Source organism: Musca autumnalis, unplaced genomic scaffold, assembly GCF_047663935.1.
Source record: "Musca autumnalis isolate F117 unplaced genomic scaffold, ASM4766393v1 scaffold_2, whole genome shotgun sequence".
NCBI classification, from domain to species: domain Eukaryota; kingdom Metazoa; phylum Arthropoda; class Insecta; order Diptera; family Muscidae; genus Musca; species Musca autumnalis.
This window is the reverse complement of record NW_027411755.1, coordinates 26,768,689-26,912,867: the sequence shown is the minus strand read 5'-3', so window position 1 is coordinate 26,912,867 and position 144,179 is coordinate 26,768,689. Positions and strand designations below refer to the sequence as shown.

The following is a 144,179-nucleotide window of genomic DNA, read 5'->3' as shown; positions in this document are numbered from 1 at the left end:
CATTACAACTACCACAACGCCATCTTTATTTCACATTTTTAACTAAGCCTCTTATAAAGCTTTCTTTTAAACCCTTAGATAAACTAAAGTAGGTCAAACAAAACTATTCTAAGTATTTGAAACAAAAAAAAACAAAATTATGTATTAAGTTTAAAACTATAACAACAACAAAAATATATAAACTTTTTATGTATTTATAATCATTAAGTAAAAAAACAAACAAACAAAGAAGCTTAATTTTCTTCAAACATGTTATCATCTCTCTCAAAACTGAAACACAAAATAAAAAATCATAATTTTAAAAGCTTTTAAAGTGAAAGCTTTGCAAGTAAACGTAATATACTTTGATGATGTATGGAATTATCAATAAAAACATTTAAAACTGATTAAATTTTTTTATTTTTATTATAATTTTTTTATAATTACAAAAGGCTTTTCATAAATGTCGCTAAATGGCAAAAGCTTTTTATTGAATTTCAGTAGCAAACACCAAAAAATATAAATCGTTTACGTGGATCAATTGTAAATTCAGAAACTTATCTCAGACCCTACAGCTTTAGTCAGTGCAAGCTTTTCCGAAAGTAATTCTGAAAGCTTTTTAAGGTTATAATCAATGGAATTATTTAAAAAACTAAAACAATTTCCCCCGAGGATTTCGGGGAACTAGGAACGTTTTATCTCATTTCAGTGGGTGATGTCCGATTATATTTTTACTTATGGAACCGAACTTAGCACCGCCCTTTCATTATCAATTTTAAACTCCCTGTTGCACATTTCTGTCAACAGATGGTGCCATTTCAAAAATAATCCTATGGACTGAGTCTTTCGGTGGATCATAAAACCAAACGTATTTTTGTGACATATAATACTTACGTCTTAAACGTAGTATACCTAGTCACACAAAAATTGGTTCTTGGCCAAAGTGAAATTATAGAAGATTTAGACAAAGCGAGGGTATTTTAATACTGTTGGAAGAAAGGAGCTTATGGATTAGTATAATTTAGGAAAGGGTCTCTAAAACAAGTAAAAACGTATCAGTCAGCTTAGCCGACAGAGATATACCCGCAGCCACACTATCCGCGAAATGACCCTTAAGTGGATAAAAGCGCAAAAGTGTTATCATTCCTGAAGGAATGAACCTACATAGTCCATCTGTGAACTGGATCTAATTTTAGGTGTCATTCCTTTCGATAGAGTCAATCAGCCAATTTATTTGGCCCCTTTAGGATTTTTGAGTCATCACGGCCGAAAGCATGGACTTGCCCACGCATGGACTTGCCTTCAATAGACATTTCAAAGGAATCCTCGACCAGCCTTTAAACTGCATTTAAGCAACATTTTTAACTTTTTTCAGGGTGGTACCCGAAGGTCTTGTACGATATAGACCTCCTTGGAAATTATTTAGAGCTTTTGGGAAATTGTCTCAGGAAGTATGAACTTGAAAAAATGGTATCGTAAAGGGATCGCCTGCACAACCTGCTGCAAAAAGAAGAGTTCCTGCACTACGCTTGTACCGAAAATGAAATGAATTCTTGTGTGGGAGGTACCCGAAGTAGTGTACCGATATAGTCCATATTATCAATGTTTGGAAGAAATATTACGGTGTGCGAAGTTTGGGCCAAACCGGGTTGTCCTTCGATAGTTAATCTCACTCAGTTAATCTGTTCGAGAGTTATCGTGCGTTCCAGGCAGCCAGACAGACACATGGACAGACATTGGTAAATCGATTCCAAAGTTTCTGAAACGGATTTCTTCGAAACTTACTTTGGGTCTAAAACCATTATTTTGATGAGGCTCTCCAGTCACTAAAAATGGTGCCATATGGGTTTTTACCCCTTTCGGACTGTTTTCTAATGAAGTATGGACTTGCCTCTGAAAAAGCATTTACTGTCGTAATTGAGGCAGCGAATGCAAGCTGCTTCAACAAAAATCGAAGTGATTCGAGAGCAGCTATAAACTAAACTTATCAGAAATTTTGTGTGGGAGGTACCCGAAGGAGTAGACAAATATATACAAACCTGATGTATGTCTGGCAAATATATTAGGATGTGTAAAGTATGGACCAAATCGATCACTCCCTTCAGGAGTTATCGTGGCCACAATTTTTCTTTTTTTTGCGGAGGAGGTACCTGAAGGAGTGGACCGATATGACTTATCTTCGAACTTAAACTATGTTTGAACAAAATATTAAGAAGGCCAAATTTTGGACCGAATCGGCAAATCCGTTCTAGAGTTATGTTGCGCTCCAACCACTACACACGGTGTCACAGGGGCTTTTGACACCTTTCAGGCTATTTTCTCAGGAAGTATGGACTTGCCCCTGATGAAACTTATACCGTCGTATCGGGGGTAGTGAATGTAAGTTGCTACAACAAAAGTCAAAGCGATTCGAGAGCAGCTGCTAAACTGAACTTTTCCGAAATTTTGTGTGGGAGGTACCCGAAGGAGTGGACAAATATCGTCCATATTTAAAATTGATCTTTGCCTGGTAAATATATTAGGATATGCAAAGTGTGGACCAAATTGGTTACTCCCTTCAGGAGTTATCGAGCGCACAAATTTTCCGAACATTTTCGAACTTTTGTGGGGGAGGTACCGGAAGGAGGGGACCGATATAACCCATCTTCGAACTTAAACTAAGTTTGGACAAAATATTGCGAAAGCCAAATTTTGGTCCGAATCGTTTGATCCGTTCGAGATTTATCGTGCGCTTCAGCCAGACAGACTGACGGACATGGCTAAATCAACTCCAAATTGTTTGAAACACATTTCGTCCAAACATACTTGGGGTCTAAAACCATTATTTCGATGAGGCACATTTTGCCCGTATGAAAGTGTATATACCCTCGTTGTTAGCATAAATGCTGAGGGTATAAAAACATGCGACCTATTTTTAGAACAATTGAGGTAAATTAATATTTAAAACTCAACACTCCACATTTTTGCTGTTTTTATATCATAATATGGAAGGTATAATTAAATTTTTCATTCCGTTTGTAACACATCGAAATATTCATCGGAGACCCTATAAAGTATATATATTCTTGATCAGGGTCAAATTCTAAGTCTATATAACCATGTCCGTCTGTCTGTTGAAATCAAGATACAGCACGCAATTTTTAAGATAGAGTTTTGTAATTTGGTACAGAAGTTTCTATTACTCCTAGGATGTTTGGTATTGCAAATGGGCTATATCGGTCCACGTTTTGATATAGCCCCCATAGAACGGTACCATCCGATTTTCGGTATTTTGAAGGTTTTAGCTTCATTATGACACCGAAATGGCTAAAATTTGGATTTTGTCGGCATAGATCCAGTTCATATAGCCCCCATAGATCGGTACCTTCCGATTTTCGGTATTTTGAAGGGTGTGGCCTCAATATTCCACCGAAACGGCTGAAATTTGGTATTTAGTCTTCATTTGTGGTACATATAAAACTTTCCCCCAGAAATGTGTTGGTAAAGGTCCACGCCTTAATATAGCCCCATAGAGCGATACATCCCGATTTTCGGTATTTTGAAGGTTGTGGGCACAGTAGCGAAATGGCTGATATTTAGTATTTAGTCTACGTTGGAGGTAAAAACCATTCCGACTGGTATAGTTCCACATTTCGATATAGCCCCCATAAACGGCACCTACTAATTTTGTTACGTCATTATCCCTCCGAAAGACTGAAATTTGTTATTTAGTCTTCCATGGGGTAATAAAATATTCCAGAAGAGAATTACCGGTATAGGTCCACGTCTTCCTATATCCCTAATAGATTTTCTGTTTTTTGAAGGTTTTAGCCACGTTATCTAACCGATATATCGGAAATTTGATAGTTGGTCTTTTTTGAGTATAAAAACTTTCCGCTAGAAATTCGTAGGTATAGATCGACGTTTTGATGTAGCGCCCATAGAACTGAACATTGCTTTACCGAAATTGCAGAAATTTGGTATTCAGTCTTATTCATAAACGAAATTAAACTTTTTGCCCCATTTTACTTCAATACAACTCGTGGTGGAGACTATAACAAGTTCGGCCTGGCCGAACTTAACGCCATTCTTACTTGTTTCTTTTATTTTGCTCTCTGCTGGTTATGAACACACGAACTGATCATGGAGTTTTTAAGGCATGGGTACTGATCCTGATCTCTTTTTTAGGACTTGATGAGTGATCAAGGAGTTTTGAAGACTAGTGGTGGCCTTTTTTGAGACTCGGAGGACTGATTGAGGACTTTTGAAGACCGATCGTGGACTTTGCTAGTCCGAAAGGTGTGTCTTAAGACACCAATTGTAGAGAAGTTTTAAATGGCTGAAATACTCAGGAAATGTCGCCAAAATTATGCTAGACGTGCTTTTGTCGCCGTTGAAAATTTTGCGTTGCCTGGCCTGGGAATCGAACCCGGGTATTTAGCGTGTATGTGGTGGCCTTGGCTATTACAAGCATAGCCCTGGGCAAAATTGTATGTCCATGGAATGCTTAGGTCCACTAGTTTGTAATCTACCTCATCCACCAAATATCAAAATTACGGTCTCAAATTACCCCTCTAATTTTATTGAGTAATTAATGATAATCAGATGGGATTAGTTGTGAATAGATCTATGCAAAGGGAACTTTGGGACATGTTGGCGTCCTCCACTTATATTTTTCTATTGACAGGCAGAATTCAGGAGTTATAAAAGTGATGGGCATTGTGGCTTTCAATCGAGTTTCTTTCAACAGACAAACTATGGCGGGCAATTTTCATAGAGAACAATAAATATTCTCAATGACAAATGTTGGCTCCAGTAGGTTGGACTTTTCATACAGAATTTTTGGCGCCCAATTGTTATTTTCATAGAGAAATCAATTGTAGTTATTTCCATAAAGTAATTTTGGCGCCCCATCCTGGATATTATCATAAAGAACTTTCTAAAAGCACAGAGTGGTTTTGTTGATAGAGAACTAGTGCTGAACAATAGTGAGTCTATACATAATGTGATTTTGGCGCCCAATCGTGGGATTCTTAATGACAAATTCTGACGCTTGTATCAATGAACAAATTCTGGCGTCAAATCTTCGGTCTTACGGAAATTTGGTTTTTCATAGTGGATCAGGAGCATCCATAAACACAACTTTGCCCAATGTACATTTTTGCGATTTTGAAGCAAAAGTATCGATTTCCGATCAGTTTTTTTTTCATTTGTCTTCGCAATGTTAATTGCATATTTACAAATATGATTTTGGCACGTCAACCTGCTTTATGAGGACTTGTCTGACGTATATGCAATGACACTGACAATATAAATCAACTGGATTTACTAAACGTGCTATAAGTTTAATTCACACTGTGGGATGCGTCAATGTGCATGCTTTGACAGCATGTTGTTATCCACTGTGGTGTTTAAAAGTATTCTCTGCAGCAGGGTATCGTAATTAGGCGCTTTTTATGGTGGGCCTTTTGACGATATCCCGGTATTTATGCAGGAAATTTTTCTATTTTTCGAGGTTCCTGCTACTTTTATTCGAATGTTGAGCATCCGATAACAATGTGACCTGGTTGAGCATTGGATTACACGAGTCCTAAATCTGTTGTTAATATTCCTAAATTCAATTTGATTCGTATCAGAACCTAATACAAAATATAAACCCACATTTTATTAAACCTAACATAGCTTTCTGCCGTGACATCGACCTTAACACAAACATGTTGCCTTTCCATCAAATGCAGTTCTTTCTAATCTGCTAGAGAAGAAAGAGCTATTTGGAATACGTAGAACATTCCGAAAATTTCCAGTTGCCCCTTTGAGAATCTAGGCTTTTTGTATGTAAGAAGCTTGTGAATTCCTGCGAAACGCTTGCGAATTCCTAGTCGGGACCCTACACACATAGACCCCCAAAAATAATTTATGCGACGAGTGGCTGACCATCGTGCTAAAAAAAAACACATTTAAATCATATGTGGAAATTCCTCATTAATGGGTTATGCCTAATTTACACTGCCCCTTTAAACAAATGTTTTAGTCAAATATGTCATTTTATTTTACAGATATTCAGTGGAGTTGACAAATTAATTGATGAGTTTTGTTAAAAAAAAGTTTGATGAAAATGCCTTCTAAGTCCCGGTCCACACTAGAGCGATTTCATTGAAAAAAATCATGAAACTAGGCTTTCTTAGATCGAGTTCCCGACTACAGCAATTTCATGATATTACCCTAGTATGGAACTCGATGTAGGGACGCATAATTTCATGACTTTTTCAATGAAATCACTCTAGTGTGGACCGGGACTAATACCCAATTTCAAATATATTTTTGTACCGTACTAAACTATAGCATACTTTAAGGAGCTAATGTTGGGTGCATTGAGTGATAGTCCCGGTCCACACTAGAGTGATTTCATTGAAAAAATTGCATGAAATTATGCGTCTCTAGTAGAGTAAAATCATAAAATTGCTTTAGTGGGGAATTCGATTTAATAACACCTAATTTCATGAATTTTTTAATGAAATTCACGCTAGTGTGGACCGGGACATAGTGCTGGCTGAGAGGTGGTGTGTGGAATGATACTTGATGGCGAAATATTTTAAAAAGAAGCAGCAGAGGACATCAAACAAAAACCATTTCTAGCCTTTGCTCTGTCCCAGAACCTGCAAGAAACTACTATTTTTTACTACGATAACATTTTTTCCTTTATGTTATCGGAAAAAATAGTAAAAATTATTAGATTCTTGCAGTTCTGGAACAGACCACTTATTGCCACGCTGAGGTTAAAAAAAACAGATTTTTTGGATATCCTGTTGTGGAAATTATATTTTAATTTCCACATTGAATCAAGTGAATAGGGAGCAGGAATTTTATTACTTCATAACATTTTTTAAAGCAAACATTAGTTTTTGAGAATTAATTAATCGAGTCACTGGAAGTTTTAATTTCAATCTGCTTCCACATTATTTCAAAGTTTTCACTTGAAGCAACACAATCTCAACATATTTCATTGTATCACTCTTTATCTAAAAAAAATTAATAAATAAAATAAAACAATAAAACAAACAATAAAATAAAACAATAAAACAAAATACTATATAACCTGCAAGCTTCCAATGAAGAAATACAAATCTAAATAGCCGGCGAAAATATCCGCATTTAAAAAAATCTTTAAAAAAATCCACGTTTATTGGACAGTTGGAAAAAAGTCTTTAAAAAATTCAAATTTATTTGGCGGATGGATGTTAAAAAAAATTCTTAAAAACGTCCACGTTTATAGTTCGGAAAGATGATGAAAAAGTAATCTTAAAAATCGACGTTTATTGGCAGGATATTAGTTGACAATTATATTTTTAATCCAATGTTGAAATGTCTTTCTTTTCGGGTTTATTGACACGATATCCACTTTTTTGCCAGTATATTTCCTTATGATTCTGGTTTGTGCCTAGGTCCAAAGATGGCAATACTAAAGTAGTAGTTAACATAGTTTACCGTCTGAAGGTTTGTATCTAGACTAAAGTGTGATTGGCAATGATTATAGTTGGCAACCAGTGCACTTTCCAGTATTTCCCCCCTACTTCCTAGAAATATTTGTTGATGCTAACTTTTATTAATGAGATTTTCCTGAAAAATATTCTAATAAAAAATCCACCAATAGCTATGAAGCGAGAACGTGGTTGGGTACACAACCCCCTTCCAAATGTAGTTTGGGAATGCGCCAGGGCATGTTTGATACCAAACCTTTTCTCCCGCAATTTTTATTTGGCGCTTCGTGTCGCTACTGACTGCAGGGTTGCTCGGCAGCGTTGTTCTCTTCAGTAGCTATACGACACTCCTGATCGTCCCATAAATTTTTAGGTGGTGGTGGTTTTTGGTACAACCTGGGAATCGAACTCAGATATTCAGTGTGCAAAGAAGCTGTGCATATCATTGCACCACCATAGCATCCTCAATAAGGTGTTACCTCTGTATTTATCATACGGCATTTCTTCTCTGTAATTTCTAATCAATGTATATTTGATTGAACAGAAAATTTAACCCCGTTACCCCCTTTATAATTTCTATTGACACCTATCACACAATTAACCTATTTCCTTTCCATCAAATGTAGTTCTGTCTAATCTGCTAGACTTTCTTTTGTAGAAAGAGCTATTTAGGATATTTAGAACATTCCCAAAATGTCCAGTTGTCCACTTGAGAATCTATGCTTTTTGAATGTGAGAAGCTTGTGCATTCATGCGAAACATTTGCGAATTCCTAGTCGAATCCCAACAAAAATAGACCCCAAAAAATAGTGTATGCAATAATTGAGCGACTAATGGTAAAACGCCTTTTTAGACTACGCACTTATAGTGTGATTATCTCGATTTATTTGACATATATTGCGAAGATGATAACATAAATTCACTGACTTTGCTAAATCCAGCATAGTCTAAACGTACTGTAAGGCTGATCATCATTTAAATCATAAATATATATATATATATATATATATATATATATATATATATATATATATATATATATATATATATATATATATATATATATATATATACCCAATATATATTTTAAATCATATTTTTGCACGTAGAATGGTGGTAGGGGACATACTTAACTATAGCATACTTTAAGGTGCTATTATTGTGTGGCATGTTTTTAATTACTTGAATTGTGTGTGGAGAGAGAAACGTTCTCTGAGATGCGTGATGTTGAATATAGTAATGATATTTGATGAGCATACTTTTGGGCGGAATATTTAAAAGAACAGCAGAGGCCATCAAACAAAAACCATATCTAGGTTTATTGCCGTGCTACGGTCAAAAAATTAGAGTTTTTCGATATCCAGTGGTGAAAACTATCTTTTAATGTTATTTCAACATTGAATCAAGAATAGGGAGCAAGGAGTAATCAAATCACTGGAATTAATTTTGTTTTAATTTCAATCTACTTTCATGTGTATGTTTGTTTATATGAAAAACTATTCTTTCAAAGTTTTCACTTAAAGCAACACAATCTCAACATATTGCCATTGTATCACCCTCTATCTAAAATAATTAAAAAATAATTGATAAAACAAAATACTATATAACCTGCAAGCTTCCAATGAAAGAATACAAATCTAAATAGCCGATGAAAGGATTACAAACATTTAAAAAAATAATAATAAAAATAGTGCTAAATCTCGGAATCAATGGAATAAAATATTTACAAAAAATACATGATTGCAACACGCCGCCTGTTGGGTCCAACCACAATAAAAAAAACACAAAAACTAAAAACATTTATTGGCGACCGAATTCAAATGTAGCTATTTTACTCTTTGGCATTTCACGACGATAATGGTTCATGCTAGAAAACCATGCATTTCCCTTTATGAGTTCCAGCCTTAAGCATCAGCCCATAGCATCAATAAATAGCTCATGAAATGTGGGGTCTTTGTGAATAACTTATTTCCAAAAAAAAAAAAAAAAATAAAACATATTTTCTATCATAACATAAAAATAATTTAATTATTTTAAAATTATTTTCTTTTTTTTAACTAACAAATATTTTAAATTTTCATAGTTTTAAGTACAATCACTTCTAAGTTACTAAATATGGTCTTAATAAATATATAAATATTTTATTTTGAAAAAAAAAAAACAAGCAAAAATAATATATTATAAATTTTGTTCATGTTTAATAAAAAATATTAATTATTAACAACTACTTTATATACAAAATAAATGCCTTATTTTTTCTCATTAACTAAAATATTTAATTTAAAAAAATATAAATTAAAAATTTAAATTAACTGTAGGCTACAATACTTTTTTGTGTAACGTCTTATTCCTATTTAGTGAAAATATTTTGTTAAAAAAATTTAATATAAAAGAAACATGCTTTCCTTAGTTGTTTTATAAATTGTTAAAAAAAAACATAAATTTGTATGTATGTAAAGTGACTTTTTTGGCTAAATTGTATTTAAATTCTATTAATTTATTTTTAAAAGTAAACAGAATTAAAATCATTATATAAAACACTAGCACAAGAATCTAAAAAAAAAAAGTTTCATAACAATCGCTATTAATTTGTATCAACAAAGTACATATTTATATAATGAAAAGAACCCAGCAAACATTATGGAAGCTCTCAAATTGTTATTGGTAATCAATAGACAGCGGAGCTTGCATATTTTTTCACAAATTTAAATAGAAAAATGTTGATGTTCTTACATGATTTTTAATATATTTTGCTATCATTTAACATATTTTATTATATGTATTATGTGTGTATAAATATAACGAATACTATTTAAAATCATCCAATAATATCAGAATTTTTCAAAATTATTTTTAATTTAATATGAAAACTGTGCTTTTGTACATTGTTTTTTGTAACTGCCCTTGGAACTGTTTACTGGGTTATACAAAAAATACAAATTGCTAAGTCCCGGTCCACACTAAAGCGATTTCAATGAAATAATTTAATGAAATTAGGCGTTTTTAGATCGAATTCCCCACTAAAATTACTTTAGTATGGAACTCGATCTAAGAACTCCTAATTTCATTAAATTATTTTATTGAAATCTCTCTAGTGTGGACCTAAGCTATGGCGGCACAAACTAATAAAAGCAATAGTCAATAATAAAAACACACATCAATCGCTTTTCATATTTATAAATACAAGCTTAAATAAAAAAATAAAAATTTTTCTATAATCATATATTCTTTGTAATATTTTTGCTTCAAAAATCTTAAACATATACACAATATATACATACATAGTCTTAAACAGCATTAATTGAGAATATAACAAACAAAATAATTATATCATAAAAATAAAATTTAATAAACCAAACAAAATTCATTAAAACATAATAATAATAATAATAATAATAATAATAATAATAATAATAATAATAATAATAATAATAATAAGAAAATAATAAAAAATAATTAAACAAAATAATAATAATAATAATAATACAAAAGAAAATAATAAAAAATAGCAAATAAAACATTATTAAAAATAATACAAAATTAACAAACAAACAAAAAATATATTAAAATGTAATCTAACTAAAACTGAATGAAAATGAATTTGAAAATGAAAGAAATTTAATGAACTTATATATAAAAAACAATATTAAAAAATAACTGAAAGTGTAATACAAAAAAAGTAAAATAATTAAACATTATTAAAATAATAAACATTAAACATTGTTTGCCTATTATTAAAAAATAAAAAACAAAATCGTATATATTTAATAAAAAACTGATTCCTTTTTTCTTTAAGTTTAAGTATATATAAAAAAACAAAGAATAAGAGAAATAAAGTGAAAAACATTTAATTAAAAAAAACAAGTAAGTTTTATTTTATAGAGATGGCTTTATGGGTCCTTTAAGAGATATTCCATGAACAGATTTTGACATATTATTGACTAAAGGGGGTTGTAAAGGGTTTGTTGTAAACAGTTACGGTTAGGCGTTGTTCCAATATTTTATTTAAAAAAATCTTTACGGGCATGTTCTGGAATTCACCGTGCATCGATTTCACTTCACGCATGCACTTCATCTGAGAAGGCAATGATGTTTCTGTATTTCACGTGAAAAGAACTTTCGAAAGTTTTTTTATCGCTTTTAAACTTTACCATAAACAATGAAAAACATATTAGTCTTCCGAGTTGAGCTTATTAGACCAAGCAGGACTATAGGAAAAGTTTGGAGTTTCAATTAACTGACATAATTTCGCATATGCATTTATCTAATGAAGTGCGATATATATACTAGTTCCCAAGCTTTGCCTTCGTCTGCCACAAAAACAACATTCAATACGTCTGAAGATCGACTTAACAACCCGTGAAACGTAGCGTAATTGTTGAATGCGTGGGACTTCGGTAGACTCCTAATTTTTCAATGTATATAATAGGTCTAATAAGCTCAACTCGAAAGAGAATTAATTAAAAAATCACTATAAATGACCTTCGCCTTAATAAGGCAAAAATAAAAAACATATTAGTCTTCGTTGGCTCATCAACGAATAATGATAATAACTAGACATCGGATTTTAGCATGTTTTTTTTATATCTTATCCGATTGGACTCAAATTTTGGATCTAGGCGTTTTGAGGGTCAATTTTTCGATATTTGGGGTCATATCAAAAACATGCAAAATATATACAAAAAAATATGCAATATATACAAAAAATATGCAAAATATGCTAAATATGCAAGTGTTTTTTTAACGAAATTCGTCAATTAAATTTGGAAAAATCATCAAAAAGCCTTCTAAATTAAGTTTCTTTGTCATTTAACGTCGTTTTTGCAGAATATTATGTTATTGAGACTCTCCAGATATTCCGCCGCAGCAATAAATCTGGACTAATAGGACTTAAATCAGTTTTCACAAGGTGAGAAAATGTCAAATAACTCAGCATTCCTATTACAACATAAGTTTTTTCCTATACAAATGTAGGTAATGGACAAATTTCAAAAACTCAATCAGAAATGTCAAAATCTACCTGTCCAAATATGGTGATACATAGTTTCTACTCGGCCAAAATTGTCTAGCCGAAAAAACAAAGGAGCTAGAGTTAGTCATCGCAATTTTTGTTTAGATAAAAGCACATTTTTTCTATTTTTTGGAATAAGGGTATGTTTTTTTAGCAAAAAGGAAAAAAGTACTAGAGTACTGTACAATTGGGCTAGTCAATCTGCGGATGATAATTAGCTGCAATTGTACCCAGCAAAAGTTTGCAGTTGAATCACTACAAGTGTACAGTACATTTGCCGTTGGAGTACATCTTTTCCTATGAATTCACTTATGAATTTTACAAGAGAGCGCGCAGCTAGGATGCTCTCCATTTTGCTTCCACAGCACACAGCTAGGATGCAATCCGTTTTCGATCCAAATCACAACTTTTTATGTAGTATTTTGGATTGAATTTAAAGGCACTCTTCGGATTGTGTTTTTAATCAATCCAAAGTTGCAGTAAAAATGCAAGCTATTGCGAAATATCCCAGAATAAATAAAATGCATTTATTATTTGTGTAAAACAATATTACAAAGAACTTTATTAAACACAAATTAAAAAAGTTTCCATTAAATTCAATCACATTTGAGTTTACTTTCTCCGTTCTCCAATTAATCCAAGCGCATCTGATTTTGCTTCATCATACTAAAGGTTTTTTTTATGTTGACTTCCCATCACTAGTTCAGCATTCGACATGGACTCCAACTGCACTTCACTCCATTAACAATTTCCGTCTCGTGAATTACAGCAAAAATGTTCGCAACTTCAGTTTTTATTTCTTTATTTTATAACAAACTCTCCGAAATGTATACACTCTTGTTTGTCCTTTGAAGAAATGTGTAGGGATCAACCAACTGTTTTTTGTAGGGATCTCTACAGCAACTGCTTATGTATGTTACGGAGTGCATTTTTCATAACTCTGTTGGACTACATCTAAGATGTTGTGACTAAGATGTTGTGAAATCATAACTCCAATTGCACAACTTCCAAAATTTTTTGCTGGGCGGGAAATCCTTCGATGAAACAAGTAAGAAAAGTCTATAGTCGAACGGAGCCGACCATGGGATACCCTATACCACTATCCCAGGACAATCGCTCTCCACGGAACTTCAATTCAATGATTGTGAAAATTTAATTATCAAATATCAGAGATGTAATGTATAATACTTATGACCAAAACCAAAAAGTTAACTAGCATGACAAAGACATTTTTGTAGCAGGAAAGGAAAATTTAGTTCACACAAACTAAAATGTAATAAAACCCACTTATATAGTACTACTACTTCCGTTGTTTAACCGCTATGTTATTGAAATTTTTACCAATTTCACACAAAAGTTTCAGTCCATTTAACCCGCTAATTATTATCTGATCTTCACGTTGATTTGTACGCTTCTTCTTCATCATAAACTCAAACTTTGTTTAAAATTTTGCGGGTTATTATTTTGACCTACAGAGCCGCTACAAAATTGGTTAAAATTTTGTTTTTGGTCCATTTCATCCCCTGAACATTTCACGATCATCACCAAAAACTAATCATTTCTATTCTGGCCCGAACCCAACCTCCTTAAAAAATTCGTTACAATCGGTCCATAATTGCGGCCTTAAGCTTGTTTACAATTTTTAATGGACGGACACACATCGCTAAATCGCCTTATCTCGTCGAGATATGAATTTCGGTATACCAAATAAGGGGTCTAGGACTTTTGGAGAGACAATAAGTGGCATGGGATAAAAATGTGCTTCTCTACACAGAACCCATTGTATATTAGGCAGTAGGCCCGTTATCTGGCAAACACTTTATTGCACTTTACATCAGAGGAAAGGTCAGTAGTTTTTTCCCAAATGTAGGCTACTTTGCAAAATACATATGTCCTCCAGGAATTAAAATATCGACCAAAAATAACATTTTTATATTTTTCATACAAAAGTAATGGCCCATTTCACCCGCTAAGGAATATCAGATCATCATTCAAAATTGTAGGCATCTTTTTCGACCTATACTCTTACCCGGTGCAAAATTTCGTGACTATTGATGTATAATTGCGACTTCTGGCGAGTTTATTATTACTCTACAAACAAATAACGGAATATATTAGGCTGTAACTCTGTTATCTGATCATACACACCAACATAATTGGCATCAATTGAAAGGTCAAGCGTTCCACTTTCAAGTATATCTCACTTGTCCGGAGTGTCACTTCCAGGAATTAAGATATAAGCTTTATATTAAAAATTTTCACAATTTTCACACAAAAGTTTTGGTCCATTTAACCCTCTAAATATTATCCGATCGCCATCTCAAATTGCAAGCTTCTCCTATGTGATATACTCTTACCTTATGTAATTACGCGTTGATCGGACTATTATTGCTACCTACAGAGCAGCTACAAAATCGGATAAAAATTATGTTTTTGGTCCATTTCACCCGCTAAATATTTCACGATCATCATCAATAAGAGTAGGGATCTATTCTGATCTGAACCCGACCTCCATACAAAATTTCGTGACGATCGGTCTATAATTACGGCCTGGAGCGTGTTTACAATTTATAATGGACAGACGGACGGACGGACACACATCTCAAAATCGCTTTATCTCGTCGAGATATGAAGATTGGTATACCACATTGGGGGTCTCCGACGAATATTTCGCGGTGTTACATGAATTTTTACCGAAACAAACTTATAATACCCTTTTCCACATTGCACTATAGGTAATTTGCCCAGTTTTTTAGGCAAAAAGTCGATTTTGCAACTTTTAATAATAATAATTTTTTAGTTGGCATTGAAAAAATAACATGCTAAAATTTATTAATATGAATGATATTTTTGAAAATAGCGTCATGATCGCGGTTTAAATTGCAGGCAAAGTGAGAATTTCGAAGAAAAACTAAAAAAAATATATATTGTGAGGCATATTTCAATGTATTTAAAACCGCGGAAAAATAAACCAAATATACATATATGTAAAATGGAATAGATTGGCAATTGCAAGGGCAATTTATTTAATATATAATATAGTTAAAAAATGTTTGGTAGCTACCAAAAAACTCAAAAAACCAGAAATAAATATTTTATTTTTCTTAAACTCGCTTCATATAGACTTATACTAAATTGGCCGTGTTTGGCCGTGATTTTGCCACCTAGAACACATTACTGAAAGTCTTCTGCATTGGTATTACTAGGTTTCAAAACCCGATTTTACCCGTTTTTTATATTTATGAGATTTTGTGAGGTTACATTTCAATAAAAAGTCTTAAAATTGTGGAAGTATGGTTTGAGGAAATAAATAATAAATATAAAAATTATTGTTGTTCACAATTTCATTGCAAGTAAAATAAGTAATAGCGACAAATTGTTCGGTATATCCGTGGTTTTCTATAAACGGTGCGGCAGTAATAAGCTTTATTTTATCTCTCTTTTACATATTAATCATTGATACGGTTTAAAGGAGTACTAAACTCGTATTTATTAACATATATTCAAAAAATATACAAAATTGTAGTAACTATTCGTTGGAAAATCTACTCGCGGGGACAAAATTTTTGTTACTTACTACCGTGGTCGTTTTCAACAGTTTGTTGTGTATAAGAAAACTAATGAAAATGGCATTGGAAAAAATAGCTTTGTTCGTTATATACGTAGTTGCTTATAACCGTTGTTCGTTATATCCGAATTTATCTGTAAAAATCTTTGTTTTATCTCAATTTTACGCATAAATAATTTAAAAAGTAAAAAAATCCTTTAAGTCCGCTGTTATTAATTTTTGACTCAAAAACAGGGCAAATTACCTATAGTGCATTGTGGTATAGGGTATAAAAAGAAACAAAGGGATTTCGGCAGAATTACTGCGTTTCTTTATTGAGAAGTCGTTGCTTACCGTTGAGATGACGGTTTGTAATTAAATTTTGTGTCTCTCAACTTCGCACATTCTGTCCCGTTATTACATCCTTTCTGTAGTTAAATATTGGTCGGTATTGGTCAGATAACCCATTTTTTATTCTTACATGTTTGCTTTAAGAATAAATCCCTAAACACATCCAACGTTTGATTAAAGTTCTGTGTCATTTCTGGTAGATGAATAATAGACAAAGTGCTGCCAAGTCTGCCAAGTTTCAATTTATCTTTATTCTTCTACCAGAAATGACACAAAACTTTTCTCAAACGTTGGATGTGTTTTCAGCCTAAGTGTCAGATATGTAAATAAAAAGGAACTTTGTGTTCCTTTTATAATTTAAACTGCGCCCGAGAGTATGCTGCACCAAAAGCAAGAAACAATTGTCAGCAAATTCAAATCAACCAATCAGATTTGAGAAAACTTGAGGTATACAAATTGTTATACCCTCCACATCGAAATATTTGCCGGAGACCCTATAAAGTATATATATTATTGATCAGCATAAAATTCTATTTCGATTTAACCATGTCCGTCCGTCCGTCCGTCTGTCTGTTGAAATCAAGATACAGCTCGCAATTTTAAAGATAGAGAGTCAATATTTGGTACAGAAGTTTTTATTACTTGCAGGATGGTTGGTATTGAAAATGGGATATATCGGTCCACGTTATATAGCCCCCATAGAAAGGTACCTACCGATTTTCGGTATTTTTAAGGTTTTACAATCATTATACTACCAAAATGGCTGAAATTTGGTACGTAGTCTTCGTTGGGGGTATACAACTTTCTCCCAGAATTTTGTCGGTATTGGTCCACGCCTTCATATAGCCTCCATAGAACGGTAACTCCCGACTTTCGGTATTTTGATGGTTTTAGCTTCATTATCACACCGAAATAGCTGAAATTTGGTACTTAGTCTTCGTGGGGGGTATAACATTTTCTACCAGAATTTTGTGTATCGGTCCACGCCTACATGCAGCCCCCATAGAACGGTACCTCCCGATTTTCGGTATTTTGAAGGTTGTGGCCTAAGTATTCCACCGAAATGGCTGAAATTTGGTATATAACCTTTTTTGGGAGTATAAAACTTCCCCCTGTAAATTTGTCGTTATAGGTCCACGCCTTCATGTAGCCCCCATAGAACTGTACCTCCCGATTTTCGGTATTTTGAAGGTTGTGGCCTAAATATTACCCCAAAATATCTGAAATTTGGTATTGAAACTTCGTTGGGGGTACTCAATCTTCCCCTTTACATATGTCGGTATAGGTCCACGCCTTCATATAGCCACATAGAACGGTACCTCCCGATTTTCGGTATCTTGAACGTTGTGGCCTCAATATTCCACCGAAATTGTGATATAAAACTGTTCCCCAGGTATATGTCTGTACAGGTCCACGCCTTCATATTGCCCCCATTCCCGTCTAAAATCCGTCGGTATAGGTACACGTTTCGATCAATATCCCACCGAAATGACTGAAATTCGTTATTTAGCCTTCCAAGAGGTTATAAAATATTCCAGAACAGTATTATCAGTCCAGGTCTTCCTATATCCCCATAGAAGCGTACTTCTTGATTTGCGTTATTTTTTAAGTTTAAGCCACATTCTCTTACCGAAATATTTGGTATTTAGTCTTCTTTGAGTCTAAAAACTTTCCGTCAGAAATTTGTCGGTATAGATCGACGTGCCTCACATTGTTTTACCGAAATTGCTGAAATTTGGTATTAAGTCATACACGAAAGGAAACTATGCATTCTATTTTACTTCAATACAACTCGTGGTGGAGGGTATAACAAGTTCGGCCCGGCCGAACTTAACACCGTTCTTACTTGTTTTGCTTGATATTGCCATATTTTTACAAAATATAACATTTAGTTTATTTAAATGGAAGATGTTATAACAAATCCCTTGTAATGCGAACTTTACTCCTTACTTTTCTTAATGTAAGGTATAACAAAAATGGACTTTAAAGACAAGATGTAAGAACGGGCCTCTATCGATCTGTTATTTTTAACAGAAAGGAATGAGTTGTATGAACCCATTATCCAATGAGCGAAGTTTGGTATGGATAAAGGGATGCCAGAGCGATGTAAAGATTTAAAAAAGGTGGAACAAATTATTAATAATTTTCAATTACATTAAATTCATGAGTATTAATTTAGAGGAAACAATTCAGTTAAAGATAATCTTATGTTAATTTGTTGAACTTGTTTCAACAAGTACCATTTACGATTCCAAGTTCTGGAATATAACTATAATTAGAAGTATACGTTTTGAATATCCACTTATTAGATTTTAATATATTTTATAGTGTTTAGTCCTTTATTCAGTATATACAGACATGAATTGACAATTTTTGTTCTTTGTGGTCAAAAAGCTTCTTTGGAAAAATGCTCTAACTGCCGCTTTAATATTGATGACATGGTTTTAGTTTAATGCACTAATAATACATAATTTTATAATATCGATCCATATTGTACGCTAAAACCGCTTAATGCAGAATTGGGAAATGTTCACTCCTCGGTGAAATGTAATGGATCAAAAACCTTGGAATTGTCTTTAACATGGAAAAACCACCCACATTTTTCTGCTAGAATAGCATTTGGAATGATAAAAAATATAGTTCATTCATTCCTGCTACAGGAAAACACTTTTGATAACACAGTCGAAAAGTCATAACCATTTTGTATATACAATTAATTAACTTACACCTGTTCGTTTACTCGATAATTTGTACTAATTATTACAAATTCTTCGAATTTTGACAGTTGTTTAATGGAGAAGTTGCTGAAAAAAATTGTTTCAGCAACAGTTAGTAAAAATTATCGAGTACAAGGATATAACACCTTTTATAACACATTAGTCTTGTTGTAAAATATATAAATAAATATATTTATATTACACCTAAAATGCAAATCTTAATTTCCAAAAAGATGAAATTTCACACCTGTCTCGTATTTTGCTTACATCCTGATGCAAACTTTAAAAACGTACTATTTCCAGCTCTACTTTCACAATCTGATTGGCTTTTTCTATAAGTTGAAAAAATTGAGTCTTGTTGCATAGTAAATTGGTAAAAAGTAAGGAAAGGAACAATTCCAATAAATGTCCGGATTGTCGAGTAGAAAAATCTTACTATTTTTTTCACGTACATCACTTTTTACTTCTATATTTTATTTAAGTGTTCGGTATAAGCAATTACAATTTAAAAAAGTATTATTATTTAACTACCACGAGTGATTTAATCATAGAAAATAATTTATTTTCTTTACTATTCGTTAATCCGGACAATTTGATAATTCGGATACCGCCGAAACCTCCCAGCAAAATGTTCGATGCCAAAGATGCTATTCAAGAATGGGTGCAAGTGAAATGGAATGTCATTTTTTCAGCATCTTCACTCATTCTTTTTACAAGAGCGTGCCCCAAAAGATGCAATTCATTTTCAGATCCTAAGCATGCCATCTTTACTAACTCGATGGAATGGCATCTTCAACAATTCTTTGGCATGGCATCTATACCAATCCTTTGGCATGCCATCTTAACCAATTCAAAAGAATAGCATTTTCACTAATCTTTGGCATGTAATTTTCACCAAACCTTTGGCATGTAATTTCTTGTTTCGGAAAATGGAAAATGCTGTATTGAAAAATGATTTTCATTTTTTTATTTTATTAATTCAAAGGAATTAATGAAATAACTATAATTTATTTATCATCATAAAGTTTACATCTATAATTGCAGTTTGTTCTAATTGTTGTAACATTAGTTAATATGTTTGTATTCTCATTTTTCTGCTTAATCTGAATCTGGGTCTATCAGTCGTAAGAATGTGGCTATTTCGCTATTTATATGGTTTGTAACCACAAAGCTGCAAACTTAAGTTTCTTAGCAGGATTGGTAGGGCAATTGAAAAGGAGCAGTGTGTCGTGGGGGCATGTGCTGTATGCTGGGCGGATGTTTTCCACGGTGTCATCAGTACTTGCCCTATAGGAATTTTGACGGCTGCGCCATCCCGAGCGTATTGACCCAAAACTACTCTGGTTTGTCCTGACAGCTGGCGCTTCTCAGCTGCGATAGATGGTGAATGTTCTCCAAGGACCGCATTCACACGATAACTGTTTACTGCATCTGCGACTGCATTCGTGTGAATGCTACTTAAACCTGGTTGAAAGGCTTGTTGATCTAGAGGTTCTCTCTTGTAGCGTTAGACTTCTCTTTCTAGATTATCAGCACGGCTTGCTCTGAGTGAGTCCTCTGCTAATATGAAGATGGCCTTCAGCGCAGTTGTTGTGCTGCTTACGGATCCTACGCTATTGATCGGCAACTGGAAAGTTATTTCTGATGCTGGAAGAACTATAGCCACAAGGGTCCTTGCTACGGGAGACAACAGCGAAATCGGTTTGTAAGATTCACCTTTGCTGGCATCCTTTTCGGGCTTCAGTAGCTGGCCTATTTTCCAGACTTTGGGAACGATGTGTTTGGCAAGCGACAGGTTGTAAATTTAAGTGAGAAACTTGACTTCCGGCCGTCCCAGCTGTTGCAGTCTAAACACCGCCGCAGCACGCAACAGAGTTTACTTCCTCCGCAACAGGTTTTGATTCATCTTACAAAAGGATTTTACTTCCCATCAGTGCAGTGCAGATTTCGACATTGACTCCAACTGCAGATTACTATTTCGTGAATTTTATTTTACAACGTTTTGGAAACGTTTGTTGTTTTGTAGGGATCTACAAATCTACTTGTTGAGCAGGGTTCTCTAGAGCAGGCAAGGGAACTTTTATAATTGATCTGTTCCTTTACTTTTAAAAATGGTAATTGTTGCAAAAATGGTAAAAGTGGTGAACTGCTCTCATATAAATTGTATGCTTTTAAAAGTAAGGAAACACTTTGCGGGTAAAAACTGGTAACCTCAGGCACGTAAAGGAACACGACTAATACCAAAGAGTGCAGTCCGACTCTACTTTTAGCTCAATGATTGGGACTTCCTAGCATAATAAATCTTACATTGCTTTAAACGCACATATTTAGATAAATAAAAGAATATATACATGTGTAAAAATAAAAACACAAAATTCATCTCTATTGGATCGATGGAATGGGTTCAAATGCTAAGGAAAAGATCGGATCTATCACGACTTCCATTGAATTGATTCAAATGCTGATGAAACGATCGGATCTTTCACGACTTCCTTCGAATGGGTTCAAATTCTGATGAAAAGATCGGATCTTTCACGACTTCATTTGAACCAATGCAAAAGATCCAGTGAAATCATGGAACCACTTCCATAAAATTTTGCTGGGCTGTGGTGTACGGATTATCGAGATTATGCTGTATATATGGGAGCAATATACAAATCTGGATCAATTCTTACCAAAATAAATAGGGTTCGCCCTAGAGCCAAAAAACCACAATTTTTATTCGAATTGGTCAATAAATGTGACCTGTACTTTGTTTTCAAAAATACATTGCCAGACGGATAAGTGCGAATCTATGCAGATCATAAATAGGAACTGTGGGTATATTTCGTTTCTTTTTTGCATGTTGCAAACTCATTCACTAAGGCATAATACCCTTAGGGTATTAAAATATGGTTATCAGTGCAATCATGAATAAAAATTCCGTGCCGAATTTGTTCCTGTTCCCCAATTTCGCAAATTTTTATTTCCATATTTATGCCCAAAAAGAGAATATTTTGTCGATTTGACTAGAATACGCCAAAACGAAGCGAATAGTACCTTTCAAATTTTAACAAATATTGATTTTAACAGAATTTCACTTTTTAAAATTATTTTCCGTGCGGGAAATTCAGAGCGAAATATTCATCATTGCCCTGTATATGTTTTTTATATGTTTTAAGCAAAATATGAAAGATTTTATGTAATATTCAATATTTTCTTAGTCTTTATTTCTAGCTCATATGTTTTTCTGTCAGACACTTTTGGCCGAGCAGAAACTATGAACCATGATACAATAAGAAGGTAGCATTATCAGCCCAGCTGAAGCCCAGCTGATGGTAACATCCCAGCAAAATTTTATGGAAGTGGTTCCATGAGATGCCATGATTTCACTGGATCTTTTGCATTGGTTCAAATGAAGTCGTGAAAGATCCGATCTTTTCATTAGCATTTAAACCCATGCAAAGGAAGTCGTGAAAGATCCGATCTTTTCATCAGCATTTGAATCATTTTTACAGATCACTACAAAAAAAAAAACAAGTCGATTTGTACATCCCTACATGTGGCGACATCAAAACAAAAGAGTATACATTTTCAAAAATTTTGTTATAAAATTACAAGTTAAATGTAGATTCACGAACTAGAAATTCTTAAAGGAGTGCCGTTGGAGTCCATGTCGAAATCTGAACTGGTGATGAGAAGATAATAGAAAAGCTTTTGTAAGATGAAACAAAATCAGTGGCTGAGAGTGGACGAAGTAAACTCTGTTGCGGTGCAGCGGCGGTGTTTAGACTGCCACAGCTGGGACAGCCGGAAGTCCAGTTTCTCACTTAAATCTACAACCTGTCGCTTGTCACACACATCGTTCCCGAAGTCTGGAAAATAGGTCAGCTACTGAAGCCCGAAAAGGATGCCAGCAAAGATGAATCTTACAGGCCGATTTTGTCGCCCGTAGCAAGGACCCTTGTGGCTTTAGTTCTTCCACCATCAGAAATAACTTTCCAGTTGCCGATCAATAGCATAGGATCCATAAGCAGCACAACAACTGAGCTGAAGGCCATCTCCATATTAGCCGAAGACTAACTCAGAGCAATCTGTGCGATAGAAAAGTGATAGTGACACTTGATTTAGCAAAGCCCTTTGATATTGTCAAGCACCCTCGTTGTTTTTCAATACCGCATTTTCCGAACAAGACGTGAAAATTACATGCCAAAGGGTTGGTGAAAATGACAAGCCAAAGATTAGTGAAAATGCTATTCTTGGGAATTGGTTAAGATGACATGCCAAAGGATTGGTATAGATGCCATTCCAAGGAATTGTTGAAGATGCCATTCCATCGAGTTAGTAAAGATGACATGCTTAGGATCTGAAAATGAATTGCATCTTTTGGGGGTCACGCTCTTGTAAAAAGAATGAGTGAAGATGCTGAAAAAATGACATTCCATTTCACTTGCACCCATTCTTGAATAGCATCCTTGGCATCGAACATTTTGCTGGGATAATGTGTCAATTGCATTGAATTTATGTCAAATTTTGACATCTTATGTTACCAAAAACGGCAGTTGTTATTGTATCATGCTATGAACATATTTGGATACGTTGATCTTGACATTTCTGATTGTGGTTTTGAACAAATTTGGAATAGGAAAGCAACTTATGTTGTAATTAGAAGGCTGGGTTAATGGAAATTTTCTAAGTCTTTAAGTCCAGATTTATTGCTGTGGCGGAATAATAATTAATAACATAATAATCTGCTAAGAAATCGACGTTTAACGGCAATAAACTTAATTGAGAACACTTTTTGATGATTTTCCAAATTTAATTTGACGATTTTCGTCAAAAAAATTACTTGCATATTTTTTGTATATTTTGCATATTTTTTGCATCTTTATTATAGTTGGTATTTTCTATTGCCGCATCGAATCTTCGTTTGGCATAAGAAATTGTGCCGATAGTTGGGTGTACCGGTACAACGTCTTCTTATGTGGTAGAAAAAATGTTCAACGGTATGATGAGATGTTCATTTCTTAAAATTTACATTACCGTGTCTTTGCAGCATTTGTTCCCAAGACTTCACTGTACTAAGATAATATTTTGTTTTCGGCCCTCTAAGTTTTTCAAAAAGTATTCGCATTTCGGATAGTATGCTTATTTTCACTTCCAGAGGGACATCTTGGGAAAATAGTCGGATGAATTTAGTCATCACACATACAAACTTTTTTATAGGCGCCAAGTCGTTTTGTTGGTTACCAGCCATCCTCCGATTCCTCAGATTTCGCGCAACACTAGTGTCGAAGACTTCTCATACGTCTTCATTGTAAACTTCTCGTATGAATACAGTTTTCCAAATCGGTTTAGGTCGCTGCAGAAACTCTTAAGTACAGTACACATTGTCAGTTTTGAATGACGATTTTTTGCAATTATCGATAACTGTTTAACCGTCCAGCAACCACAAAATATTTTGTGGTTGCATGATGAATGACAAAAATGAACGGCCACACTAGCAAGCACCAACAAAGCTGTCATTCAAAACTGACAATGTGTACCGAGCTTTAAGATATTCAAAATTCAAACTTTTTTCAGCGGTACCACAATCTGTCGTTTTTGAATGCTGTCGATAAATTTACGAGGATATGATGCGCATCGAAGCCCCAAAGCTTCATCCGGCTGGTTCCCAATCCTCCGGTAGGATCACAAATTGGTATACCTATACCCAGACTTGGCAATAGCGTTGAATGCAAACTGAATGCGTCGCAAACGTTGAATACAATGTTGACTTTGATGTTTTCAGCTGCTGTGTACACTATTCTTAATAAATTTTTCAAATCCACCACTGTCGTTTCACTTACATGGCCTAATGTGCCGATGAAAATTATCCAATATTAGAAGAGGCCGGTTAGAATGAATGCATACTGCATCTTGTTAAGGTTTCTATTTGGGACCTTAACTCGTAGCGAGTGGAAGCTAAGGACGGCCATCCTTTCTTTTTCACATTTATCGGCGAAATATGTTCTCAGCTTCGTTGTGGTTGATTCGGTAAAGCCAATTGGGCATCTTGGATACCAATTTTCGACAGTGGCGATAGCGGGTGTCCTAGCTTGTAGGAGTTCCTGGTCAATTTTTTAAGCACCCCTCGAAGATAGCACTCTTATAATTAAAGCTCGTCTCTCCTCTGAATTGAATGGGTGATTAGAGTTTCCTTCTGCAATATCAAAAAGGATTCGTTGTGTCATAGTGATAATGCTTTCTTTAACACGTATTGTTTATGAATTAAGTGTGTGAAAAATCGCAAGTTAATTGCCTAGGTAGATGCTGCATCGGCGAATTGTTATTACAAAGCAACATTTGCTACTTACCAAATCATATGGAGCCCGATCATGGATGTAAACTCCTTTTTTCTCTCTGTCGTTGCATTTTAAAGAAGAGAGAGTAAGAGGGATTTTTCCGAAAGGGTAACAAAGTTTTCATGAATGAACTCATTATGATTCATGTGTCACGTAGACACATATCAGGTCAGGTAATAAAAGGCAACTATTCGCCCAAGTAGTAACACGTGCGACATTCATCCTTCTATGTATATTAAAAGAAAAATTTTGGCATAAGAATATACGGGCATGTTCTGGAATTCACCGTGCATCCATTTCACATCACGCATGCACTTCACCTGTGAAGGCAATGACGTTTCTACATTTCTCGGGAAAAGAACTTTTGAAAGTTTTTTTAGCGCTTTTAAACTTTACCATAAACAATGAAAAACATATTAGTCTTCGTTGGCTCATCAATGAACAATATTAATAACGAATAATTTATTTGAATCTTTATTATTGTTGGTATTTTCTATTGCCGCATCGAATCTTCGTTTGGCCTAAGACATTGTGCCAATAGTTCGGTGTACCGGTCAACATCTTCTTATTTTTGTAGAAAAAATGTTCAATGGTATGATGAGATGTTCATTTCTTAAAATTTACATTACCGTGTCTTTGCAGCAGTTGTTCCCAAGACTTCACTGTACTAAGACAATATTTTGTTTTCGGCCCTCTAAGTTTTTTTCAAAAAGTATTCGCATTTCGGATAGTATGCTTATTTTCACTTCCAGAGGGACATCGTGGGAAAATAGGCGGATGAATTTAGTCATGACACATACAAATTTTTTTGTAGACACCAAGGATTTTTGTTGGTGACCAACCATCCTCCGATTCCTCAGATTTCGCGCAACACTAGCGTTGAAGTCTTCCTCATAGGTCTCCATTGAAAACTTCTCGTATGAATACAGTTTTCCAAATCGGTTTAGGTCGCTGCAGAAATTCTTAACATACTCAAAATTCAGCTTTGTTCTGCGGTACCACAATCTGTTGTTTTTGAATGCTTTCGATAAATTGACGAGGATATGATGCGCATAGGATCACAAATTGGAATTCCGGAATTCCTATACACAGACTTGGCAATAGCGTTAAATGCAAACTGAATGCATCACAAACGTTGTATACAATGTTGACTTTGATGTTTTCAGCTGCTGTATACACTATTCTTAATAAATTTTTCAAATCCACCACTGTTGTTTCCTGGCCTAATGTGCCTATGAAAATTGTCAATTTTTGAAGAGGCCGGTTAGAATGAATGCGTACTGCATCTTGTTATGGTTTCTATTTGGGACCTTAACTCGTAGCGAGTCGAAGCTAAGGACGGCCATCCTTTCTCTTTCACATTTATCAGCGAAATGTGTTCTCAGCTTCGTTGTGATTGATTCGGTAAAGCCAATTGGGCACATTGGATACCAATTTTCGACAGTGGCGATAGCGGGAGTCCTAGCTTGTAGGAGTTCCTGGTCAATATTGTAAGCATCCCTCGAAGATAGTACTCTTATAATTAGAGCTCATCTCTCCTCTGCATTGAATGGGTGATTCGAGTTTCCTTCTGCAATATCAAAAAGGCTTCGTTGTGCCATAGTGATGATGCTTTATCTAACACCTATTGTTTATGAATGAAGTGAGTGAAAAATCGCAAGTTAATTACCTGGGTAGATGCTGCATCGGCGAATTGCTACAATAAAGCAACATTTTCTACTTACCAAATCATATGGAAGCCGATCATGAATGTAAACTCCTTTTTTATACCCTCAGCATTTATGCTAACGAGGGCATACTCGTATACACTTTCATAGGGCAGAAAATGTGCCTCATCAAAATAATGGTTTTAGACCCCAAGTATGTTTGTTTATTTTCAGACAATTTGGATTCGATTTAGCTATGTCCGTCCGTCTGTCTGGTTGGTGAGCACGATAACTCTCAAACGGATGAGCCGATATGGTCCAAAATTTGACTATCGTAATATTTTGTCCAAACTTAAGTTTAAGTTCGAAGATGGGCCATATCGGTCTACTCCTTCAGGTACCTCCCCCACAAAAGTTCGGAAAATTTGTGCCACAACTCCTGAAGGGAGTAACCGATTTGGTCCATACTTTGCACATTGTGAAATTTCTACCAGATTTATGTAAGGTTCCAATATGGACTCAATCGGTCCACTCCATCGGGTACCTCCTGCACAAAATTTCGGAGAAGTTCAGTTTAGGACTTGCTCTCGAATCGCTTTGATTTTTGCTGTAGCAACTTCTATAGACTGCCACCCACGCGACGGTATAAGTTTATACTTCCTGGGAACATAGCCTGAAAGTTTCAAAAAACTTCTATGACACCGTGTGTAGTGGTAGGGGCGAACGAAACTCGAACGGATCTTGCGATACGGTCCAAAATTTGGCCTGCGTAATATTTTGTGCAAACTTAGTTTAAGTTCGAAGATAAGCCACATAGGTCCACTCCTTCAGGTATCTCCCCCACAAAACTTTAAAAATGTTCGGAAAAATTGTGCGCACCATAACTCTTGCTGGGAGTGACCGATTTGGTCCATACTTTACACATCCTAATATATCTGCCAGTCATAGATCATAGGTTCGAATATGGACGCACACAATTTTAGATAAATTCACTTAAGACCTGCCCTAGAATCACTTTGATTTTTGTTGAAGCAACTTGCAATCGCTGCCTCAATTACGGCAGTAAACGTTTTTCAGGGGCAAGTCCATACTTCTTGAGAAAACAGGCCGAAAGTTGTAAACAAACCCCCATGGCACCATATGTAGTGGTTGGAGAGCTCGAACCGAATACTGTGTTCGTCCACACTTTGGATATTGTAATATTTCTTCTTCCACCCCTTCCGGTACCTGCCCCACGAAAGTTCGAAAATATTCGCTAAAATGGTACGCGCGATTTCTCGTAGACGTAGCAACCGATTTGGTCCAAACTTTGGATCTCTGAATATTGTCGAAACTTAATGTGTGTTCAAATTTGGGCCATATCCTTGTGGTGCCACCCACACAAATGTTCAACATTTTTGTGTGGTTTGAGGATCCTTTGGACATTTTTACCGAAGGTTTTACTAGTGGCCCTGCTTACACCGATATTATGTTTTCCGTAGGCTAGTGTGATAAAAAAAGCCCTATGTATGTATTGTTTTATTTTAGATGGCGACTTCACGGTTAATCCCATAGTGGTAGATCCAATATTTTATTATGTAAGACAGTTAAGACTATAGTTTCGAATCTCTCCACATATCCTCATCATGAAGGAAGCTAATGAGGATATGTGGCGAAATTAGAAACTATATGGTCTGTTCCTTTACTTTTGAAAATGGTAAAACCGGAAAAAGTAGTAAAAGTTGTAAACTGCTCTTATATGTGCTTTGTTCCAGAACCTGCAAGAAGCTACTACTTTTTACTACGATAGCATTTTTCCCTTTATGTTATCGGAAAAAATAGTAAAAATTAGTAGATTCTTGCAGTTCTGGAACAGACCAATGAATTGTATGGTGCCTGAAGCAAAGGACCGCTCTTCGAGTAAAAAGTGGTAAAACTTGAAGATTCTTGCACGTAAAGGAACAGAGCTATAGTCTTCCCTTCATTACCTTTTGGTAGACAATGCCAAATATTCCACACTAATCGTAGTCGGGATGGAACCGACCACTAATTATGGGACTTATGTCCTTTTGTCAAATTAAATAATTTTGTTTTCAAATTTCCTTGGACACACACAAAATCCGTCTACTCGTACAAAGTCTTATTTGCCTTAAAAACTATTTGATTTGAGATTCCAGCCCTTTAGCCGATGCAAACACGGGCAACGCATGCAAAATTTTCTTCGAAATGATTTGGATGTTATGTCCCCAATTTTTTGTGAGTAATGTCCAAGTTCATTGATGGTACCAAAATCATTTTGGGAGTTATGTCCGTACTCGATGCAGAGCAGAAAGCTGCAACTGGTGGCATTTTTGTGATTTGCGTTAAACTGTTAAAAAAGGGGTATTCAATGAATACTATTCATACCAATGAACGGAAAGAAACAAAACGATTCCCGTACCAATCACACAAAGCCACAAAATTTTCAGCTTCTCTGAATCGTTTCATTCTCACAACCAAAACAAAAACACGAACTTTTCAACGTAAAAGATGGAAACCGTACGATTGGTGAAATGTAGCTTCGACTATGCTTTGTCGAGTTGTTTCATTCACCACCGAAACGACAAGTATTTTTTGGAAACGTTTGCCGTGCGTTATGGTCAATGACACACTCAGACACACACATGTGATTGCTTAACAACCCTATAAGTTAGCATCAGCATACCACAGTGAATTTTATCAACCACCAAACGTTTTTGATTTAATCACATGTGTTAAGTACTATTTAGTTTTCTATCTGTTGTTGTGGAGTTGAGTACTTTTCGCTTTTCGTTTTGTTCGTACTCACGAATGTAAACAAAACGAAACTAAACAGCGAGCTCGGCCAACGAGGGTTATGTTTCGTTTCGTATTGTTCCTATGGAAAATACGAAACGAAACGATTGGAAATTTTATTTAAAGTATTTTTACGTACTCTGATTCATACACAACGACACTCTCTTTTTTGCATTAGAATGTAGTCAACATTCTCTTACGTGCCAAACACAAATGTTAGGTCTGTCTGGTTACCCTAAAATTTGTAACAACTTGTACCAATTGTTGCTGGAAGTCGTCTGTTAACACAAAAAACCAGCAAAAGAGAGCGATTCGATAGAGACATTTTGACAGTTATTTCACTGAGAGTGTGCAAATTCTTGCTGGACAAATTTCTTCTAGTCTGTGTTTAGACCATAGATGGGCTTTCTCGCACGCCAGCGTTGCTGTGGTTTGTTTCTCTTTTTCGTTGTTACAACATAAATAAACATTTACGGGTTGTTTTGTTACTTTATTTTTAATAAAATCGTATTTTGTAATTGTTTAGATGTCGTCTGTGTGTTAAAAATATTAAAAAGTAAAACAATTCTAACAAAAGCGCTGTTTTATTTTTCCCTTAAAAAATATTTAAGAGTAATTTTGACCATCTATGGTTTAGACACACACATTTCTCGGGAAAGTAAATTGAGTATTTGGGAGAGAGCGGAGAGGAAAGTGCTCCTCAATACTCTTTCCTACCCCCTATGGCCTAAAAACTGAATTTACTTTCCCGTGTGTCTAAACACGGACCTAGCAAGCACTAGCAATTCTTCTTCCTGAAAACAGTCAATCATCTGTTTTTAGTTTTTTGTTGATTTATGTTTGTGAAAATTAAATTAAATTTTATTGTGGAAATAACATAGTCTAATTGTATTGTTTTATGGAGAACAAATTTGTAAAGTGGAAAAATACTTTTTTGTTTCATTTTCTTTTTTATTTTTAATAAAAATACAACATGTTTGGTTCCTTTATTGGCGGACAAATTGTTCTGTTTTGGCAAGCCAGCTGATTGCTTGCTGGGAAGGTGCCTGTTTACTTTTTACAATTTTCTAGCAAAAGAGAATAAAACCCCCTTACTCTCTGAGAAAGTTCTTGCTGGACAATTCTTGCTGGGAAAGTAACCAGACAGACTTATTGTTCATTATTGTTTAAGGGTGTGTTAGATAATCAAATCACCGTTTCGTAAAATGATTATCTTTTGTTTACTATCTTCGTGTCGACTGCGTTTTAGTAAGTATAAGAGTATGAATGGGGAAAAATGGAGTACTGAATGGAGTGCAACAAGGAAAAGAACTCGTTGATTCATATTCAGTTTTGCTGTGTTGATCTGCAATACTAATGTATCATTTTTATACCCTCCACCATAGGATGGGGGTATATTAAGTTTGTCACTACGTTTGTAACTACTAGAAATAATCATTGTAGACCCCACAAAGTATATATATTCTTGATCAGCGTGCAATTCTACATCGATATAGCCATGTCCGTCCGTCTGTCCGTCTGTCCGTCTGTGGAAATCACTCTAGCGTCCGAACGAATTGACGTAGGTTGATGAAATTTTGGGAAAATATGTTATATTTACGTAGGACTTTTGGTATTGAAAGCGGGCTATGTAGGTCCACGCTTTCGTATAGCCCCCATACAAAATGACGCGTGACGCGTCGTCGTTTTAAGGTATTTTTAAGATATTTGGCCCATTTTACCACCGAATTGGTTGTAATTTGGTACTTTGTGTCTCTCGAGGCCAAAAAATATTCCTACCAAAGTTGGGTTATATAGGTCCACGTTTTGGTATAGCCCCCATATAAGGCCCCATATAAAGTACGCGTCATTTTAATATATTTTGAATGTATTAGACCCATTTGACCACAGAATTGGTTGTAATTTGGTATTTTGTGTCTTCAGAGGCCAGAAAACATTCCTACCAAAGTTGGGTTATATAGGTCCACGTTTTGGTACAGCCCCCATATAAGGCCCCTTATAAAGTACGCGTCATTTTAATATATTTTGAATGTATTAGACCCATTTGACCAAAGAATCGGTTGTAACTTTGTATTTTGTGTTCCCAGAGGCTAAAGAACATTTCTAGCATAAAATGTTTATATAGGTCCACGTGTTGATATAGCCCCCCTAATACAATATCTCCCGATTTTCGATATTTTGAACGTTTTAGCCTCATTATCACACCGAGATGACTGAAATTTGGTATTTAGTCTTCTTTAGGCGTATAAAACCTTCCCCCAGAAATTTGTAGGTATAGGTCCACGCCATCATATAGCCCCCATAGAACGGTACCTTTCGAATTTCGGTATTTTGAAGGTTGTGGCCACATTAATCCACCGAAATGGCTGAAATTTGTGGTGGAGGGTATGAAAAGTTCGGCCCGACCGAACTTAACGCTTTTCTCACTTGTTGTTTGTTGTGCTGTAATTATTCAGTAATAAACAGTCTTTGAGAGAATTATCAAAAAAAACATATGGTAAAAGCTTTATCTGGAATATAATTCTGCAAATAGTAAAAGAAGATGGTACTTGATGGATTTGTATGTTGTGGAACATGTCATAAAGCAGTGCTAATCACCACTGTGCTCGCGAGCCGTGTCTGTGTGAACACACACAAACTCAATTGTGGTGAGTTTGAACGTTGCTCTCACCACCGTTCATCTTCTTTGTTTTAGCAATGAATTAACGCACACGGTGTTTATCTAGAGCAGTGTCAATCACCACTGGGCTCGCGAGCCGTGTCTGTGTGAACACACACAATCTCAATTGTGGTGAGTTTGAACGTTACTCTCACCACCGATCACCTTCTTTGTTTTAGCAATGAATTAACGCACACGATGTTTATCTAGAGAGGGATAGATAATCTCGTGTGTGTGCCCAACACAAACGCAGCGGTTGAATTTGTTGTTGCTGGTGAACACTGATCTAGAGAGGGATGGATAATCTCGTGTGTGTCCCCAACACAAACGCAGCGGTTGAATTTGTTGTTGCTGGTGAACACTGGTTTAAATACTTTATGACATAATGTATTTAAACCAGTGTTCACGACATAAAGTATTTAAACCAGTGTTCACCAGCAACAACAAATTCAACCGCTGCGTTTGTTTTGGGCACATACACTAGATTATCTATCCCTCTCTAGATAAACATCGTGTGCGTTAATTCATTGCTAAAACAAAGAAGATGGTGAGAGCAACGTTCAAACTCACCACAATTGAGATTGTGTGTGTTCACCAGTCATGCACGCGTCTTTACGAAAAAGTTAACAACAACTCTCTTCCCCATACAAAAACCCAAAATAGCATTCTCTTCTTGTGCACCATTGGTGTTCACACAGACACGGCTCGCGAGCCCAGTGGTGATTAACACTGATTTAAACTCAGTGGTTCTCAAACATCTAATCTTCTACGACACAAGTGTTGCCTACTTCTTAAAGAAACTGGAATTTTAAAAAAGTTACGGCAGAAGATAAACTTGAAATGACTGAAAAATGTACGTCATGGGCTATTGAGGACTGCCGACCCTTTTCTGCTGTCAGTGGCACTGGTTTCGAAAAACTAGCGCAATATTTTCTTAAAATTGGAGCAATATACGGAGAAAATGTGGACATAAAAGATATGCTGCCTGACGCAACAACTATTTCTCGTTCATTACAAAAGACTGTGGATGAAACAAAAAACAAAATTAAAACCGAAATAGTAGATATTGTGAGAAGTGGTGCTGCATCATCTACTATAGATCTATGGTCAGACAATTATGTCAAACGCAATTTTTAGGTGTTACTTGCATTACCATATTGGATTAAAACAATTTTGATTTAGTTTTGGGAATGATGGATTTTGAACGATCGACAGGAGAGAATGTTTTAAGAAAGCTTAAGTTGTTGTTCAGCGATTTTGGAGTGCCAGACATTCGGCCAATTATTGGTCTGTTCCTTTACTTTTAAAAATGGTAACAGTGGCAGAAAATGGTAAAAGTGGTAAACTGCTCTCATATAAATTGTATGTTATTAAAAGTAAGGGAACACTTTACAGGTTAAAAATGGTAAGAAATGGTAACCTCAGGCACGTAAAGGAACTGAGCATATGTTTTTAACAGACAGGGGAAACAATGTAATAAAAGCACTTGCAAACAACGCAAGAATAAATTGCAGCAGCCATATTCTTTCTGCATTGCAGACATGGGGACGTCATGGAAATAAAATTTCACAAATTTGGAGCAACTTCTTCTATATTTAACCACTTTTCGTAACACAATTGGAGACAATTAAAAGCTTTTGTTGAATGTTCTTTGCATTATCAGGCATTTTTTCGAAATACTCCTAATAGACTCGGAAATGTTTGCATAAGAATAAACAAGTAAAAAAGTATCAGTCGGCTTTGCCGACAGAGATATACCCTCAGCCTGGGTATATTGAAACAATTTTTTTTTTTTCCAAAAAACGCATGTATTTAGGGAGTTTTAAAAATATTGGGCGTTTGAACTGACAAAAATGTTGATTAGGATTAAAGATCAAAAGTTTTGCGGAGGAGATACTAAAAAGAATGGATCTCCAGCCACTACATATGGTACCATAGGGGTTTTTTACAACTTCAGGGATGTTTGCTCAAGAAGTATGGACTTGCCCCTGAAACAACTTTTACCATCGCAATTGAGGCAGCGAATGCAAGTTGCTTCAACAAAAATCAAAGTGATTCGAAAGCAGGTCTTAAAGTGAACATGTATCCGACATTTTGTGTGGGAGGTACCGGAAGGAGTGGACCGATATAGCTCATCTTCGAACTTAAACTAAGTTTGGGCAAAATATTACGAAAGCCAAAATTTGAACCGAATCGGTTCATCCGTTCGAGAGTTATCGTGCGCTCCAGACAGACAGACGGACGGACATTGCTCAATCGACTCCAAATTGTCTGAAACACATTTCGTCCAAACATACTTGGGCTCTAAAACCATTATTTCGATGAGGCACATTTTGCCCGTATGAAAGTGTATATCAGGAATATTGCCAATTATTTCATATTCCATTTCAGAAAAAAGGATAATTTTTTTTCGCGCTACATCAACGATTTTTGATACGTAGGTTAAGAAAAAGATTCCCAGTACGAATCTGGTCGCGAGCCAATTTTTGGTTGTTGCGGACAAAAGTTATGGCGCTTTTATTTCGCTTTTTAAGAAAGAAAATATTATAAAAACGCTAATTATTTTAATGAGCACAATTGTTACAAAAAAGTTCTCTCGAAGTGACTTCAGCGAGTAGATTGCATAATACCTGCAAAATATTACACAGAATTCGCGGAATGTACATAAAATTGATAAATTATTGAATATAAGTCAACTTTTTTCAAAATTAAGGCTCATTTAGTGGTCATAAAATTACATAAAAATTTGTTCTAGATCAAAACTTCACGGCGAATCAAATGAGACTAGAATCATACAGACTGGTGTTATAGTTTCGATGTTACAGCCAAAATAAGCACATATTTTGGTCAAAAAAAATATTTTTTGTTTGAAAAAATATTTTTTTACATGCATTATGTAGTAGAAAAAATTTTAAAAATCTATAGGAATACTTCCTTCATTTTGCTTAAATCTCCCATTAAAATAGACGGATTTTGCTTTATTGACATTCATTTTAAAGCTTTTCCATTAGGGAAGGTAATTGGGTTGATGAGGATGTATCTCAAAGCTTCTGAAATGGAAATAGAGGTCAAATAACCCATTTTAATTTATATGCATTTTAAAATACGTGTAAATCGCGTAATTATCAAAGTCATTTTGTCCGCATGTGATTTTCGTGTACAGCAAGACCATATCTATTAACTTGTATATATTTTTCGAAATATAATTTGGACTCTAAGATGTAGCATCGGCTGCATCTTAGCATTAAAAAACCTATAAAATATCGCAAATTTGCGCAAAGTGCATACAATTTTTGTCCGCATCCGATTTCAATGTCAACCATGAAAATCTACATCGATATATATCTATTTGAAGGCGATCAATCAAGAACCGCGGATGTAGCATCACACACTATTTTTTGGGATAAAATGAATGTAGCTTCCTTATCAGTAAAGTTTTCAAATCTCTGTTTCCGCTAAAACGAAGATGCTGCACTAGTTTTTTCATTGCAGTGGAAACGATGCGCAGAAAACGCGATAAAATACGCGATATTTTCAAAAACAATTTTAGGTGATTTTTCTACTTTGGAATTTCTCGTAACTCGCGTTTTAGTAGATAGATTTTCACGAGGAATGATTTATTGGATCCGAAACGTAAAAAACTAAAATGTGCAATGGAGTACGAAGTATTCTAGAGACAATTGCAAATATTAGACCCGAAAAATATGATTTTTAGAAAAATGTTCACACAAAATTTCCGCATTTGGATGCAGATTTCTATGAAGCTGTGCAGACTACATTCACAATATACGTATCAAATAACTCAGAATCGCAAGTTTTACAATTCTATATATGATTTTTTGAAAAACCTGTTTGCGGAATGACATTAGAAGAAAATTGCAAAAAACACTGTAAATCTGGCTTCAAAATGTCAGCATCATTTAATGGTAGAAGCAGACGAAATTTTGAAAAGTAATACATTAGTGAGATGATCCTTATTTAGTTTGCTTCTGCTTTTACTTTGACAGGAAACTCGAGAGAAGTGTGGTTTACTCACAAATCGAGATATAACAAAAAAAGACATGGTGGCTTCAACCCATTTTTACCCATTTTTTAACATAAATAAAGCCACAGCTTCCACGCAAATTATCTTTTAAGGCCAATATTTATTGCCACGTCCAAAAACATTTCATTTTATCCAAAAATATTTAATTTGTATAAAATACAATCACAAGTCGCGTGTTCTAAAAGGGTAAACCTTGGCTTCAGCTATGTTAAATTTTCAAAAATATTGGTGATATACCCTCGTTAGCATAAATGCTGAGGGTATAAAAATGACTATTTCTTCCACAAAATTGTTTGTCCATTCCGACCCCCGTATGTCTGACCATTACCAAAATCAATAGACTTTTATTTATTTTTATTTAATTTGTGTAACAAAAAGCCTACATTACATACCTTAGGTCTCAATAAACAACTTTCTAGAACATACGAACTCTGTAGAAACGGTTCTTAATGACCAAATCAACAATTGCGATTTTTATTCTCTTATCTCGGTTTCTGCTCCATAGATGCTAAACCGTTGAAAATTCAAGAAAAGAACTAACCGCATTAATTTGGCATACATATCAGTAAACAACTTTCTGGAACATACGAACTTTCTATGAACGCTCCTTAATGGTGAAAATAGCGAAAAACTTTGAATTTTCAACGGTTTAGTATCTATGGAGCAGAAACTGATAAAAGAGGATAAAAATCGCAATTGTATGCTATTTTGACCATTAAGAACCGTTTCTACAGAGTTCGTATCTTCTAGAAATTTGTTTATGATAATTTCAAAACGATCGTATAACAGAACTTAAACGGCTTCAAAAATATTGAACTTTTGTGGAGGAGATACCCGAAGTAGTGGATCGATAAAATAAATAGCCACTGCATACGGTTTATTTTTTAAATCCATTTCCAAACAATACTTGAAGAACCCCCGCCGTTTTCTTTTAAAATACACGTTTGGAAAATTCCTTTAAAAAATTAAAAATCCAACTTATAAAAAATCTTTAAAAAATCCATGTCTATAAAATTGTTTATGTAATCCAGCTTATAAAATATCTTTATGAATTCCATGTTTATAAAAAGGCTTTTAAAAATCCACGTTTAAGAATGTCTTTTAAAAATCCACGTCAAAAAAATTATTTTAAAAATCAATGTTTTTTACAAATCCACATTAAAAAAATCTATTAAAAATCCACGTTTAAAAAAGAGCTTTTAAAAATCCTCGTTTAAAAAAAAAATTTAAAATCCACATTAAAAAAAATCTTTTTAAAATGCACGTTAATTTTTTTTTTTAAATCCACATTTAAAAAAAATTTCTTTTAAAAATCCACGTTAAAAAACTTTCTTTTAAAAATCCACCTTTAAAAAAGTCTTTAAAAAATCCACGTTAAAAACATTCTTTTAAAAATCTACGTTAAAAACATTCTATTAAAAATCCACGTTAAAAACATTCTTTTAAAAATCCACGTTTTAAAAAATTTTTAAAAATCCACGTTTAAAAAAAATTTCTATTAAAAATCCAAGTTCAAGAAATATCTTTTAAACAAATTTTTAAGAACTTCAGGATCAATTTTTTTAAATCCAAGTTAAAAAAAAACACGTTTGAAAAAAAGTTCTTCAAAAATCCTCGTTTAAAAAATATTCTTTAAAAATCCACGTTTAAAAAATTTCTCAAAAAGATCCACGTTTAAAAAATTTCTCAAAAAGATCCACGTTTAAAAAATTTTCCTTAGAAAATCCACGTTTAAAAAATATTCTTTAAAAAATCCACGTTTGAAAAAATATTCTTTAAAAAATCCACGTTTGAAAAAATATTCTTTAAAAATCCGCGTTTGAAAAAATATTCTTTAAACAATCCACGTTTGAAAAAATATTCTTTAAAAAATCCACGTTTGAAAAAATATTCTTTAAAAAATCCACTTTTGAAAAAATATTCTCTAAAAAATCCACGTTTAAAAAATTTCTTAAAAAAGACCACTCTTAAAAAATATTCTTTATAAAATCCACGTTTAAAAAAATATTCTTTAAAAAATCCATGTTTGAAAAAATATCTTTTAAAATCCACGTTAATTTTTTTAAATCCGCGTTTAAGAAAATTCTTTTAAAAATCCGCGTTTAAAAAATTTGTTAAAAAAATCCACGATTTTGGAAAAATATACTTTAAAAAATTTACGTTTTTTGAAAAAATCTTAAAAAATTCTGTACAAAATTCACGTTAGAAAAAATATTCAAAAACACCACATTTGAAAAAAAAAATCTTTTTCAAATCGCCCTTGACTGCATGCAGATATATTTTTTGAAAATAAAAGAGTGTTTTTTAATATTTTTATTTAAAATTTTATTCAAATTTATTTTTTATTAAATTTAAGAATTTTTATTTTTTTATTTACAATGCCTTATAATAATTTGTTTGCAAATATGCGATATTATGTTATTATAAATAGTTATTGTTATACAAAAAATCGTTGCTTAATATTAAAAATATGTTTAATTAGTTTCAATTTTTTAATAATTAAGTATTGTAATTTTCTAGGTTCTTTGTTTTTATTTTTATTAACCAAACAAAAAATAAACAAATATATTGCTTTGTTTCTGTTTTTGGGAGGTTAATATCAATTTGTGTTGCAAAATGACACATTTATCCCCATATAGTATTTTATATCAATGAAAGTTAGTTATAGTCAAAATTCAATTGCCTCTCATTTAAACTAAAATAAGCAAAAAAACATCATCAATGGGAAAATGGAAAAATATGATTTTCTAAGAAAATTTTATTTAAATATTTTTTATTGTAGAATAAAGAAAAAAGTTATATATGTACAGAATTGTTGGTTGGTTTGTTACTTAAACTTGTTATTGAAGTTATTCATGACATATGCTTATGATCTATGACGATAATAATAATAGTTATTGTTTAGTACTTTAATTGTAACTAAGTTTTTGTAAAGTGTGGTGAATTGGGTCATTCACAAGCTTAATAAGTATATGGGGGGAGGGAGTTTTTTTGTATACATTTTTTGCTGGGGGTTGGTTGTTTTTAAGTTGTCAAGCAACAATACTCTTTCTTACATTAAAAAAATATTAAAAGTTTTCAATTTGTAAGGATTTGAAAACTTTGATGAAAGTATAAAACGAAGCTATGCTTAATTATTAAAGGAAACTGTTAATAAAGTATGGGTGATTTTAGCAGTCCACTAACGATAATAACTAATTCTGCTAAAAAAAATATTAAACTATTTTAAGTAATTCAATAGTTGTTGTAGAAAAATATGACAGATTCAGTTTGGTTTTTATATACACTTAAATTACAACCAATCAGTAAGGAAATAGATAAATGGGAATATTCAAAAAAAAACAGCACCAAATTTTCTAAAAAGAAGGACAACATTGGCCGTTTTCTTTTACATCTAGGGAGGGAGGAATCTGTAAATAAAAGAGGAAAGAATTATTGATTAAAAATTTGTAAAAATACGGGTGTATTCGGCATTGAAAATTGTGGTCTAAGACCTTTTCCAATGAAAATGGTGCTTCCTAAATCTCTTTGCTATGGAAAGTGTGCTTCTTAAGAATCTTTAAAAACAAAAGGGTATTTGTTATAACCATTTCCAGCGGAAAGGATGCCTCTTCAGAACATTACTTTTTGTCAAAGGAGAGGGTATTCCTAAGAGTACTTCCTTTCAAATGTCAGGGTACTTCTTAAGACCCTTTTTAAAGGACAGGTTGCTTCTTAAGTTCCTTTCCATTGGAAAGGGCGCTTCTTAAGACCCTTCCCAATGGAAAGGTTGCTTCTTAAGTTCCTTTCCAATGGAAAGGGCGCTTCTTAAGGGCCTTTCTATTGGAAAGGGCGCTTCTTAAGGGCCTTTCCAATGGAAAGGGTGCTTCTGAAGACCCTTTCCAATCAAAAGGGTGCTTTTTAAGACCCTTTCCAATCAAAAGGGTGCTTTTTAAGACCCTTTCCAATCAAAAGGGTGCTTTTTAAGACCCTTTCCAATGGAAAGGGTGCTTCTTAAGACCCTTCCCAATGAAAAGGTTGCTTCTTAAGTTCCTTTCCATTGGAAAGGGCGCTTCTTAAGACCCTTCCCAATGGAAAGGTTGCTTCTTAAGTTCCTTTCCATTGGAAAGGGTGCTTCTTAGGACGCTTGCCAATGGAAAGGGTGCTTCTTAGGACGCTTGCCAATGGAAAGGGTGCTTCTTAGGACGCTTTCCAATGGAAAGGTTGCTTCTTAAGACCCTTTCCAATGAAAAGGGTGCTTCTTAAGACCCTTTCCAATGAAAAGGTTGCTTCTTAAGACCCTTCCAAATGGAAAGGATGCTTCTTAAGACCCTTCCAAATAGAAAGATTGCTCCTTAAGTTCCTTTCCAATGGGAAGGGTGCTTCTTAACACCTTTTCTAATGGAAAGTGTGCTTCTTAAGACCCCATCCAATGGGAAGGGTGCTTCTTAAGACCCCTTCCAACGGAAAGGGTGCTTTTTAAGAACCTTTCCAATGGAAGGTTGCTCTTTAAGACCCTGTCCAATGGAAAGGGTGCCTCTGAAGACCCTTTCCAATGGAAAGAGTGCTTTTAAGACCCTTTCCAATGGAAAGGGACCTTCGTAAGACCATTTCTATTGGAAAGGGTGCTTTTTAAGAACCTTTCCAATGGAAAGGGTGCTTCTTAAGACCCTTTCCAATGAAAAGGTTGCTTCTTAAGATCCTTCCAAATGGAAAGGTTCCTTCTTAAGTTCCTTTCCAATGGGAAGGGTGCTTCGTAACACCTTTTCTATTGTAAAGTGTGCTTCTTAAGAACCTTTCCAATGGAACGGGTGCTTCTTAAGAACCTTTTCAATGGAAAGGGTGCTTCTTAAGAACCTTTCCAATGGAAAGGGTGCTTCTTAAGAACCTTTCCAATGGAAAGGGTGCTTCTTAAGAACCTTTCCAATGGAAAGGGTGCTTCTTAAAAACCTTTTCAATGGAAAGGGTGCTTCTTAAGAACCTTTCCAATGGAAAGGGTGCTTCTTAAGAACCTTTCCAATGGAAAGGGTGCTTCTTAAGAACCTTTCCAATGGAAAGGGTGCTTCTTAAGAACCTTTCCAATGGAAAGGATGCGTCTTAAGAACCATTCCAATGGAAAGGGTGCTTCTTAAGAACCTTTCCAATGGAAAGGGTGCTTCTTAAGAACCTTTCCAATGGAAAGGGTGCTTCTTAAGAACCTTTCCAATGGAAAGGGTGCTTCTTAAGAACCTTTCCAATGGAAAGGGTGCTTCTTAAGAACCTTTCCAATGGAAAGGGTGCTTCTTAAGAACCTTTCCAATGGAAAGGGTGCTTCTTAAGAACCTTTCCAATGGAAAGGGTGCTTCTTAAGAACCTTTCCAATGGAAAGGGTGCTTCTTAAGAACCTTTCCAATGGAAAGGGTGCTTCTTAAGAACCTTTCCAATGGAAAGGGTGCTTCTTAAGAACCTTTCCAATGGAAAGGGTGCTTCTTAAGAACCTTTCCAATGGAAAGGGTGCTTCTTAAGAACCTTTCCAATGGAAAGGGTGCTTCTTAAGAACCTTTCCAATGGAAAGGGTGCTTCTTAAGAACCTTTCCAATGGAAAGGGTGCTTCTTAAGAACCTTTCCAATGGAAAGGGTGCTTCTTAAGAACCTTTCCAATGGAAAGGGTGCTTCTTAAGAACCTTTCCAATGGGAAGGATGCGTCTTAAGAACCATTCCAATGGAAAGGGTGCTTCTTAAGAACCTTTCCAATGGAATGGGTGCTTCTTAAGAACCTTTCCAATGGAAAGGGTGCTTCTTAAGAACCTTTCCAATGGAAAGGGTGCTTCTTAAGAACCTTTCCAATGGAAAGGGTGCTTCTTAAGAACCTTTCCAATGCAAAGGATGCTTGTTAAGACCCTTTCCAATGCAAAGGATGCTTGTTAAGACCCTTTCCAATGAAAAGGTTGCTTCTTAAGATCCTTCCAAATGGAAAGGTTCCTTCTTAAGTTCCTTTCCAATGGGAAGGGTGCTTCGTAACACCTTTTCTATTGTAAAGTGTGCTTCTTAACACCTTTTCTATTGGAAAGTGTGCTTCTTAACACCTTTTCTATTGGAAAGTGTGCTTCTTAAGAACCTTTCCAATGGAAAGGGTGCTTCTTAAGAACCTTTTCAATGGAAAGGGTGCTTCTTAAGAACCTTTCCAATAGAAATGGTGCTTCCTAAGAACCTTTCCAATGGAAATGGTGCTTCTTAAGAACCTTTCCAATGGAAAGGGTGCTTCTTAAGAACCTTTCCAATGGAAAGGGTGCTTCTTAAGAACCTTTCCAATGGAAAGGGTGCTTCTTAAGAACCTTTCCAATGGAAAGGGTGCTTCTTAAGAACCTTTCCAATGGAAAGGGTGCTTCTTAAGAACCTTTCCAATGGAAAGGGTGCTTCTTAAGAACCTTTCCAATGGAAAGGGTGCTTCTTAAGAACCTTTCCAATGGAAAGGGTGCTTCTTAAGACCCCTTCCAATGGAAGGGTGCTCCTTAAGACCCCTTCCAATGGAAGGGTGCTCCTTAAGACCCCTTCCAATGGAAAGGGTGCTTCTTAAGAACCTTTCCAATGGAAAGGGTGCTTCTTAATAACCTTTCCAATGGAAAGGGTGCTTCTTAAGAACCTTTCCAATGGAAAGGGTGCTTCTTAAGAACCTTTCCAATGGAAAGGGTGCTTCTTAAGAACCTTTCCAATGGAAAGGGTGCTTCTTAAGAACCTTTCCAATGGAAGGGGTGCTTCTTAAGAACCTTTCCAATGGAAGGGGTGCTTCTTAAGAACCTTTCCAATGGAAAGGGTGCTTCTTAAGAACCTTTCTAATGGAAAGGGTGCTTCTTAAGAACCTTTCCAATGGAAAGGGTGCTTCTTAAGAACCTTTCCAATGGAATGGGTGCTTCTTGAGAACCTTTCCAATGGAAAGGGTGCTTCTTAAGAACCTTTCTAATGGAAGGGTGCTTCTTAAGAACCTTTCTAATGGAAGGGTGCCTCTTAAGACACTTTTCAATGGAAGGGTGCTTCTTAAGACCCTTTCCGATGGAAACGGTGCTTCTTAAGACCCTTTCCGATGGAAACGGTGCTTCTTAAGACCCTTTCCGATGGAAACGGTGCTTCTTAAGACCCTTTCCGATGGAAACGGTGCTTCTTAAGACACTTTTCAATGGAAGGGTGCTTCTTAAGACCCTTTCCAATGAAAAGGTTGCTTCTTAAGACCCTTCCAAATGGAAAGGTTCCTTCTTAAGTTCCTTTCCAATGGGAAGGGTGCTTCTTAACACCTTTTCTATTGGAAAGTGTGCTTCTTAAGAACCTTTCCAATGGAAGGGTGCTCCTTAAGACCCCTTCCAATGGAAAGGGTGCTTCTTAAGAACCTTTCCAATAGAAGGGTGCTCCTTAAGACCCCTTCCAATGGAAAGGGTGCTTCTTAAGAACCTTTCCAATGGAAAGGGTGCTTCTTAAGAACCTTTCCAATGGAAAGGTGCTTCTTAAGAACCTTTCCAATGGAAAGGGTGCTTCTTAAGAACCTTTCCAATGGAAGGGTGCTTCTTAAGACCCTTTTCAATGGAAGGGTGCTTCTTAAGAACCTTTCCAATGGAAAAGGTGCTTCTTAAGAACCTTTCCAGTGGAAAGCGTGCTTCTTAAGACCCTTTCCAATGGAAACGGTGCTTCTTGAATGTCCCCATATCTTTCAGTTTTGTTTTATACTTTATATTCTCTAAAAACAAAAAAAACATGAAAATAAAAACTTCTCCGCTTACCTATTCTTTTGAATTTGTCGAAACCCATTCACCAGCCAGTTGTTCTCAAAGATCAAAACTACATCAATTACCGCTTTGAAATTGGTGTCAATAGGGTACTAGCATGGCCCGAATTAATGGCTATTACTTCAGTTATGTTGGCTAAATTGGAATTCATATGATGATGTTGATAGTAAAGAGGGGCTGTAGAAGTCGTCGGCGGCGGTTGAGCAGTATGCGAAAGTGATGTTTGATAGCTGTGCTGTTGTTGTTGATGATGATGATGATGCAGATAGGAGGCAGTTGTTGGTAGCGTAGAATGGTGTAATGTTGACGATACTGCCTGAGCCGAAGATGTTGATGATGATACTAATGTGGTCAAAGATGTTGCAGAGCTGTTGCTTCTATTGTGTAGAGAATAAGTTTGCTCTGCCTGTTGTTGATGATGATGCTGGTGATGTTGATATGTTGTATAAATGCTTCCGCCGCCGCTGTTGCTTGGTCCTACAGTTGCTGCTGTGGTTGTTCCTCCGGTGACTGTTGTTGTTGTTGCTGCTGCTGTAACTACACCTCTATTGGGGCTTGTCTATAAACCAGTTATAACCACCTCATGTTGAGCATCATCATCCATATCAGGCATTTCTTGTTTATGAATCATTTGATCGGAGGAAGAATCATGCTGCTGTTGTTGCTGTTGAGAGCCGGGAACTTGTGCAGGTTGACGTGGTGCCGTTTGACCATATTTTTCATGAATGCCACGATGCCGTTTCAGGGCAAAACGATCAGCAAAGGCAGCTAAACAAATATCACATTTAAATGGCTTTTCTCCTGAATGAACCTTGGCATGATTTTTAAGATGTGCCGCCTGTGAAAATGCTGTACCACAAATATCACATTTATATGGTTTTTCACCAGTGTGTATGCGACGATGATTCCATAGGGTGGCGTGGCGGGCAAAACCTTTGTCACAAACCTCACAGACATACGGCCGTTCGCCACTGTGGGTACGTTCGTGATTTTTCAGATGGGGTGATTGAGAGAATTGCATACCGCAGGTTTGACATCTAGAAAGGAAAGGAGAGAGAATAGGATTAATGAATGTTCTCCAGGAGCTTGAAATTGAAACTTACTTGTAGGGCTTTTCTCCCGTGTGTATCCTTGCATGATTTTTCAAATACACTGCCTTGGCAAAGGCCAGTCCACAAATGGTACATTTGTAATTCTTTTCACCACTGTGTAGCTTCTTGTGGGACCAAAGGCTGGAGTAACGTGAAAATGTTCCGCCACAAATGTTGCAGGTGAATGGTTTGACATTCCTATAGGAAAAGGGTTGGAAAGAAGAAAGGGTCAGCAAAAAGTTTGTAGATTTTACATTTACGTTGTAACGCCAAATATTACACTTTTCTTACTCTGTCTTAACGGAGGCAACAGCCGCCTGTGCATTATTTTGTTTCGAGGCAGGTGCTCCTGTACCCACATACACCATACCCGAACCATTGCATTTATTGCATTTCGTAACCTTGGCTGAGGAACATTTCTTTTTGGGTGAACAATTTTCTCGTTTTGTAGTTGTGTTCGTACAGTTTGAGTTGGAGTTATTAATGGGGGCGGGTTGTTGGGTAGTAACCACTTGTATTTGTTGTTGCCCTTGGGCATTTGTGGATATTATTTGTACCGGCTGCTGGATCATGGGCGTACCACCTCCCCCACCACTTAATGAATCCATTGATGATTCCGAATTACCACTTGCCAACTCATTCATGCCAAATTTTATTTCACCATCCGGGGCTACAAATATTTGTGTGGGTTGAACTTGCAGGGCTGCCGCTGCTGCTGCTTGTTGTTGAGCTTGCTCATTTTGTAGGCAGGTATCACAGCGTGTTATTTTGGGTCCTTTACGTTTGATAGGTTGTAGTATTTGATTGCCACAGGTGGTACATTTGCTTTGTTCCAATTTTAGGCTTTTTGTTACGTTGTTTTGAGTCAAAACTTCTGCGGTAGTTTGTTGATGTTGTTGCTGCTGTTGTTGTGACTGTTGTTGTTGTTGCTGCTGCTGTTGTTGTTGGTGATGTTGTTGTTGTTGCTGCAACTGAGTTGTTTGTTGTTGTAAAACTGCTGTGGCCGGTTCTAATGCCTCTGTGGCTACAATTTGTATCTGACCCATTTGACCATTTTCAGTTATGATATTTTGTGTCTGAACCAAACCCTGGGCATTAACCAATTGTATAGTCTCAGTTTGAGCTTGATGTTGTTGATCTGTTCCATCTTGGGTATGGGTTCGTTTGTGATGATTCAGCAATGCTAAATGGCTAAACATCAGACCACAAACATCGCATTTGAAACTGATGTTGGAGATGGTGTTCTGTATGGGTGATATGGTTTGCAGGGACTACAATGAAAAGAAGGACATTATTAATTTAGAAGTGCTCAAAAGTAGCTCCACAAACTTACCGTTGCCAAAGGTTTATTTTGATTGACAATTTGTATACGTCCCTGGGGATCTAGGGTAGCTATACCAATGGTTCCTCCATGATTTAGCTGATTCAATTGCATACCATTTACCAAGGCATAGTTGTAGCCACCAACAGGTTGAGCTATGTAACAGGTTTTATTGTCATCGGTGGTCAGTTGTGCCAAATTTACGGTCGTATTACCCTAGATGATGAAAGGGAATCATTATTTTAGATTTGTTTAATTTAGAGGGAGCGCAGCGCGGTTGGCATACTTACATTTGTTGTGGTATAGTAGAATGTTGGCTGATCCTTCTGGCCTTCAATTTTTGGTTGCTTGAGAATGGTTCCATCTGCTGTCTGATACTGTATGGTGGTTGGTTGTACATTTGCTCCAAGAGCATTTGTAAATATTATATTTTTTGTCAGATCTTCCATCATTTGGAGATCTTAACGATGTAAGGTAAATAATCTGAAAAGAGAAGAAAGTGGAAATGTTAGCAAACCTTATATGGTAATGGGTGAAATTAAATATTATAACACTGTGGTGGAACAATAGTTTGAATTTAAAAATATTTTTCTTAAAATCACTTTATCCATGATTTTTTTCTGCATTGAAATGTTTTCGATTTCGTATACCCATGACTTTATTTTCTAGTGTACTTAAAAAAAGAAAAAAAATAAATAAATGGAGAGAACTGTTGATAGAATAAATCATTATTTATATAAAATATTTGTGTGTAATTCATTTGGAAATTAACTACACTTCAATTAGTGATCCCAGACAAAAATTGGTATACAAAGAAAATATTTAATATAAAAGCAAGATGTTCCATGCTCCAAGAAAAAAGCCATGACAAGACAACGTGGAAATGCGGAAATGCAAGACGAGTAAGTCCACCATCACCTGAACAAGGCAATTGAACCACAGGTTACATTATGGATGAGCCTTTGGCGACCGTATTGCTGCAAAGGGTTTTAAGGCATAACTTGAGTGTAGGGCCCGGTCCCGGATCTTGATGATATATACCACAGATAGTCCTTGTGGCCCTGAGTAACATTTTGTCTTGCACAAGTCCATAGTTCCCGAGATATGTGCCTCTGAAATTCCGAAAATTCTATTGTTTCAAGGCCGAAAACTTAGAAAAATTTACAATTTAAAAGAAAATTTTGTTCCCATTCCCGAGATTTGCACCTGTCACCAGCCGAGGGCCGGCTATTTAGAAGGAATATAATTTAAAAGAAAATTTTGTTCCCGTTCTCGAGAATGTCATTGGTATTTGCGGACCTTTGGAAGGCACATATTTCCGGAAGTATGGACTTGTGCAAGACAAAATGTATATCATTACACTCAGGGCCACAAGGACTATCTGTGGTATATATATCAAGATCCGGGACCGGGCCCTAAACTCGTCTTGTTCCCTATCCAAAACGAACTGTCAATGCAATGCCCTCACACAGTTGACATATTGATCCCACGTTTTTTTAATTATTGTCCCGCTGAATCTAATTTCACCATAATCATTTATTCTCTTAAAGCCTCTCCTTATAAATAATACATTTATTTAATTTCTTTTCCCAAAGAAATCATTTTGTTACACTAAGCTGTCAAATAATAATGTAAACAAATCACTCGAACTATCTGGCAACAACTTGACAGAACAATGAAAGGAAAATACCACTGAATTGATAACACGCGCGCTTTTTTCTCCATCAAAGCGAATGAGAGGAAAAGAGAGAACTACATATCCTGACAAACGAAATGAAAGAGATGACATGCAACTTGACATTCTGTTGGTAAAAGCCGATGACAAAAATGAGATGACGAAGCGAACAAGAAAATCACGAAGGCGATGCATGAAAAAACGAGAACGAATGAAAAAAAGATGAAATAAAAAACTTTGTTTTGATTTTTTGACAGGTAACTTTTCTTTGGAAGGGAAACTTGCAACAGGATAGAATTTGTTAGGCACTTAAATTAAATGTAATTTATAACACACTAACTACATTTAACGCACTTCTACTTAATCCTTGGAAATACTGTACAAAAAATTGTCGTCACTTTACCTTTGATTTTTATGCAATACACACGGCAGTGGTAGGTAGGGTAGCCTCGTTAGCTTGCTACGCGACAACCCACCAAGCAATAGCAACAAATTTCCAAAATAAATTCCTTTAGTTTTTACTTTCTCCGGTAAGTTTTGTTTTGATGATTTTTTATTGTTGTTTTTCTTCTCCTGTTCACATTAGCGGTTTATTATTGTTTGTTTCTTTTTCTAACAAATTTGAAAATACCAAACATGAGATGCCAATAAATTCCGACGTTTCACATCAATTTTCGCTGCTCTACTACTACGTTCTTCTTTTCACACACACCTACTAACCCCAACTCGGTTTGTGTGATTGTCGGTCTTCTTCTTCTGTTCGCGAATGTATTTCTTTTTTCACCACACACAAGCCAGACAGAGAAAAAATATGGCGACGACTTGGTAAAAAGGTATTTTTTCTACTTTGCGGAATGAAGAGCAACAATAAACGGTGTTTCTTTTATAATTGTTCTTCTATTTATTAAATAGGTAAATTATTTTAACCTTCTACTTTGTTTAAAATTCACTGTGTTTTATCTATTTATTAATAATTTTTCATAATCTTTTTTTAATGACTTCGTTTTCGCTTTCACTCCTTTGCGCTATTAAAACGAGACTGAATGACAATTTCGTCTCTCTTCATTGAATTCTGGTCGTGGAAAAGAGAGACAGCTAGTCGTTTTTGATTAAAGAAAAGAACGCAGTTAATGGGAGTGCGAGTGAGACGGAATGAGTTATGCTGAAAAGGTAATTTATTAGAGTGATGGAATTTATAGCAATTTACTAAAGAAAATATAAATTCTAATTATTTTTAGTTAAAATAATTGCAGTAATCTTTTGTGTATGAATAGTCTTTTCATCAATTAATAGCTTGGCAGATTTACTTGCAAGAATCTTTAAAAAATTTCATAAAATTACTTTAGTATATAACTCGATCTAATGCCAAGTTTACACTTGCGCTATAAAATCCACTGGATTTCACGAAATCCTGAAATACATCCCGGTGTTTACACTTATTTTTTTGTTGATTTCATACATATCACAATGATCAAGGTAGATGCATACGCGCAGCTGATCGAACATGAATTTTCAAAACAAGTTGTTGCAAATTGAATTAGTCATCAAAAATATACGACAATATAGAACTTTACAACTTTATTTCGAAAATTATCGTAAAACTATCTATATATCGTATTAATTGTGTATAGAACCCGTTCCCGTACTCCGAAATCTAGCAAGACTTACACTTCTCTTTAAACAAAAATAGCGCCGAATAACACCCTATTCTCCTGTTTTCTGCCATACAATTTTGACATAGTAGAAACTAGCAACATGTTCATTATCATCTAAATACGATAGCTGATACGTTGATTTGCTGCAGTTTTTGCAATTTCTGTCATTTTTTCGTTCCCGTATTTTTTACGAAATTTGTATGGGGAAGCAATTTTAGACATTTCGCTCTTTTTTCTAACATTACCATTAAAAAAGTACGAGAACGCAATGAAAAATAGCATTGTAACAAAGTAATGTAATATTTTTTTCACATTGTTTAAAAATTTTGATTCTAAAATTTTTTGTTGCAGCAATTGACCATCTACCTTGTTTATTGTGATACGTGAAAAGTGTTGCAACTTTTGGTACTTTTTCAGTCACAAACAGGGTTGTATATCATGTGTACTGTGATTTCGATGTTGATTTCGCTGAAATCACGAAATGAGATGATTTCATTTTTGTATGCGAAATCATGATAAATTTTGCATGATTCCGCGCGAAATCACGAAACGCCTTCGAAATCACGAAAAGACGCCGAATGTAAACCAAACATAAGAACGCATAATTTCATGAAAATATTTAAATAAAATCACACTAGTGTGGACCGGGACTAATGCTTGGTTTACATTTACGAAATCCACTCGATTTCAACTGTCATTGATTAATCCATTGATTAAACGTCAAACGAAATCCAATGGATTTCAAATGAGTTTTCATTTGACGTATACGCAAAGGAATTGATAGTTCGTCGGTGTCATGCTTAAGTGTTCCATACGCCATTTGCCTGATTCGAGAAAAATTCAAGTTAATGTTTAAGGCCATACAGGATAAAAATGGTGCAATAATCCAATACTTTAAGAGCTCAGTTCTACTTAACTAAACTCATAGAATATATCAGTAGTTTATTTTAGTCAGATATCTGTGATAGTCTAGAAGTTATGGCCAATTTTTACAATTGCAAAAAGTTGCTGAATTGTTCCATGGAATCTTTTTTTCATGTTTTTGGCAGTTTGTGTCACATGGAACACGTTTTGTCACATTTCAACCAAAACACTTTTTACCAATCGTGTTCCACCTTTCTATCTGAAGTGCTACTGTGGAGTTTAAAAATCAGGACTTTAAATAAAACATTTATTTTTCTCATATAAATACAATAAGGACCATAATTTTAGGTTTCCTTAACACTTACCTCTACTACTTTTTTGTGGTAAAAATTTCGTTTGGACAAAACGGATTGATATTTTGCATTTCTAAGGTAATATAAAACATTTAAACACGTTTTTCTTATAATACCATTTTTGTAGTCGGTGTCCACACTAGCTTCAAGTCGAATGGACGTTTTTGCGTATATTTTTGTGGACTTGCATCAAAAATTTGTCTTTAAACTAGGGATTTTTTGTTTAAACGATTGATAAATTTTCGTTTTCATATAACAATACAATATTCCAAAATATTTGGATTTAGAAACTATTATTCTTCAGTTTTAAACCAATTCCTTTAAAACAACTTGTTCCATACGCCACATTATTCGTAACTTGGCAAAAATTGACAATTTTTTGTTCCAAACGCCATCATTTTTGGTGCGGAACAATTCGTTTTTGTCCCTTTTTGTTCCATACACCAAACGACATGGATATGGAACTAAAAAGTTCAAAGTTGTTTTGTTCCATACGCCAGGCTTTATGGATAGACCGTGTTTAGACATTCAAACTGGAAAGACAATTTTTCTTCTCAGTTTCTTTTAAAATTTCCTTGTTGTTTAGACACGGAAATCATGTTTGTGTCAATTTTATAATTTTTCTTATTCTTCTTCACACTCATTTTCACATTGCGCCGTTCAAAAACAAATCCAAGGAAAAATTGTAATGAAAAGTAAAAACGGACGTGTGTGATAAACAATTAATTATTAAAGGAACCCTTGAATTGCATTTTAATTTTGATATCTCCACATATTTCGAATTGTTTTTGCTTAAAAAATAGTTTTTCCTCCAAATGGTTTTTTTCAATTGTCTCCGCTGTTGTTTGTTTCTCGACAGAAAAAAAAATGAAAGAAAATGCAAAAACAAATCTGCAGCCAACTTCAGGTTGTATACGAAGAAAAACGAAACAAAACAGAATTTGCCAGTACAGAGGTGTGTGTACCCCCTCTTATTCCTCTCTACTCCATCGCCCATAAACTCAATTTTCTTTCCCATCAACTTTCCCTGTATAAACAGGGACATATGGAACAAAACGACAAGATTTTTTGGGTCACAAAGCGGATATGGAACATAATGGCATCTGAATATCTCAGAAACTATAGGAGATAGAGAATAACCGACCAAAAAATCTGAAAGAGCATGGTTCAAAACCTTGCTCGGTACCTTTATCTCGAAATGTCAAAAATGGCGTATGGAACACTTAAGCATGACACCGACGAGTTGAAATCGAGTCGATTTCGTAATGTAAACCAAGCATAAGATTTACAACGTTTTGTTCAAAAAACGTTCCTTTACATCAACAGGAATGCAGCTGATATAAGAGGAGCAGTTTTAAACGGCGTTTGTGCAGTAGAGCTTTTTGCCGGGTTAACCTTCTTTATGAGGATTTATTTGACGTATGCGCTATGTGCATTTGAAACCCAGTGGGTTTATTAAATCTGGTTATATGCAAGCGTGGTATTAACTACTTTAACCATTAGGAACGGCCAAATGTTAAAAGCAAACGCACTTCTCAAGTTTTATTATGGAATGAAAGCTAATTTTCACAAGCTCTAGAGTAATTTCATTGAAATAATTTCATGAAATAATGCCTTCTTATAGTACGTTTATATATAACCGGATTTAACAAACCCACTGGGTTTCAAATGTCAATTCCTTTACGTATACGTCAAGTAAATCCTCACTAAGAAGGTTAACCCTGCAAAAGGCTATAATATAAACATGGCTTTAGATCGAGTTCCATACTAAAGTAATTTTATAAAATTGCTGTAGTGGACAACTCTATCTAAGAACGCCTAATTTCATGAAATTATTTCTTTGAAATAACTCTTGTGTGGACCGGGACTAAGCGGCAATGTCGGAAATTTATCTAAAATATTTCATTGTTTGGTTTCAGAGTAACCACAAAAAGCACCCAATATACTGCACTATGTGAACTACTCTAATTTATGGTCCACGACATCTTGTGACGTTTTGCCTACAACGGTCATTTACGTATACTTCTTTGCTTTTATGTTGCATACTTTTAGGAGTAAAATTAACGAATGGGTGTTTCAAACTAAGATGACGTTTTTAAACGAATATAATTACACTTAACCGGATTAACCCAGTGGGTTTGGATTTAAAATGTCAATTCCATAGCGCAAACGTCAACTAAATCCTCTCAAAGTGGGTTAAACCGGCAAAAAACTGTAGTGTAACCGCACTATAAAATAGATGAAACCAAAAACTTTATTTATGAGAGGTAAAAGAAGAGTAAATTACGGAAAATTTAAAGAAATATTCAAACTTAAAGAAAAGACGTGATATGAAAGAGGTCAAAAGGAAACAAGGTATTCAAATATGCAAAGTTTAATTGTTACTTTAAATAAACCTAAAAGACTATTATTATGTGGGCAAGGATGGGAAAAATTTGCGTCCTCCCCTATTTGCCAGGAAGAGTAAAAAAGATTAGATGGTGTAGAAGTAATTCCCTCTAATAAAGAAGGTACTATTTTCGGTTTTCAATCAAGGTGGAAAAATAATATGGTGGAATGAAGACGAATGAAAATGGGCCCATTCACTGGGTTTCAGGTTGGGTTCTGATAGGGAATGAATCAACCTAAAAAAATAATTACGCAGATTGTTGGAAGCATCGGCTTCAATTCGCAAGCGTATAAAACTGCAGAAAACCGTACCTCCTCAACAACTAGCCACAGGTTAGGTCAACGGAGGAGCCGCACCCAATGACCAAGAGACACGAAATTAGTCAAAAATCCAAACACTCAACCCATCTGCCATATACCCAAAAAACTGAGGTCCGAAAAGTACAACTGTCAAGACGACTGACCAAAATCACAAGTTAAACTCGAGATTTCATCCCAATCGACTTCTATTGTGTGCATAGGACTCCGTAGTATTGTAGGAAGGGTCCCAACTGAGACAGGACGCCAACCACCAGAAGACTGAGGTCCGGAATATGGATACGCAGTGAAATCTAATAATCGGTTTTTCGATTATACGGTTTTCGTGAAAAACTTGAAACTCGATTTTCGGTTAGTCGATTATTTGAGAGTGTACTAAAAGTCGACTTTCGATTATTCGTTAACCGCCGAAAACCGATTATAATCGAAAATTTTTATTTATGCGATCCGCGATGTACATATATATAAGTATAAAAAAAAGTACCATCCATTACGCAGTTTTAGCGCACCCAATAGTCAACTACGACTAATAGTCGTCCACAATTAATAGTCGACTAGGAATAATAAAAGACTACGACTAATAATTGACTACGAATAATAAGTCTGTCTGGTTACTTTCCCAGCAAGAATTGTCCAGCAAGAACTTTCTCAGAGAGTAAGGGGTTTTTATTGTCTTTTGCTAGAAAATTGTAAAAAGTAAACAGACACTTCCCAGCAAAAACCAGCAAGCAATCAGCTGACTTGTCAAAACAGAACAATTTGTCCGCCAACAAAGGAAGCAAACACGTTGTATTTTATTAAAAATAAAAAAGAAAATGAAACAAAAAAGTATTTTTCCACTTAACAAATTTGTTCTCCATTAAACAATACAATTAGACTATGTTATTTCCACAATAAAACTGTTTTTAAGGTTCACAAACATAAATCAACAAAAAACTAAAAACGGCTGATTGATTGTTTTCAGGAAGAAGAAGAGCTTGCAAGTGCTTGCTAGAAGAAATTTGTCCAGCAAGAATTTGCAAGCTCTCAGTGAAAGGACTGTCAAAATGTCTCTCTCGAATCGCTCTCTTTTGCTGGTTTTTTGTGTTAACAGACGACTTCCAGCAACAATTGGTACAAGTTGTTACAAATTTTAGGGTAACCAGACACAGCTAATAGTTGACTCCGTCTTTCGAAAGTCGATTAAGAATAATCGATAATACGGGTTTCGCACAGTCAAACGAATAATCGATTAACCGAAATCGGTATCCCTAGGCCCGAAAGGTACCACCGCCTAGACAGCTCCACAATCAGAGCTCCAATCACTACCAGTAAGTGTGAAAAAAACCTATATATTGAGGATTCCAAATGAAGCCGAAGAATTATGTAAAGAAGTGGAACGAACGTCAAATTGCGATCTTTGGTAAATTCACATCCTCTAGTAGAAATAACCATCCATTATCCACCTCTGGAAACCTTGAGTTTCCCGCGGACAAAAAACTGACAATGGGGGTGTTCCCTAAAACAAAAAACAAATATGGAAGGAAAAAAAGAATCGCCTAACCCGATAACCTTCCGAAACAAATCCAAAACAAATTGGACTAAGTTCGGAAAACGAGTAAAAGAAAGACTTGGGCAACCAGATGAGGAATGCCTAAGTAAGGAGGACATAGAGAGATGTCCATAAGCTAACCGAGGTACTAGTAAGGTCATTCGAAGAAAGTTGTCCACTTCGAGAAAGGAAATCTGCCTACGAAAAACCCTGGATGACAGGGGAAATACGTAACAAGGGCAAGGAGGTCCACAGACTTTATAATAGGGCCAAACGTAAAAAAGCAGCTGTATTCTGGGACAACTATCAGGCAAAATTAAAGGAATACAACAAAATAACAAGAAACGCCAAACGAAACTTCTGGAAGCTTTTCTGCGAACAGGTGGATAGTGTAAATGACGTTTCAAAGATTAAAAAGTTTCTATCTAAAACCCATACACAGACCGAGCAATTGGTCGATGGAAATGGAAAAAGGATTGAAACAACAGAAGAAACTCTAGGCCTTCTGATGAAAACGCACTTTCCGCAGAATACCATGGTTAACACTGAGGCATCGACGGAATGTATTAACTCATCGGAAGAGGCACCAAAGATCGACAGCTTAATGGTCCAACAAGCCATCTTAAGCTTTCCACCATATAAAGCAGCTGGACCAGACCAGATCTTCCCGGCTTTACTACAGAGGGAAGTGGACATTATTGCGTCCAAACTGGTCGGGATCTTCAATGCATGCTTAAAACTTGCATACACTCCTATAGCCTGGCAGGAGGCACGGGTAGTCTTTATACCCAAACCTGGCAAGGCAAGTTATGCAACACCAAAATCTTATCGACCAATAAGTTTAACTTCATTTTAACTCAAAAAAATGGAACGGACAGTCGACACCATGATAAAGAGTAAGATCCCCAACGATATGCTTAAATTCAAACAACATGCATACGTTAAAGGCAGGTCAGTGGAAACCGCATTCGGAATGAAAATGTACACACTTGCTGTATGCATCGACATCGAAGGCGCTTTCAATAACGTAAGCACCGAGACACTTATCCACTCCTTAGACGAGTTTCAGGTAGACAGGGCCTTACGGAACTGTATAAACCACATGCTAAGGAACAGATGGATAAGCTGCGGGCTATACGACGTTAAAATAAGAGACAAAGTTGGACAAGGAACGCCACATGGAGGGATACTTTCACCTCTGTTGTGGGTTACCACCATAAATAGTCTCTTGAGGACCCTAACCGAAGAAGGAATTGACCCAGTCTGCTACGCAGACGACGTTATAATACTTCTGAGGGGAAAGAATCCGAATCAAGTTTGTCGAAGAGCAGAAACGGCTCTAAAAATAGCTTTTAACTGGGCCAGGCCGAGAGATCTGAATGTCAACCCGGAAAAAACAGAAATATGTCTATTCACTAGGAAAACGAAAATGGGACACTACGAGGAAGCAGTTTTTCTAAATAAGACAATAAATATCTCTTGTACAGTTAAATATCTAGGAGTAATTCTGGATAGGAAACTTAAATGGAAAGACCATATACAAGAAAGCGCCAACAAGGCCCAAATATGTTGGTCAACTTCCAGAAGGGCGATAGGCTCAAAATGAGGGTTCAATCCTAGGATGATACACTGGCTATACAGAAGCGTAATTAGACCAATTCTAACGTACGCGTCTGTGGTATGGTGGACAGCCATGGACAAAAAATGCAATGTGGATATATTGCAAAAGGTCCAAAGAACATGCTGCCTAAGCATTAGCGGAGCAATGAGCACCACACCGACTAGGGCTTTAGAAACAATTTTGTTTGTACACCCAATAGATATTCAGGTAAGGTATGAGGCAGCCATCGCAGCTGCAAGGCTAAAGTCGATGAGCGAGTGGATCGAAAAGAGCCACCAAACATACCACCAAAACATATTAAAGGTCACAACGGTTGAATCTATAAATCAGGTAGTATCCGACCGTATACCTGAAACTAATGAAGTAGCCTTGTGTGAAGTGTCAATGTCTCTGTCAGACATGTGGATCGTGGGAGCTCTAGCACAGATTCCCGCTGGAAGCTGTGGGTTTACGGATGGGGCTGTGCTAGGGGGGAGAACCAGACTGGGTCTTTATATAATGGAACCGGAAACGGAAATCTCCCTCCGTCTGCCGGATCATAACACGATCCTGTAGGCGGAACTCCGGGCGATAACAGAGTTTCTGCTTTGGTTTGATACTCACACAAGGCCTACCACTGTAAATATCCTTACGGACAGCAAAGCAGCCATTAGAGCTATATCAACCAAGACAGCGAAATCTAGAACTGTCTTGGAATGTATTAAATCTATAAATAATTACTCTCAACACGGTAAGGTCAACATTATATGGGTACCAGGGCATACCGGGATTAGGGGTAATGAAATAGCAAACTCCTTGGCAAAACAAGCAACCCACGGTAAGTCTAGAAAACGCTAAGCCGTTTAAAGCTACGCGACTAGAACTAAAGACATGGGCAAAAAATGCACATATATCCCTCGGGAGTAGTGAAGAGAAGGGGAAAAACACAAAAATCCTATGGGGAAACCCAGAGGAGGACAAAACAAAAGAATTACTTTTATTAGGTAAAAAGATATTAGTAGACTGACAGGAATCCTTACAGGTCACCTAGGTCTAAAAGCGCACCTGCACAAAATAGGTTGTGCAGAAAACAGTGAATGCAGAACATGCGGAGAGGACGACGAAACGTTGGAACATTACCTCTGTCATTGTCAAGCCTTCACAAATCTGAGAACCCAGTTACTAGGGAATGACATTATACCAGGACTCGACCAAATTAGGACAATCGAGTTCAAAAGGATCAGAGACTATGTAAATAGGACAGAGATCCTAGACTAAGTCAAAAAAAAAAAAATAAATTAAAATAAAGGAACTTAACGAATAATACCAAAAATACAAAGATAATCTTCCATAACCCAAAATTAGAGCGCACAACAAGCCTACTTATGGCTTAAGTATATGTCCACATGGGCATGTGGTGATCTAGTATCACCCCTCTTTTCAACCTAACCTATCTCTACTTCATTATCATCTTACCACACCATCACCTTCCACCATTAACATACCCGAGTGAAGTACGCACCTATACTATTAGATGGATGCGCATCCTTAAACATAAAATACCCAAGTTGGTATTCAAAGTATACCGCCCCATCAAAATTAGGTCACAAAGAGTTAAAGGTCTAACAGCCGTGTTCTTTGAGCCTGTAGGCAAGATGGGTTCCGGAGCATGAGCAAGCACATGTGACAGCAATTGGTATGTTTTAAAAAATATTGAGTTACAACATTTCCTTTACTGGCCTATCACTAGAACGAATAGAGGTGTCTCTACTAGATGCACATATGGAAATAAGACTTGTGTGGTAAGGCCAAGATTACGATGTAATGAAAAACAAAACAATGGTATAAAACAGCGTTGTATTGGGGTCTGCAGAGCAAAACTAATAGAAGGTTGGGGTTAAAGGACAATTTTTAGAACGTCATAAGGTAAATATGCATTATCGAAACATCTATGTAAGTAAATAGCTTGGCGTACTAATTAACCAAACTTAGCTCCTTTAAAGCAATCCTCAAAATAAATATTCTACTGGCAATTTTGCAGAGCCTCAGGTGTTTTATAACACCATTTTTTCAAGTTAGCAATTTATTGCTCTTTGAGGTTTACGCTCATACCTAACTCCATGGTTATTTCTCATTTATGATTCACTTCAAATCAAAGCATTATACAAAATATGAAAAATATGAAGTTGCTTCAGAAAACTGTTTTATGATTTATTTAATTTTTATGCCAGTTTTGCAAATCAAGCCACATGTTCAGTGAATACGCTCTGCTGCACTTGATTGCATTTTGGAGCATGTGCAAGAAATGTTGTTAAATTTTGTTGTTTTTATTTTTTCAGTTGCTTTTATTTAACTTTAAACGCAAAAAATAAAGGGAATGGAGAAGGGATGAGGTTTTTTGTTTAACTATTTTCTTCGTTTGGTAGTTATGGTGTTGGCGAATAATATTGGGGTTTATGGTGGGCTTTTGATATTCATAAACAAAAATCCAACGAATGTTGTAAAAATGAAAATCTTGTTTTGAATTTAAGCTATGCGCATGTCTTGCACCATTTTAAGCCTATGGGCTTAAGGTAAACTTTGATTTTTGATGGAAAACTATGTTCATATGGCCTACGTCTAGAGGTTTGTTTATGGTTGAAAAAAATTGTTTAAAAAATCCACGCCCTGATGTTTTGATGCTTGAAAAAATTGTATACCAAATCCACGCATAGAGGCCATAGAAGGTTCAAATTTTTAAAAAAAAAAAATTCAAAAATCTAACGGAATTGTATGTTGCTGCTTCATCATTTTTTAAAAAATCGAAGACTAGAGACCCATAGATGCTTGAAAAAAATTGTTAAACAAACCCACGCCTAGAGGCCCGTTGATGCTTGAAAAAAATTGTTTAAAAAATCCAGGCTGGAGGCCCATAGATGCTTGAAAAACAAATTTTTAACAAATCCACGTCTAAAGGGCCATTAATGCTAGAAAAATATTGTTTAAAAAATCCACGTGTAGAGGCCCATTGATGCTAGAAAAAAATTGTTTAAAAAATCCATGTGTAGAGGCCCATTGATGGTAGAAAAAAATTGTTAAAAAATCCACGTCAATGGGCCGTTGACGCTAGAATTTTTTTTTAAATCCGTGTCTAGGGGCCCATTGAAGCTAGAAAAACATTGTTTAAAAACTCCACGTTAAGAGGTCCAATAAGCTAGAAAAAATACTTTAAAAAATCCACGCCTAGAGGCCCACTGATGGTAGAAAAATTTTTTTAAAAATTCACGCCTAGAGGCCAATTGATACTAAAGATTTCTTTGGCATCAATCTATGGCCCATTATTACATCCTTTGTGTAGTTAAATTTTGGTCGGTATCGGACAGATGACCCGTTTTTTGTTCTTACATGTTTCCTTTAATAATAAATTAAAAGGAGGTTTGTGTTCCTTTTATTATTATTCCTTTTATTTAAATTAAAGTGCGCCCGAGAGTATACTTCACCAAAAACAAGAAAAATTTGAGAGCAAATCCAAATCAACCAATCAGATTTGAGTAAATTGTACAGTCTTTTTTGCTTGATATTGCCATATTTTTACAAAATGTAACATTTATTTTAAATGGCAGATGTAATAACAAATCCCTGGTAATGAGAATTTTGAGAACTTTATTCTTTAATTTTCTTAAAGTAAGGTATAACTAAAATGGACTTTAAAGACAAGATGTAAGAACGGGTCTATGTCTTGTAAACTTATATTTTAATATTCAATTTTATTTTTGTAGCATACTTTTAGGCGCTGTTTATAAAACGTTTCCTATCTATAAAGGACTTCAACAGACTAGTAGCATGTTTACATTGGAGCTTTTTGTCCGTTCAACCGTGCAAAAATACCCCTCAGTGCAATGTTGGTGACATTTCTTAAGTATTTCAGCCATGTAAAACTTCTCTAAAAGTGGAATCTTTAGACACGCCGTTTGGACTTGGCTTCATTGAGCTAATATGAATCGGGTACACTCATTGATGTCTCCCTTGATCCTTCGTGGATGTTTGTGGGAACTTATATTGTATGTATGTATATGATAGTGGCCTTTTTAAAGACTTTAGAACTGAACGGGAACTTTTGAAGACTGATTGTGGATTCTATTAAGACATGCGGAATTATCGTGGATTATTAAAGATTGATGATGTACTTTTTTAAAGTCTTGAGGACTGATCGTGACCTTTATTAAGACTTGGGAACAGTTTACGACCTTTTGAGGACTGATCGTGACATTTATGAAGAGGACTGATCGTGACATTTATGAAGACTTGGGAACTGATCATGACTTTTGGGGACTGATCGTGGCCTTTCTTAAGACATGAGGACTGATTCTGGACTTCTGAATATTATCAGTGGGCTTTTAAAAACGCCGACGACTGATCGAGGATTTTTTTAAGACTGATCGTAGGCTTTGTTAAGGGTTGAGGACTGATCGTGAACTTTTCAAGACTAATCGTGGCCTTTTTAAAAACTTGAGGAGTGATCGTGACCTTTATAATAACTTAGGGACGGATAGTGACCTTTTAGAGACTGATCGAGGCCTTTTCTAGGACTTGAGAACTAATCTTGGAACTTTAAAGTCCATTTATTTAAACTTGGGAACTGATCACGACCTTTTAGAGACTGATCGTGGCCTATGTTAAGACATGAGGACTGATTCTGGAGTTCTGAAACCTAATTGTGTTTTGTTTTTAAACTCGGACGACTGATTGAGGATTTTTGAAGACAGATTGTGGGCTTTGTTAGGGATAGAGAACAGCTCGTAAACTTTTGAATACTAATCGTGGCCTTTTTAATGACTTGAGGAGTGATCGTGACCATTTAAGATTGATCGTGGTATTTTTTATGTCCTGAGGACTGCTCGAAGGCTTTTGAAGATTGATCGTGGCCTTTGTTAAGACTTGAAGAGTGATCGAGGACATTTGAAGACTGCTCGTGGCCTATTAAAAGACTTGAGGAGTGATCATGACGGTTATTATGACGTAGGGACTGATCACTTCCTTTTGGAAACTTATCGTGACCTTTGTTAAGACATGTGGACTGATTCTGAACATCTGAAGACTAATCGTGGCCTTCTCAAACTTGAGGAGTGATCGTGACCTTTATTATGACTTATTGATTGATCGTAACTTTTTAAAGTTTGATCGTGTGATTTTTTATACCCTCCACCATAGGATGGGGGTATATTAAGTTTGTCACTACGTTTGTAACTACTCGAAATAATCATTGTAGACCCCACAAAGTATATATATTCTTGATCAGCGTGCAATTCTACATCGATATAGCCATGTCCGTCCGTCTGTCTGTCTGTCCGTCTGTCCGTCTGTGGAAATCACTCTAGCGTCCGAACGGATTGACGTAGGTTGATGAAATTTTGGGAAAATATGTTATATTTACGTAGGACTTTTGGTATTGAAAGCGGGCTATGTAGGTCCACGCTTTCGTATAGCCCCCATACAAAATGACGCGTGACGCGTCGTCGTTTTAAGGAATTTTTAAGATATTTGGCCCATTTTACCACCGAATTGGTTGTAATTTGGTACTTTGTGTCTCCAGAGGCCAAACAATATTCCTACTAAAGTTGGGTTATATAGGTCCACGTTTTGATATAGCCCCCATATAAGGCCCCATATAAAGTACGCGTCGTTTTAAGGAATTTTTAAGATATTTGGCCCATTTTACCACCGAATTGGTTGTAATTTGGTACTTTGTGTCTCCAGAGGCCAAAAAATATTTCTACCAAAGTTGGGTTATATAGGTCCACGTTTTGGTATAGCCCCCATATAAGGCCCCATATAAAGTACGCGTCATTTTAACATATTTTGAATGTATTAGACCCATTTGACCACAGAATTGGTTGTAATTTGGTATTTTGTGTCTTCAGAGGCCAGAAAACATTCTTACCAAAGTTGGGTTATATAGGTCCACGTTTTGGTATAGTCCCCACATAAGACCCCTTATAAAGTACGCGTCGTTTTAATATATTTTGAATGTATTAGACCCATTTGACCAAAGAATCGGTTGCAACTTTGTATTTTGTGTTTCCAGAGGCTAAGAAACATTTCTACCATAAAATGTTTATATAGGTCCACGTGTTGATATAGCCCCCATAATACAAATCTCCCGATTTTCGATATTTTGAACGTTTTAGTCTCATTATCACACCGATATGGCTGAAATTTGGTATTTAGTCTTCTTTAGGCGTATAAAACTTTACCCCAGAAATTTGTAGGTATAGGTCCACGCCATCATATAGCCCCCATAGAACGGTACCTTCCGAATTTCGGTATTTTGAAGGTAGTGGCCACATTAATCCACCGAAACGGCTGAAATTTGTGGTGGAGGGTATAAAAAGTTCGGCCCGACCGAACTTAACGCTTTTCTTACTTGTTATTTCCTGAGCAGTGCTCGAAGACTTTTGAAGATTGATTGTGGGCTTTGTTAAGGGTCGAAAAATGTTCGATGATTTTTGAGGAGTGATCGTGAGGGTTATTATGACTTAGGGGCTGATCGTGACGGGTGACGTAGGGGATGGAAGATACCAAGGAACGGTCCTGACCGGTTTTAACATGGCAAAGCCCAGGATTTATCTTGGTCCCTCTTTCATCTCAAGTGGACACTGACCTCCCCGTGGTGTCACCTGGGGAACTGCCTTTAACACCCGTTAAAGGTAGTGAGCTAGCATGTGCCGCGCGTTCACCTATAATAACGTTCAAAATTTGGGTTTGGGCGTCGGGTTAGTAACCCTCCCCTAGAAAAAAAAGCCTACTATGAAAAAACTAAAAGAAGAGAAAAACAAACCCCTCTAAAGTTGACGAACCCCGCAAACGTTTTAAGGACCATGATCTGCGAATCTGGAATGTTCGCACTCTTTATAGAGAAGGTGCAGTCGTCGCTTTGGCAGACGTACTTGAAAAGTACAAGGCCGATATTACTGCCATACAGGAAATACGATGGATTGGGAAATGCGTCACAACAACATCTAAAGGTGACGCACTGTATTATAGCTGCCATGACGTAAAGCATGAGTTTGGTTGCGGATTCGTAGTTAGTCGTAGGCTAAAAAAATCTGGTATCCAGCTTCATGCTCCCACTGAAGAAAAGGACGAACAGACCAAAGATATATTTTACGAGCGCTTAGAAGAAACATATGACCGTTGCCCTGTCCATGACATTAAAATCATTCTAGGCGATTTTAATGCCAAAAGTGGAAAGGAGAATATCTTTGACCCAACAGTCGGGAAATTCAGTCTCCACAGTGAAACATCTGACAATGGTATGAGGCTGATAGACTTTGCAGCTGCAAAAAACATGGTAGTTAGCAGTACCAGATTTAATCATCTCGATATTCATAAGGGCACCTGGCTGTCTCCAGATCAAAGAACAAGTAATCAAATTGATAATGTTGTGATAGATGGAAGACATTCATCGAGCGTGTTGGATGTACGATCGTTCCGAGGCGCAAACATTGATTCGGACCACTACCTTCTTGCAGCAAAGGTACGTACCCGTCTAAACGTTGCAAATAAAGCACGAACAGACACAACGCGGAAGTTGGACATCGATAGGCTGCAAACACAACAGATAGCCACAGCATATTCCACTCATCTAGCCCAGTTGCTTAATGAGAGCACTCCTTGTCCCGATAACATAACAACACAATGGCAAAATATTGCCCACTTCATGCAAACAGCCGCAAAATCTATACCTGGATTCCAGAGACCTCCACAAAGGAATTCATGGTATGATCAGGAGTGTCGTGCTGCCACCGAAGAGAAAAATGCGGCATATAGGGCTACTTTACAATCCGTAGCAACGCGTAGCGCACGAGAGAGATACAGGGAGAAAAGGAGAGAAGAGAAACGTCTTGTCCGCAAGAAAATGAGAGAAATGGAAAAGCGGGAGTGTGAAAAAATCGAGATGTACAGGAGCCAGAATGAAGTCCGAAATTCTACCAAAAAGTGAAACATTAAACAGATGGCTTTGGTACAGGCACATCCTCCTGTAGAGACCAGCATGGTAATCTGTTAACAGATACAGATAGCGTGCTCAGGATATGGAAGAAAAATTTTTCCAATCTGCTGGTATCCAATAGTAGCGAAGACAATGATACCACAGATCCAATCCCAATGAGGTAAAAACAGCAATCAACCGGCTGAAGAATAATAAAGCAGCAGGAGCCGATGGCTTACCAGCCGAGCTGTTTAAAACCGGAGGCGCTGATAAGGTGTATGCATCAGCTAGTTAGCACCATCTGGAAGGAAGAACGCGTATCCGACGATTGGAACCTGAGCATCATGTGCTATAGGGGCATAAGTCTTCTCCCTATTGCCTATAAGATAGTGTCAGGGATATTGTGCGAACGACTAAAGCCTATGGTCAACGAGATAATTGGACCATACCAATGCGGCTTTAGACCTCGCAAGTCCACCATTGACCAGATATTTACCCTGCGGCAAATCCTGGAGAAGACCCAAGAGATGCAGATCGACACCTACCACTTTTTTGTCGATTATAAAGCAGCCTTCGACAGCCCGCTGCGTTCAAAGGTATTCCAAGCCATGTCTAAATTTGGTATCCCCGCAAAGCTCATCCGGCTTTTTAAAATGACTTTAACTGACACTAGGTCATCAGTTAAAATTGGAAAGAACCTCTGCGAACAGTTCAGTACCAAAAGAGGTTTCAGACAAGGAGACAGCCTTTCGTGTGACCTATTCAACATTTTGCTGGAAAAGGTAATACGAGATGCAAATGTCAAAAGAAATGGCACAATTTACACCAATAGTCTCATGTTACTTGCTTATGCTGATGACATAGACATCATGGGACGATCAGTAAAGGAAGTAACTGATACCTTTAGGAAGGTCGAAGCAGAATCTGCGAAAGTGGGTCTGGCGGTAAACGGCGAAAAGACCAAATTGATGGTGTAGACGCGCAAAGCGTCCATAGAGCTCAGACCAACTGTGTAAGTTGGTACCTACAATTTTGAGGTAGTTAAAGACTTCGTCTACCTCGGCACTGCCATAAACACAACAAACCACTAGATATATAAGCTATACAAAGACATGAATATAGTTAAACGTATCGAGATGTTACGATTGCGTTGGCTAGTCCACATCATAAGAATGAACGATGATGAACCCGCTAAAAAGGCGTATGAATACATGCCACATGGCGGTGCACGCAGAATCGGGAGGCCTAAGCTTCGATGGAGCATACAAGTGGATGAAGAAATGAAAAGGCGCGGTATTCCAAAAAGCGAAGCGCAAAACAGAGAGAATTGGAGATCTTTTCTTAGTTCGGTCTATGGAACGCATGTTCTGTAATGGGCCAGCTAAGTAAGTAAGGCTGATCGTGACCTTTTGAAGACTGATTGTGGTATTTTTTAAGTCCTGAGGAGTACTAGAGGACTTTTGAAGATTGATCGTGGCTTTTGTAAAGACTTGAAGAGTGATCGAGGACTTTTGAAGAGTGTTTGTGGCCTTTTTAAAGACTTGAGGAGTGATTGTGACAGTTATTATGACTTAGGGACTGATCCTGACCTTTTGAAGATTGATCGTGGTTCTGTTTTAAGTCCTGTGAAGTGCTCGAGGAATTTTGAAGACTGATCGTGGTCTTTGTTGAGGGTTGAGGACTGCTCGTGAACTTTTGAAGACTGCTCGTTGGCCTTTTAAAGTCTTGAGGAGTGATCGTGACCTTTATTATGACTTGAGAACTTATCGTGGACCTTTAAAGACTGATTGTTACCTTTTGAAAGCTTGAAGACTGATCGTGGCCTTATTTTAAATTTGAGGTATGATCGTGGACTTCAGAAGACTGATTGTGACATTTTTAAGGCTTGAGTACTAATTGCTGACTCTTGAAGACTGCTCTTGGCCTTTTTAAGACTTGAAGACCGATCGTTGCGTTTTCTAAGATTTGAGAGCTAATTGTGGCGGTTGGATGAGGACTGAACGAGGATTTTATTAAGTCTTAAGGTCAGATTGTGATCTTTTGAAGTCCTAAGAAGTGATCGTGACATATTGAAAGACTTTAGGATTGATTGTCGACATTTTGACAACTGATCGTGGAATTTTGAAAGACTTGAGGATTGATATTGGCTTCTTTGAAAATTGAAAGCCTACCTTTGAAATCCGATAGTGGCATTTCTAGAGATTTGAGAACTGATCGTGGCCTTTTGAAAGTCTTGAGGACGGATATTGTACTTTGTGACTGATTGTTTAAGTTTTGAAGACTCTATGGATCGTTCGTTGGATTGCCTGACGAAATTTTGACCGTGAACTTTTAAAGATTTCAACAAATGATGGTGGACTTTTCAAGACTTCAACAACTGATCGTGAACTTTTAAAGGTTTCAAGGACTGACCGTGGATTTTTAAAGATTTTAAAAACTGGTCGTCAACTTTTGAAGAATTTAAAGATTCGTGGATTTTAAAGATTTCAAGAAAAGATCGTGGACATTTGAAGACATCAAGGACTGATCGTGGACATTTAAAGGTCTCAAGGATTGATCGTGTACTTTGGAGACTTCAAAGACTGAATAATTTTTGGTTGTGGACCTTTGAAGACTTCAATTAGTAATCTAGGAATGACCGATCATAAATTTTTGAAGTCATCAACGAATTATCGTGGACTTATTGAAGACTTCAATGACTATAAAGTCTATAAGGAATTAAGGATATTGATCGAGGAATTTGAAAGACTTCAACCACTGATCTTATAATTTTCTAGGCTTAAAGGATTGATCGTGGAATTTGGAAGATTTCATGCACTGATCGTTAACTTTAGACGATTTTAAGGACTGATTGTGGACTTTTGGACAATTCAAAGACTGGAGAACTTAGATTTCAATCACTAATCGTGGAACGATTGATGGTGAATTTTTGAAGCCTTGAGCGATTGATCGTGGACTTTTTGAAGACTTCAATAACTGATCGTGGACTATCAAGAGTCTAGGGAATTAATGACTTCGATCGAGGAATTTGAAAGACTTCAACGACTGATCGTATAATTTTCGAAACTTCTAAGATTGGTCGAGGACTTTGGAAGACATCAAGGACTGAAGCAATTTTAATCGTGAACTTGAAGGACTGAACGTAAACATGGCCAATATAAAGACTGATCGTGAACTTTTGGAAACATCAAGGACTGAAACAATTTTTTGATCGTGATTTTTAACGACTTAAAGGACTGATGGTGGACGTTTAAAGACTTTCAGAACAGGACCTAAAGGACTGATGGTGAACTTTCAAATACCTTAAGGACAGACCGCAGATTTTAAGACTGATCGGGGAATTTTTAAAGTATTCAAAATGCCAACCGTGGTAACCGTGGTCTTTTGAAGATTTGATATGTGGACCACGTTTTTTTATTTTAAGGACCAATATTTTTTGTAAGACTTTAAAGGCTGTTGATTTTTTTCAGATAAGAAATCATTTGTTTCATATGAAAAGGACTTATCGTTGATAATTTGTGGTATTCTGATCGTAGGTAATTCATAACCTCCTTTATAAGGATTTATTTGACGCAAATGCAATAGTATTGACCATTTAAATCCTCTAGATTTAGTAGATCCACCACTATAAACAAACCTCTTCGCAAGTATTCGCACGTATTACCCCTACATTTGTCACTTAAATCGCATCAAATCTTCTTTAATTTACATTTCACTTTCAAATCGGCTTCTCCATAAAAAAAGAAAGAAATAAACAAAAAAATGGAGCATGTAAATTCCAAATATAAACTGCAATGTCCGCGCTCCAATGTTGTTCATCTGCATAAATGTCAAACACATTTTACCTCCCGCGGTTATTTGCTGCTGCTGCCAACCTCCTCTTTTTCTGCTCGGTGCGAATATTGGCCAAATAATGTCGGTTAGGATTAACAAAGAAATGAAACTACAAAACGTTGGTGGTGGTGGGCGTCAAAAGCCGGTTGGAGGAAGTCAGTCGCCTTCATGTGCAAGCAAAAGTTATATTCAAATGTCTGCTGAATCGCCTATTAACATTTATTTTTTTGCTCAATTTACTTGGTGGGCATTGTGAGGAGAAAATGAACAAAAACCAGAAGTAGCATCAAAGCAGCAGCAAATTTCACTTTCATTGCAAAATATCCCAATAAGTTTTCCATCCTCCTCTTGTTTTTTTATTTGGATTTTGGTAAGTGAGTGTGGGTAGGAGGAGGCAGTTTGGGGGAAACCAAACGAATTAATGGTGACGATTGAAACCATAAAACCATGCATATTTTCTTTGATGTTAGATGGACATTTGAATAGGGTTGCCGCAACAACAAAAGAGTTCAAAGTGGTCCAATTGTGCCTCATCATAGCAGTTAACATTTTTCTTTAAGACGGAATAAAGATCACTTCGTCAAAAAAATTTTATATGGCCTGTTTTACTAAGACAATTCGAATTCAAATTCGTTCGAACAACAACCAAAATTCTGTTTTTCGTGGCCTTTTAAAGACTTGAGGACAGATTGTGGACTTTTGAAGACCAGTCATGGCCTTTTTAACGACTGAAATCACTCATAATTGTCTTTCTTAAGACATGGAAAATAATCCTACATTTTTGAAGATTGATCGAGGTCTTTTTGAAGATTGATCGTGGCATTTTAAAAGATTGATTACTGATCGAAATGATTGCGATCTTTTTAAGACTGATGGTGATCTTTATTAAGAAGACTATTCGCGTCCTTTTAAAAACTCGAAGGACTTTAGAAGACTTTTGAAACTGACCGCGGGCTTCGATGACTGATCGTAAACTTTAGAAGCCAGTAGTAATATCAGTAGTAATACTAATAAAAATATTGAAAAGAGTGCGATCAGCGAAAACAATATTTAAGCAGGAATTATTTCTGGCTCAATTACTAAATCACTTTCTCCCGAGAATTTTAAAGTACTTACAAAAGTTCTACTTTCTTCTGAATATTCGTATGAATAATATTGTAATTTCAAACCCCTATAGGTTTCGGCGAAGAAACAACTGTAGTTTTACAGAAAAGTTTTGACAGAAGGTCCAAAAAGAAAGGATATGTTGTAGATTCAAACATGGAAAAGGCAGTCGTTGAAATCTTAAGCATCAGACCACTGGCCCTTCAAGTCTTGAAAGTTCTTTTGAGTTTTAGACGTCTGTTTTAAGCTATTAGCGAATGGTCTTTTTAAACTAATCCTCTACTAGTTTGCAATCACTTCAATTCTTACAGCGAATATGTTCTATGGTCATTCCTTTAGTTTTTAAAATGTTCTCGGTCAGTTCTTAAAAAGTTAAAGATCTGCCCTTCATGTTCTATCAACATTTTAAAAAATCCTAAATAACACGATGCTCAGTGTACCAAAAAGTTTTTAAAAGTTCATTATAAATAGTGCTCGTCCTATAAAGTTCAGCGAACGGTTTCCAAAAGTCTTATTATTAAACTTCAAAGTCGTAAGCCATCAACGTCCTTTTCAGTCTTAAAACTTTTCCGATCATCCCTGCAAGTTGTAAAAAGTCAGTGACAAGTCCTCCAAGTAATACAAAGTCTATGACCGTCTTTTTAAATCCTTAAAAATTCAAGTTCACAACAGATCGCAAAAGTCATGAAAAGTTCACGATCGATCGCAAAGTCGCGATCACTCTTCAAAAGTCCACAATCAGTCTTCAAGTCTTAATAAAGGCCACGATCTGTCATCGAAATGTCCACAATAAGTCTCCAAGTCTTAAGGCCACAATAAGTCGTTTAAAGCCCATGATCAGCACTCAATTCTTAAAAAACGCTACGGTAAGCCTTCAGAAGTGCACGATCAATTCTTGAAGTCTTCAATAGTTCACAATCAGTATTTTTTAATCTTTAAAAGTCCACGATCAGTCGTTGAAATCTACAAAAGTCCACGAGCAGTTGTTTTTAAAGTCCACAATCAGTTCTTAACACTTTGAAAAGTTCACGATCAGTCGTTGAAGTCGTCAAAAGTTCACGATCAATTTTGAAACTCTTTAAAAGTCAACGATCACTCCTAGAAACCGTTTAATGCTCACGATCAGTCGTTGAAATCTTCAAAAGCCACGATCAGTTGTTGAAATCATTAAAGGTTCGCGATTAAAATTTCGTCAGTCAATGAGGTCTTCAAAAGCCCATGATTATTCTTTCATGTCTTAAAAGCAATTAATGATCAGTCCACAATCCGCCCTCAAGACTTTCAAAAGGCCACGATCAGTTCTCAAGTCTCTAAAAATGTCACTACCGGATTTAAAATGTCCACAAGCGTTCATCAAATTTTCCAAAAAACCACAATTAGTCCTTAAGTCTTTCAAAATTCCTCGATCAGTTGTCAGAAAGTCGACAATCAATCCTCAAGACTTTCAATAGGTCACGATCAGTTCTCAGGTCCTAAAAAGATAACGGTCAGATCTTAAGACTTAATAAAAGCCTCGTTCAGTCCTAATGCAAAGTCCACGATCAGTTCTCAAGTCTTAGAAAAGGCCAGGATCAGTTTTCAAAAGGTCACGATCAGCCCCTAAGTCATAATAACCGCCACGATCACTCCTCAAGTCTTTAAATAAGCGACGAGCAGTCTTCAAAAGTCCATAATTAGTAATCTAGCCATAGCCAAAGGTCACCTCCAGTCTTCCAGTCTTAAAATAAGGCTACTATCAGTGTTTAAAAGGTAACGATCAGTCCACGATATGTTCTCAAGTCTTAAAAATATAGGTCACGATCACTCCTCAAGTCTTTAAAAAGGCCAAGAGCAGCCTTCAAAAGTCCTAGATCAATCCTCTAGTCCTAACAAAGGGCACGATCAGTCTTCAAAAGCCCTCCACCACTCCTCATTACTTAAAAAATACCATGATCAGTCTTCAAAATGTCACGATTAGTCTCTAAGTCATAATAAAGGCCACGAGCAGTCCTCAAGCTTAAAAAAGATAGCGATCGGTCTTTAAAAATCCAAGATCAGCTGTCAAGTCTTAGAAAAGTCCAGGATCAGTCACCAAAAAGTCACGATCAATACCTAGGTCATTTAAACGGAAACGATCACTCCTGAAGTCATAATAACGGTCACGATCACTTCTCGAGTCTTTAAAAAGGTCAGAGCCGTCTTCAAAAGTCCTCGACCACTCCTCAAATATCAACGTCCGAACTTAAAGATCAATAATCAAAAGGTCACGATCAGTCCCCAAGTCATAATAAAGGTAACGATCACCCCTCAATTTTTTTTTAAATTCACGAGCAAATTCCTTGATCACTCCTCAAGACTTAAAAATACCACGGCTCAATCTTCAAATGTCCTCGAGCACTCCTCCGGACTTAAAAAATACCACGATCAATAATCAAAAGGTCAAGATCAGTACCTTAGGACACGATCACTCTCCAAGTCTTTTAAAATGTCACGAGCAGCCCTCTAAAGTCCTCGATCACTCCTCAAAAGTCCTAGAGCACTCTTCCGGACTTAAAAAATACCACGATCAATTTTCAAAAGGTCACGATCAGTCCTTAAGTCTTAGTAAAGGTCACGATAAATCCTTAAGTCCTTAACAAAGGCCACGATCAATCCTCAAACGTCCTCGAGCACTCAGGACTTAAAAAATACCACGATCAATTTTCAAAAGTTCACGATCAATCCTCAAGACTTTACAAAAGCCACGATCAGTCATCAAAAGTCCTCCAACACTCCTCAAGACTTAAAAAAGGCCACTTAAGTCTTAAAAACACAACGATCAGTCTTAAAAAGATAAATCTTAATAAGGGTTACGATCAGTCTCTAGTCTGGATTAGTCCTCCGAGTCCTTAAAAAGCCATGATAAGTATTAAAAATCTGCGAGCACTCATCAATAAAGACCACGGTCAGTCTTCAGAAGGTTGAGGTCAGTCTTATTAAAGACTACGAGCAGTCTTCAAAAGCTCACGATCAGTCCCCAAGACTTAATAAAGGTCACGGTCTCTCCTCAAGTCTTAAAAATACCACGATTAGTCTTCAAAAGTTCACGAACAGTCATTAAGTCTTAAAAGGTTGTGAACTGTCCTCAAAAAGCCTCGATCATTCCTCTGAATCTTCAAAATAGCCAAGATCAGTCTCCAAAGGTCATCGATCAGTCCTCAAGTCTTAACAAGGTTATGAACTGTCTTCAAAAAGCCTCCATCAGCCTCCATTCAAAAGCCAAGATCAGTCTCCAAAGGTCATCGATCAGTCCTCAAGTCTTAACAAAGGTCACGGTCAGTCTTCAAAAGCCCTTGATCACTCCTCAAGACTAAAGAAGACCACGATCTGTCTTCATAAGGCCTTGGTCGGTCCCTAAGTCTTAATAAAGTCCTCGATCAGTCCTCCGAGCCTTTATAAGGCTGTGAATAGACTTCAAATGTCCACGATGAGTTCTTAATTCACAACAAAGGCCAATACCAGCCTTTAACAGTTCTCGATCACTCCTCAAGTATCTTCATAACTTCATGATCGGTCACCAATTCATAACAAAGTCCTTGATCAATACTCCGAGTCTTTATAAGGCTGCGAATAGGCTTTAAAAGTCCACGATAAGTCCTTAATTCTCTCTCCTTAATCCTCAAGTAATAAAAAATAACAAGATCAGTCTTCATAAGGTCATGATCGGTCCCCAAGTCTTAATAAAGTCCTCGAACAATCCACCGAGTCTTTAAAAGGACACAATTAGACTTTAAAACTCTACGATCAGTCCTTAATTTGCAACAAAGGCCAAGACCAGTCTTTAAAAGTTCTGGATCGCTCCTCAAGTATTGAAAACTATCAACATCAGTCTTCATAAGTTCATGATCGGTCCGCAATTCATAATAAAGTCCTCGATCAGTCCTCTGAGTCTTTATAAGGCTACGAATAGACTTCAAAAGTCCACGATCAGTCCTTAATTCAAAACAAAGTCCAAAACCAGTCTTCAAAAGTTCTCGATCACTCTTCAATTATTAAAAAATACCAAGATCAGTCTTCGTAAGGTCATCGATCAGTCCTCAAGTCTTAACAATGTTATGAACTATCTTCAAAAAGCCTCGATCAGCCCTCTGAGTCTCCAAAATAGCCAAGATCAATCTCCAAAAGTCATCGATCAGTCCTCAAGTCTTAACAAGGCTATGAACTGTCTTCAAAAGCCACGATCAGTCCTCTGAGTGTTCAAAATAGCCAAGATCAGTCTCCAAAGGTCATCGATCAGTCCTCAAGTCTTAACAAAGTCCACGGTCTTTAAAAGCCCTTGATCACTTCTCAAGACTAAAAAAGGCCACGATCAGTCTTCACAAGTTCGTGATCGGTCCGCAATTCACAACAAAGTCGTAGATCAGTCCTCCGTGCCTTTATAAGGCTGCGAATAGACTTCAAAAGTGGACGATGAGTCATCAGGTCTATAAAAAGGCAAGGATCAATCTTCAAAAGTTCTCGATAACCCTTCAAGCCACAAAATCCACCACGATCAGTTTTCAAAATGTCATGATCAGCCCTGAAATCACGACTAGTCTTTAAAAGTCCTCGATCACTCATCGAAATAGAATATGATCAGTCTTCAAAAGGTTATAATCATTAAGTCTTTCTGTCCGCAAGTCTTTATAGATACCGGGATCAGACTTCAATAGTTCACGATCAAGTATTAACAACATCCAAGATCAGTCTTCAAAAGTCTTAAAAAAGACATGATCAGTACTCAAGCTTTAAAAAGCCTTGATCCCTCAAATCTTCTATCAGTATTCAAATGTCCACTATTAGTCCTCAAGTCTTAAAGAAGGCCATGATCAGTACTCAAATCTTTTAAATACTTAAGGTCCTTCTGTATTTGCGATCTGAGGAAGTTCGTGATCATCTCTCATCTGCTAAAGTCATGTAAAATATCTTGGATGATCATTTAGAAGCCCTTTAAGCGTTTTAAATCCCTCAAAAGTCCGCGATATGCCTTTGATCATGATCATTCTTTTAAGTATTTAGAATAATGCGAATAACCTTTTATGTCTCAAAAAGTCCACTATCAGCCTGTTAAGTAATAAAAAATCCAGATTTAGTTTTTAAGTCTTAAGAAGTGCACGATCAGCCTTTTAAAGCATGAAAAGTCCACGATGAGTCATTCAAGACTCCAGAAGATCTATAAAATTGCTCACGTAAGTGTTTCGGTGATTCTATGCCAAATGGAATAGCCAGTTTTTGAAGCCCGTTTTAAGGCAAAATACCTATGGTTAGCCTTTTTTTTAATAATTTTGTATTTTTCCCTGAAGTTTTATCTAAAAAAATATCGACAAAAATTTTGATTGGTGGACCCTATACATTGTTATGTCTCAAAGAGTGAGCGCTCCTCGTTCGATTTAAAATTTGCATGAAAATATCATCTTATAATTTTATATATTTTACTAACAAAAATTACTTTTTTGTTAACTTTTTGTAATAATTTAGTAGATAAAAATTGCCTTAATAATTAACCCGGCGTTTACAAATGCCAGTATTGGCAAGCTAATAGCAAAAAACAAACCTTTTTCACAAATACATTTACAAATTTTTAAACGCCTAGTTAAATGAAAAAAAGATCCGAAATGTAGTTCAATAGAGCTGCCAGATTTTTTATATTTCATACTATGCCATATGGCATAGATTTTTCCCAACTCCCAGATCTTCTATAGTAAAACCCCTAGATCTTCTATAAAAAGACCTCCAAATCTCTAGGTCGTCTATACGAAGACCTCCAGGTCTTCTATAAGAAGACCTTCAGATCTACCTTAAGAAAATCTGCTGGAATTGTTATACATGATCTGGAGGTTTTCTTAAGGTAGATCTGGAGGTCTTCTTATGGTAGCCTTTTATTAAGACTTGGGTTACTCACCGTGAGCTTTAAAAGACTGCTCGTAGTCTTTAATAAAGACTTGGAGACTGACTTCAACCTTCGGAAGACTGACCGTGGTCTTTTTTGATGAGTGCTCGCAGATTTTGAATACTTATCTTGGCTTTTTAAGGACTCGGAGGACTAAACCAGACTAGAGACTGATCGTAGCCTTTACTAAGATTTATCTATTTAAACCTAATCGTTATATTTTTAAGACTGAAGTGGCCTTTTTTAAGACTTAAGGAGTGCTCGTGGACTTTTGAAGACTGATCGTGGCTTTTGTAAAGTCTGGAGGATTGATCGTGAACTTTTGAAAATTGATCGTGGTATTTTTTAAGTCCTGAGGAGTGCTCGAGGACTTTTGAGGATTGATCGTGGCCTTTGTTAAGACTTGAGGAGTGATCGAGGACTTTTGAGGGCTGCTCGTGGCATTTTTAAAGACTTGAGGAGTGATCGTGACCTTTATTATGACTTAGGGACTGATCGTGACCTTGTGATTATTGATTATGGTATTTTTAAGCCCTGAGGAGTGCTCGAGGACTTTTGAAGATTGATCGTGGTATTTTTAAGCCGTGAGATTGATGGTGGTATTTTTTAAGTCCTGTTGAGTGCTCGAGGACTTTTGAGGATTGATCGTGGCCTTTGTTAAGACTTGAGGAGTGATCGAGGACTTTTGAGGATTGATCGTGGTCTTTGTTAAGACTTGAGGAGCGATCGTGACCTTTATTATGACTTAGGGAATGATCGTGCTCCTTTGATGATCGTGATATTTTTTTAAGTTCTGAGTAGTGCTGGAGGACTTAAGAAAACCTCCAGATCATGTATAACAATTCCTGCAGATTTTCTAAAATAAGTCCTCCAGATCTTCTAGAAGATGGCCCCCAGGTCTTCTACAAGATGACCTCCAGCCCTTCTATAGGAAGACATTCAGGTGTTCTATAAGAAGTCCTTCAGATCTGCTATAAAAAGACATTCAGATCTTTTATAAGAAGTACTCCAGTTTTTCTAAAAGAAGGCCTCAGATCTTCCATAAGACCTTAGGTCTTCTATAAGAAGCTTCAAATGTTCTAAAAGAATACCTTCAGATATTCAATAAGAAGACCTTCTATGTGAAAAATTTGAGGGGTTATCGTGATCTTTATTATGACTTAGGGACTGATCGTGCTCCTTTGATTATTGATCGTGGTATTTTTTTAAGTTCTGAGGAGTGCTGGAGGACTTAAGAAAACCTCCAGATCACGTATAAAAATTCCTGCAGATTTTTTTCTTAAATAAGTCTTCCAGATCTTCTATAAGATGGCCCCAGGTCTTCTACAAGATGCCCTCCAGCCCCTCTATAGGAAGACATTCAGGTGTTCTATAAGAAGTCCTTCAGATCTTCTATAAAAAGGCATTCAGATCTTCTATAAGAAGTCTTCCAGTTTTTCTAAAAGAAGGCCTCAGATCTTCCATAAGACCTTTGGTCTTCGATAAGAAGCTTCCAATGTTCTAAAAGAATACCTCCATATATTCTATAAGAAGACCTTCTATGTGAAGACACCCAACATTTTCTAAAAGTAGACCTCCAGATCAGATAAGACCTTATGCTTTTCTATAAGAAGGGCTCCTGCTCTTCTATGAGAAGACCATCTGCTTTTTTATAAGAAAGTATCCTGCTCTTCTATGAGGTGAGCTCCTGCTTTTCTATAAAAAGATCCCCCAGCTCTTCTATGAGAAGGCCACCTGCCCTTCTATGAGAGGACCCTCTGCTCTTCTATGAGAAAACGTCCTGATATTCTATGAGAAGACGTCCTAATCTTCTTTGATAAGACGTCGAGACGAGAAGACATCCTGCCCTTCTATGAGAAGACGTTCTGCTCTTCGATGAGGGGACCTTCTGCTCTTGAAGTAGAGGACCTCCTGCTCTTCTATGAGACGACCTCCTACTCTTCTATAAGAAGACATCCTGCCTTCCGATGAAAAGACTTCATCTTCTATGAGAAGATGTCCTGCTCTTCTATGTGACGACCTCCTGCTCTTATGTGAGAAGACATCCTGCCCTTCTATGAGAAGACGTCCTGCCCTTCTATGAGAGGACATTCTGCTCTTCAAGGAGAGAACCTCGTGCTCTTTTATAAGAGGGCAGAAGGTCTTCTATATGCAAACGTCCATCTCTTCTATGGGAAGACGTCCTGCTCTTCTTTGAGACGACCTCCTGCTCTTTTATGAGCAGACCTCCTTCTTTTCTATAAGAAAAGATCCTGCCCTCCTATGAAAAGACGTCCTACTCTTCTATGAGAAGACGTCCTGCACTTCTATGTGACGACCTTCTGCTCTTATATGAGAAGACGTCCTGCCCTTCTATGGGAGGACCTTTTGCTCTTAAAGGAGAAGACATCCTGTCCTTCTATGAGAGGACCTTCTGCTCTTTTATAAGAAGACCTCTTCCTCTTCTATAAGGACTCCTGCCCCCTATTCAGTAACTTTTTAACAACTTTACTCATTGTTTATTTTACAACAATTTCATTTGTTTGTTTTGTAGTTGTTACAAAAACAAAAGAAATTTTAACAACTTTTCAATCGATAAAAGTTACAGAATAGGCCTACTGGTCTTCTATAAGATAAAATTGAGTTAAAAACTTGAATATTTTAGTTTTTTTTATTAATTTTCTCGTTTAGAGTTAAGCTTGATGATCGGAAATTATTTGCAAGTGAAAAAGGAAAGCCAAGGACTTGAACCCACATAGTCACCAAATTACGTTACCTGGTTTCACTGGTTGTTAAGCAGATCTTCAGACGTATCGTATTTGAGTTTTGTTTTTTTTCTTTAAATACATTCTATGCCATATGGCATAGTGTCCAAAAACCACTTTTCCAAACAAAATGTCAAAAAATTAGTTTTTAATATTCATATAGTGGGCTTAAGTATATATAAAATTGGAAAACTATATTTTTCAGATCATAAACAAAAAACAAAGCACCGAAAGGGTTAAAGTTAGTAGCGTAGTCAATTTTCAACTTTGCTACGCTATGTGCCAATTCGCGGTCTATTCTCGTAGAATACCATACTTTTGGTTTGTGTCTACACTATACAACCAGGCAACATTTCGATATGGCTACACTGACAGATTCTCGCATCGCCATTACCACACTACTCACCACCAGTGTTTTCTATTCCGACATCAGTGGCTCAATTCTGTTTCTATGAAAATGTGAAATGAAAAGTTTTACAAAAAGGGAAAAACTGTCAAATGAAAAATATTATAAAGGAAATATTTTTCATTTAAAATTTTCATAGAACAAGAATCCAGCTCCAGATCTTATGGGGTTAAAAATACCACATTGAAAATATATTTTTAATAATTCTTTGTTGACAAATTAAAAATATGGTTGAAGGTTTCAAAATCTTAACTTTGGCAACCCCATAAATGACAAGATCATGGACATTGCATGTTTGTGAAATATTTTTATTTTTTTCGGGGAAACTAAAAATAGTTAGCAACAAAAATAGTTACCCAAAACTTGTCTACAGCTCTTTACAGCATCTCACACAAAAAAAAAAGCGAGTGGAGGCATCTACATATGTGGCGCATAGAAACAAAGCGGTGGAAGTAGCCTGGCATATTTTATATATGGAAGGCACACATTTTATTCCAAGAAGGCGAAGAAGAAGAAGAAAATGTTCAAATTTCGGCCATGAGAAGTTGCCTTTGGTGATCTTCACAACACACAAAATATGGAAATGGAAAATCATTTTTCGTCTTCTTTTTTCCTAGCAAAGCATCAGCGGCATCTTGATGGCACATACTTTTGCTTTTAAGTGACTTTTCACAGGCAATATGGAAATTAAATGCCAGTTTATTGGGCAACAACATTCATAAGCCGGGCAACAAAGTCTTTGTTGGCAGCACAACCAAAGAAAGCAAAAGTTATAAACTTCCAAAAGAAACAACAACAAAAATGCGAAAATATTTTCAAGCCGGCAACAAAATATGAAAATCACATACGGAAAACTTTTAGAAAGTGATTGATGTTGGCGGTGATGATGATGACGGCGACGACCATGAAGGCATTGTTGTGTGGGCTAGTTAGCCTTGAAGAGGAAGGACTATGAGAAAAAAGTGGTCAAAAATAATAATGAAATGATGTCCCAGCCTATTATATTAGGTTTGTTCGATAACTACGCAAGTAAAAAGTATTTGCAAGTTCTTCCAACTGTTTCTCATTTCTCTTTTATTGAACAAGTTTGTTATCGAACAGCATTTTGTAAAAGTTTGTACAAATTTGTACAAACTTTTGTGTTATGGAACAGACCTATTCTATTGCGATAAAAGTGGCAAAAAAATAATTTTGTGGTCTCTATATTATTTATATTTAAATATTTTTTTCCATTTTCATAACTACATATAATCACACCCTATCAAGGGCTTAACGACACTTGTTTCTCTACCCATTGTTTTGCCTTTATTACCCCCAATTTATGTATTGCCTAAGAAAGATCAAAACCCATAATTATTTATGGCCAATTCTAGAGAAAACCAAAAACATATCATAATCAACTAATAAAATAATTATCAAAATAATTATTATTATGATTGTCTAAGTCTGGAGTTTCCCCCATTGGCTTAACTTCATCACTTTCCTCTTTGCAGAGAAAAATGTTTACAAAACGCACTGACAGCATGCAAAATTAACTGATCGCTACCAATATCATGATTTCATCCCGGCGAAGGGAATTATCAATTGGCTTTTCAGTTTTTGAAATGATGAATTTTTAGTGAAAACCTGAACTCTTTAAGCATCGAGTATTCTCATGTTAATGAGAATGATGCTCACTTTTCGGCTTTCCCAAAAAACACCAGAACAAAATATTTGCAAGCTGACAGCACGATTCAACTAAGAAATCATCGATTTCTGTTAAGTTGAAATAACATCAACACAGTTACCTGTGAGTATGTCGTTGGAATTTTATTTACAAAATTCCGTTTTGCGCGAGCCTTCGCTGTTTTTTGTTTGTTTTGTTTTGGTTGAAGATTCAATCATATGATTGTCTAAGTCTGGAGTTTCCCCCATTGGCTTAACTTCATCACTTTCCTCTTTGCAGAGAAAAATGTTTACAAAACGCACTGACAGCATGCAAAATTAACTGATCGCTACCAATATCATGATTTCATCCCGGCGAAGGGAATTATCAATTGGCTTTTCAGTTTTTGAAATGATGAATTTTTAGTGAAAACCTGAACTCTTTAAGCATCGAGTATTCTCATGTTAATGAGAATGATGCTCACTTTTCGGCTTTCCCAAAAAACACCAGAACAAAATATTTGCAAGCTGACAGCACGATTCAACTAAGAAATCATCGATTTCTGTTAAGTTGAAATAACATCAACACAGTTACCTGTGAGTATGTCGTTGGAATTTTATTTACAAAATTCCGTTTTGCGCGAGCCTTCGCTGTTTTTTGTTTGTTTTGTTTTGGTTGAAGATTCAATCATATGATTGTCTAAGTCTGGAGTTTCCCCCATTGGCTTAACTTCATCACTTTCCTCTTTGCAGAGAAAAATGTTTACAAAACGCACTGACAGCATGCAAAATTAACTGATCGCTACCAATATCATGATTTCATCCCGGCGAAGGGAATTATCAATTGGCTTTTCAGTTTTTGAAATGATGAATTTTTAGTGAAAACCTGAACTCTTTAAGCATCGAGTATTCTCATGTTAATGAGAATGATGCTCACTTTTCGGCTTTCCCAAAAAACACCAGAACAAAATATTTGCAAGCTGACAGCACGATTCAACTAAGAAATCATCGATTTCTGTTCTGTGCTGTCAGCTTGCAAATATTTTGTTCTGGTGTTTTTTGGGAAAGCCGAAAAGTGAGCATCATTCTCATTAACATGAGAATACTCGATGCTTAAAGAGTTCAGGTTTTCACTAAAAATTCATCATTTCAAAAACTGAAAAGCCAATTGATAATTCCCTTCGCCGGGATGAAATCATGATATTGGTAGCGATCAGTTAATTTTGCATGCTGTCAGTGCGTTTTGTAAACATTTTTCTCTGCAAAGAGGAAAGTGATGAAGTTAAGCCAATGGGGGAAACTCCAGACTTAGACAATCATATGATTGAATCTTCAACCAAAACAAAACAAACAAAAAACAGCGAAGGCTCGCGCAAAACGGAATTTTGTAAATAAAATTCCAACGACATACTCACAGGTAACTGTGTTGATGTTATTTCAACTTAACAGAAATCGATGATTTCTTAGTTGAATCGTGCTGTCAGCTTGCAAATATTTTGTTCTGGTGTTTTTTGGGAAAGCCGAAAAGTGAGCATCATTCTCATTAACATGAGAATACTCGATGCTTAAAGAGTTCAGGTTTTCACTAAAAATTCATCATTTCAAAAACTGAAAAGCCAATTGATTATTCCCTTCGCCGGGATGAAATCATGATATTGGTAGCGATCAGTTAATTTTGCATGCTGTCAGTGCGTTTTGTAAACATTTTTCTCTGCAAAGAGGAAAGTGATGAAGTTAAGCCAATGGGGGAAACTCCAGACTTAGACAATCATATGATTGAATCTTCAACCAAAACAAAACAAACAATAATTATTATTATAATTTTATTACTTTTTTCATCTGTAAATTAAGGAAATACATTTAACATCAAGTCAGTCAGCCATCCAGTCACATCTGCCTCCAGACATTTCAGGTTTTTTATTCTTAATTTTTATTGCCATTTGTTTGTTGGAGTTACGTGTAGTTGTTTATTGGAACAAATTAAGCTCCACTCTGCCCAAAGGGGGGAAGTGTAATGATGGTGCTTTGTTTGTGGCCCAAGATTATGGTACTCTTAAGTTTAAGTGGTGCTTAACGGATTTCTTGATTTCTATTTTATTTTCATTTTTTTTTTCTTCTTCTTTATTTTATAGACGGCCTAAGAGCCAGGCATTAGGAGAATTTATTAGTTAAATAACACTAAATCAAGTTTGTGGCAAAGCAACGCAAATCTAACATCTAATGGAAATTGTAGATAGAAGATTTTTCAAAGACAATTAGTAAAATGAATTTCCATGGATTTCCTCTTCCACAATGAGTGAAGCAATGATTAGTTGTGTGGAAAATCTTAATTGAATTTGAACTTATCTTTAAAGGCTAGATTGAAGAATTTATCTTTGGATGTCTTAAAAGTGCATTTTCTTAATTGGGAACTATGAATTTTAACACTTTTAGACACCAGAAAATGCCTTGGTTTTTACGAAGAATCATAAAAGCATATTCTACGAAAAAAAAGTTGGGAGGTCACAGACTGTGTGTGTTCTTACACCAATTTTAATGACATAAATAATCACATTAAAAGCTGTTTAAAAAACCACTTAGAACTTTATGGTCTAGTTTCCTTATACCTAGAAAATTCTTCATGTCGTAAGAGTTCCTGATCAGTACTTGAACTATTAAAAACTCCATCATCAGTCCACAATTTGCTCTTAGAGACTTAAGTACAAGCTACACTAAGTAAATTTACGATTAAGTCCTTAAGCCTTGAGCAATTCCTTAAAATGCACATTTATTAAAAAATAATTTTTAAAAAATCCACGTTTATTAAAAAATAATTTTTAAAAAATCCACGTTTATTACAAAATAATTTTTAAAAAATTCACGTTTATTACAAAATAATTTTCAAAAAATCCACGTTTATTAAAAAATAATTTTTAAGTAATCCACGTTTATTAAAAATAATTTTTAAAAAATCCACGTTTATTAAAAATAATTTTTAAAAAATCCACGTTTATTAAAAAATAATTTTTAAAAAATCCACGTTAATTCAAAAATAATTTTTAAAAAATCCACGTTAATTCAAAAATAATTCTTAAAAAACCCACGTTTATTAAAACATAATTTTTAAAAAAATCTAAGTTTATTAAAAATTTATTTTTAAAAAATCTACGTTTATTAAAAAATAATTTTTAAAAAATCCACGTTTATTAAAAAAATAATTTTTAAAAAATCCAAGTTTATTAAAAAATAATTTTTAAAATATCCACGTTTATTAAAAAATAATTTTTAAAAAATCCACGTTTATTAAAAAATAATTTTTAAAAAAATCCACATTTATTAAAAAATAATTTTTAAAAATCCACATTTTTAAAAATAATTTTTAAAAAATCCACGTGTATTAAAAAATAATTTTTAAAAATCCACATTTATAAAAATAGTTTTTAAAAAATCCACGTTTCTTAAAAAATAATGTTTAAAAATTCACGTTTATTAAAAAATAATTTTTAAAAATCCACGTTTATTAAAAAATAATTTTTAAAAAATTTACGTTTATTAAAAAATAATTTTTAAAAATCCACGTTTATTAGAAATAATTTTTAAAAAATCCACGTTAATTAAAAAATATTTTTTAAAAAATCCACGTTAATTAAAAAATAATTTTTAAAAAATCCACGTTAATTAAAAAGTAATTTTTAAAAATCCACGTTTATTAAAAAATAATTTTTAAAAATCCACGTTAACTAAAAAATAATTCTTAAAAAATCAACGTTAATTAAAAAATAATATTCTTTAAAAAATCCGCATTTATTAAAAAATAATTTCCACATTTATAAAAAAATAAGTCTTCAGGTCCTAAAAAAGGACAAGATACGTCTTTAAAAGGCCGCGATAAGTCTTCAAAACTACACGATAAGTACGCATGCCTTAAAAAGACCACGATCAGTCTTGAAAAGACCACGATCAGTATTTGATTTTTTTAGAAGAGGCCAATATTTGTCCTAGATAATTAAAAAATAACACGATCAGTCTACAAAAGTTTACGATCGGCCTTCAAATTGAAGAAGGCCACAATCAGTCTTTAGATGAAGTCGGTCAGTTCTTCAAGTCTTAAAAAAACCACAACCAGTCGTTCAAAGTACACGATCAATGCTCTATGTCTTGCAAAAGTCCTCAAAAAGGGTCACAATCAGCATTCACACCAGCACGATCAGCTTTCAAAAGTCGACGAACAACTCTTAAGTCTTTACAACAAGCCACGATCAGTATTCAAGTTCTAAAAACGTCCACGATCAGTCTTCAAAAAACCACGAGCAGTCTTCTAAAGCCCACGATCAGTTATCAAGTTTTCCAACTGCCACGATCAGTATTCAAAAGTACACAGACTTTAAAAGAACACGGTCAGTCCTTCAAACCTTAAAAAAGACCACGATCAGTCTTTAAAAGTCCACGATACGCCTTCAAGTCTTTAAAACAGGCCACCATCAGTATTAAAAGTCCCTGTATTAGAAAAGTCCGTTCTTCAATAGTCCACGATCAGTCCTCAGATCTTAAGAGAGGTAACGATCAGTCGTCGTCAAGTCTTAAAAAGTCCACGATCAGTTTTCAGAAGTCCACGATCAGTCTTCTAAGGCTCACGATCCGTCTTCAATTCTGTAAAAATGGCATGATCAGTCCTCAAATGTCCAAGCCCCAAGTATTATCTACCTACGATCAGTCCTCAAGTTTTAAAAAAATTCCACGATCAGCCATTAACGTCTTCTGTCTTTAAAATAGGCCACGATCAGTATTCAAAAGTCCACGATCAGTCTTCTAAGGCCCACGACCCGTCATAAAGTTTAACAAAAGGCCATGATCCGTCTTCAACAGAACACGATTAGTACTTCAAGGCTTAAAAAGCCCACAATTAGTTTTCAATAGTCTTCGATCAGTACTCTAGTTTTAGAAAAGTCCACGATTATTTATAAATTGTCTACGAGCAACCACTATCATCTTTAAAAGGCCACGATCACTCTTCAAAAGTCCACAATCAGCCCTCAAATAAAATAGGCAATGATCTGTATTCTGAAGTCCCATATCAGCCTTCGAATGTTGAAGAAGGCCACGATAAGTTTTCAAAAGTCCACGATCGGTCCTCAGACCTTAAAAGTGGTCACGATCAGTCTTCAAGTCTTATAAAACATCACGAACAGTCTTCAAAAGGCCACGATCAGACTTCAAAAGTAATTGATCAGTTTTCAGAAGTCCACGATCAGTCTTCTGTAGCCTACGATCAGTTTTCTGTAGCCTACGATCAGACTTCTTAGACGACTATCAGTCCTAGAAGTCTTTAAAAATGCCACGATCAGTCCTCAAATGTCCACGATCAGTCTCAAGTCTTAAAAAGGTCGCAATCAGTTTTCAATAGTCTACGATCAGCCCTCAAGTTAATAAAAAATCCACGATCATTTGTAGAAGGTCCGCGATCAGCCATTAACGTCTTAAAAAGTCCACGATCACCCTTCAAAAGTCCAAAATCAATCGTCAAATTTTACAAAAAAAGGCCACAATCAGCATTCAGAAGAACATGAATAGTCCCTCAAGTCTTAACGAGGCCAGAATCAGTCTTCAATAAAAACTCCACAATCAGACACAAACGTTTTTAAATAGGTCACGATCAGTCTTCTAAACACCACGATCAGCTCCGAGTCGTCAAAATTTCGCGACCAGTCTTAAAAACTCCACGATTAAAACTAGAATAATAAAGGAGGCTGCGATAAGTCGTTCAAACTCGACGATCATTTCTCATATCTTAGAAACATTTCACGATCAGTTCTCATGTCTTTCAAACTCCATAATCAGCACAATAGTATTAAAAAAATGCAACGATGAGTCTTCAAAAGTCCGCCACAAATCCTTAGGTCTTAAAAAACCGTCGACCAGTCTTCAAAAGTTTACGATCTGTTCTTGAAGTTCATTAAAAACTAAAACGATCAGTTTATAAAAGTTTACGATCGGTCTTCAAAAATCCCCAGAACAGTCCTCATATGTTAAAACAAAAAAAAATCCACGATCAGTTTTCAAAAGTTCGCGATTAGTCCTTCAGTTTATAAAAGGTCACAATCAGATCTCAAGTCTAAAAAACAGACCACGATCAGCCCTCAAAAGTCCACGACCAGTCCTAAAGTCTTAAAAAGTCCAGGATCAGTCCTCAAGTTCCAGGATCAGTCTTCAAGTCCTTCAAATGTCCACGATCAGTGTTCAAAAGTCCACTATCAGTCCTCATGCAATTCGATAAGGCCACGATCTGTGTTCAAAAGTCCACAATCAGTCCTCAAGTCCCTCGATAAGTGCACAATCAGTGTACAAAAGTCCACGATCACTCTTAAATTTTTGAAGAAGGACACGATCAGTCTTTAAGCGATGACGGTCAGTTCCTCAAGTCTTAAAAAAGCCACGAGCAGTCGTTAAAAGTACACGATCAATGCTCTATGTCTTGAAAAAGTTCTCAAGTTTCAAAAAGGGTGAAGACCAGTATTCACAAGAACACGATCAGCCTTCAAACGACCACGAACAGCTCTCAAGTCCTTACAGCAGACCACGATCAGTATTCAAGTTCTAAAAAAACCTCCACGATCAGTCTTCTAAGGCTCACAATCAGTCTTCAATTCTTTAAAAATGCCATGATCAGTCCTGAAATATGCACAGTCAGCCCCAAGTCTTAAAAACGTCACACAGAACACGATCAGCCTTCAAACGACCACGAACAGCTCTCAAGTCCTTACAGCAGACCACGATCAGTCTTTAAAAAAAGATGAGTCTTTAAAAGTCCCCGATCAGTCTTCTAAGTCTTAAAAGTCGTAAAAAGTCAGATAAGTCTTCACAAGTCGATCTTCAAGTTTAAAAATTCTACGATCAGTTTGGGATCTTCCTTTCTTAAAAAAAACAACGATCAGTTCACAATTCTTTATGGTAGTTTTAAAAAGGCCACGATCAATAAGTTTATAATTCTCTCTTCTAGTCTTAGACAAGATCAGTTTACTGGCCCTCTGTCTAGTCTTAAATAATTGGTGATCTGTTTTCATGTCTTCCTTCAAGTCTTAAAAATACGGCGATCAGTTCACAATTCTTCAAGCCTTCAAGCCTTCCTTCAAGCTTCCTTGACTACATTCGAGTCTTAAAAAGTCCACGATAAGTATAGAGGAAATGCTAAAAAGATTTTATTCTGTTAATCATTTTGCTTTTAGTCTTAAGAAATCCGTCGTGATTTGAGGGACCTTCTTCCAGTCTGAAGAAAGCGGGGAAGCCAAGTGAAACTCTACCAAAAGACTACAGACCAATTAGTCTTTCTTCCTTTCTCTTAAAAACATTAAAAAGGTTACTGGATCTTAAAATAAGAACACAATTAAACCCCATTAACATCAGCAAATCACAAAATGCCTACGCTAAAGGCAAATCAGTGGAGACTGCCTTCCATGAGGTGGTCGGGCATGTTGAGAAGCATATGGAAAATTCAGGCTTCACGCTGGCGGCCTTCCTCGATACAGAGGGGGCTTTCAATAACGTGAAGCTTGAATCAATCCACAATGCTCTCATCAACACAGGCATTTTTTCTATCCTTGTGGAATGGATTGAGGAGATGCTGAAGACTCATGCATAGGAGATAGGAGAGAGTTCCGTGAGGAATTCTGTTAACAGAGGCACTCCGCAGGGAGGAGTTCTCTCACCCCTGCTATGGCTTCTGGTAATAAATGAAATACTTGTGTGCTACGACCGGCTGAAGATTAAGGTGGTTGCTTATGCTGATGATGTGGTTGTGCTGATAAGTGGCAAATTCCTGCCAACCCTGTCTGAGCTCATGCAAAGAGCCTTAGTACAACTTGCAAACTGGGCCCAGAACAACGGTCTGGGAGTAAACCCGAAAAAACAGAGCTTGTACTATTCACTAAAAAACGCAAAATTCCCAATTTCGAGCCTCCAGTCCTGGACGGGGTGGCCCTGGAACTTTCTACGGAACTTTCCTCGGCACTATTCTGGACCATCGCTTGTCATGGAAAAGAAATGTAGAGGAGCGAACGAAGAAACGACTAATGACACTCTATTCCTGTAAGACCTCCATTGGGAAAAGCTGGGGATTGAGACCACAGATCATACACTGGTTGTGTGTAACCGTGGTCCTGCCCATACTTACCTATGGTGGACTGGTCTGGTGGCAAGCTCTTGGGAACAAAGCGTTACTATCCAAATTATCAAGTGTACAAAGAACCGCGTCACTGCTGATTATCGGATCGATTAAAAGCACTCCTCAAGCTGCTTTAAACGTCATCCTGGATCTCCAACCTCTGGACATCCTAATCCAGTTTCAGGCGGCGAGAACTGTTTTTAGACTCCGGGAGTTAGGGTGTTGGCGTGACACACACTTTGAACACTCGAATGTCCTAAAACTCGTTGATAGTCGACTTGAGTTAGGTGACAATGGTTGCGTAAGCGATTATATGCCTACCTCATTCAAGTTTGACTCCTTAACTGTTATCTTCCCAAGCAGAGACGCATATCTCCTCTGGACGGTGTGGCAATTTACACAGACTGGTCCAAGATGGAAGAAGGTACTGGCGCTGGCGTCTACTGCGAGAATCCACTAATTAAAAACTCATATAAGCTTGACGATAATTGTAGTGTTTTTCAGGCGGAGATTCTTGCTATCAAGAAAGCAGCTGAATTGGTGAAAGGGCTTGAAGGCAGTCTTACAGGACTGGTGAGTATATATGTCGATAGTCAAGCGGCCCTCAAGGCTCTCAAGTCATGGACCATAAATTCAAGAGCTATTCTTGATTGTAGGATAACTCTGCAGGATATACACAATATCGTAAAGCTATGTTGGGTTCCGGGTCACAGCAACATCATGGGAAACGAAGTAGCAGATGAACTGGCTCGAGGTGGCTCTAGGTCTATCGACTTATCAGTTGATGAAACCGTCCGGCCACCGATGTGCCACTACATCGGCAAACTTCGGGAGATCTTCAATGAGAAAGCACATCAAAGATGGCTATTGGAACCTGGTTGTAGGGTATCCAAGGCAATCTGGCCTGTTGTTTCTCGTCGAAGAACGGCTTCCCTCCTCTCACTTGATAAGTTAGGGATGAAAATCGCGGTGGGACTTATAACAGGTCACTGCAGAGTGAGGTCCCTAACTTCAAAATGGAACGACAGTGGCATTGACTACTGCAGACTATGGGAAGATGCGGAGGAGATAGAGACTGTCGAACATCTGCTTTGTAGGTGTCCCATGTTGTAAACAAGGAAATACCGTACACTAGATATGAGATAAACACTCTGAATTTCCTGTCTAACAGACATCTAGCATGGCTTGGCAAAGGTCCCTAACAACCCTTAATAATCAGACTCTTTTCACTCTTTCAGATAATTCCTTCTCCCACACTCACCAACATCTCATCATCTCTATCCTATCATCCTCATCTCATCATCTTCTATAGAACAGAAGACCTCCATAGGAGGCTTCTATAGAATAGAAGAGCTCCATAGGAGACTTCTATAGAATAGAAGAGCTCCATAGGAGACTTCTATAGAATAGAAGAGCTCCATAGGAGACTTCTATAGAATAGAAGAGCTCCATAGGAGACTTCTATAGAATAGAAGACCTCCATAGGAGGCATCTATAGAATAGAAGACCTCCATAGGAGGCATCTATAGAATAGAACACCTCCGTAGGAGGCTTCTATAGAATAGAAGACCTCCGTAGGAGGCTTCTATAGAATAGAAGACCTCCGTAGGAGGCTTCTATAGAATAGAAGACCTCCGTAGGAGGCTTCTATAGAATAGAAGACCTCCGAAGGAGGCTTCTATAGAATAGAAGACATCGGTAGCTGGCTTTTATTGAATAGAAGACTTCCATATGAGGCTGCTATAGAATGGAAGACCTCCATAGGAGGCTTCAATAGAATAGAAGACCTCCGTAGGAGGCTTCTATAGAATAGAAGACCTCCGTAGGAGGCTTCTATAGAATAGAAGACCTCCGTAGGAGGCTTCTATAGAATAGAAGACCTCCGTAGGAGGCTTCTATAGAATAGAAGACCTCCGTAGGAGGCTTCTATAGAATAGAAGACCTCCGTAGGAGGCTTCTATAGAATAGAAGACCTCCGTAGGAGGCTTCTATAGAATAGGAGACTTCCGTTGGAGGCTTCTATAGAATAGAAGACCTCCGTTGGAGGCTTCTATAGAATAGAAGACCTCCGTAGGAGTCTTCTATAGAATAGAAGACCTCCGTAGGAGGCTTCTATAGAATAGAAGACCACCGCAGGAGGCTTCTATAGAATAGAAGACCACTGTAGGAGGCTTCTATAGAATAGGAGACCTCCGTAGGAGAAGCCTCCTACGGAATAGAAGACCACTGTAGGAGGCTTCTATAGAATAGGAGACCTCCGTTGGAGGCTTCTATATAATAGAAGACCTCCGGAGGAGGCTTCTATAGAATAGAAGTCCTCCGTTGGAGGCTTCTATAGAATAGAAGACCTCCGTAGGAGGTTTCTATAGAATAGAAGACCTCCATAGGAGGCTTCTATAGAATAGAAGACCTCCATAGGAGGCTTCTATAGAATAGAAGACCTCCATAGGAGGCTTCTATAGAATAGAAGACCTCCATAGGAGGCTTCTATAGAATAGAAGACCTCCGTAGGAGGCTTCTATAGAATAGAAGACCTCCGTAGGAGGCTTCTATAGAATAGAAGACCTCCGTAGGAGGCTTCTATAGAATAGAAGACCTCCGTAGGAGGCTTCTATAGAATAGAAGACCTCCGTAGGAGGCTTCTATAGAATAGAAGACCTCCGTAGGAGGCTTCTATAGAATAGAAGACCTCCGTAGGAGGCTTCTATAGAATTGAAGACCTCCGTAGGAGGCTTCTATAGAATAGAAGACCTCCGTAGGAGGCTTCTATAGAATAGAAGACCTCCGTAGGAGGCTTCTATAGAATAGAACACCTCTGTAGGAGGCTTCTATAGAATAGAACACCTCTGTAGGAGGCTTCTATAGAATAGAACACCTCTGTAGGAGGCTTCTATGGAATAGAAGACCTCCGTAGGAGGCTTCTATAGAATAGAAGACCTCCGTAGGAGGCTTTTATAGAATAGAAGACCTCCATAAGAGGCTTCTGTAGTATAGAAGACCTCCGTAGGAGGCTTCTATAGTATAGAAGACCTCCGTAGGAGGCTTCTATAGAATAGAAGACCTCCGTAGGAGGCTTCTATAGAATAGAAGACCTCCGTAGGAGGCTTCTATAGAATAGAAGACCTCCGTAGGAGGCTTCTATAGAATAGAAGACCTCCGTAGGAGGCTTCTATAGAATAGAAGACCTCCGTAGGAGGCTTCTATAGAATAGAAGACCTCCGTAGGAGGCTTCTATAGAATAGAAGACCTCCGTAGGAGGCTTCTACAGTATAGAAGACCTCCATAGGAGGCTTCTATAGAATAGGAGACCTCCGTTGGAGGCTTATATAGAATAGAAGACCTCCGTAGGAGGCTTCTATAGAATAGAAGACCTCCGTAGGAGGCTTCTATAGAATAGAAGACCTCCGTAGGAGGCTTCTATAGAATAGAAGACCTCCCTAGGAGGCTTCTGTAGAATAAAAGACCTCCGTAGGAGGCTTAGATAGAATAGAAGTCCTCCGAAAGAGGTTTCTACAGAATAGAAGAAATCGGTAGGTGGCTTCTATTGAATAGAAGACTTCCGTAGGAGGCTTCTATAGAATGGAAGACCTACTATAGAATAGAAGAACTCTTTAGGAGGCTTCTATAGAATAGAAGACCTCCGTATGAGGCTTCTATAGATTAGGAGACTTCTAGGCTTCTATAGAATAGAAGTCCTCCGTTGGAGGCTTCTATAGAATAGAAGACCTCCGTAGGAGGCTTCTGTAGAATAAAAGACCTCCGTAGGAGGCTTCGATAGAATAGAAGTCCTCCGAAAGAGGTTTCTACAGAATAGAAGAAATCGGTAGGTGGCTTCTATAGAATAGAAGACTTCCGTAGGAGGCTTCTATAGAATGGAAGACCTACTATAGAATAGAAGACCTCTGTAGGAGGCTTCTATAGAATAGAAGACCTCCGTATGAGGCTTCAATAGAATAGAAGACCTCCGTATGAGGCTTCAATAGAATAGAAGACCTCCGTAGGAGGATTCTATAGAATAGAAGACCGCCGTAGGAGGCTTCTATAGAATAGAAGACCTCCGTAGGAGGCTTCTATAGAATAGAAAACCTCCGTAGGAGGCTTCTATAGAATAGAAGACCTCCGTAGGAGGCTTCTATAGAATAGAAGACTAGAATAGAGAACCACCGTAGGAGACTTCTATAGAACAGAAAATCACCATAGGAGACTTCAATAGAATAGAAGACCTCCGTAGGAGGCTTCTATAGAATAGAAGACCTCCGTAGGAGGCTTCTATAGAATAGAAGACCTCCGTAGGAGGCTTCTATAGAATAGAAGACCTCCGTAGGAGGCTTCTATAGAATAGAAGACCTCCGTAGGAGGCTTCTATAGAATAGAAGACCTCTGTAGGAGGCTTCTATAGAATAGAAGACCTCCGTAGGAGGCTTCAATAGAATAGAAGACCTCCGTAGGAGGCTTCAATAGAATAGAAGACCTCCGTAGGAGGCTTCAATAGAATAGAAGACCTCCGTAGGAGGCTTCTATAGAATAGGAGACCTCCGTTGGAGGCTTCTATAGAATAGAAGACCTCCGTTGGAGGCTTCTATAGAATAGAAGACCTCCGTTGGCGGCTTCTATAGAATAGAAGACCTCCGTAGGAAGCTTCTACAGAATAGAAGACTAGAAATGAGAACTACCGTAGGAGAATTATAGAAGACCTCCATAGAAGGCTTATATAGAATAAAAGACCTCCGTAGGAGGCTTCTATATAATAGAAGACCTCCGTAGGAGGCATCTATATAGTAGAAGACATCTAATCATCCTTCATCTTTAATCATCTCAACAACACACCTCCATCATCTTTAAATAGCCCACACAGGATGAACACAATGGACCAACGGTCTCCGAGTGAAGCAGTCACCTATTCTAATAGAGGGCTGCGCATCCTTAAACCTAACCTAGTCATTGTCTCCGAAAAGAGAGATTTTGAAGAAATTCCCTATAATTTGTATAATTCCTAGACCAGAAATCTTTCTTGTGGGTTTTAAAAATTTCCCTTATCTCACACTCTTTCTTCTCTCTACATTTAAAAACGAAAGCTGCACAGACATTTAAATGTCAACGAAGTTGAAACATTTAACAACTTTTACTTTCACAAATAATTATTTCGCCTATGCGATGTTGTACTTCTTCTAATTGCATTTTTAATAACATTTTCTGTAATTTCGATTAAGGGAAAAGTTACAAAGACCCGTACTACCATGAATCATTTTACACAATGTAGGCCAACAAAATGTTGGCAAAACGAAAAAATGCAAAACCCCCCTCTCTGTAACATTTTGCATAATTTTGTTGATAATTCCATTATTCATTTCTTATTTCGCAAAAATATTTCCTTAAAAACATAAGTCATGGCATTGCAGAGGTTTATGTAAACAATTTTGCAGCTACTGGCATTAGGAATAGTGTGGGGGTGGAAGTGGGAGTTGTCTTAACACGCTACATGAAATTATGTTCAATGAAGAGACCCTCCGAAAAGAAAAACACTTTGACTGAATGCACAAAAGCGTAACACAGTTTGATGAACATAATTATGAACTCCAACACATTTCAAGCGAAAAACTAACAACAATAAATTTGTGGCTAACAACATTTGCTGGCCTCTGAGTTGGTGGGACTATTTTTGAAGTTAGGAGAAGACTTCCAAATATGGTTGGTTTTAATGTAACAAAAAAAGAAATAAAACGAAGTAACATTTAACATAATTTATCATGATTTAAATGGAACTCAAAAAGAGGAAGAAGAAGAAGTAGATCATACAACAACAAATAACATCTCATAATATGCGGGTGTTACCATTTTTTCGAGTTGTTAGACTTAATACCCACAAACTATAATGCCGAGATCTAACATCAACACCCCCTCTCTCACACATCACATCACTCGGTCATTTAGGGGCTACCAAATGAGCAGATGATTTTAATAAAAATAACAAAGGAAAGAAAGAAAAACAACAAAACACATAACCAGAAATTAAATGTGTAACACAAGGGGATTGCAATATTTATTTGATCGCTTACCACTGGGAAAATGAAAACTCCAAATGCGGCTTTGAAGTGTGATGAAATTTTGTTTTTGGAAACTTTTAGTTCCTTAAAACGCATCCATTCATTTCATCATCATCAAATAACAAAAGAAAAGAAAAAAGTTAGAAACAAACATTGTTATGAAATGTTTGCTTTGTTTTCTTTGCTTGGCTACTCTCTTTGTGGGAGGATTGAAAAACAAAAGATTTAAGACACAAACATTGCAAGCAACCACCGCCGCTGGTCATTGATACAATTTTTATACCCTACACCACTATGTGGGGAGGGTATTATAAGTTGGTTTTGGCCAAAAAGTTTGTAACGCATGGAAATAATGGTCGTAGACCCATACTTATATATATCAAAATGAATGTCTCGACGAGCTGAGTCGATCTGGCTATGTGTGTCCGTCCGTCAGTCCGTCCGTCTGTCCGTCTGTCCATCTAAACCTTGTAATCACGCTACAGGCCGCAATTTTGATCGGATCGTCACGAAATTTTGGATGTTGATGAGGGTCCCGGAGGGGAAGAAGCCTATTGATTTTGGTGATGGTCGGACAATTTTTAGGGGTCGGAAAGGGCAAAAAACTTAGGTGGATAAAATGACAACGTTTTTTTCCAAAGCCAATATCTCAGCTTCTGTATGGGGTATACCAAAAGCAAAACCTGACAATGAAAGTAGAAAATATCACCTTTCTAATTATGTAAAGTAGGTGCTCGTAGGTGATCAAACAACGAAGATATCGCAATAGTAGCAATTAAAACCCCAATTTTCATTTTTGCGATTTTAATTATATTGACAAATATCACAGCTTTGGTTAAAAATTTTCCAAAAGCAAAGCCTGACTATGAAAGTAGAAGATCCCGTCTTTACAATGATGCAAACTAGGTCGGCGTAGGTAACCAAATAACGGAGATATCGCAATAGTCGGTAATACATCCCATTTTGCTATTTTTTTAGAAATCACGCTACAGGTCACAATATTGATCGGATCGTCAAGAACATTTCAGGGTTAATGGGGGTCTCACAGATGAAGAAGCATATTGATTTTGGTGATGGTCGGATAATATTTAGGGGTCGGAATGGGCAAACACTTATTTGGAGAAAAGTCAATATTTTATTTCAAAGCCAATATCTCTGTTTCTTTAAGAGGTATATCAAAAGCAAAACCTGATAAGGAAAGTAGAAAATATCACCTTTACAACGGTGTAAAGCAGGTTGTCGTAGGTGGTCAAATAGCAAAGATATGGCAATAGCCGATAATTCATCCCATTTTCCGATTTTTTTGTAATCACGCTACAGGTCGCAATTTTGATCGGATGGTCACGAAATTTTGGGGGTTAATGGGGGTCCCACAGAGGAAGAAGCCTACTGATTCTAATGATGGTCGAATAATATTCATGGGTCGGAATGGGCAAAAACTTATTTGGAGTAAAGGTGAACGTTTTATTTCAAAGCCAAAATCTCTGTTTCTTTAAGAGGTATATCAAAAGCAAAACCTGGCAAGCAAAGTAGAAAATATCACCTTTACAACGATGTAAAGTAGGTTGTCGTAGCTGTTCAAACAACAGAGATATCGCAATAGTCGGTAATGCATCCCATTTTCCGATTTGTTTGTAATCACGCTACAGGTCGCAATTTTAATCGGATCGTCACGAATTTTTTGGGAGTTGATGCGGGTCCCACATAGGAAGAAGCCTATTGATTTTGGTGATAGCCGGATAATATTTAGGGGTCGGAATGGGGAAAAACTCATTTGGAGACAAATTCAAAGTTTTATTCTTTGTGAATATATTGGCTTCTAGTAGGGGTATTCCAACGACAAAGCCTGTCAATGGAAGAAGAAAATATTAACTTTACATTGGTGTAAAGCAGTTGGCGAAGGTGGTCAAACAAGGGAGATATCACAATAGTCGGTGGTAATGCATCCAATTCTTCAACTTTTTTGCAATCAAGCTACAGGTCGTAATTTTGATCGGATGTTCACGAAATTTTGATTGCTTATGGGGGTCCCAGAGACAAAGAGGCATATTATTTTTGGTGGTAGTCGGTTTATATTTCCTAAAAGAAATCTTTACCAGTGAAAAGCTTATGCACAGGGGTAGTGGTGTAGGGTATCACATGGTCGGCCCCGTCCCGACTATAGCCTTTGCTCACTTGTTTCTTTTGTAACTTTATTGTTAAAAAATTACCCGAAAATTAATTTATTTATATTTTCAAATTATTTACAATTGATTAAAAAAGGAAATGATTCTTTAATGCATTTTTTTTTGGAAACATTTGTAATGGTTCCCCCATTCATTTTAAGCCTTGCTGTGGTGGGTGTTTTTGTTTTTTGTTTGTTTGTTTCCCTACTCAGAAATTAGCAAGTCCATTTCCTAACACCCACCATGATGTTGGGGAATAAACTTGTTAAATTTTTCATTGTATACTTAAAAAAAATAATTTTTTATATTGATGCAGTTGGGAAGCATTAAATTTTAATTAAGTTGAAAAAATTGACCAAAATTTTTTTAACAATAAATTTAAAGATCAACAATAAACTTTTTGGGAATATACATTAGGGTGAAGCAATCAGTATGGAAGGAACATAATCTTAATGGTTGCTTCGCATTTCTGATTCTTTGGATTGTTTTGAGCAAAAAAGTCCACTAGACGGTGAAAATCGAGCTTCCATATTTTGACTTGAGGTTTTTATATTTACGAAATCCTCTCGATTTCAGCTGTCCATTTCATTGCTTAAACGTCAAATGAAATCCAGTGGATTTCATATGAGTTTTCATTTGACGTATGTATACGCAAAGGAATTGACAGTTGAAATCGAGTGGATTTCGTAAATGTAAACCAAACATTAGTCTTTTTTGGAAATTTTGCAAATTTTCTTGTGCTCATATTCCGTAAAGTATTTGAAATTTTGACTTATTTTCAAAAGAAAGTTGTAGCCAAGGCATATTTATAGAAGGTAACTGCATGAATTGGGTGACATAGGGGATGAAAGATACCAAGGGACGGTCCTGACCGGCTTTAACATGGTAAAGTCCAGGATTTATCTTGGTCCCTCTCTCATCTCAAGTGGACACTGACCTCTCCGTGGTGTCACCTGGGGAGCTGCCTTTAACACCCGTTAAAGGTAGTGAGCTAACATGTGCCGCGCGTTCACCCATAAGAACGTTAAAAACGTTAGAAAAAATCAGCCTACTATGAAAAAACGAAAGAAAAGAAAAACAAACCTCTCTAAAGTTGACGACCCCCGCAAACGTTTTAAGGACCATGATCTGCGAATCTGCACCTGGAATGGCAGATGTACTTGAAAAGTACAAGGTCGACATTACCGCCATACAGGAAATACGATGGACTGTGAAAGATGTCACAACAACACCTAAAGGTGACGCACTGTATTATAGCTGCCATGACCCAAAGCATGAGTGTGGTTGCGGTTTTGTAGTTGGTCAGATGTTAAAACATCTGGTCTCCAGCTTCACCCAGGTGAATGAAAGACTTGCTTCAATTCGATTAAAAGCAAAATTCTTCAACATCAGCTTTATCTGCGCTCATGCTCCAACCGAAGACAAGGCCGAACAGACCAAAGATATATTCTACGAGCGCTTAGAAGAAACATATGACCGTTGTCCTGCCCGTGACATTAAAATTGTTCTAGGCGGTTTTAATGCCAAAATTGGAAAGGAGAATATCTTTGGACAAACAGTCGGGAAATTCAGTCTACATAGTGAAACATCAGACAATAGAATGAGGCTGATAGACTTCGCAGCGGCAAAATCATGGTAGTTAGCAGTACCATATTTAAGCATCTCGATATTCATAAGGGCACTTTGCTGTCTCCAGACCAAAGAACAATAAATCAAATTGATCACGTTGTGATAGGTGGAAGACATTCATCGAGCGTGTTGGATGTACGATCGTTCCGAGGAGCAAACATAGATTCGGACCATTACCTCGTTGCAGCAAAGGTACGTACCCGTCTAAACGTTCCAAATAAAGCACGGACAGACACAACACGAAAGTTGGACATCGCTAAGCTGCAAACATAACAGATAGTCACAGCATATTCCACTCAACTGACCCAATTGCTTAATGAAAGCGATTCTCGTCCCGATAACATATCAGCACATTGGCAAAATATTGCCCACTCAATGCAAACAGCCGCAAAATCAGTACTTGGATACCAGAGACCTCCAACAAAGAATCCATGGTATGACCAGCAGTGCCGTGCTGCTACCGAAGAAAAAAAATGCGGCATATAGGGCTACTTTAAAATCAGTAGAAACGCGTAGCGCACGAGAGAGGTATCGGGAGAAAAGGAGAGAGGAGAAACGTCTTTTCTGCAGGAAAAAGAGAGAGAGAGATGGAATAGAGGGAGTGTGAACAAATAGAGCTGTACAGGAGACAGAACGAAGTCCGAAAATTCTACCAAAGAGTGAAGCATCAAACTGATGGCTTTGGTAAAGGCATAATTTGGTACTTTGAATGTATATTGAATGTATACCGCCCAGCCAAGATGAGGTAAGGACAGCAATAAACCGCTTGAAGAATAATAAGGCGGCAGGAGCAGATGGCCTACCAGCCGAGCTGTTCAAAACCGGAGGCGACACGCTGATAAGGTGTATGCATCAGCTAGTTAGCACCATCTGGCAGGAAGAACGCGTACCCGACGATTGGAACGTGAGCATTCTATGTCCAGTCCACAAGAAGAGTGATAAGATTGTGTGCTCCAATTACAGGGGCATAAGTCTGCTCCCAATTGCATATAAGATAGTATCTGGCATATTGTGTGAGAGACTAAAGCCTATGATCAACGAGATAATTGGACCATACCAATGCGGCTTTAGACCTGGCAAGTCTACCATTGACCAGATATTTACCCTGCGGCAAATCCTGGAGAAGACCCAAGAGATGCAGATCGACACCTACCACCTTTTCGTCGATTATAAAGCAGCCTTCGACAGCCCGCTGCGTTTAAAGGTATTCCAAGCCATGTCTGAATTTGGTATCCCCGCAAAGCTCATCCGGCTTTGCAAAATGGCCTTAACTGACACGAGGTCCTCAGTTAAAATAGGAAAGAACCTCTCCGAAGAGTTTGGTACCAAAAGAGGTTTCAGACAAGGAGACAGCCTTTCGTGTGATCTCTTTAACATCCTGCTGGAAAAGGTTATACGAGAGGCAAACGTCAAAAGAAGTGGCACAATCTACACCAATAGCCACATGTTATTTGCTTATGCTGATGATATAGACATCATAGGCCGATCAGTAAAAGAAGTAACTGATACCTTTATGAAGGTCGAAGGAGAATCTGCTAAAGTGGGTCTGGCGGTAAACGGTGAGAAGACCAAGTTGATGGTGTCGACGCGCAATGCGTCCATTGAGCTCGGGCCGACTGTGGAAGTTGGTTCCTATAATATTGAGGTAGTAAAAGACTTCATCTACCTCGGCACCTCCGTAAACACAACAAACGACATCAGTTGTGAAATAAAAAGAAGAATTGTATTGGCCAATAGATGCTACTTTGGTTTAAGTAAGCAGTTTAAAAACAAAGCCACATCTCGTCAAACCAAAATAACGCTCTACAAAACACTGATACTACCCGTGCTGATGTATGGCTCCGAAGCCTGGGTACTTGCGCAAGCAGACATGGCAGTGCTTGTTTTGTATCTGCTATACAACGACATCAATATTTTTAAACGTATCGAGATGCAGCGATTGCGTTGGCTAGGCCATATCATAAGAATGAGCGATGATGACCCCGCTAAAAAGGTGTATAAACACGGACCGCTTGGCGGTGCACGCAGAATTGGCAGGCCAAGGAATAGATGGCGCAAACAAGTGGATGATGAGATGAAAACAAGTGGATGATGAGATGATGGACGGAATCGGCATATCCGTTCGAGAATTTTCTTGCGCTCCAACCACTACTCATGGTGTCAACAGAGTTTTTTTTAACTTTCAGGCTATTTTCTCAGGAAGTATGGATATATATATGCCCCTGACGAAACTTGTACCTACGTATGGAGGACAGTGAATACAACTTGTTACAACAAAAATTAAAGCGATTCGAATGCAGGTCCTAAACTCAACTTATCTGAAATTTTGTGTGGGAGGTACCAGAAGGAGTGGGTCGATTGAGTCCATATTGGAACATCATCTAATTTTACGATTTACATAGTATGGACCAAATCGGCTACTCCCTTCAAGAATTATCGTGCATTAAAATTTTCCGGGGAAGGTAACGGAAGGAGTGGACCGATATAACCCATCTTCGGGCTTAAACTAAGTTTGGACAAACTATTACGAAAGCCAAATTTTGAACAGAATCGGTTGATTCGTTCGAGAGTTATCGTACTCCCCAGCCAGCCAGACAGACGGACGGACGGACATGGTTATATCAACTCCAAATTGTCTGAAACGGATTTCGTCCAAACATACTTGGGGTCTAAAACCATTATTTCTGTATAAGTTCGATACATTGGTTACGCCAATGTATATGTTCGATGCATTGTTTCCCCTTCGGCAGCATTACAATTAACCGCATTAATTGGCCGCTCTTTCGAGCTCAAATGGGGAAATCTTCTCTGCCTTTCTTTTAGGAGTCACATTCGCCTGGTTCGGATTGTGGGAGAGAATATTCCTTCTTTCCCACGCTCTCTCCTAAAAGTCATATTCGCTCAGTTCGGATGCAGAAGGGGCGCTTTCCAATGCTGTCGTCGTCGTTGTTGATCACAACCTTGTAAGCGCTATTATGCTCATCTGCAACTTCACTTGTTCTTTCGCTTCCCTTAATAACACACGTCATAAAAGTAAAGTCTCGTTTCTTTGAAACTCATCTACTTTACAACAAAGAATTGAAAATAAATCTACAGAAAATTACATACACAATTTGTTTTTATTTCTTTTACTTTTTGGGTTTCAAACACTGGTATCACGCCAACAATTTCGATGAGACACATTTTGCCCGTATGAAAGTGTATAAAAACTGAGCGTGGATTTTTAAGACTAGAAAATAATTGTGAACTGTTCGCAATTTTTTTAGGATTAGAAGTCAAAGTAAAAGTGATCGACGATTTTTGAGGGCTGATCCTGGCCTTTTCCATGATTGAGGACTGACTAGAGACTTTTGAGGGCTCATCGTTGCTTTTCAAATATGAACTCTAGGACTTATCGTAGCATTTTTTACAAATTGATAACAGATCGTGTACTTTTGACGAATTAACCTGGAGTTGTTTTAAGACTTGAAAACTGATCTTAGACTCTTTTAAAACGTGGACTTGTAAAGAATGATCGTGTTCTTTTTTAAAGACTTTAAGACTAATCGAGTACTTCTGAAAACTAATCGTGGTATTTTGAAAGGTGATCATGCCTTCGTTTATGACTTGAGTACCGACCGTGGCCATTATTAAGGCTTGTAGACTGATCGTTAACTATTGAACACTGATAGTGGACTTTTGGAGACTGATCGTGGCCTAAATGAAGGCTAAAGGACTGATCGTGGCCTTTATTAAGAATTGAAGGTTAATCGTGGACTTTTAAACACTGATCGCGGTCAGTATTATGACTTTTAGACTGATCGTGAAATTTTGAACACTAGCCGTGGCCATAATTAAAACTTGTGGACTGATGGTGGACTTAATTAAGACTTGAATACTGTTCTTGGACTTTTGAACACTGACATTAGACTTTTGGAGACTAATCCTGGTATAAATGAAGGCTTAATGACTGATGGTGGCCTTTATTAAGACTTGAAAACTAATCGTGGACTTTAAAACACTGATCGTTGCCATTATTAGAACCTGTGAACTGATCGTGGACTGTTGAAGACTGATCGCGGCCTTGAATGGTAATCGTGGACTTGAAGAGTATTATTAGGACTGTTTAACACTGATCATAGTCACTATTAAGACTTGTGGATTGATCGGAAAGCTTTTGAAGACTGATCGTGGGCTACATTAAGACAAAAACTAATTGTGCTCTTTTGACGACTGATCATGGCCTTTGTGAACACTTGAGGACAGATCGTACACTTTTGACGACTTTTCGGTGATTTTATTAAGACTTGAGGACTGATCATGGACTTTTCATAACTGATCTTTTTTCTTTATTAAGTCTAGAGAACTAATCGTGGACTTTAAAGACTGATTGTGGACTTTTGACTACTGATAGTTGCCTTTATTAAGAGTTGAGGACTAATCGTGGACTTTTGACGACTGATCGTTGCCTTTATAAATACTTGCGGATTGATCGTGGACGTTTGAAGTCTAATCGTGGATTTTTGACAACTGATCGTTGGCTTTATTAAGACCTGAGGACTGATCGTTGACTTTTGACAACTGATCGTAGACTTTTAACGACTGATCGTTGCCTTTATTAAGAATTGAGGACTAATTGTGCAGCTTTTACGACTGTTCGTGGACTGATCGTTAACTATTGAAGTCTGATCATGGACTTTTAGAGACTGATCCTGGCACAAATTAAAGCTAAATATGTGATGGTAGCCTTTATTAAAACTTGAAGACTAATCGTGGACTTTAAAACACAGATCGATGACATTATTAGGACCTGTGAACTGATCGTGGACTGTTGATTACTGATCGCGGCCTTGAATGATAATCGTGGACTTGAAGAGTATTATTAGGACTGTTTAACACTGATCATTGCTACTATTAAGACTTGTGGATTGATCGGAAAGCTTTTGAAGACTGATCGTGGCCTACATTAAGGCTTAAAGACTGATTGTGCACTTTTGACGACTGACCATGGCCTTTATTAACACTTTAGGACAGATCGTACACTTTGGACGACTGATCGGTGCTTTTATTAAGACTTGAGGACTGATTATGGACTTTTTATCACTCATATTTTTCTTAATTAAGTCTAGAGGACCGCTCGTGGTCTTTAAAGACTGATTGTGGACTTTTAACTACTGATCTTTGTCTTTATTAAGACTTGAGGACTGATCGTGGACTTTTGACAACTAATCGTTGCTTTTATAAAGACTTGAGGATTGATCGTGGACATTTGAAGTCTGATCGTGGACTTTTGACGACTGATCGTTGGCTTTTTTAAGACCTGACGACTGATTGTTGAATTTTTCAAGACTGATCGTAGACTTTTGACAACTGATCGTTGCCTTTATTAAGAATTGAGGACTTATATTGTCATTGATTAATATTTGGGGACTAATTGTGCGGCTTTTGCGACTGTTCGTTGCTGTTATGACTTGAGGACTGATCGTGTATTTTTAACGACTGATCTTTGCCTATATTGAGACGTGAGGACCGATCGTGGACGTTTGAAGTCTGATCGTGGACTTTTGACGACTGATCGTTGGCCTTATTAGGACCGGAGGACTGATCGTGGCCTTGATTAACCCTTGAGGACATATTGCGATCTTTTGACGACTGATTGTTGCCTTTATTAAGACTTGCAGACTAGTCGTGGACATTTGGTCGTAGACTTTCAAAAACTGTTCGTGCCCTTTTTTAGGACTTGAGGACTGGTCGTGAATTTTCGAAGACTTGTGGACTTTTTCGAAGACTAATCGTGGCCTTATTTACGACTTGAGGACTATTCGTAGACTTTTGAAGGCTGACCTTTTTTAAGACTTGAGGACAGTTCGTGAACTGTGGAAGACTGATCATTGCTATTTTAAGGACTTAAAGAATGATCGTGGCTTTTAGGAACTTTAAAGGCTGAACGTGTTATTTTTTAATACTCTAGGACGGGTCGTGGCCTTTTTTAATACTCTAGGGCTGGTTGTGGACCTTTTCTAGGACTTGAGGACTGACCGTGTGCTGTTGAAGACTTGGTCTTTTTTAAGAATTGAGGACTCATCTAGACTGACCATGGAATTTTTTAAGACTTGAGGAGTAATCTCGGACTTCTGAAGACTCATCGTGGACTTTTGAAGACTGATCGTGGCCTCTGTTAAGAACTGATGACTCATCGTGGAATTTCGAAGACCTTTGGCCTTTATTAAGACTTGAAGACTTATCGCTGGCTGTTGAAGACTGATCATTGTCTTCTCAATCGTGGAATTTTGAAAGTTGATCATGCCTTTTTTATGACCTGAGGACCGATCTTGGCCATTATTTACTATTGAAGACTGATAGTGGACTTTTGGACTGATTGTGGCCTTTACTAACACTTGAAGGCTAATCGTAGATTTTTAAACACTGATCGCGGTCAGTATTATTGCTTTTAGACTGATCGTGAAGTTTTGAACACTTATTTTAGATGACGGGCTTTATTAATAATTGAATACTGATGAGGACTGACAAGGGACTTGGTCTTTTGAACACTGATCGACGACATTATTAGATCTTTTTTACTGATCATGGTCATTATAAAGAACAGTGGACTGATCGTTAACTATTGAAGACTTATCGTGGGCTTGTGGAGTCTGATCCTAGCATAAATGAAGGCTAAATGACTGATCGTGGCTCTTATTAAGACTTGAAGACTAATCGTGGACTTTAAAACACTGATCCTCTAGGACTTGAGGACTGATCGTGTGCTGTTGATGACTTGTGGACTAATCATGGCCTTTTTTAAGACTTGAGGACTCATCAAGACTGAACGTGGAATTTTTTAAGACTTGACGAGTAATCGCGGTCTTCTGAAGACTCATCGTGGACTTTTGAAGACTGATCGTGGCCTCTTTTAAGAACTGAGGACTCATCGTGGGCTTTCGAAGACCTTTGGCCTTTATTAAGACTTGAAGACTGATCGATGGCTGTTGAAGACTGATCATTGTCTATGCAAAGACTTGAGGACTGATTTTGGAAACTGGTCGTGGCCTTTTTTAACATTTTAGGGCTGATGTGGGATTCTTGAAGACTGATGGGCGGACTTTTGACTGATCGTGTTATTTTCTAAGACGGATCATGGCCTCCTTAAACTGATTTTGTATAGCTTTTACGGCATGAAGAGTGATCGTGGACTTTTAAAGGCTGATCATGGACTTTTTTGAGACTTAAAGACTGTTTACATTTGAGGACTTCAACTTCTCTGACTTTTGAACGTCCCCTATCGATGAGTTGAAGGACTGACCATGGACTTTTGAGGACTTCAACGACTGAAGAAGTTTTAATTGTGGATCTTTAAAGATTTCAACGATTGATCGTGGATTTTTGAACTCAACGACTGTTCGTGAAATTTGTTTGATAATGGATACATAAAGATTTTAAGATCTTAATGACTTTTGATATTTTGGTTGTGTTATATGGAATACTTTAAGGATTGCAGGGCATTTCTTTGTGGGCTTACCAAGTCTTAAAAACTGATCGCTGGTTTTTATAAATACTTAGAGGACTGATAATTGACTCGTTCAGCCTAGAAAGCTTTTTAAAGAAACTTAGAGGACTGGTTTTGGACTTGGAAGAACTGAGAGACTTGATGATTATTTTAAGACTTGAAGGACTAACCCTGCACCTTTTGAAAAATAAATAACTGATAGTGGATTGAAAGAAAAGACCATGGTCTTATATAGAATTGAAATATTGATAAGGACAAGACACAAAGGGCTGATGGTGGACTTTTCTAAACATGAAACAGAGGCTATGAACTGAACAGTGAATATCTTAGGACGTAAAGAATTGAGCGTGGTCTCTTGCAAAAATAAGCCAAGACCCCAAGTCGTTTGGTCACAAGAAAGTACAAGATATTAACCAACAAAACTGGTTTCAAGGAAATAAAATATAAAATTATTAAAGAAAACATTTGTCATTACATTAACAGATTTTTTACCGATTTTTTCAAACATCAGGAATTCCTCAAGAATGGTCTGCTCTTTAAAACACATGTTTATCACGACAGATTTAAAGCTTAGTTTTTTATATAAAAACAATACTCTTAAAGACTGCATATTGACAGAGTACCTCACAATATTTTGTCATAAAAAATATATTTTTGAATTTTTAAATATATTTTTTGTAAATATATTTTTTGAGGGCTTTCAGTCAAGGAAGCGTGTTTTTTTAATGATACCTTCGTGCCCGTCTTAGTAGATTTTCTATATATACATAATACAACTTGTTTGTAGTACATTGTCTATGCGTATCTGAGAACCCCTCCACTATACTATACTCTATGTCTCTCTCTGCCTCCCACACACTGACCAACACTTATGTGTGTAATTACAAAAGTTTCTTCATGCCTTGGCGAATTACAATTAATGGTCTAGTGATTTTTCATTTAAAATTGAATGAATTTATATTTTTGTGCAATTTGTAATAAATTTCCGTTATGATGTGTGTGCATAACGCACAATCAACATAAATTAATTAATGAACAACCTTCTAAAAAAACAAACATTGAAGAAATCAGTTTTATGTTGGCTAACTTTTGATTAGGTCTTCAGTGAGGGACTTCAAATTCAAATAAATGAAAATCGTAACACCAAAATTTGCAATAATTGCTTAAGGAAAATGCAATCGTTTTTTTAGGAAGAAAAGCGAAAAATCTAATTATAATTGAGTCAATCCCGATTTTGAATTTTTTGGATGAATCGGACCTTTTCCTTTACTCCACTCTTGGTATGGCACTTTTACCAGCCAAATGTTTTCACCCTTTATTAACGCTTTAAAGAGAGATTAATTACGAAATTTCTATGTAATTCGCTAGAAAGTGTTTTCCAATGTTTGAAATTTCTTTTCTTGGTGAGGCTCCTCAAATTGGTGAAATTTTGGAAATTTAAATTTTGACAACCACGAGACAAAACTCTTCAAAAAAACCTTCGAAACGACCTTTCATTCTGAGGGTAAGAAATTACATTACACTTAAAAGCCGAATAAAAACAAACAAACAACAACAGCAGCAACAACAAAGTTTGTAATTAAAACCCCCCTTAAAGTGAAATAACAAACCAAAATAAACAAATTAGACTTCTAATGACATTTGAAGTACATCGCCTTAAATGCTTTCAATTGCCTTCACTTTGTTGTTGATGGCGTATTTTTTGGGGGAACTATTTTTATTTCCCCCCCAAAAAGCCAAGACGAACAGTAACAAAAAGTGGTTTTTTAACTTTTACTTGCAGCAGTAATTTCCCAAAAAAATACACATCACACAAAAATGTCTGCATGTACTACAACGTATCTAACCAGAAACAAAGTTTCAAGACCATATTTTTCTTCTGCTTGAGGTCCAGGCCAATTCGTCTTCTTCAAACTAAGTATTCGTTGTTGTCGTCCATTTATCAGAAAGTGAAAAGCGGTGGATGATGAGTGGCGAATGGATGTTCTGGTCTTCATGGTTCGATTTAACTACATAGATTTCCATATACGCACTCTCACACACATGTGCCTTAAGCGAAACATAGATGGATAGTTAGTTTGGGAGGCCAAGAGAGGGGGAATACTTCAAAGAAGGAAGTAATTTTTTGGAAGGCATACATTTATCAGCCTCATCAAATAAATGACATTTAAAAATGCCGGCACTTTCTTTATAAACGCTGTAAGTCAGAAGGCGGAAAATTGCCGAACAACAACAACGCATGCGCATCAACATTTAAACACAAAATAATTTCGTATATAATGTTTAAGATTTGGATATTTTAAAGAATGTTTTCAACAAACAAGGATTTTTTAAAAAGTATTTCTTTATTAAGGTGGATTTTTTAAAAATTATTTTTTAATAAACGTGGATTTTTTAAAAATTATTTTTTAATAAACGTTGATTTTTTAAAAATTATTTTTTAATAAACGTGGATTTTTTTAAAATTATTTTTTAATAAAAGTAGATTTTTTAAAAACCGTGGATTTTTTAAAAATTATTTATTAAAAATTATTTTTTAATAAACGTGGATTTTTTAAAAATTATTTTTTAATAAACGTGGATTTTTTAAAAATTATTTTTTAATAAACGTGGTTTTTTTAAAAATTATTTTTTAATAAACGTGAATTTTTTAGGAATTATTTTTTAATAAACGTTGGTTTTTTTAAAAATTATTTTTTAATAAACGTGGATTTTTTAAAAATTATTTTTTAATAAACGTGGATTTTTTAAAAATTATTTTTTAAAAACCGTGGATTTTTTAAAAATTATTTTTTAATAAACGTGGATTTTTTAAAAATTATTTTTTAATAAACGTGGTTTTTTTAAAAATTATTTTTTAATAAACGTGGATTTTTTAAAAACTATTTTTTAAAAACCGTGGATTTTTTAAAAATTATTTATTAAAAATTATTTTTTGATAAATTTGGATTTTTTAAAAAATATTTTTTAATTAACGTGGATTTTTTAAAAATTATTTTTTAATAAACGTGGATTTTTTAAAAATTATTTTTTAATAAACGTGGATTTTTTAAAAATTATTTTTTAATAAACGTGGATTTTTTAAAAATTATTTTTTAATAAACGTGGTTTTTTTAAAAATTATTTTTTAATAAACGTGGATTTTTTAAAAACTATTTTTTAAAAACCGTGGATTTTTTAAAAATTACTTTTTAATAAACGTGGATTTTTTAAAAATAATTTTTTAATAAACGTGGTTTTTTTAAAAATTATTTTTTAATAAACGTGGATTTTTTAGGAATTATTTTTTAATAAACGTTGGTTTTTTTAAAAATTATTTTTTAATAAACGTGGATTTTTTAAAAATTATTTTTTAATAAACGTGGATTTTTTAAAAATTATTTTTTAAAAACCGTGGATTTTTTAAAAATTATTTTTTAATAAACGTGGATTTTTTAAAAATTATTTTTTAATAAACGTGGTTTTTTTAAAAATTATTTTTTAATAAACGTGGATTTTTTAGGAATTATTTTTTAATAAACGTTGGTTTTTTTAAAAATTATTTTTTAATAAACGTGGATTTTTTAAAAATTATTTTTTAATAAACGTGGATTTTTTAAAAATTATTTTTTAAAAACCGTGGATTTTTTAAAAATTATTTTTTAATAAACGTGGATTTTTTAAAAATTATTTTTTAATAAACGTGGTTTTTTTAAAAATTATTTTTTAATAAACGTGGATTTTTTAAAAACTATTTTTTAAAAACCGTGGATTTTTTAAAAATTATTTATTAAAAATTATTTTTTGATAAATTTGGATTTTTTAAAAAATATTTTTTAATTAACGTGGATTTTTTAAAAATTATTTTTTAATAAACGTGGATTTTTTAAAAATTATTTTTTAATAAACGTGGATTTTTTAAAAATTATTTTTTAATAAACGTGGATTTTTTAAAAATTATTTTTTAATAAGCTTGGATTTTTTAAAAATTATTTTTTAATAAACGTGGATTTTTTAAAAATTATTTTTAGTAAACTTGGATTTTTTATTAAACGTATTTTTTAATAAACGTGGATTTTTTAAAAATTATTTTTAAAAAACTTGGATTTTTTAAATTTTTTTTAATAAACGTGGATTTTTTTAAATTATTTTTTTAATAAACGTTGATTTCTTTAATTTTTTTTTTTTGATAAACGTGGATCTTTTAAAAATTATTTTTTAATAAACGTGGATTTTTTTTAAATTATTTTTTAATAAACGTGGATTTTTTAAAAATTATTTTTTAATAAACGTGGATTTTTTAAAAATTATTTTTTAATAAACGTTGATTTTTTAAAAATTATTTTTTAATAAACGTGGATTTTTTTAAAATTATTTTTTAATAAAAGTAGATTTTTTAAAAACCGTGGATTTTTTAAAAATTATTTATTAAAAATTATTTTTTAATAAACGTGGATTTTTTAAAAATTATTTTTTAATAAACGTGGATTTTTTAAAAATTATTTTTTAATAAACGTGGTTTTTTTAAAAATTATTTTTTAATAAACGTGAATTTTTTAGGAATTATTTTTTAATAAACGTTGGTTTTTTTAAAAATTATTTTTTAATAAACGTGGATTTTTTAAAAATTATTTTTTAATAAACGTGGATTTTTTAAAAATTATTTTTTAAAAACCGTGGATTTTTTAAAAATTATTTTTTAATAAACGTGGATTTTTTAAAAATTATTTTTTAATAAACGTGGTTTTTTTAAAAATTATTTTTTAATAAACGTGGATTTTTTAAAAACTATTTTTTAAAAACCGTGGATTTTTTAAAAATTATTTATTAAAAATTATTTTTTGATAAATTTGGATTTTTTAAAAAATATTTTTTAATTAACGTGGATTTTTTAAAAATTATTTTTTAATAAACGTGGATTTTTTAAAAATTATTTTTTAATAAACGTGGATTTTTTAAAAATTATTTTTTAATAAACGTGGATTTTTTAAAAATTATTTTTTAATAAACGTGGTTTTTTTAAAAATTATTTTTTAATAAACGTGGATTTTTTAAAAACTATTTTTTAAAAACCGTGGATTTTTTAAAAATTACTTTTTAATAAACGTGGATTTTTTAAAAATAATTTTTTAATAAACGTGGTTTTTTTAAAAATTATTTTTTAATAAACGTGGATTTTTTAGGAATTATTTTTTAATAAACGTTGGTTTTTTTAAAAATTATTTTTTAATAAACGTGGATTTTTTAAAAATTATTTTTTAATAAACGTGGATTTTTTAAAAATTATTTTTTAAAAACCGTGGATTTTTTAAAAATTATTTTTTAATAAACGTGGATTTTTTAAAAATTATTTTTTAATAAACGTGGTTTTTTTAAAAATTATTTTTTAATAAACGTGGATTTTTTAGGAATTATTTTTTAATAAACGTTGGTTTTTTTAAAAATTATTTTTTAATAAACGTGGATTTTTTAAAAATTATTTTTTAATAAACGTGGATTTTTTAAAAATTATTTTTTAAAAACCGTGGATTTTTTAAAAATTATTTTTTAATAAACGTGGATTTTTTAAAAATTATTTTTTAATAAACGTGGTTTTTTTAAAAATTATTTTTTAATAAACGTGGATTTTTTAAAAACTATTTTTTAAAAACCGTGGATTTTTTAAAAATTATTTATTAAAAATTATTTTTTGATAAATTTGGATTTTTTAAAAAATATTTTTTAATTAACGTGGATTTTTTAAAAATTATTTTTTAATAAACGTGGATTTTTTAAAAATTATTTTTTAATAAACGTGGATTTTTTAAAAATTATTTTTTAATAAACGTGGATTTTTTAAAAATTATTTTTTAATAAGCTTGGATTTTTTAAAAATTATTTTTTAATAAACGTGGATTTTTTAAAAATTATTTTTAGTAAACTTGGATTTTTTATTAAACGTATTTTTTAATAAACGTGGATTTTTTAAAAATTATTTTTAAAAAACTTGGATTTTTTAAATTTTTTTTAATAAACGTGGATTTTTTTAAATTATTTTTTTAATAAACGTTGATTTCTTTAATTTTTTTTTTTTGATAAACGTGGATCTTTTAAAAATTATTTTTTAATAAACGTGGATTTTTTTTAAATTATTTTTTAATAAACGTGGATTTTTTAAAAATTATTTTTTAATAAACGTGGATTTTTTAAAAATTATTTTTTAATAAACGTGAATTTTTTAAAAAATTATTTTTTAATAAAGGAGGATTTTTTAAAAATTATTTTTTTAATAAACGTGGATTTTTTAAAAATTATTTTTTTAATAAACGTGGATTTTTTAAAAATTATTTTTTAATAAACGTGGATTTTTTAAAAATTATTTTTTAATAAACGTGGATTTTTTAAAAATTATTTTTTAATAAACGTGGATTTTTTAAAAATTATTTTTTAATAAACGTGGATTTTTTAAAAATTATTTTTTAATAAACGTGGATTTTTTAAAAATTATTTTTTAATAAACGTGGATTTTTTAAAAATTATTTTTTAATAAACGTGGATTTTTTAAAAATTATTTTTTAATAAACGTGGATTTTTTAAAAATTATTTTTTAATAAACGTGGATTTTTTAAAAATTATTTTTTAATAAACGTGGATTTTTTAAAAATTATTTTTTAATAAACGTGGATTTTTTAAAAATTATTTTTAATAGACGTGGATTTTTTAAAAATTATTTTTTAATAAACGTGAATTTTTTAAAAATTATTTTTTAATAAACGTGGATTTTTTAAAAATTATTTTATAACAAACGTGGATTTTTTAAAAATTATTTTTTAATAAACGTGAATTTTTTAAAAATTATTTTTTAATAAACGTGGATTTTTTAAAAAATGTTTTTAATAAACTTGGATTTTTTTAATTTTTTTTTTAATAAAAGTGGATTTTTTAAACATTATTTTTTAATAAACGTGGATTTTTTAAACATTATATTTAATAAACATGGATTTTTTAAACATTATATTTAATAAACATGGATTTTTTAAAAAATACATTTTCCTAAAAGTTTATTTTTAAAAAGCACTTTTTCCTAAAAGTGGATATTTTAAAAAATATTTTTTACTTAACACGGATTTTTTAAAAAAATATTTGTTACTAAAAGTGGATTTTTTAATAAATATTTCTTACTTGGATTTAAAAAAAAATAATAAAAAGTGCATTTTCTAAAAAATAATTTTTATAAAAAGTGTATTCTCTAAAAAATCTTTTTTTACTAAAAGTGAATTTTTTACAAAATATTTTGTAATAAAAGTGGTTTTTTTAAAATAACACTTTTTTACTAAAAGTGGATATTTTACAAATATTTTTTACTAAACGTGGATTATTTAAAAAATATTTTTTACTAAAAGTGGATATTTTAAAAAATATTTTTTACTAAAAGTGGATTTTTTATAAAATATTTTTTAATTAACGTGGATCTTTTAAAAAATATTAAAAAAAGAAATTTTATTTAAAATTGTGTTTTTAAAAAATATTTTTTAATTAACTTGGAATTTTTTTAAAAATATTTTTTAATTAACTCGGTTTAAAAAAAAAAAAAAACTGTTTTAGAATATTTCTCAAAGAAGTAGTTAGTAAATGCCGGAACGTGCAATAGTTGCCAACAGCAAATGTTACCAACTACACTTATCCATCCTTTATCCTGTACACAAACCTTTCGCCTATGCACTTTGCATGAACATTCCACCATAATTAGCGCTAGATGTCGTTGAATCAATATTCTCCTCACGAGGAAAATCTATACAAAGTTGGGACAGCTGATAGCCGTATCTCATTCTACCTTTCCAGTCTTTATTAGAGAGCCTGTGGATATTTTCCTCAGCTGTCCTCTGTCTTTTTTTCAAACGCATACACTAAATGACAGGGAACTTTCAACACAAACCATTTCATTAGCAATCAAACCAGGCTACAAACTATGTGCCTGGTTTCTATTCAAAGAATGCTTGGGTGGTTCATTGATTGCCAATAAGCTGTGAAGCCATGATTGAGATCTGTTGATTTTTTCTTGAATGTCGCACAAAACCGGAGTTCCTTATTGTCTTTTTGTGTCATTTGGGATAGGTTGGTTTGTTGGCTTGCAGGAAGACTGACTAGCATGGAATCTTGTTGATCTCTGGTGTTTTTATGTGGAACTGCAATAAAAACGAACTTTCAAGAATTATTTAGAAAGGCATGAAGAAGTGGCAGATCAATGTGGATGCTTCGTTAGCTGAAAGTGTGTGGCAGGCAGGTAGGCAATTGAAATGAGGGAACATTGCAATAAAATCTGTAGTTATTGAGAGGCATTTAAAGAATGCCAACACCAGCATCACAACGATAGACATAACTGATAGGTGGCAAAGACAACAGACAGATTGAAGAGGGAGATGAACAAAAAACAAGTACATTGAAGATGCTGGTGAAAGGGTGTGCTAAAGTAGGCGAAGATTACAAGAGATTCTTGAATTCTGGTATAACTTCAACATACGGCACCTAGTGATCTACATGAACGTGAAATAAAAACTGTGTTGAATTGAAGTTTTCCCTGGTAGAAATCCCAATTTAGCTGATTTCAGTTAAAAACTTATAACAAATTTTGTCGTGGCTTAATACAAATTATATTTCCAATGCATTTATAAAGATTTTTCTAGATATTAAGTTAATTTTTAGGCAACACCCTTTCTCAATAACGATCCTCGCTGTAACCACAACTTTCTAATCTAACCTATAGCACTTGGCGTCTGCCACAACTAAAACCGACAGACAATTCAAGACAAAAAACTAGCGAAATTGATTGTAACATGCCACAGATCAGCACCAATGTCTCATGCGGCCTAACCTAACCCAGCCAGACAAAGTCAATGTGGCAGCTGCTGTGCTTCTGCACCAAAGAGGAGGCAATTACCAAGCCATGCAATTGATGCTGGCTGTTGCTGTTTCTTCTTTTTCTTCCACTTCTAATGAAAAGAAGTCAAATTACACTTCTTCTGTTTCTATACAAGTTTCTATTTCTTAGGCTTAGGTATGAATTTATTTTCTGGCTGAGGTCTCCTTAAATGCCGTCACATTACATTTGTGGTTTTGTTGTTATTTTTTGTTTCAGAAGATAGATGACGGCAATCTGCGGTATTAATGCTGGTGGTGGTGTTGGTATTGCATAGCTTATTGGCAAGTTAAGTATTTGGCCGAAACGTTGCTCAGTCGGCCGGTCGGTCGTTCGGTCACTTATTCAATTGATCTTTCTAGCAAGAAGAGTAAATCGACCACATGCCTTCTGCACTGTGCGCCAATTGCAGTCTTGTCTGGTCTTGGCATTCCGTTTGATGGTGTTGGCAATGGAAATTATTTCCACTTTCCAATGTGTATTTCTAAGCTATACACGGTTGAAAATCTTCAGTTGCATTCTTCTCTCTTCCCTCCTCCTTTCAAACTGAACTTCTTATTACCCGTTTTTTTTTTGTTTTCTGCTAAGCTAAGTGTCTTAAGACATTTGACTTTTAAGATTGTTTAAATTGTTTCTTGGCGTTTATGTGTTTTTTATTTCAATGTTTTTTCTTTCTGGTCTGGTCTGACCAGACCCGGCTAGTAGTCCAGTCTGGTGGTGCTGGTCACTATGGTGTTTTCAGTTTCACAGAAAGAAAAAGTGATGTTTATTTTTATAACATAAATTTTCACGACATTGCCCGTCGACGTCTAGTGAAAAGGAAACGCCAACTGCCGGCAATAGAAGCCACTTCACAACAACAACAACAACGGAGGCGGCAGTCAGTAGAAAACCGATATGCCGTCTATCCTACATTATTGATAAAATCCCTGAGATAAAAATATCAAAAATCTACACAACAAATAAATATTTTTATGCAAATTTTCCATCATAAAAATAGAAAGGATTGCTTAAAAGATAAGAACGAAAGGAAAATGTGCTATGGAAATCTCTGTGGCTTGATGTCAAGAAGATAATTATTTCCTTTCATTGATTTTGATTTATAATAAAGGATTAAATTTCAAATTAATACAAAACTCATTTTGTTGAATTGTTTTCTTTGGGTAAGCTTATTTTTTAACAAATAAAGGCAAATAGGAATAGTGATTTTCATGGAAGTAGGGAGGAAATGGCGAAAAGGGCAATAATTGTCCACTACAATTGGTGCCATCTAAGCCATTTTTAAGCCATGTTTAAATATTTTTTTAAATCACGTTTGTTAAAAAATATTTTCTAAATGTCCCAAAAATATTTTTTTAAAAACCCACGCTTTTTGTTAAAAATTGTTTTCTTAAATCCACGTTTATTAAAAAAAAAAAATTTAAAAAAACGTGGATTTTTTAAAAATATATTTTTTTAATTAACGCGGATTTTTTAAAAATATTTTTTAAAAAACTTTGATTTTTTATATATATTGTTTTTAATAAACAAGGTATTTTAAAATTATTTTTAAAACAAACGTGGATTTTTTAAAAGATTTTTTCAAATAAACGTGGATAATATATGTTTTTGTTAAAATTCCACGGCGTTTATAATAAAAAAATTAGAAATCAATTATTTTTTAAGGAATATTTTTTTAATACACGCTTATAAAAATAAATTTTATTAAAAATCACGTTTTTAAGCCATGTTAAAATATTTTTTTAAATCACGTTTGTTAAAAAATATTTTCTAAATGTCCCAAAAATATTTTTTTAAAAACCCACGCTTTTTGTTAAAAATTGTTTTCTTAAATCCACGTTTATTAAAAAAAAAATTTTAAAAAACGTGGATTTTTTAAAAATATATTTTTTTAATTAACGCGGATTTTTTAAAAAACTTTGATTTTTTATATATATTGTTTTTAATAAACAAGGTATTTTAAAATTATTTTTAAAACAAACGTGGATTTTTTAAAAGATTTTTTCAAATAAACGTGGATAATATATGTTTTTGTTAAAATTCCACGGCGTTTATAATAAAAAAATTAGAAATCAATTATTTTTTAAGGAATATTTTTTTAATACACGCTTATAAAAATAAATTTTATTAAAAATCACGTTTTTAAGCCATGTTAAAATATTTTTTTAAATCACGTTTGTTAAAAAATATTTTCTAAATGTCCCAAAAATATTTTTTTAAAAACCCACGCTTTTTGTTAAAATTTTTTTCTTAAATCCACGTTTATTAAAAACAATTTTATTATTAAAAATCCACATTTTTTATTATCCTTCTTTTAAATCCTCGTTGTTTATTTTTTAAATCCGTGGATTTTTAAAAATTTTTTTTAAAGTGGATTTGTAGAAAATATTATTTAATAAATATTGTTTTTAGATCGACATTAAAAAATTTTAAAAATCGACGTTTAAAAATACGTGGATTTTTTAACAATTATTTTTGAATTAACGTGGATTTTTTAAAAATTATGTTTTAATAAACGTGGTTTTCTTAAAATTTATTTTTTAATAAACGCGGATTTTTAAAAACTATTTGTTAATAAACGTAGATATTTTTATAAACGTGGATTTTTTAATAAACGTGGATGTTTTAAAAATTATTTTTGAATTAACGTAGATTTTTTAAAAAATGTTCTTTAATTAACGTGGATTTTTTAAAAAATTTTCTTTAATCAACGTGGATTTTTTAAAAAATATTCTTTAATCAACGTGGATTTTTTAAAAACTATTTTTTAATAACGTGGATTTTCAAGAAATATATTTTAATTAACGTAGATTTTTAAAAATTATTTTTTAATAAACATGGATTTTGAAAAAATATTTTTTTTATTAACGTGGATTTTTTAAAAAAATTTTGTTTTAATAATGTGGATTATCAAGAAATATTTTTGAAAAAATATATTTTAATTAACGTAGATTTTTAAAAATTATTTTTTATTTAACGTGGATTTTTTAAAAAATATTTTTAATAAACGTGGTTTTTAATAAATATATTTGAATAAACGTGAATTTTTTTAATAAACGTGGATTTTTTTAAAATATTTTTTAATTAACGGTGATTTTTAAAAAATATTTTTTAATTAACTTGGATTTTTTAAAAAATATTTTTTTATTTAACGTGGATTTTTTCAATTTATTTTAATTAGCGTGAGTTTAAACAAGTAAAAAAGGATCAGTCGGCTTTGCCGACAGAAATATACCCTCAGCCTGTGTGAATTGAAACACTTTTTTCCAAAAACGTATACATATATTTAAGGGGTTTTGACAATTTTAAGCGTATGAACCGACAAATATCGCGTGTACTATTTTAGCTAATATTATCGATTTTTGGTGCGGGAGGTACCGGAAGGATTGGACCTACAAGAAGCACCACCTTCGAATTTCATCTAATATTCCAATAAATATTACGATATGCAAAGTGTGGATCAACTCAGTATTTGGTTCGGGAGTTGTCGTGCTCTCCAGCCACTACATGGTGCCATAGAGCGTTTTTACACTTTTAGGGTTGTTTTCTCAAGAAGTATGGACTTGCCCCTGAAAAACTTTTACCGTCGTAACTGAGGCATTGAATGGAAGTTGCTTCAACAAAAATCAAATTGATTCTAAAGCAGTTCTTAAAGTTAACCTATTCAAAATATTTTTTGGGAGGCACCCGAAGGAGTGGACAAATGTAGTCCATATTCGAACCTGATATATATTTGGTAGATATACTGGGATGGGTAAAGTATGGACCAAATCGGTCGCTACCATCAAGAGTTATCATGCGCAGAACTTTCTAGAACATTTTTGAACTCTTGGGGGGAGGTACCTGAAGGAGTAGACTGATATGGCTTATCGTCGAACTTAAACTAAGTTTGGAAAAAATATTACGAAGGCCAAATTTTAGACGAATCGGCAGATCCGTTCAAGAGTTATCTTGCGCTCCAACCACTATACACGGTATCATAGTGGTTTTTCGTAACTTTCAGGCTATTTTCTCACGAAGTATGGACTTGCCCCTGATGAAGCTTGTACTGTCGTATAGACGACAGTGAATCGAAGTTACTGCAACAAAAATCAAAGCGATTCGTGAACAGGTCCTAAACTGAACTTTTCCGAAATTTTGTGTGGGAGGCACCCGAAGGAATGGACCGATTGAGTCCATATTGGAACCTCATCTAAGTCTGGTAGAAATTTCACGATGTGCTAAGTATGGACCTAATCGGTTACTTCCTCCAAGAGTTATCCTGCGCACAAACTTTTCGAACATTTTCGATCTCTTGTGGGGGAGGTACCGGAAGGAGTGGACCGATGTAGCTCATCTTCGAATTAAAACTAAGTTTGGACAAAATATTACGAAAGCCAAAATTTGAACCGAATCGGTTCATCCGTTCGAGAGTTATCGTGCGCTCCAGCCAGCAGGACAGACAGACAGACAGACGGACGGACATTGCTAGATCGACTCCAAATTGTCTGAAACACATTTCGTCCAAACATACTTGGGGTCTAAAACCATTATTTCGATGCGGCACATTTTCGTCGTATCAAAGTGTAAATACCCTCCTTAGCCTAAAGGCTGAGGGTATAAAAATATATTTTTTTTAATTGACGTGGGTCTTTTAAATAGTTTGTTCAACAGACGTGGTTTTTTTGTAACATATTTTTTTAATAAATGTGTTTTTTTAATTTTTTTATTAACGTGGATTTAAAAAAATATATTTTTTTAATAAATGTGGATTTTTAAAAAAAATATTTTTTTTAATAAATGTGGATTTTCAAATTTTTCTTAAATTAACGAATTTTTTTTAAATATTTTGTTCAACAAACGTGGATTTAAAAAAATATTTTTTTAGTAAATGGACTTAAAAAACAAAGTTGTTCAAAAAACGTGGTTTAAAAAAAATATTTTTTATAAATGGATTTAAAAAAAATTGTTCAAAAAAAGTGGATTAAATTTTTTTTTCAATAAAAGTAGAGTCTTTTAACAAATATTTTGTTCAATAAACCTGGAAATATTTTTTAAGCAAACGTGGATATTTTAAAAGAACTTTTCAAATAAACGTGGATTTTTTAAAGGAATTTTTCATATAACCGTTAATTTTTTAAAAACATTTTTTCATATAATCGTTAATTTTTTAAAAACATTTTTTCAATAAACCTGGATTTTTTTTAAAAACTATTTGTCCAATAAATGTGGATTTCATATACTTTTTTAAAGCATTCTTTCAATAAACGTGGATTATTAAAAAATATTTTTTTCAATAAACATGGATTTTTTTAAAAATATTTTATCAATAAACGCGGATTTTTAATTTTTTCTTTAATTAACGTGGATTTTTAAATGTTTCATTTTTATTTCTCAAAAAAAAGTTGGACTTTTTAAAAATATTTGTTTTTATTAAATTCATATTTTGCTTACATTAAAATTTGTACTTAAAGAGATGGTTTAAAAACCTTACATCTATAATTAAACATTTAATGCAACACATACATTTGTTCATAATTTATACTAAGGTAATAAATGGAGAAGGAAAAGATGAGAAAAAACCTTCAATAAAATATAAAAAATATTTTTTAAACAGGATTTGTAAAGGAATTTTTCAAATAATCGTGGAGTTTTTAAAGGCATTTTTCAAATAATCGTGGATTTTTTAAAAATAATTTTTCAATAAACGTGGATTTTTTAAAAATAATTTTTCAATAAACGTGGATTTTTTAAAAAAATATTATTTCAATAAACGTGGATTTTTTTAAAAAATATTTTCAATAAACCTGGATTTTTTTAGAAATATATTTTCAAAAAACGTTGATTTTTGTTTTTTTAAAAATATTGTTTCAATAAACGTGGATTTTTTTAAAAAATATTTTTTTAATAAAAGTGGATTTTTTAAAAAATATTGTTTCAATAAACGTGGATTTTTTAAAAAATATTGTTTCAATAAACGTGGATTTTTTAAAAAAAATATCTTTTCAATAAGCGTGGATTTTTTTAAAAATATTTTTTTCAATAAAAGTGGATTTTTTAAATAATATTTTTTTCAATAAACGTGGATTTTTTAGAAAATATTTTTTTCAATAAACGTGGATTTTTTAAATAATATTTTTTTCAATAAACGTGGATTTTTTGGAAATTTTTTTTTTCAATAAACGTGGATTATTTAAAAAAATATATTTTTCAATAAACGTGGATTATTTAAAAAAATATTTTTTTCAATAAACGTGGATTTTTTAAAAAAAATATTTTTTATTAACGTGGATGTTTTTAGGAAATATTTTTAAAAAAATATATATTAATTAACGTGGATTATTTTAGGAAATATTTAAAAAAATATATATTTTAATTAACGTAGATTTTGAAAAATTATTTTTTAATAAATATGGAATTTGGAAAAATATTGTTTAATTAACGTGGATTTTTTAAAAAATATTTTTAATAAACGTGGTTTTTAAAAAATATAATTGAATAAACGTGGACGTTTTAAAAAATATTTTGTAATAACCGTGAATTTAAAAAAAAATATTATTTTAAAACATATTTTTTAGTTGGTTTAAAAAATCCACGTTTTTAAAAAATATTTTATTATTTAACGTGGATTTTTTAAAAAATATATTATTATTTAACGTGGATTTTTTAAACAATAGTTTATTATTTAACGTGGATTTTTTCAATTTATATTAATTAGCGTGGGTTTAAAAAATATTTTTTAATTTACGCGAATATCTTAAAAAATATTTTTAATTAAAAAATTTTTTAATTAAAGTTGATTTCTTAAAAAGTGCTTTTTAATTAACGTGGATTTTTTAAAAAATATTTTTTAATTAATGTGAATTTTAAATATTTTTTCAATAAATTTGGATTTTTAGTTAATTATCGTATAATTTTTTAAAGTATCCCTTCAATAAACGTAGATTTTTGTAAAATATATTTTTTTAAATAAACGTGGATTTTTAAGAAGAAATTTCAATAAATGCGGATTTATTTTTTTTTTTTAATTATCGTGGATTTTTAAATGTTTCTTTAATTAACGTGGATTTAAAAAAAATATTTTTTAATAAATGTAGATTTTTAATTGTTCCTTCAAGGAACGTGGGTTTTTTTAAATAGTTTGTTTAATAAACTTGGATTTCTTAAAAAAATATTTTTTTATAAATTTGATTTTTTATTTTTTGAAATTAGCGTGGATTTAAAAAAAAATATTTTTTTAAAAATTTGATTTTTTATTTTTTAACGTGGATTTTTTAAAAAAATATTTTTTTAATAAATGTAGATTTTTCATTTTTCCTTAAATTAACGTGGTTTTTTTTAAATATTTTGTTCAACAACCGTGGATTTTTTATAAAAAATATTTTTTTTAATAAATGGATTTTTTAAAATATGTTGTACAACAAACGTAAATTTAAAAAAATATATGGTTCAAAAAATGTAGATTTTTTAAAAAATATTTTGTTCAACAACTTGGTTTTTTTAAAATATTTTGTTGTTCAGTAACTGTAGATTGTTCTTAAAAATATTTTGTCTGATAAACGTAGATTTTTAAAAAAATACTTTGTTAAATAAACATAGATTTTTTTAAAAAATATTTTCTTAAGTAAACGTAGATCTTTTTTCTAATATTTTGTTCAATAAACGTAGATTTTTGTAAAATATGTAGTTCAATAATCCTGGAAGCTTTAAAAAAATAGTTTTTGTTGTTGGATTAAAAAAAACATGTGAATTTTACTCTGCAATTGGTAGGAGAGGGGGAAACGTGTTTTAGGCAATACAAAGACAGAAATGAAAAAAGCGGTAGTATAAAAAATCGTCATGTACAGGAACCTGAATGAAGTCCGAAAAGGTTTCCAAAGTTTGAAACATCAAAACAATGAGACTGCAGGAACTAATGGATGTAAGGGGATAAGGACTTTGCATCAGTTGATTAACAAAATTTGGCTGAAGAAATGCATACCCAACGATTGAAGTCTCAGTCTATACTGTCCCGGGAACCAGAAAGGAGACAAGAGGCATACGTTTCCTACACATCGCATATAAAGTGCTATCGAGCGAATTGTGTGAACGACTGAAACCTATGGTCAAGAGAAAAGTCGGTTGTAGACCTGCCATATTTACAATAGACCAAATCTTCACTCTACATCAAACCGTCGTAAAGACGCCTGCAAAACAGATTGACACATTGCATCTGTTGGTCGACTATAAGCTCAGAGATGTTTCATGCCATGCCCGAGTTTGGCATTCCTGCAAAATTAATATGACTATGCAGGATAACATTAATTGCCACAAAATCAACAGTTGAGATAGGAAATAACGTCTCCGAGGCTTATAATATCAAACGAGGTTTCGCACAAGGTGACAGTCTATCGTTTGCCGTATTTAACATCATACATACATATGTTTCCATACACATCCATGAAGGGACACGGGAGACTTCTCTCATATCAGTGAGTTCACGCCGATTTTTTTGCATAACTGGAATACTCAGGAGCTGAGGGTTATTTTGCCACCGTTGAAAATATGATGTTTTTGCCCGACCTGCGAATCCAACCTTAGTCTAAATCCTCAGTCTATTAAAATCCACGTAGGTTTTGACAAAAATTCTTTAACAAATCCATGACGGTCTTAAAAAGTTCATAAAAAGTAAAAACAATTAACCATCCTCGTCGGTCCCTAAAAGTAATTTGCCTGTTGACCGTGGAGTAGTAAGAAAATGGCGTAGCGTGTCAAGAATTTGTTGCCAACATTTTGTGGGTGACACTTTTAGCCCACACATAAACCTTTCTATAGCAGTAGTTGCCAAATACACCTTGCCAACCTTTTAGTATTGCCATTTAGCCTAGTCACAAACCTTTGGTAGGTTATGGTTGTGTTCTCATATATTTCACTAGATGGCGTTCTAATATAAACGGTTTTTAATTATTTGTATCGAATTTTATTTACTTTATGGTCATTAAAATTTGAAATGAAACAGAAAATTCACGAAACTTCTTGCAAGTGAGGTTAGCTCTTTTCACCGAAGCGTTTGAAAGTCTATCCTGAGAGATCGGTTTCAAGACCAAACTTTCTCTTTTAGCCACCTACGAAGCTTTAGTTTATACAATTTAAGAGATGAAATGTTAAACCCTTATTTTAAGCTCCCATTGAATGTAGATTTCACTTATCTTTGGGAACTTTGCGTAGCACTTTTGACAAAGATTTCAGTTTCTTAATTTTTCATTTCAACACCAGTCTGTCCAATTCTTATTACATCTCGTAACGTTCTAACATTCCACTAAGCATTTCTGGTCGACTCTCCAAATAAATATTATAAAATTCTGATATACCCAAAGATTACTATTAATGGTTATTGGTATTGGTGGTTCTCATGATCTCGCATGGATAAAAGATGCCATGACTGGGTAATAGAAACTGTCAGGCACTCCAAGCCACCCAGTCAATCTGCAATATGACTACAGCTATGATTAGAAATGATGATGGTGATGGTGTTGTTCAGCTATTCGACTTGTCTAATCATGGAAATAATTTTCCAAGATGATGTGGTTGGTGTTGATACAGAAACTGAAGATAGTCATGTTTATCTTTGACGCTGATGATACTGAGGCTGGTGTCTGATGATGACGGTGATGATGCCATCATTTGTTGAAAGATTTTCATTTCATTCATAGCCTTCTACTAATTTTTATGTAGATGGTGATGATGGGTGCTCTGCAAAAAAAAAAATGTTACCCTTCTATTTCACATCACATAATAGAAACACCCAGCTAGCCAGTCAGCCATCGAGTCAAAGGCAGCTGGCTTTCGCAGCAATTGTTGGCAATTACTTGATTAAGACTTTTCATTTCTTTTAAATCCGGATTCTGTCAATCTGCTAGAGGATGCTCTGCATAGAGTTTCTTTCTAAGATATGGTGGTGGTGGTTGCGGAGCGGTTCGATCGTTTTCCCCCATCTGCATTTAATTTTTCTTTTCCTCAATTAAGTGGCAATGAAATGAAGAGCATTTCAGAGAAGAAAAAAAAACTTGACTTTAAAAGCGTCAAAATTGATTTTTCCTTCTTTCGTCTGTTTGTTGTTGATTTTGTGATCGTGACAAGATCACGCTTAGAGAATTGATGTTATTTTCATTTTCATTGCGGTAAACGTTGGCGATTTCCATTTCGTTTAATGTGTGCAAATAACATGTTTAACCATGCATAAATATCTCAAATGTCGATTAGAGTCAAAGTGAAAGATTGAGAATGAAAATGAAATTGCAATTACAATGGCATCGTTTCTTGAGGCGCCATTCATTAAAATATCACCACATGGGAGGTAAGCAAATGGAGAGATGGTTTCACGAATGCAAACGAAGAATTTTGGGAAAAGATGGCATTGCCAACTCTTTTAAAAAATCCACGTTTATTATGAAAAATATTTTTTAAAAAATCCACGTTTATTATGAAAAATATTTTTTAAAAAATCCACGTTTATTATGAAAAATATTTTTTAAAAAATCCACGTTTATTATGAAAAATATTTTTTAAAAAATCCACGTTTATTATGAAAAATATTTTTTAAAAAATCCACGTTTATTATGAAAAATATTTTTTAAAAAATCCACGTTTATTATGAAAAATATTTTTTAAAAAATCCACGTTTATTATGAAAAATATTTTTTAAAAAATCCACGTTTATTATGAAAAATATTTTTTAAAAAATCCACGTTTATTATGAAAAATATTTTTTAAAAAATCCACGTTTATTATGAAAAATATTTTTTAAAAAATCCACGTTTATTATGAAAAATATTTTTTAAAAAATCCACGTTTATTATGAAAAATATTTTTTAAAAAATCCACGTTTATTATGAAAAATATTTTTTAAAAAATCCACGTTTATTATGAAAAATATTTTTTAAAAAATCCACGTTTATTATGAAAAATATTTTTTAAAAAATCCACGTTTATTATGAAAAATATTTTTTAAAAAATCCACGTTTATTATGAAAAATATTTTTTAAAAAATCCACGTTTATTATGAAAAATATTTTTTAAAAAATCCACGTTGAAGCGGATCAACTTTTATTATTATAATTTCTCTTATGTACATATTTTATGTTAATACTTTACGTATACGTTTTCACTAATTCAATTAATATTACGCAACATATGTTTAAATATTTGAATTTAACAGCTAAAAATGCAACCATGTACATATTTTGTAAATAGTACAATTAATTACATCTTTGATATTAATACCATTTTGTACAACTAATACTATTCGCGTCTCATCCTAAGCACTTAAGTAAATCGAAATTTCAATAAAATCGCTCTCATTCTTTAGCTAGAGTTGAAGGCTTAACATCAATACCACGCTTGCCCAAGTTGATGGACCTAGATGTTTTGCTGGAAACAATAGCTAAATGGAGAGTCAAGTAACATTTTAAACTAATTTCGTTGTTTTGCTCTTCTTTAACGTTTATTATGAAAAATATTTTTTAAAAAATCCACGTTTATTATGAAAAATATTTTTTAAAAAATCCACGTTTATTATGAAAAATATTTTTTAAAAAATCCACGTTTATTATGAAAAATATTTTTTAAAAAATCCACGTTTATTATGAAAAATATTTTTTAAAAAATCCACGTTTATTATGAAAAATATTTTTTAAAAATCCACGTTTAATTAGAAAAATATTTTTTAAAAATCCACGTTTATTTAGAAAAATATTTTTTAAAAATCCACGTTTAATTAGAAAAATATTTTTTAAAAATCCACGCTTATTTAGAAAAATATTTTTTAAAGATTCACGTTTATTTAGAAAAATATTTTTTAAAAATCCACGTTTATTAGAAAAATATTTTTTAAAAATCCACGTTTATTAAAAAATATTTTTTTAAATCTATTTATATTAAAAAAAATATTTTATTTTTATTGTCTTGGTGTCGAAGAAGACATTGTAACTACAATGTTGTTTTGTTGGTTGTTGCACTTCAAAATTATAGAAGAAATATATAGAGGCACCATCTTCATAATAATTAACGTCTACAGCACGTACGTTGTTGCATATTGCCTAGCACTGTCATCATGAAAACATCAAAACCAACAACGATTCCCATTCTTCTGCCCCTCTTCCTCCTGCTCCCCCTATTGAACAACATCATATTCATGCCTAGGCAATCAATGTTGTAATTGTAATCATTGCAGCAGTACTACACACGTACCCTCGACTCAATATTTTTCATGATCACAATTGACATTGGGACGTATCCACGTGTCATAAAAATTACCTTTAACAATTTTTCAGTGTGGAAATAATATAAAAGAGATTTTATGAATTGGTTTTAGTTTCTTAGGAAAAAGTCTTTACCATTGTGTTTTGGAAGCTTCTGTTATAGGTGAATTCAATCAATTCGGCCTATTATATTTATCTTGTAAATTTTGATATTTGTAACATTTTGTAATGCATCTTCTTCTTCCACCATTGTCTATGTAATGCATTATTTTCCCCAAAGCCCCATTGTTTGAGCCAAACTTACAAGATACTAAAACAAAAGAAGCAACCAGCCCCAAAGCTCAGCGTGTAAATATATGTTTAACAATAATTGTCAGCTTTCAAATAATCAAAAGCAAAAGAAAAAAAAAAATAAATAACACAACACCACCAAAATTAAAACACCTTCTTCTTCCACCTCTTAGTTTTTCCAACTGTGGTTCATTATTAAAGCAACAGCAACAACACCAATAATCACAGAGACAAAGACAAAAACACATCACAAAATTAATGTTTAATGATTTTTGCATTGTATTAGCCTGTTTTTTTTCCATTTGCAGTAAAGGCCGTAACAATATATTTCCCTCCTCAATGCCATCACCGCCACCACAACCATCACTCATTAATTGCGCCAAGCAGCAGTTCCAAAAAAAAGACGTTGCAGTTTCAGACATAATGTAACATGCCATTCATTGTTGTTACAAAAAACGACATTACATGTCTTGTAATAAATAAAATTTTAATAAATTGTCATTTGAATTTGTTTTTGTTTATAATTTATGAAAGATGGATTTTTTTGAAACAATGACAAGTCAAAAGGCTTTAATTCAATTTTAAGGGCAGAAGTATGACCTCAGACTGTGATTGAACAATATTTTTAAATTAAAGAAAGAAACTAATCAAAAAATCGCAGTAGTTAGTGAAAAAATATTTTCTAAAAAATTCATTTTGAACAAAAAAATGTTTGGAATTTTTTGGGACCTACATGGATTTTCTTAATGTGAATCTTGGAATTTTTAGGATTTTTTGTAAGACCGACAAAATTTTTTTTAAATATCGACGTTACTTAAAATAAGTTTTTTTTAAATCCACGTTTTAAAAAATATTGTTTTAATAATCGACGTTTATTGTTTTAAAAGTTCACGTTAAAAAAATAAAATCCACGTTTAAAATATTTATTTTTTGCATTAAAAAAATCAAAGTTTAAAGTACTTATTTTTTTAAAAAATTTTATTTTTTAAATAATTTAAAACATTGTTTTTTACTTAAAAATTTTTCAAAATACAAGTTACTTAAAATATGAAAAATATGAAGAAACGTTTAAAAAAATATTTTTTTGATCGACGTTTATTTAAAAAATATTTTTTTAATCCACGTTTATTTAAAAAATATTTTTATGTAATCCACGTTTATTTAAAAAAATATTTTTAATCCACGCTTATTTAAAAAATATATTTTAAATATTTTTTTTTTAAATCCACGTTTTTTTCCAATAATCCACGCCCAAAAACATTAAAATTCACGTCCAAAAATTCAAAAAATCTCTTAAAAAATCAACGTCAAAAAAATACAAAAAATTTCTTTAAAAATCTGCGTCCAAATTTTTTTTTTAAATCCACATCCAAAAAAATCTATAACATTCAGGTCCAAATATCGACGTTTAAAAAATAAAGTCTATGTTTAAAACATTTATTTTTTATATTTAAAATAAAATTACGTTTAAAGTACTTATGTTTTTTTTTTAATATTTTTTAAAAATCCATTTAATTTTTTTAATTTAAATTTAAATAATTTAAAAGGTTGTTGTTTACTTAAAAAGATTTTTAAAATCCAAGTTACTTAATATATGAAAAATATGAATAAACGTTTAAAATATATTTGTTTAATCCAGTTTTATTTTTTGTAATCGACATTTATTTAAAAAAATATTTTTTATCTACGTTTATTTAAAAATATTTTTTTTAATCCATGTTTATTTAAAAATATTTTTTTTTAAATCGACATCTATTAATAAAAAATATTTTTTGTAAATTCACATTTTTAAACAAATATTTTTTTAAATCCACATATTTAAGCAATTTTTTTAATCCACGTTTTTTTTTTTAGAAATCTAAAAACCCAAAAATTTCTTTAATAATCCACGTCCAAAAATCCGAAAAATCTCTATAAAAATCCACGTCAAAAAATCCAAAAAATTCCTTTAAAAATCTGAGAACAACTTTTTTTTTAAACTACACGTCCACGAAAAGTCTTTAAAATTCGGGTACAAATATCCAAAAAAATTCTTAAAAAATCCACGTCAAGAAATTTCTTAAAAAATGTGCGTCCAAAAATTTTCTGTAAAATCCACGTCCAATCAGGTCAAAATATCCAAACAAAAGCTTTAAAAAGCCACGTAAAAAAATCAAAAATTTTCTTTAAAATTCCACATCGAAAAATCCACAAAATTTCGTTGTAAAATCTCTTTAAAAAAACAATTACAAAACTCCAAACAAATGTCTTTAGAAAACCACTTACAAAACTCCAAAAACTTCTTTAATAATCCACGTCCAGAAATCCAAAAAAATGTTTTAAAACTCCACGTCCAAAAACAAAAAAAAAAAAATCTTTAAAAATCCACGTCCAAAAACAAAAAAAAAAAAAATCTTTAAAAATCCACGTCCAAAAACAAAAAAAAAAAAAATCTTTAAAAAATCCACGTCAAAAATCCAAAATATTTCTTCAAAAATCTGCGCGCAAAAATTTTCGTTAAAATCCACACCCAAAAAAATCTTTAAAATTCAGGTCCAAATATCCAAAAAAATAACTTTAAGAATACGCGTTGAAAAATTGAAAAAACATTTCTTTCAAATTCCGCATCGAAAAATCCACAAAAGTTTTTTTATAAATCCACGTTCAAAAACCTCTTTAAAATTCCACGTCCAAAAGTCAAAAAAATCTTATAAAATCCGCGTTCAAAAAATTTCTTTAAAAATCCATGTCCAAAAATAAAAAAAAATATTCTTTAAAAATCCCCCTCCAAAATCCAAAAAAATTTTCAAAAATCCACGTCCAAACTAAATTTTTAAAAAACAACTTCCAAAAATTGAAACAATGTCATTAAAAATCCACGTCCAAAAATTAAAAAATGTCTATAAAAATCCAAAAATTCGAGCTTTTTTTGAAAATCTACGTCCAACAATCCAAAAAAAATCTTTAATAAACAACGTCCAAAAATCCAAAAAAAATCTTTAAAAAACAACGTCCAAAAATCCAAAAAAAGTCTTTTAAAATCCACGTCCAAAAATCCAAAAAATGTCTTTAAAAATCCACGTCGAAAAATCAAAAAAAAAAATCCTAAAATTCGAACTTTTTTGAAAATCCACGTCCAAAAATCTTTAAAAATCCACGTCAAAAATTTAAAAAATCTTTAACATTCCACGTCCAAAAATAAAAAAAATTAAAAATCTACCTCAAAAAAAATCCAAAACGTCATTTTTAAAAATTCACGTACAAAAATCCAAAAAAAAATCTTTAAAAATTTCCGTCCAAAATCCAAAAAAAATTTAAATCTACGTCCAGAAATCCAAAAAGAAATTTTTAAAAATTCTCGTCCAAAAAACCAAAAAAAAAATTAAAAATCCACGTCCAAATAATCAGAAAAAAATATGTCGAAAAATTAAAAAACAACGTCGATCTTAAATTTACGCCAGTCTTAAAAAATGTCAAAATTCACGTCGGTCTAAACTAAACTTACTAAATTTAAATTGTGGCGGTCTAAAAAATCTTAAAAAATTCCAAGTCGTTCATAAAAGATCCACGTGTGTCTTTACAAAATCCTAGAAATTCTTAACAAATTCCAAAAATTTTGCGTGAATTTTTATAAAACATTTTTATATATTATATTTTTATAATAAAGTGGATTTTAAAAAAATATATATTTTTATAAAAACCTAGGTTTAAAAAAAATTATTTATAATAAACGTAGATTTTTAAAAATATTTTTAAAGTAACGTGGATGTTAAAAAAATATTTTTTTAATAAAAGTTGGTTTTATAAAAATTGTTTTGCAATAATCTTGGAATTAAAACAAACATTTTTTTTGAAACTTGGTTTAAAAAAAATATATTTTTTAAGAAACTTGGAGTTTTAAGAAAGATTTTTTAGAAACTCAGATTTTTAAAAATATTTTGTAGGAAACATGGATTTTAAATATTTTTAATAAACGTGGATTTTTAAAAGAATATTTTTTAAAATCCACGATTATTAAAAAAATATTTTTTGTAAAATCCACATTTTATTTTTTTTTAATTAGCATTTTTTAGTAATTTTTGTAAATTATTTGGACGTTTATTAAAAAATTATTTTGAAAGCTCCAAGTTTCTTAACAAAATTTAAAGTCCACGTTTCTTAAAAATATTTCTAAAACTCGAAGTTTCTTAATTTTTGTTAATCCACGATTATTACAAAAATATCTTTATAATAGCCACGTTTATTAAAAAAATATTTTTCAAACATCAACGTATATTATGAAAATATTTATTTAAAAATCCACGTTATTATAAAAATATAAAATATAATATATACAAATGTTTATAAAAGTTCACGCTAAATTTTTTGGAATTTGTTAGGTATTTTTAGGATTTTTCTTAAATACCAACATGGATCTTTTAAGATCGCCTTGGACTTTTTTAAAGATTGTTAGACCGCCACAACTTTATTTAAGATCGACGTGAATTTTTAAATATATTATTTTGAATTGAATTTGAATTTTTAAGGTAATTTTTTAGGATTTTTTGAGGTCGTCGTAAATTTTGTAATTTTTTTATCCTACATGATTTTTTTTGGATTTTGTATCCTTTTTTAATTCGACGTGGATTCATTCAAACATTTTTAAGATCGAAATGGATTTAAATTGACGATTTTTAAAGATTTTATTTTATTTTTAGACATGGATTTTTAATTTTTTTTTGGATTTTTAGGACTTGGAGCATTAAAGATTTTTTTCTGATTTTTTGGACGTGGATTTTTTAAATAAAATCTTTAAGTTTTGGGTGTGGATTTAAAAAAGAAATAGTTTTTGGACGTTGATTTTTAAAGAAAAATTTTGAATTTTTGAACGTGTATTTTTAAAGAAAAATTTTGAATTTTTGTACTTGGAATTTTAAAGAAAAAATTGGAATTTTTGGACGTGGATTTTTTAATTTTTGGAGTGGATTTTTAAGGAAAAGATTTTGATTTTTTGGACCTTTATTTTTAAAGAATAATTTGGAATATTAGAACGTGGATTTTTAAAGAAAAATTTTGAATTTTTGGACGTGGATTTTTAGAAAAAAATGTAGAATATATGGATGTGGATTTTTAGAAAAACTATTTGAATTTTAGACGTGGAGTATTTAAGAAACAATTTGACTTTTTGGACGTGTATTTTTAAAGAAAAATGTTAAATTTTTGGACTTAGGATCTTAATGAAAAAATTTTATTTTTGGACGTAGATTTTTAAAAAAAAAAATTTAATTCTTGGTCGTATTTTTTAAAGAAAAATTTTCGATTTTTGAACGTGGATTAAAAAAAATCGATTTTTGGATTTTTAAAGAAAATTTTTTCGATGTTTGGACGTTTATTTTTAAAGAAAAAAATTCGATTCTTGGACGTGGATTTTTAATGAAAATTTTTTCATTTTTGGTGTTGGATTTTTAAAGAAAAAATTTTAATTTTTTGAAGTGGATTTTTAAAGAAAATTTTTAAATTATGGACGCGGATTAACAAAAAAAAAAATAATTTATGGACGTGTATGTTTAGAGAAATAATTTCAAAATTTTGGACGTTGATTTTTAATGAAAATTTTTTAATTTTTGAACGTGGATTTTTAGTGAAACATTTTTACATTTTGGACGTGGATTTTGAATGAAAAATTTATAATTTTCGCACGTAGATTTTTAAAGAGAAATGTTTAACTTTCGGATGTCGATTTTTAAAGAAATTTTTTTAACTATTGGACTTGGATTTTTAAAGACAAATTTTGAATTTATGGACGTGGATTTTTAAAGAGAAAAGAAAATTTTTGAATTTACGGACGTGGAATTTAAAAAAAAAATTAAAAAAAGACGTAGATTTTTAGAAAAAAATAGAATTTTTGGACGTGGATTTTAAAAGAAATATTTTGAATTGTTGGTGTTGGACGTGGATTTGTAAAGAAAATATTTAATTTTTGGACGTCTTTTTTTTAGAAAAAATGTCGATTTTTGCACTTGGATTTTTAAAGAAAAATCGATTTTTGGACGTGGATTTTTAAAGAAAAAATTTTCGATTTTTGGACTTGGATTTTTAAAGACAATTTTTGGATTCTTGGACGTGGATTTTTAATTAAAAATTTTGAATTTTTTGACCTGGAGTTTTAATGAAACATTTTGAATTTTTTGACCTTGAGTTTTGAGTTTTTGGTGTTGGATTTTTAAAGAAAAAATTTGAATTTTTAGAAGTGAATTTTTAAAGAAAAAATTTCGACTCTTGGACGTTGATCTTTATTGAAAAATTTTGAATTTTTTTACCTGGATTTTTAATTAAACATTTTGATTTTTTGGTGTTGGATTTTTAAAGAAAATATTTGTATTTTTGGAAGTCGATTCTTAAAGAAAAATTTTGAATTATGGACGCGGATTAACAAAAAATGAGTTTATGGACGTGGATTTTTAATATAAAATTTTGAATTTTTGGCTGTGGATTTTTAAGGAAAACATTTTTATTGTTGGATTTGGATTTTAAAGGAAAAAATTTTAATTGTTGGACGTGGATTTTTATTGAAAATTTTTGATTTTTTGGGCGTGGATTTTTAAGGAAAAAATTTTAATTGTTGAACGTGGATTTTTAAAGAAAAATTTTGAATTATGGACGCGGATTAACAAAAAAATGAATTTATGGTCGTGGATGTTTAGAGAAAAATTTCGATTTTTGGACGTGGATTTTTAATATAAAATTTTTAATTTTTGGCCGTGGATTTTTAATTGCTGGACGTGGATTTTTAAAAAAAAATTTTTAATTTTTGGCCGTGGATTTTTAATTGCTGGACGTGGATTTTTAAAAAAAAATTTTAAATTTTTGTACGTGGATTTTTAATGAAAAATTTTAAATTTTTGGACGTGGATTTTTAATGAAAAATTTTAAATTTTGGACGTGGATTTTTAATGAAAAATGTTTATTTTTGGACGTTGATTTTTAATGAAAAGTTTTGATTTTTTGGACGTTGATTTTTAACGAAAAGTTTTGATTTTTGGACGTGAATTTTGATCGAAAAATTTATAATTTTTGGACGTGGATTTTTAAAGAAAAATTTTGAATTTTTGAACATGGATTTTTAAAAAAAATTTGAAATTTTTGGACGTGGATTTTTTTTTTTAATTTTTGGACCTGGATTTTTTTATTTTTTTTTTAATTTTTGGACGTGGATTTTTAAAGAATAATTTGGAAATTTTGGACGTGGATTTAAAACAAATTGAATTTTTGGGCGTGGATTTTTAAAGAATAATTTGGAAATTTTGGACGTGAATTTTTAAAGAAAATTTCGAATTTTTGGACGTGAATTTTTAGAAAAAAATTTAGAATATATGGATGTGGATTTTTAAAAAAACAATTTGAATTTTTGACGTGGATTATTAAAGAAATATTTTGAATTTTTGACGTGGATTATAAAATAAATATTTTGAATTTTTTGTTATGGATTTTTAAAGAAAAAATTTGAATTTGTAGACGTGGATTTTTAAAGAAAAAATTAAATTTTTGGACGTATTTTTTAAAGAAAAATTTTCGATTTTGCACGTGGATTTAAAAAAAAAATGTTCGATTTTTGGACGTGGATTTTTAATGAAAAATTTTCAACTCTTGAACGTCGATTTTTAGTGAAAAATTTTGAATTTTTTGACCTGGATTTTTAATGAAACATTTTGATTTTTTGGTGTTGGATTTTTAAAGGAAATATTTGAATTTTTGGAAGTGGATTTTTAAAGAAAAATTTTGAATTATGGACGCGGGATTAACAAAAAAAATGAATTTATGGACGTGGATGTTTGGAGAAAAATTTCGATTTTTGGACGAGGATTTTTAATATAAAATTTTGAATTTTTGGCCGTGGATTTTTAATTGTTGGACGTGGATTTTTAAAGAAAAATTTTAAATTTTTGAACGTGAATTTTTGATGAAAAATGTTTATTTTTGGACGTGAATTTTTAATGAAAAATGTTTATTTTTGGACGTTGATTTTTAATGAAAAGTTTTGATTTTTTGGACGTGAATTTTGATCGAAAAATTTATAATATTTGGACGTGGATTTTTAAAGAAAAATTTTTAATTTTTTTTGGACATGTATTTTCTAAAAAAAAAAAATTAATTTTTGGAATTGGATTTTTTAAGAAAATATTTTAACTTTAGGACGTAGATTTTTAAAGAAAAATGTTTGCGATATTTTACTGATCGCTACCAATATCATGATTTCATTCCGGCGAAGGGAATCATCAATTGGCTTTTCAGTTTTTTGAAATGATGAGTTTTTTAGGAAAAACCCGAACTCTTTAAATGTCTAGTATTCTCAAATAAATGAGAATTGCATTCACTTTTCGGCTTTCCCAAAAAACATCAGAACAAACGAAAAAAAAACATCATGAAACGAAAGACTTAAGACACATACTTCCTTTATCAGTTAATCAACCAACACATCCAATCAAAGAGATAATCCCTCAATGTATTCTGTCACTCACATAAAAGACTTCTTGCCCACTCTTTAATTCTTCAATCCTTCGATTGCCATCATTATCGGCAAACATATTTATTGGAATAAAGGAAAGACAAACTTTAAGCCACAAGCCATAATTGCCCAGAGATGAGGTAAAAAATGAGCAAAAATAAAAAACAATCAATAATAATTTCAATTTATTGTTGTTATTGTTTCCTCCTACCTGCCTAAAGATAATGGTAAAGATTTACTCCTTCTGTTGTTATCGCCGATGATGAGTATAAGCTGGGCTCCTGATTTGTGGATGATGTCGAGTGGATGGTTGCCGTTCATGACGTTGAGGATGATAGTGACGACGATGATGATGCTGATGGTGGTGATAGCATTGTTTGTTGTTGTCGTTCCAAGTTTCGCCTTGCATCCGCAATTTAAAATGATGTGTTTATAATTGTTTATTATGTGACTAAAAACCCACATCCATCTTATTATTACGGTGGGATACTTATTACAGCGTTAAGCAGAAGACAACAGCCAAAGTAACGCCATTACAATTGTTGTTGGTCCATGATGCTGTGCTACTTCTTTGCAATGAGACATGAAAAAAGCGAAAAAATCTTAAAACCATTTGAGCTTCAACTCACTCACGATGATTATGAAAAGAAGCAGAAAAAATTTAAGAAACTATTTTTAGATCAGCGTGTAAATTTACAACAAAGCCAAAAAGAGACTGTAAAACAATATACCCCGAGCATAAGGACGGATGATAAACGTAAAACAGCAGCAGCATACAAAGTTAAACACTGAAATAAGTGCAACGTGGAACCACCACTCAATGCACACAATAATGCAGCCGATGATGATTGTTGGCCGTAGACAGCCGAAACAAGCAAATTTTCCATTCTACAATGACTGTGGGTTCATGTAGCTGCAGCTCAAAGAAATCAACATATAGACACCATTTAAATTGTACATGATCACACAAATCCACTTAAGCTGTCTTAAATCTTTTACATCTACGCGGCATGAACTGGCTGGCTGGCTGCGGTGGCAGCCGTATTTAAAACGTGATCTTTACTCTTGAACTTTATTGCTCTTTTTTGTAATTTCAATGGGTTATCAAGGGAAGATTGCTGGGAATGTGCAGAACAGAATAAGGGAATTTTTAAATGATTTTTTTTCAAAATCTATTGAAACTTTCAAACGTGGATTTTTTAAAAATAATTTTTCCATAAATGTGGATTTTTTAAAAATAATTTTTGTATAAACTTGGATTTTTTAAAAATAATTTTTCCATAAACGTGGATTTTTAAAAAATAATTTTTCCATAAACGTGGATTTTTTAAAAATAATTTTTCCATAAACGTGGATTTTTTAAAAATAATTTTTCCATAAACGTGGATTTTTTAAAAATAATTTTTCCATAAACGTGGATTTTTTAAAAATAATTTTTGTATAAACGTGGATTTTTTAAAAATAATTTTTGTATAAAGGTGGATTTTTTAAAAATAATTTTTCCATAAACGTGGATTTTTTAAAAATAATTTTTGTATAAACGTGGATTTTTTAAAAATAATTTTTGTATAAACGTGGATTTTTTAAAAATAATTTTTCCATAAACGTGGATTTTTTAAAAATAATTTTTCCATAAACGTGGATTTTTTAAAAATAATTTTTCCATAAACGTGGATTTTTTAAAAATAATTTTTCCATAAACGTGGATTTTTTAAAAATAATTTTTCCATAAACGTGGATTTTTTAAAAATAATTTTTCCATAAACGTGGATTTTTTAAAAATAATTTTTCCATAAACGTGGATTTTTTAAAAATAATTTTTCCATAAACGTGGATTTTTTAAAAATAATTTTTCCATAAACGTGGATTTTTTAAAAATAATTTTTCCATAGACGTGGATGTTTTAAAAATAATTTTTCCATAAACGTGGATTTTTTAAAAATAATTTTTCCATAAACGTGGATTTTTTTAAAAATAATTTGTCCATTAACGTGGATTTTTAAAAAATAATTTGTCCATAAACGTGGATTTTTTAAAAATAATTTTTGTATAAACGTGGATTTTTTAAAAATAATTTTTGTATAAACGTGGATTTTTTAAAAATAATTTTTGTATAAACGTGGATTTTTTAAAAATAATTTTTGTATAAACGTGGATTTTTTAAAAATAATTTTTGTATAAACGTGGATTTTTTAAAAATAATTTTTGTATAAACGTGGATTTTTTAAAAATAATTTTTGTATAAACGTGGATTTTTTAAAATTAATTTTTGTATAAACGTGGATTTTTTAAAAATAATTTTTGTATAAACGTGGATTTTTTAAAAAAAAATTTTGTATAAACGTGGATTTTTTAAAAATAATTTTTGTATAAACGTGGATTTTTTAAAATTAATTTTTCCATAAACGTGGATTTTTTAAAAATAATTTTTCCATTAACGTGGATTTTTTAAAAATAATTTTTCCATAAACGTGGATTTTTTAAAAATAATTTTTCCATAAACGTGGATTTTTTAAAAATAATTTTTCCATAAACGTGGATTTTTTAAAAATAATTTTTCCATAAACGTGGATTTTTTAAAAATAATTTTTCCATAAACGTGGATTTTTTAAAAATAATTTTTGTATAAACGTGGATTTTTTAAAAATAATTTTTCCATAAACGTGGATTTTTTAAAAATAATTTTTCCATAAACGTGGATTTTTTAAAAATAATTTTTCCATAAACGTGGATTTTTTAAAAATAATTTTTCCATAAACGTGGATTTTTTAAAAATAATTTTTCCATAAACGTGGATTTTTTTAATAATAATTTTTCCATAAACGTGGATTTTTTAAAAATAATTTTTCCATAAACGTGGATTTTTTAAAAATAATTTTTCCATAAACGTGGATTTTTTAAAAATAATTTTTCCATAAACGTGGATTTTTTAAAAATAATTTTTCCATAAACGTGGATTTTTTAAAAATAATTTTTCCATAAACGCGGATTTTTTAAAAATAATTTTTCCATAAACGTGGATTTTTTAAAAATAATTTTTCCATAAACGTGGATTTTTTAAAAATATTTTTTCCATAAACGTGGATTTTTTAAAAATATTTTTTCCATAAACGTGGATTTTTTAAAAATATTTTTTCCATAGACGTGGATTTTTTAAAAATATTTTTTTCCATAAACGTGGATTTTTTAAAAATAATTTTTCCATAAGCGTGGATTTTTTTAAAAATATTTTTTCCATAAACGTGGATTTTTTAAAAATAATTTTTCCATAAACGTGGATTTTTTAAAAATATTTTTTGCATAAACGTGGATTTTTTAAAAATAATTTTTCCATAAACGTGGATTTTTTAAAAATAATTTTTCCATAAACGTGGATTTTTTAAAAATAATTTTTCCATAAACGTGGATTTTTTAAAAATAATTTTTCCATAAACGTGGATTTTTTAAAAATAATTTTTCCATAAACGTGGATTTTTTAAAAATAATTTTTCCATAAACGTGGATTTTTTAAAAATAATTTTTCCATAAACGTGGATTTTTTAAAAATAATTTTTCCATAAACGTGGATTTTTTAAAAATAAGTTTTCCATAAACGTGGATTTTTTAAAAATAATTTTTCCATAAACGTGGATTTTTTAAAAATAAGTTTTCCATAAACGTGGATTTTTTAAAAATAATTTTTCCATAAACGTGGATTTTTTAAAAATAATTTTTCCATAAACGTGGATTTGTTAAAGAATAATTCTTCAATAAACGTGGATTTTTTAAAAATAATTTTTCCATAAACGTGGATTTTTTAAAAATTTTTGGATTTGTTAAAGAATAATTCTTCAATAAACGTGGATTTTTTAAAAATAATTTTTCCATAAACGTGGATTTTTTAAAAATAATTTTTCCATAAACGTGGATTTTTTAAAAATAATTTTTCCATAAACGTGGATTTTTTAAAAATAATTTTTCCATAAACGTGGATTTTTTAAAAATAATTTTTCCATAAACGTGGATTTTTTAAAAATAATTTTTCCATAAACGTGGATTTTTTAAAAATAATTTTTCCATAAACGTGGATTTTTTAAAAATAATTTTTCCATAAACGTGGATTTTTTAAAAATAATTTTTCCATAAACGTGGATTTTTTAAAAATAATTTTTCCATAAACGTGGATTTTTTAAAAATAATTTTTCCATAAACGTGGATTTTTTAAAAATAATTTTTCCATAAACGTGGATTTTTTAAAAATAATTTTTCCATAAACGTGGATTTTTTAAAAATAATTTTTCCATAAACGTGGATTTTTTAAAAATAATTTTTCCATAAACGTGGATTTTTTAAAAATAATTTTTCCATAAACGTGGATTTTTTAAAAATAATTTTTCCATAAACGTGGATTTTTTAAAAATAATTTTTCCATAAACGTGGATTTTTTAAAAATAATTTTTCCATAAACGTGGATTTTTTAAAAATAATTTTTCCATAAACGTGGATTTTTTAAAAATAATTTTTCCATAAACGTGGATTTTTTAAAAATAATTTTTCCATAAACGTGGATTTTTTAAAAATAATTTTTCCATAAACGTGGATTTTTTAAAAATAATTTTTCCATAAACGTGGATTTTTTAAAAATAATTTTTCCATAAACGTGGATTTTTTAAAAATAATTTTTCCATAAACGTGGATTTTTTAAAAATAATTTTTCCATAAACGTGGATTTTTTAAAAATAATTTTTCCATAAACGTGGATTTTTTAAAAATAATTTTTCCATAAACGTGGATTTTTTAAAAATAATTTTTCCATAAACGTGGATTTTTAAAAAATAATTTTTCCATAAACGTGGATTTTTTAAAAATAATTTTTCCATAAACGTGGATTTTTTAAAAATAATTTTTCCATAAACGTGGATTTTTTAAAAATAATTTTTCCATAAACGTGGATTTTTTAAAAATAATTTTTCCATAAACGTGGATTTTTTAAAAATAATTTTTCCATAAACGTGGATTTTTTAAAAATAATTTTTCCATAAACGTGGATTTTTTAAAAATAATTTTTCCATAAACGTGGATTTTTTAAAAATAATTTTTCCATAAACGTGGATTTTTTAAAAATAATTTTTCCATAAACGTGGATTTTTTAAAAATAATTTTTCCATAAACGTGGATTTTTTAAAAATAATTTTTCCATAAACGTGGATTTTTTAAAAATAATTTTTCCATAAACGTGGATTTTTTAAAAATAATTTTTCCATAAACGTGGATTTTTTAAAAATAATTTTTCCATAAACGTGGATTTTTTAAAAATAATTTTTCCATAAACGTGGATTTTTTAAAAATAATTTTTCCATAAACGTGGATTTTTTAAAAATAATTTTTCCATAAACGTGGATTTTTTAAAAATAATTTTTCCATAAACGTGGATTTTTTAAAAATAATTTTTCCATAAACGTGGATTTTTTAAAAATAATTTTTCCATAAACGTGGATTTTTTAAAAATAATTTTTCCATAAACGTGGATTTTTTAAAAATAATTTTTCCATAAACGTGGATTTTTTAAAAATAATTTTTCCATAAACGTGGATTTTTTAAAAATAATTTTTCCATAAACGTGGATTTTTTAAAAATAATTTTTCCATAAACGTGGATTTTTTAAAAATAATTTTTCCATAAACGTGGATTTTTTAAAAATAATTTTTCCATAAACGTGGATTTTTTAAAAATAATTTTTCCATAAACGTGGATTTTTTAAAAATAATTTTTCCATAAACGTGGATTTTTTAAAAATAATTTTTCCATAAACGTGGATTTTTTAAAAATAATTTTTCCATAAACGTGGATTTTTTAAAAATAATTTTTCCATAAACGTGGATTTTTTAAAAATAATTTTTCCATAAACGTGGATTTTTTAAAAATAATTTTTCCATAAACGTGGATTTTTTAAAAATAATTTTTCCATAAACGTGGATTTTTTAAAAATAATTTTTCCATAAACGTGGATTTTTTAAAAATAATTTTTCCATAAACGTGGATTTTTTAAAAATAATTTTTCCATAAACGTGGATTTTTTAAAAATAATTTTTCCATAAACGTGGATTTTTTAAAAATAATTTTTCCATAAACGTGGATTTTTTAAAAATAATTTTTCCATAAACGTGGATTTTTTAAAAATAATTTTTCCATAAACGTGGATTTTTTAAAAATAATTTTTATATAATCGTGGATTTTTTAAAAATAATTTTTATATAATCGTGGATTTTTTAAAAATAATTTTTATATAATCGTGGATTTTTTAAAAATAATTTTTATATAATCGTGGATTTTTTAAAAATAATTTTTATATAATCGTGGATTTTTTAAAAATAATTTTTATATAATCGTGGATTTTTTAAAAATAATTCCATAACAAATCCACGATATGGGAAAAAATATTCCATAACAAATCCACGTTAAAGGAAAAAATATTTCTTAAAAAATCCACGCTAAAAGAAAAAATATTTTTAATTTTTAAAAAATCTACGCTAAAAAAAAATATTTTTAATTTTTAAAAAATCCACGCTAAAGGAAAGAATATTTTTAATTTTTAAAAAATCCACGCTAAAGGAAAGAATATTTTTAATTTTTAAAAAATCCACGCTAAAGGAAAAAATAATTTTAATTTTTAAAAAATCCACGCTAAACGAAAAAATAATTTTAATTTTTAAAAAATCCACGTTGATGGAAACATTATTTTTAAAAAATCCACGTTTATGGAAACATTATTTTTAAAAAATCCACGTTTATGGAAAAATTATTTTTAAAAAATCCACGTTTATGGAAACATTATTTTTAAAAAATCCACGTTTATGGAAAAATTATTTTTAAAAAATCCACGTTTATGGAAAAATTATTTTTAAAAAATCCACGTTGATGGAAAAATAATTTTTTAAAAATCCACGTTTATGGAAAAATTATTTTTAAAAAATCCACGTTTATGGAAAAATTATCTTTAAAAAATCCACGTTTATGGAAAAATTATTTTTAAAAAACCCACGTTTATGGAAAAATAATTTTTAAAAAAATCCACGTTTATGGAAAAATAATTTTTAAAAAATCCACGTTTATGGAAAAATAATTTTTAAAAAATCCACGTTTATGGAAAAATAATTTTTAAAAAATTATTAATAAAAAATCCACGTTTATGGAAAAATTATTTTTAAAAAATCCACGTTTATGGAAAAATTATTTTTAAAAAATCCACGTTTATGGAAACATTATTTTTAAAAAATCCACGTTTATGGAAACATTATTTTTAAAAAATCCACGTTTATGGAAAAATTATTTTTAAAAAATCCACGTTTATGGAAAAATTATTTTTAAAAAATCCACGTTTATGGAAAAATTATTTTTAAAAAATCCACGTTTATGGAAAAATTATTTTTAAAAAATCCACGTTTATGGAAAAATTATTTTTAAAAAATCCACGTTTATGGAAAAATTATTTTTAAAAAATCCACGTTTATGGAAAAATTATTTTTAAAAAATCCACGTTTATGGAAAAATTATTTTTAAAAAATCCACGTTTATGGAAAAATTATTTTTAAAAAATCCACGTTTATGGAAAAATTATTTTTAAAAAATCCACGTTTATGGAAAAATTATTTTTAAAAAATCCACGTTTATGGAAAAATTATTTTTAAAAAATCCACGTTTATGGAAAAATTATTTTTAAAAAATCCACGTTTATGGAAAAATTATTTTTAAAAAATCCACGTTTATGGAAAAATTATTTTTAAAAAATCCACGTTTATTGAAAAAATTAATTTTTAAAAAATCCACGTTTATGGAAAAATTAATTTTTAAAAAATCCACGTTTATGGAAAATTCATTTCATTTCATTTATTTATTTATTACTTAATCCATAAGCCCATCAAGGCCGAAATTGATTAAGATAGTTCTAACAAATATGACACATTTTATGAAAACTTAAAATACAATTACAAATTCACTTTAATTTATAATAATAATAATTACTAAAACACGACTACGGATGAAACTGATTTAACAACAATATATATACCAGTAAATCAGATTAGTTCAATTAAAGAGGAATAGAGAAACCATTAACACGAAAAATACAGAAATTCTTGCACTAAATACTCAGCAATGCTAGTCTTTTGAATCTATCAAAAGACATTGAGAAATCCCTATTCTCATAGGGAATACTGTTATTCCACAAACGAATGGAACGCACTATG

The 144,179-nt window shown here is 33.3% G+C and overlaps 2 protein-coding genes and 1 long non-coding RNA gene across 35 annotated transcripts in view; 2 read left to right on the top strand and 1 right to left on the bottom strand.

Annotated features, from left to right (window-relative positions):
- LOC141393821 (uncharacterized) overlaps window positions 1–391 on the top strand; it is a 501,342-nt gene extending 500,951 nt beyond the window's left edge. For 30 of the 32 annotated variants that reach the window (XM_073967334.1, XM_073967332.1, XM_073967333.1 and 27 more), the window contains one exon: window positions 1–391. This exon is cut by the window's left edge and continues 1,827 nt beyond it. The gene's annotated coding sequence lies outside the window, so the exon portion shown is untranslated. The other 2 variants (XM_073967362.1, XM_073967363.1) reach the window with 1 other exon arrangement.
- A 38,471-nt stretch (window positions 392–38,862) lies between these two features.
- On the bottom strand, window positions 38,863–49,410 carry Clamp (Chromatin-linked adaptor for MSL proteins). 2 transcript variants are annotated; one of them, XM_073967327.1, is made up of 7 exons: window positions 48,752–49,410; window positions 46,964–47,156; window positions 46,686–46,889; window positions 45,644–46,623; window positions 45,365–45,550; window positions 44,256–45,298; window positions 38,863–39,938 (listed from the first exon to the last, which is right to left on the bottom strand). In XM_073967327.1, exons 2-6 carry the CDS (start codon window positions 47,123–47,125, stop codon window positions 44,821–44,823), a joined length of 2,010 nt encoding a protein of 669 aa, XP_073823428.1. In that variant the 5' UTR covers window positions 47,126–47,156; window positions 48,752–49,410; the 3' UTR covers window positions 38,863–39,938; window positions 44,256–44,820. The 2 variants fall into 2 exon arrangements, with proteins under 2 accessions (XP_073823428.1, XP_073823429.1); XM_073967328.1 differs by having other exon boundaries at window positions 49,276–49,385.
- LOC141393820 (uncharacterized) lies at window positions 47,165–127,997 on the top strand. Its single transcript, XR_012410197.1, has 2 exons — window positions 47,165–47,575; window positions 127,799–127,997. It is a non-coding gene; the product is annotated as an uncharacterized lncRNA (long non-coding RNA).
- The last annotated feature ends 16,182 nt before the right edge of the window (window positions 127,998–144,179 follow it).

Bases quoted from the DNA above. Each gene is read 5' to 3' on its own strand.
- Clamp (XM_073967327.1), bottom strand. From the start codon at position 47,125: ATGATGGAAGATCTGACAAAAAATATAATATTTACAAATGCTCTTGGA. The intron at 46,890-46,963 runs GTAAGTATGCCA...TTCATCATCTAG, and splicing joins TCTACTATACCACAACAAAT to GGTAATACGACCGTAAATTT. The intron at 45,299-45,364 runs GTAAGTTTCAAT...TTTCCTTTCTAG, and splicing joins ACGGGAGAAAAGCCCTACAA to ATGTCAAACCTGCGGTATGC.